Source organism: Corvus hawaiiensis, chromosome 6, assembly GCF_020740725.1.
Source record: "Corvus hawaiiensis isolate bCorHaw1 chromosome 6, bCorHaw1.pri.cur, whole genome shotgun sequence".
Classification (NCBI taxonomy): Eukaryota; Metazoa; Chordata; class Aves; order Passeriformes; family Corvidae; genus Corvus; species Corvus hawaiiensis.
In genome coordinates, this window is record NC_063218.1 from 3,810,320 (window position 1) to 3,927,295 (window position 116,976).

The following is a 116,976-nucleotide window of genomic DNA, read 5'->3' on the forward strand; positions in this document are numbered from 1 at the left end:
TGTGTGTTGGTGTGGAAGTCTGAGTTTTGCAGTGATTTATGTCTTGGTTAAGTTGAGGTGTGGTTTTAGCTGATGCATCAGTTTCCTCCTTCGTCTCTCAAGAATCCTCCTGCTCCTGTCAAGAGCCCAGAGTGGCCCCAGGATGTTGATGGTGAGACATTGATGATGAAATGATGGTAATAAGAATAAAACTTCTGATTAAACAGCTTTTCCTGGTTGCCTTTTGGAAGAAAACTGTGGTTACAAAAGATTCACTCGACTCCTGGAGTTGGATCTTTAAGGGGAAAAAAAAAGTGAAACTCTGGGATAAAACTTCCTTTGGGTGCTGATGTGTCAGGCCTTGGGCAAGGCAAGCAGGTTCCTTGCTTCTTTTGGCTGCTTGTGTGCAGTGTACAGTGTGCAGATACCTATATAACCTATATATCAATATCTATATCTAAAAAAGGGATATATGCATGTTATATATGAAAATTGAAATGCTAACAAAAAATTCTTGAATATATGAATATAGATATGTGTGTGTATATATACGTATGTGCCTGTATCTACCTATATATATTTATATATATAATAGCATATACAAACATATATATTTATATATACATATACAAACATATATATTTATATATACATATAACAACATGCACACATACACATACATACATATATATATATGTGTATATATATATGTGTGTGTATATATATATATTCCTGTAAAAGGACTCAAAGAGAGAAATTTTCTCCTGCCCCTGCCTCATTTATTTCTAATTGTGGATGATGGATTGCATTTATATGGCTCCCTCTAATCTCTTTTCTTAAATACAAATATATCTCTGTAAGAATTCCTTGGGAAGAGCTGTGGGCAGAAAGCTAATTCAGCCTCCGTGCTGATTCATATTCCTTGCTCGCCACAGACATAACAGTGATGGGCTTGTGGAAGTTGGTGCTTGCAGAAAACCCCCACCTGTTTGAGGGAGCAGCTCTGGGGTGTCTCGTCCTTCCCCTGTTATCAGCACTGGGTGGCTGCAAGAATAGAGCCTGTGTAACAGCCCGGGAATGGGAAACGAGGCACAGCAGCCAAAACGGGAATGAAAGTCTCTTTTTAGCTGCTGAACAGAAGATAGGAGTTAAAATATGCAAGTCCATGGCGGAGCCAGGAAAATGTGTGCTTTGTTAAAATTAACTGGTGAGGGCTGCTTCCCATCCTTCCTCCTCAGCCACTGCAGGAACACCACGGCTCCTCTCCAAACAGGCGCTCAGTTTTGGGTTCACCTCGTGCCAGCTTCCACCCTTGGGTTGGAGGCACTGGGTGCTGTAAGCTGCAAAAATCTAAAAATTTCCCCAAATATCCATCCGGAAGATACATATCTATATATGTGTGTGCATGAGCATATATAATTATACACACACATACATATATATACACACACACACACACACATATATAAAAATAAATACATGTATATACATATTTACAAGGCCTCAGCTGCTCTGCTTGAAAAATAAACTTCCAGTCTAACTAAAAATAAAGAGAGCAGGAAAATCGAGAGCGAGTAAACCTGGAGCTGCTCTGAGGCAAGTGATGCTGCCTGGAAAATCAATATGTTTTTAGGGCTGCCTTTGCTGGCGGAGCCATAAGTCATGTCAGGAGTTACCTCCAGCACCTGTGGCAAATTCATTCTCTTGACTTGGACTGAATTTGCAGGGAGCCCGAGGGAACAGCCCCAAATTTTAACCTGGTTCCTACCCCTGTTGCATTAAAGAGGAGAATTGTTAACTACGACTTAGCTCATTAAAGGAGGGATGAAAGGAGAGGGCAGCTCAGAGGGAGGGGAATTAACTCAGCAGGGAGCAAGGAAAGGGGTAGAGATGAAGAGGGATGGAAAATCCAATATGTGGGGCTCTGGGAGCTGGTTGGGACGACACATTCACAGGGAGCCCTCAAAATTTTGGGAAATGCTTTTTCTACTCCGGCTGCAAGATTCTCCATAGTGGAGGGATACCTGAGAGTAACTTAGGATAAGCTTCACACCACAAACCTACAAGTCCACATGGGTTTCTTTGAGGCTCTTCAGAAACTCTGGCATTAAATTTCCAGTAGTTTTAGTGGTTAAACTGGTGGTCTTGTATAGATACAGAGCAGACAGCTAAGGATAAAATGTTCCCTTTCCCTTTTGACTCCTTAAAGAAAACCCCCTGTAAGAAAATGTCCTCAGCTTTTGGGGCAGGAAAGGAGCAAGATCCACGTTTCTCCTGTGAAACCAGTACTAATTCCTGGCTGCCTTGGGAACAAGAAGGGGGTAGGGGATGCACAAGATGTAGTTTTGTGAACAAAGTGAACTTTTGGGTTTGTTGCACTGGGCTGTGACACATGGGGTGCCTGTTTATACCTCCACTAGGTTAAACCAGCAGCATTAGCCCTTTAGGAATGAGTGGATATTACCATGCTGCCTCTTAAAAAAAACCCCAATTACTGCATCCATTGGGCAGTGCATTAATTGACACTGCTTAATTACAGCCTAATTTATCTCTGAATGAAATACATTCAAAATTTCCAGTGTATTATTCCATTCATTTACTGCAAATCTCTGTCTGTTTGCTGCCACAGGTGAGCTGGGTTGGCAAAGCTGGGCCAGCAAACACTCAGCTTTTCCCCTCCAATGGGGGAAATTCCTCCTGGGGAATCAGCTCCAAACTCAAATCAAACTGATTTCTGTCTCAGGTGGCTTTTCCAAGCTTTAGTGGAGGTGGGATGTTTTCCAGCCATTCCCAGGTATCCAGGGCTGCGTTCAGCATCGCTGCAGCTGGGAAGGTGCATTTCTGCAGGTGTCAGAGCCCTTTGGGAAGCTAATGCCAAACGGGATGCCTCATCCTTGGAAAAGCTCCCAGTGTGTTTCCATAGTAGGCACTACAGGAGGTCAGGTTTGGGGCCATCAAGTGAATCTCAAATCAAGCTGATATAGGATTTGGGAAAAGGCTGAAACATCCTTAAGGGATGTGGGATGATATCCCAGCCCTACTGAGGTCAGAGAGGAGTTGATGACCATGGCCCTGGGATTGGGGTTTCTCCTGGAGCCTCTGGTGAGGTCTCCATGGTAAACCTGGAGTGAAGCCAAGCTGAAATCCAGCAGTGGCCCATCCTTTTCGTCCTTCCAGCAGAGTTGCATCATCTAATCCCAGAACTGGAAGGAAACTTAAACACACCCTTGTTCCAAACCCCTGCCATGAGCAGGGACACCTTCCACTAGGCCAGGCTGCTCAAAGCCCTGTCCAACCTGGCCTTGCCCCAAAAGCTTACATTTCACAAAATTCCTTGTGTTTTCAGCCACAGAAGCTCAACAAATGAAATAATCACAGGAAGATTTGCCAATCTGGCATAAATTTGGGCAGAAAGAGCTTTCTAGCCAAGGACAGACAATTTGCTGTCCGTGCTGCTTACTAGTCACAAGAAAGGGGCCTGTTTCACGAGTCTGTGACTAAGGGACCACTAAAATAGGGCTTTAAAAGAAAGAAAGAAAGAAAGTAAATGCACTTCTGGTCATATGTTCTTAAAGCCCATCCCATTCCAGCCCCCTGGCAGGGGCAGGGACACCTTCCACTATCCCAGGTTGCTCCAAGCCCCATCCAACCTGGCCTGGAACACTTCCAGGGATGGGGCAGCCACAGCTTCTCGGGCTTGTGGCACACCCTGGGCTCTCACCTGGGCTTGCTGTAGCACAGAGCTGTGGGAAATGGGAGACAGGATTCCTCTCTTTGGCTTTGGGAATACAAAGGACAAACACTGCTGAAAGAATAACACTTTTGTGCAGCAAACCAGAAGACACACAGCTGCCCACTGGAAGACTTTTAAATACATGATGGCCATTAAGCACACAGTCACTGTCTTGCAAAGTGCAGTGTGAGAGGGAGGTTTTATTTTATTAATTATTTTCTGTGATATTGGCATTTTCTGAGCAGCCTGAAATTGGGCAGGAGGCTCAGGGGAGTTTGGGAAACGACACGGGCAACATTGCTGCTGCTTTTGCCCTAAGCTACAAACCTCTCTGTGTTAAACACGTTTTCTTTAAACACAGATGCCCTCACTGCTTCTTCCTGGGGCTATGAAATATTCAGGCACTGTGAAGAGAAGGAAGACAACCCCTTTTCCAGGGACTCTCCAGCTCTGTGGCAGTGCAAGAGCTGGCTCTAGGGCATGGATTGGAGCACATGCTGAAGTCCCAGTGATTTCAGCTTTAGTAAACAGGTTTGCCTTAAATGTATGTTTAAGGTTAGACATTTTCTAGACTGGGGCCTTAAAGCTCATCTTGTTCCACCCCCCTGCCATGGGCAGGGACCCCTTCCATTATCCCAGGTTGCTCCAAGCCCCATCCAACCTGGCCTTGGACACTTCCAGGGATCCAGGGGCAGCCACAGCTTCTCTGAGTAATCTGTGCCAGGGCCTCACCACCCTCACAGGGAAGAATTCCTTCCTAAGTTTAATATCTTTGAACTACTCCTCAAGTGGGCTTCCTTGCAAAGAAAAATCACTTTTCATTCCAAGTTAAGCAACACTGTTGCTTTTTTCCTCCAGCCTCGCCGTTTCCTTTTTATTATGTCTGGGAGAAAGCAGCACAAATAGAGACACAGGAGAAACCTGACAGTACTCAGCCTAATAGGGAATATGGGACAGCAGTTTGCTTTTAGATCTGCAATGCACCTCTCATCTTTATTAGAGAAGTTGACAACTGAGCTTATTTCTCTGTGTGATAAATCCACTGTAGTAAAAGGCTGTTCCCAGATGGCAAGAGCTGGCACATGGGAGTAAACACAGATATAAGCAAAACATCAGATACTCCCAACCAAAACTGTTGGCTGGTCAAAAATTCTTCAGTTTTAATGGCGTGCAAAACACCACGTGAAACACCTTCCCTCAATAAAAATCGTGGGGGATGTTATTTTCAAATGAGCTCTTTAATGAAGAATTTTTTCTTTAGCCTAAAAGTTTTCACTTGGTCCTGGATCAGCAGAAAAAAGCCAACACAGCTGATCCGAGCAAGATGACCCGGGAGCATTGGAAAACCGGGGGTGGGTGGGTGAGGATAATTTAGGTTGTAAAGTGCTAATGACCTGCTGGGATCATCAGAGAGTTTGTTTGGGTTCCTTTGGCTACACATACCTTTGCCGTGAAGACACAGAACTGCTTTCACCCCGGGGAAAGCCGGGCTGGGTGCAGAGGCTGTGCCTGTGGAGGAGGAGCGGTGGGAGCAGGGAGCTTTCACAGCCCTAATGAGTTGTTCAAGCAGGTTAAATCTCCTGCACTTCATTCCCTTATCATCCATAGCCCGTTTGTTTCGCACTGGGATGGTGTCCCTCACATTCCCAGCCTGGATGGGAGGTGGGCAGGGTTGGGAATTTGAGCTGTGTCCTCCCCTTCTTCCCTCTTGCCACGACTTTCTCCTGCTTCTGGCTGCAAATCTAATAAAACACAAACCCCGTGCATTATGCAAAGCCTTTAATTTAAAATGCTATCCATAAATCCGGTCAGTTTTACTTTGCCACGGATGGGGTTTTAGCTATATTTGCTGTTTTGCTTTTTTTTCCCCTAGGATTTCTGCTCTGAATCCTCTTGGACTTGTGGTTGGGGTTTGCTCTAGGGAATGTCTGCCCTCACCCTCCTGCCTTCATACTCCTTCCCTCTGTAAATCCTTCCACGCAGCCACAGAAATGTGCTAGATACTGGTTTTGTGCTATATATCGCCTCTCTGTTATATATGCTCTGTCTGCTGTACATGGTCTGTGTGCTGTGTAGCCATATATTAACATCCCAAGTACATTTACATTCCATAATTGTTGTATAGAATCCTACAACGGTTTGGGTTGGAAGGGAATTTGAAGCCCATCTTGTTCCAACATCCTTGCCATGGGCAGGGACACTTCCCACCAGACCAGGCTGCTCCAAAACTCATCCAACCTGGCCTTGAACACTCCCAGGGATGCCAGTTTTTGCTTAGAACCCCCCAGGTTTGGTTTATTTTACGGAGGCAGCCCCCTAAGCCTGTCCTCAGGCACACCCCAACCTCCAGCCTGCTGCAGGGCGAGTGTTTTTTCCGAGGAAAACAGTCCAATATTGGCTCTGGATCCCGCTCAGAGCGTATTAGTGCATGGATTACATGTAATGCAGCCCATTATGCAAGGCAGCCGGGATTGCAGCCAGGATTACAGCCCGATAACCCCCTGGAAGCGCAGGTTTAGCAGCCCTGGGTGAGGGCTGGGGCCGTGAGGCCACTCACACGTGGGCTCCACAGGGTTTAGATCCCACTGCAAATGAAGAAGGGAGCTGAGCCTCCAGCATTCCCTCTCCGGGGATACCCCTCAGTGCAGGGTGCCTGGTGAAGGCATTGCATGGAATCACAGAATGTCCTGAGCTGGAAGGGACACACAAGGATCAGAGTCCAGCTCCTCGCCCTGCACAGGACACCCCAACAATCCCACCCTGGGCATCCCTGAGAGCGTTGTCCAAACACTTCTGGAGCTCTGGCAGACCTGGGGCTGTGCCCATTCCCTGGGGAGCCTGGGCAGTGCTCAATCACCCTCTGGGGGAAGAACTTTTCATGATATCCAACCTAAACCTCCCCTGGCACAGCTCCAGCCGTTCCCTTGGGTCCTGTCACTCATGAGAGCAAAGAGGTCAGTGCTGTCCCCCTGCTCCCCCTTGGGAAGGTGTTGAAGGCCACAATGAGGTCTCTCCTCAGTTGGTGTTTCAACTCCTGGTGCACATCCCAGCAGGAATGATGTGGGAAACATCCCTGCCACGGGGTGCAAAGCCTTTTTACAGCATCCTCAGGTCCTTGGTGAATGCACCCTCCACTCAGTCCAGAATTACACAGTTGGGACAAGGTCTGATGTAAGGTTATGATGTCTGTGGAACCTTTTTTCTCCTTTTTTTCCCCCTCCAATCCAAATCCACTAACTATTTTTATCCCTGACCTATCATAGCTTTGTCCTTTGCCTTTTTGGAGTATCATGCTAATTGGGTTGGAACAGAGGCTTTCATTACCAAAAGCAATAGCTCACAAACAGAGTGGCACCAATTATTTCCCAACCAAATGCAGTATTATTTAATCCAAGGCTGGATTTTGAAGCCAGTGGCACAGAGGGATGGGGATGCCCCACTGGCCTGGCTATAGGGACACAGGGATGGTGATAATTATCTGGGAGATGGACATAGGCAGGACACTGACTGCTTTTCAGGTAGGATTTTGAGGGGTGAGGAGGTATCAGATTTGATTAAAGGTGATCCAGCCAATGTCACAATTTCCTGAGGCTGAGGTATGGCCTGTTCAAACCTGTGTGAGTTTGTAGTGGAATATGAGAGAACCTGGAATTGCAATGGTTATAGGTAATGGCAGAGCTGGTGGGGATATTAATCTTCCTGTTTTCATAGAACCATAGAATCATGGAATGCTTTGGGTTGAAGACCTTAAAGCTCATCCAGTTCCGTCCCCCTGCCACGGGAAGGGACATCTTCCACTGTCCCAGGTTGCTTCAAGCCCCGTCCAACCTGGCCTTGGACACTTCCAGGGATGGGGCAGCCACAGCTTCTGTGGGAAACCTGTGCCAGGGCCTCCCCACCTTCACAGCCAAGAATTTCTTCCCAATATCCCATCTATCTCTGTCCTCTGGCAGTGGGAAGCCATTCCCTGTGTCCTGTCCCTCCATGCCTTGTCCCCAGTCCCTCTCCAGCTCTCCTGGAGCCCCTTTAGGCCCTGCAAGGGGCTCTGAGCTCTCCCTGGAGCCTTCTCTTCTCCAGGTGAGCACCCCCAGCTCTCCCAGCCTGGCTCCAGAGCAGAGGGGCTCCAGCCCTCAGAGCAGCTCTGTGACCTCCTCTGAAATCGCTCCAGCAGATCTATGTCCTTCTTATGTTTGAGGCCATGAAATTAAGCATAAGGTTAAGCTTAATTACATCTCTCTATGAGATGTCAGGATGAAACCTCTCAGGAGGGATGGAGCACCCGAGGGTTACCACTTTCCAGCCCTGAAAGAAATGGGGATTTTTTCCAATCTGCCCAGTCAGCCCAGCAGCACTCGGCCCCTCTGTCTCCCCTTCTCACACTGGGACCAGAGGGTGCAAATGGTAAAGTCACTGATGCATAGAGGAGAACCAAAATATCCTACAGAGGAAGGATTTGGGTTGCCAAACTCCTCCAGGTTGTCACGGAGGAGTGGAGGCTGTGGAGCAGAGGCTGTAAAATATCCTTGATCCAGGGGAAACATGGATCTGAGCTGCTGTAGGGTATTAGGAGAGCACAAAGCCGGGCTGTGGAGTAGGGATAGAAACCCCCAGGCTGCCTGGCGCCTGCAGAGCCAGACCTGTACTAATAATCCCTGACCCCTGTGCAGCTCCTGCAGGGAATCCAAGGGGCGAGGACAGATGCTCTGCTCCCGCAGGAACACCCAACAATGCTGAGGTTTGTTCTCCCAGAGAGCTGCTCTTGGAGATGGGGAGAGAGGGAAAGCAGTGAGGAATCATCTGTGATTAATGAAATCAGAGGGCACATGTCTGCAGGAATCAGATCAGCCCCGGATGGGGATGTTCAGTGCTGCCGTGCAGGATTAAGCCCCAGTCTGTCTCCTCCAGCACCTTGCACTGATACTGGCCACAGCCAGATGTGTCTGGGGAAGGTGTAAGAAGTCTGGGAGCAGTCAGGCACCCTCCCACCCCCAGTGTTTTCCCTCCTCTGCCTCTCTGCCCTGTTTCTCTGCCATGCAAGGGGACTGTGGTGGGTGCTGTGCTCTGGACTGCGGGGTGAGCTCTGTGTGCTGGAGGCTTTCATTATTTCTTTTTTGTTCCGAGTTGCAGCTGCCAGAAGATGCTGCATTTGGGGCTGGTGGCTGAGGTTGCAACGTCACCCATGACACCAGGGATGTGGTGGGGACAGTGAGCTGTGAGACCTGGGCCTGTGCTGCTTGCTCCTGGGGACACCACACTGGCCCAGCCTCTTGTCCAGGAGCATGGACATAGACTTACAAAGTCCAGCCAGCTCAAGGAGGGGAGCAAGGCAGGGAGTAGAAGCACTTCTCTGCATTTATTTTGTATTTGAAATTCTCCTCGGCAGCTCATACTCAGCAGGTTAAATCCCTTTCCCTCTTTCCCTTGGCACTAAGCCCGCTGGAGGCAGAGCTGCAGCCCCAGCTCTGTCCCCAGCCGTGGTCTCAGAGGACATGGATATGGATTTTTCCAAGTTGTTCCCTCCAGCAAAGGCAAATGACGGGTGAAGCTCAGGAGTGGCCGACTGGGGACAGGCATGGGGTCTGCACTGTGTGCTGCTGCCTCCATGGATAACCTGAGCACCTTCCCAGCCCCAGGGCAGGATCTTGTCCCCATCTGCCCCTGCTCCCACCTTACTGCCCTCCTTGGCACCTGGATCCTGCCACTCTCTGGAGGGTGAAGGGCTGGTGCCCATCACGCTGCTGCTGTTGAGCCTCCTTGAGCGCAGCTGTACTCAGAAATGCTGGGGTTTTCCCTCTAGAGAAAAGATTCATGTTTTCTTAGATCTGCAAGGCTAATTGAGCAGAGGAATTGATTACCATGGCCATGAAAAATGTCTTATCTCTTTGAGTCTATAAAGGACTCGTGCTGATGTAGTTACGAAATCCCTGTGGAGTCCCTGAGGTGTGCTCTGCCAGAGACCAGAGCTGCTGGTGGGGTCCCTTCCCTTGAGAAGCACAAAATCCAGGGAGCTGTGCCCATTGCCTGATGCCTCTCCAGCAGGGAGCTGTGATTCTCTCTCAAGCGGCTCCATGTTGCTCCAATCAGCAGGATTTTTCCTTGTCCATGGTGGTGGAGAACACGGAGGCAGCTTTTAAATTGCTGGGATGAGGCTGATGCTGTTCATCCTCGGTTCTCCTCTACCCCTTGGCCTGAAAATGGGGGACTTGCCAATCCTAAACCTGCTGGAAGCACTGAGATACTGAGACACTTAGATTCACGGAATCACAGGATGGTTTGGGTTGGAAGGGATCTCTTAAAGCTCATCCAGTTCCAACCCCCTGCCAATGGACAGGGACACCTCCCACTAGCCCAGGTTGCTCCAAGCCCTGTCCAGCCTGGCCTTGGACACTTCCAGGGATGGGGCAGTGTACTAGTTTGAAAACAAACCAGTGGGAGACACCAAGTCAGAATAACAATTTAATGGAAATTAAAGAAAAGGGGAAAAAAGGTAAAAGAAAAACACTGTCAAACTGACAGAGTCAAGGTACAACCTGACACCCTGTTAGGCAGGGTGGTGGTAGCAGTCTGGTAGAAATGGTGGCTGCAGTCCTCTGAAGCAGTGATCCTGTAGTAAAACAGTCTGCTCTTCCTCAGGAAGTCCAGTGGTGGCTGTGTAGCTCCTGTCCTCTGGAAATCCAGTGGGAAGCCGGTGTCTCTGGTGTTCAGCCTCAGCTTATATCCACGATGGGATGCTTGGTTCCTCCCTCTGGGTGGAGCATCTCACAATGGGGTAACGAGTCATGAGGCCAAGTGTTGATTAGGCTCATTAACAGAAGATAGTCCGGAGGGAGTTATCTCTGAGTCAGGCGGCAGGACAATGATGGGCAATTAACAGAAAAATAGTCTGGGGGGAGGAGGCAAGGAAACACTGCCCCACCTGATTTCAACGGCTGATGGGGATGGTAATAGAATACACTGCAACCCAGGACATTATCCACCCCTTATTCTATTACCATCTACATTATCCCAAATCAATACCTTCTTAAACTCTAAAACACACATACATATATATATATATATATATATATATACACAGTGAAATCTACACACCGTTCTCACCTAAGATTAGGTCTCCTTGTGGTACACAACGGGTTTCCCCATCTTTCTGCATTACCCACCAAGTGCAACCAGGTCCTTGAGCAAAGACAATCCCACGGATGGGTTTGCCTTTGCCTGAGGTGGGATTAATCCAAACAGTCTTTCCTAAAATACCTCTTAGGTGTACCACAGGGACTCTATCTCCATCCACTGTGTGCAAGGGTTCAGACTCGGCAGGACCAGCTCGATTGATGGACCCTCGGGTATTGACTATCCAGGTGGCCTTTGCTAAGTTCACTTCCCAATTTTTGAAGGTCCCCCCACCAAGTGCCTTTAGGGTAGTTTTAAGTAGTCCATTGCAGCGTTCAACTTTTCCAGCAGCTGGTGCATGATAAGGAATATGATATATCCATTCGATACCGTGTTCTCTGGCCCAGGTGTTGATGAGGCTGTTCTTAAAATGAGTCCCATTGTCTGACTCGATCCTATCAGGGGTGCCATGTCTCCACAGGACTTGCTTTTCCAGGCCCAGGATGGTGTTCCGGGCTGTAGCATGAGGCACAGGGTAGGTCTCCACCCATCCAGTGGTTGCTTCAACCATGGTCAACACGTAGTGCTTGCCTTGGTGGGTTTGGGGAAGGGTGATGTAGTCAACTTGCCAGGCTTCACCATACCTGTACTTTGACCATCGTCCACCATACCACAGAGGCTTCACCCGCTTGGCCTGTTTGATTGCAGCACAGGTCTCACAACTGTGGATGACCTGTGAGATGCTGTCCATGGAAAGGTCCACCCCTCGGTCACGGGCCCATCGGTATGTTGCATCTCTCCCCTGATGACCGGAGGCATCATGGGCCCAACGAGCTAGGAATAATTCTCCCTTGTGCTGCCAGTCCAGATCCACCTGTGATACTTTCACCTTGGCAGCTCGGTCCACCTGCTCATTGTTGCGATGTTCTTCATTAGCCCGACTCTTGGGTATGTGCGCATCCACGTGTCGAACCTTCACGGTCAGCTTCTCTACTCGGGCGGCGATGTCCTGCCAAATCTCAGCGGCCCAGATGGGCTTCCCTCTGCGCTGCCAGTTGGCCTTTCTCCAGCGATCCAGCCATCCCCACAGAGCATTAGCTACCATCCATGAGTCGGTGTAGAGATAGAGCCTCGGCCACTTCTCTCGTTCAGCAATATCCAAAGCCAGCTGGACGGCTTTAAGCTCTGCAACCTGACTCGATCCACCTTGTCCCTCGGTAGCTTGTGCAACTCGTCGTGTGGGGCTCCATACTGCAGCTTTCCACTTTCGGTTAGCGCCTACAATTCGGCAGGAACCATCAGTGAAGAGGGCATAACGTCTTTCAGTCTCCGGTAGCTCATTATATGGTGGGGCTTCCTCAGCACGAGTCACTTGCTCTTCCTCTTCTTCAGAAGATAATCCAAAAGTCTCACCTTCAGGCCAGTTTGTTATAATTTCTAGAATCCCAGGGCGATTCGGGTTTCCAATATGGGCACGCTGTGTGATGAGGGCGATCCACTTGCTCCATGTGGTGTCAGTGGCATGATGCGTGGAAGGAACCTTTCCCTTGAACATCCAACCCAGCACCGGTAGTCGGGGTGCCAGAAGCAACTGTGCTTCAGTGCCAATTACCTCTGAGGCAGCCTGGACTCCTTCATAGGCTGCCAAGATTTCCTTCTCTGTGGGAGTGTAGTTGGCTTCAGACCCTCTGTAGCTTCGGCTCCAGAATCCCAGTGGTCGGCCACGAGTCTCACCAGGCACCTTCTGCCAGAGGCTCCAGGACAGACCATTGTTCCCGGCTGCAGAGTAGAGCACATTCTTCACCTCTGGTCCTGTCCTGACTGGGCCAAGGGCTACCGCATGAGCGATTTCCTGTTTGATCTGGGCGAAGGCTTGCTGCTGTTCAGGGCCCCAGTGGAAATCATTCTTCTTGCGGGTAACCAGGTAGAGAGGACTCACGATCTGGCTGTACTCGGGAATGTGCATCCTCCAGAAACCTATGGCGCCTAGGAAAGCTTGTGTTTCCTTCTTGCTGGTCGGTGGAGACATCGCAGTGATCTTATTGATGACCTCGGTGGGAATCTGACGTCGTCCATCTTGCCACTTTACTCCCAGGAACTGGATCTCTTGGGCAGGTCCCTTGACTTTGCTCCTTTTGATGGCAAAGCCAGCTTCCAGGAGAATCTGGATGATTTTCTCTCCTTTCTCAAACACTTCCTTTGCTGTGTTTCCCCACACGATGATGTCATCGATGTATTGCAGATGTTCTGGAGCCTCACCCTTTTCCAATGCAGTCTGGATCAGTCCGTGGCAAATGGTGGGACTGTGCTTCCACCCCTGGGGCAGTCGGTTCCAGGTGTATTGCACACCCTTCCAGGTAAAAGCAAACTGGGGCCTGCATTCTGCTGCCAAAGGAATGGAGAAGAAGGCATTGGCAATGTCAATAGTGGCGTACCACTTCGCTGCTTTGGACTCCAGCTCGTACTGAAGTTCCAACATGTCCGGCACAGCGGCGCTCAATGGTGGCGTGACCTCATTCAGGCCACGGTAGTCCACCGTCAGCCTCCATTCTCCACTGGACTTACGCACTGGCCATATAGGGCTGTTGAAAGGTGAATGGGCCTTGCTGACCACCCCTTGGCTCTCCAGTTTGCGAATCATCTCATGGATGGGAACCACAGAGTCTCTGTCGGTACGGTATTGCCGGCGGTGCACTGTTGCTGTGGCGATTGGCACCTGTTGTTCTGCAACTCTTAGCAGTCCCACGGCAGAGGGGTCATCTGAGAGGCCAGGCAATGTACTCAGTTGTCTGATATCTTCTGTCTCCACAGCAGCTATCCCAAAAGCCCAACGATGTCCTTTTGGGTCCTTGAAATATCCATTTCTGAGATAGTCTATGCCGAGAATGCACGGGGCCTCCGGGCCAGTCACGATGGGGTGTTTCTGCCACTTGTTCCCAGTTAAACTCACTTCAGCTTCCAGTACAGTCAGCTGCTGGGATCCTCCTGTCACCCCAGAAATAGAAATGGGTTCTGCTCCCACATACCTTGATGGCATCAGAGTACATTGAGCACCGGTGTCAACCAAAGCCGTGTATCTTTGTGGGTCAGATGTGCCAGGCCATCGGACCCACACAGTCCAAAAGACCCGATTCTCCCTTTCCTCTACCTGGCTAGAGGCAGGGCCCCTCTACTCCTGGTCATGTTGCATGTTGCTCCCTTCCGGTGAATACGTTCCTGAGGTCCCTTCAAGAGGATCGGTCATATTATCATTCCTGTACCGTCTGGAGTTCTGTGTGCGGGAGACCGGAGCAATGTTGACTCTAGATGCGCTTCTTGTGGTAGTTGTCCCTCTTTTTAGTTCACGTACCCGAGCTGCTAAGGAGGAGGTGGGTTTTCCATCCCACTTACTCATGTCTTCTCCATGTTCCTGAAGGAAAAACCAGAGGTTACCTCGTGGGGTGTATCCTCTCTCCCTGGTTGGGGGTCGCCGGCTCCTAATGGCAGAGACTCTTGTTGGTTCTGGTGAGATCTGGTAAATCTCTTCCTTAAGTTCCTTTTTCAATTTCTGATGGCCTTCTTCAATCAAGCTCCGGACTTGCTCAGCCAAAAGACTTGTTTCCACGGATGAGACATGGGTGCGAAACGGGGCTGTGATGGTGTCCTTGTAAATCCTCAGTTTGTTCACCAAGACGCCCACCCTGTCCTCGCCTTCCCTCCATTGCAGCGTTGCCAGGTAACGGGAGTATATCTCTGGTCCAAGGCGTGCGAACCTCAACCACATCTGTGACGTGCACTGGACACCATCTGGGCTCTTAGGAAATCTCTCATCTTCTGAGAAAATGATCTCCAGCACAGCCAATTCCCTCAGGCACCGGATACCTTGTTCCATTGTGCTCCATTTTCCTTGGTGCACCTGGAGGTCTTCTTTACAAAGGTACCTGTCCCTTACACTTGTAAGCAGTCGCCGCCAGAGGCTGAGGGTTTCTTGGGTTCTCCCGATCCCCTGGTCAATGACCACATCCCGGGACAGAGATCCCAGTTGCCTGGCCTCACTTCCGTCCAGAATGGTGTCATTGGCTGCAGCGTCCCAGATGCGGAGCAGCCAGGTCAGGATAGACTCGTTCGTCTGGCGGGTGAATTCCCTCCGCAGGTCTCGCAGCTCACCCAGGGATAGCGACCGAGTGATGATCTCTGGCTCTGCCTCTTCTGCTGGGTGCGAAGGTCCTGCTGCATCCTCGTCAGTCACTATGCGGACTGATTTGCTTTTTGATTTCTTCTTCTGCATGGGGGCAACTGCAATCGGTTTAGGCTGTTCTGGTTCAGTGATGGTTTGCATGGGGACGCTGACAGTGCTTTTGGTTCCCTTCTCCTCTGTGTCAGTCTGTGTGGACATGGACGCTGTTGTCTTGCATCTGAGTTCTTTCTCCTCTGTGTCAGTCTGTGTGGACATGGAGGCTGTTGTCTTGTGTCTGGGTTCTTTCTCCTCTGTGTCAGTCTGCGTGGACATGGACGCTGTTGTTTTGCATTTGGTTTCTTTCTCCTCTGTGTCAGTCTGCGTAGGCATGGTGTTTGTTGCTCTGCTCTTTTTCCCTCCCTCATCCTGAGGATGCTGTGCCATAGCTCTGTTTCTAAGCATGGTGTACATGGTGCAGGCTGTACAGAGAAGACAAAGCAGAACTGACAGCAAGTTTATGCCGTCTTTGACATCCAGAGGGAATTCAATATTTTCAAAAACTGCTGTGCCTGGCCTGAAAGGCTGGAAGAAACCACTCTCTACTCCTCCCACCAGGGGCTGGATGTGATTGTTGAGGAGATCCCAGACATAGGAGCCCAGACTAGGACAGCCAAACAAAACTGAGTATATACTCCGAATGGTATTCATCACCTCACAGGTTATTATGCTGTAGGCATAATAAACCATTAAAGCAATTCTCATACCATTCCCTGGTTTTAACAGGAGTAATACTACAGGCAGGTAGTTCCCCATGTGAGGAAAAATATAGAGAGCAAGATACAGTACCCACGTAGACAAGCTGAGCACCATGGTGAATAGGTTTCCGTTAACACAAAATTGTAATTCTGACTTTCTCTCAGAGCTGCCCCACGTTGGGCGCCAAATTATGTACTAGTTTGAAAACAAACCAGTGGGAGACACCAAGTCAGAATAACAATTTAATGGAAATTAAAGAAAAGGGGAAAAAAGGTAAAAGAAAAACACTGTCAAACTGACAGAGTCAAGGTACAACCTGACACCCTGTTAGGCAGGGTGGTGGTAGCAGTCTGGTAGAAATGGTGGCTGCAGTCCTCTGAAGCAGTGATCCTGTAGTAAAACAGTCTGCTCTTCCTCAGGAAGTCCAGTGGTGGCTGTGTAGCTCCTGTCCTCTGGAAATCCAGTGGGAAGCCGGTGTCTCTGGTGTTCAGCCTCAGCTTATATCCACGATGGGATGCTTGGTTCCTCCCTCTGGGTGGAGCATCTCACAATGGGGTAACGAGTCATGAGGCAAAGTGTTGATTAGGCTCATTAACAGAAGATAGTCCGGAGGGAGTTATCTCTGAGTCATGTGGCAGGACAATGATGGGCAATTAACAGAAAGATAGTCTGGGGGGAGGAGGCAAGGAAACACTGCCCCACCTGATTTCAACGGCTGATGGGGATGGTAATAGAATACACTGCAACCCAGGACAGGCAGCCACAGCTTCTCTGGGCAGCCTGTGCCAGGGCCTCCCCACTCTCATAGGGAAGAATTTTTTCCTAATATCTCATCTAGACCTGCCTTCCTTGAGCTTAAAGCCATTCCCCCTTGTCCTGTCACTCCATCCCTTGTCCCCAGTCCCTCTCCAGCTCTCCTGGAGCCCCTTTAGGCCCTGGAAGGGGCTCTAAAGCCACCCTCTAACCTTCTCTTCTCCAGGCTGAACAGCCTCAGCTCCCTGCCAGGCTCCAGAGCAGAGGGGCTCCAGCCCTGTGATCACCTTCACGGCCTCCTCGTGGTTTCTGAGCTCCAGGAGGAAATACAATAAGAGGCACCATCCCCTGATGTATTCAGACAGCTCTGATGTTTAAACTCTGCCTCTTGCTCTGAACCTCAGCATCCCTTTCTGACACTCACGTGTGTGCAGAACCACATGGAGAATTACAGGCACCAGGTATTACAAAGCCAGACTTTGGGACATTCTATGTGTTTAGGATGAATCCTGGGCCATTAGCAATCGCTCCTTTCATTGTTTTTTTCCCCCATCAGGATAATATCAGCAGCCTAAGTGCTGATATTTCTATTTAGTTTTTTTCCCCATGTATTCTTTGTGGTGAGAACCATGTAGTGAGCAATCCGTGTGCTCCAAACAAGATAATGCAGAGATACAGCAGACCCCCTGCTCAGCTGGAGACTGCTGGATAATACATGGCATTCTGGTGAGATAATAACCCGAAATGCAGCGAGTTTTTCCCCCTGCAGCATTTACATCAAGTACTTAAGGTAGCCCTTTGTGGACAGAGAAGTCAGAGGTGGCATCATCTGACTGGAGAACAGAAAGGATTTGAAATAGGGGGATGAAAAGAGCTAGTCATCGAGATGATTTCATTTTCTCGAGCTTGCAAGGCTTGGGAGGCCGTGGGATGAAAGGGGATGGAGGGAATAATTGGAGTTATGAAGTGTGGGCAGTGAGCTTGCTGCTGGGGAGTTAATGAGCTATATGAAAATTAAATCCCCGGCACGAGAACTCGCTCTGAGGATGCTCCCCCTTGGTTTTTTTCCCTGCTGGCTGCCAGCAGGTGCTAGAAAACGGGATTTTGCCATGGATGATGCCAGGCCAACCTGCTGTCACCAGATTTCTTTCTTTGAAAGGGAGCAGAGCTTCTAGGCAAGGCAAGTGCAGTGTCTGGAGTCTGCCTGCCTTTCCTAAAGCATTGACCATGTGCTGGCAGGAGATTGCAGAGGGAGTCTGAGGGTCAGTGTTGCTACTGTGGCCCGGGGAAGGGCTGTGAAAGCAAGGGGGTGGGTTAGGGGTGATGTAAAACAGGGCAAATGCCATATTGCAAAGGGTGAGCCCAAGAATCTGGGAGATGAAGCAGATTTTCTGCTAAACTGAGGCCTTGTGAAGGGAAATTAAAAGGAGGAAAAAGACCTTGGTGCATTCCCTATGTGCCAGCGATATGGGATGCTGCTGGGGAAAAGGAAAATGTGATCCTAAAGCAAAATAAATAACAAGCAAAATAAAGATGAGGAAATATTTAAGGACTCTGCTAAATTCGGGGGGAGCCTCTTTGGGAATGTGCCACAGAGTTCTAGTGGTGCCCCCAAAAAGAGTGAGTTTAAATTGCAGCAGGTGCAGCACAGGGGTGTTGGGAAGGGCAGGGGAAAAGTGCCTATTTTAGGCAAGGAGCTGAAAAAGATCATCTGTGTTTGGCCAAGGATGTTGGGAGAGGACGTGATGCCTGTCTATAAATACAGCAGGAATGTAAACACCAGGGAGGGAAGCAAACTGATTGAACTGGAAGGGCTCTGTCAGCAGAAAAACAAATCCAAACCGGGCAGGAATAAATCTGAGAGGGGATCAGCACATGGCTGTGGGGTCCTGGGATGGCTGGGGCTAATAGGATTGTTGGGGGTGAAAGACCTCAAAATGAATTTTGAGGCAGAGCTTGTTAAACTGATGAAAGATCTGGCAGGGCCATTTTCTGCCAGCAGCAAAGTGGGGGCTGAGCTGGGAAATCCCTTTGGGGGTGCATCCCTGTGAGCTCCCTGACTTGCATTCACAACATCCCAGTGACCCTGAGCCTGTGGTAATAGGAGTATAGGCTATTCATAGCACCACAGGGTCCTCTATTTGTATTTAATGCCTCCTTGCCCCAGGCTGGATGGATATCAGCATTAGCACGGGGGCTCCCAGCAAGGTCCCTGCTGTAGGTACAAAGGAGCTTGTGAGGGTCCTGTGCTGATGAGCAGAAGATGCTCGTGGTGGGGGATGCTCAGCCCTGCCTGAGACAAGGATGTGTGGGCACAAACCCACTCTGAGCTGCTGCATATTGCTCCTATCATGGGAACCACAATATTGCATCAGCACCTTATGGTAGCAGACCAGAAATGGGCAAAAAATTTACTTTTTTCTGAGTTAATCTGAGCATTTCCTGCAACCTGAGGGCCTCCAGACAGATGGATCATAAAGCTCTCGGTGTTTTTTGGGATAGGCCTTCACAGGGAGGTTTGTGGGCTGCCAGCCACGCTTGAGATTTTGGAAAGGGTCCTGCGAGGGAGGTGGGAGAGGCTCCCCTGGGGCAGAAGGGTGTTTGTTCTGCAGCAGGAACAGACCCAGGAATGATTTCCCTATTTTTTTTCCCCAGGCATTTCAATTTTGTTAATCAGACAAAGCTCACAGAACTGTTAATTCGTTGGGCTGGAATTAAGCTCGTGATGAGGGTGTTTGGATAAAGCCTTTGAGAGGCTGTGCTGTTTGGACACAAAAGGGGGTTTGCTGGAGCTTATGTGGGGTCACAGTGGCCTAATTAGGATTTAGGGGAAAAGGTGTTTTTTTGTAAATGGGTTTTTAGGTAAAGGAAGGAGGTGGCTGGAATGTGCTGTTAGATGTGGAGTGTAGCGTTAAACGAGCATGTAAATGAGATGGCTCTCATTAGAAAAGGGCAAGTTTGATGAACAGTTCCTGAGAGCTTTCCCTGGAATGACTTCTGCCTCCTGCCTTATTATGGCAGGACAAGGAGGCTGGGAGGGTGAGAGGGATAACGAACTGCTGGGAACACTGGGAGAGCACGGCTTTGATGCTGGCATTAAGGAGCAATCATTTCACCTCTGAGCCCAGCACTGGTAAATCTGAGCATCAACCCAAAATTTATTTGCTTGGGAATATGGCAAAATCACCCTCAGGGCCAGGGGGCTGAGGTTTGGCTGAAAGTTGTGGTCAGTGGTGGTGGAGGTTTTTGGCAGGGGTCATGTCTAGGGCCCTGTTGGGGCTGGCATGGGCAGGTGAGTCTCTCCTGGGTGTGCTTATGGTCAAGCCCAGGGTTGCACGGGAAGTTCTTCCCAGCATCTCCCAAAATTCTCCCCAGGAGCATCTCAGCACCCAGGCCTGCCACAAGCCGTGGTGGAGAACAAGTCCAGAGTTACCTCCTGCCCTCGGGATGAAGCACTGCTGGTTTTTTCTGCCTAAAATAATCTTGACTATTAAGCCTCAAGCCCTAGACCTTCTCAGCCTGACAACAGCACTTCAAGATGATTCCCCTTGAGCTCTCTCCTTGCTGAAACAACTGGTGTGTGCTGGCTGTGTACTCCAGCCCAGCCGAGCACAAAGGCTTCAGGGATGAAAGCAAAATCCCATTTGTCTTTCCTGACCGCAAACAGGTGGAGGATCAGAGATGTCCATCCCATTTAGAAGCAGGTTAGAGCAATTTTCGGGTGCAAGGGATGCATTTTGCTGAATAAGGTGGTTTTTGTTACTACTCCTGCAATTGAAGATGAAATTCCTGCTTCTCATCAGCTGCGTTCCTGAATTTGGTGATCACCTCCTTTGGTTTATTGGAAATAGGCTGACAGACATGGGGAGAGCCTTGGGGATTAATGGAGCGGAGCTGTTCTTATGGGATCTCTGTTGGATCCCCCAAGTGAGGCTGAAAAGGATTTTCTGAGCTCCTCAGCTCTCTTGGAGGAGGTTTTAAGCTCTGAGACACATCTCCAGTCAGATATCCCCAGGGGATGCCAATGTTCATGGTTCTCCTGGATAACTTTTCTTTGACACAAGGAGACTGATGCCCTGAGCATCTGTGAGACCATCAGATCCAAAGTATTTTCCTTCTGGGCTCATATTCTTCTGGGCCAGAAATGAAAGCTGTCTCACGCTCCCGCCATGCTGCTTTTCCTCATCCCTCCTGCATCTTTGATCTTTAACTGTTGTCAGAGCCAGGGTTACCCCCACAGTCACTGCAGGTTTTGGCAATGAGGTCCCGGTGTTGGTTACAGCCCCCAGCAGGAACTGACATTCCCTAGTGCTGCAAACCGCACGAACCAGCCCTCAAATTGCAGCAGCTCCCACTCTGCTCCCCTGACTCTGACTGCAGCCATTGGCAGCCCTGTAATTGTCACTGTAATTGCAGGGGACTTGGAGACCCTGAGCCCTGCCAGAAACATAACTTAATCTTTCCTGAGCTGCTGCTTTTGAGGGCTGAGCGTGGGGATTTGCTCTTCTCGTGGTGGCAGGGGATCAGTCCTGAGCCCAGCGCTGGCAGGGAGGGTCTGGGTGCTGCTGCTCCCTCCCGGTGCATAACAAAGAGCCCAGGTAAGCTCGTTACAGGGGCTTATTCAGCAGATGGAAGAGCTGTTGCCAGGTAGATCTGATTGCTCATTAATATGCCATTGGCCTCATTTGTGTGCCCTGCTCACCTCTGGCTCTATCCTTGTCTGGCGCAGGGATTGTGTTTCCAGCCCAGCCTGCCCCATGCATCCTGTTTCCATAGTTTCTCACCTTCCCAGATGGAAATAACTGGTGAGGGAGCTGGATATGGCCATGGCCATGCCTGGGGCTTGAGAGGTGTCCCGAATGTGGCACTGGTTGACAGTCCCAAGGCTATGGAGAAATGATGCCCCATCCCTGGAAGTGTTCAAGGCCAGGCTGGATGGGGCTTGGAGCAACCTGGGATAGTGGAAGGTGTCCCTGCCCATGGCAGGGGGTGGGAATGCAATGATCTCTAAGGTCCCTTCCAACCCAAACCATTCTATGAACCTATGGTTTGACTGCAAGAGATACCAAAGGTTTCTGTATCTTCTCCAGCTGTGCCCTCCCACTGTTACAAAAACCCCTGGGGAGGGTGTTTGTGACCATATTGACATGGGGACAGGTGGGTGACACAAAACACCTCGTCCTGCAGCACAGCAGGGAGCGATTTGGGGCTGGGAACCTGCTGTGTTCACCTGTAGCATCTATCAAAACTCCCCTGAAAAACCAAAGCCTGGCAAAATCCCTCCTCCTGTGTCACTCTTTCTTCAATGTTTGCTGTCAGTACATTTGGTTCTCCATTTTCCCAGGTTCTGAAGTGAGAGATTTCATAATGATTCACACTGTGTTCTGCTGAGCAGCTTCAAGCAGCAACTGGGGAATCTGTTAAACAGGCATCCAGCCCGGAATATTTTGTACACTATCTAAATGCAGCGCTGTAATTAAAAGACATGCTTGAAATAAATGACAGAGGGCTTGGGGTTTGTGGTTTTTTTCCCTCCTTTTTTTTTTTCCTTCCCCAAGGGAGATAGAAAGGCGGGTGGAAGTTGCACTGAAGTACCAAAAGGCACAACAAGCACATTTGAACAAATAAGATCCAACAATGCAGGTCGACAGAATTGCTGCATGTTCGGTTATCACCCAGGGAACTTTCTGTCTGATTAAAAATAATTATTGCTGGCATTAAATCTGTTCAGAATTACTCAGCGCAATTCGTCTCCTACCACACGCTGCTACCATATGCCCGGTCTGTTGAGTGAAAAATGTCTCTTTTATTCGGATAAATAATGCTTTGTAAATATTTAGAGATGAATGTTCTGGATCAGTGAGCGGCTATTTTTTCCTTGATGATAAATATGTGCAAATGAGCTTGTTTTTGGCAGCGGCTCCATTTGAGGCAGGCACTATATGGGGCCAGATGAATCCCTATGTAAGTGTGCAGGGGCTGTGCCAGGATGATTTACCGTGGGGACAGCAGAAGGGTCACAGAGTCATGGAGGAGTTTGGGTTAGAGGCCATCTCCTTCCAAAACTACTGCAGTGAGCAGAGATACCTGCCACTATCCCAGGTTGTTCCAAGCCCCATCCAACCTGGCCTTGGACACTTCCAGGGATGGGGCAGCCACAGCTTCTGTGGGCACCCTGTGCCAGGGCCTCCCCACCTTCACAGCCAAGAATTTCTTCCCAATATCCCATCTATCTCTGTCCTCTGGCAGTGGGAAGCCATTCCCTGTGTCCTGTCCCTCCATGCCTTGTCCCAAGTCCCTCTCCAGCTCTCCTGGAGCCCCTTTAGGCCCTGCAAGGGGCTCTGAGCTCTCCCTGGAGCCTTCTCTTCTCCAGGTGAGCACCCCCAGCTCTCCCAGCCTGGCTCCAGAGCAGAGGGGCTCCAGCCCTCAGAGCAGCTCCATGGCCTCCTCTGGACTTGCTCCAACAGGTCCACGTCCTTCTGATGTTGGGGGTCCCAGAGCTGGGTGCAGCAGTGCAGGTGGGGGTCTCATGAGAATGAAGCAGAGGGGAAGAATCCCCTCCCTCACCTGCTGCCTGAGCTGCTTTGGATGCTTTGGCTTTCTGGGCTGCCAGTGCACATTGCCAGGTGATGTCCAGCTTTTCAACCACCAGCACCCCCAAATCCTTCTTGGCAGAGCTGTTTTCAGTCCCTTCAACCCCCAGCTTGTAAGGTTGCCCCAATTCAGGTGCAGAACCTTGCCCTTGGTCTCTTCTGCTGCTGAGCAAGTGGGGAGAAAACTTTAAAAGATTTAAAAGTCTACTAAGATACCTGCAATGCCTTCCATTCAAACATGGTTGCAGGTACCTGGATGTTGGGCAAATGCCATGGATTTCGTTCCTTCCTGCTGCTGAAGTCCCAGGAGGATCCATGGGACATGGGCAAGGGTACAAGAACTGGATCTCACATTGTGTCCCGATCTGACCCTGCTCCCCAGTGCCTGGAAGGAGGGTTTGTTTAAGAAATGGAACACATAAACCTCTTGGCATGCCCAGACTCCTGCCTGGTGCCGACGGAGGCTCATGGGACTGGATGGGATCATGGGTTATAGCTCCTGGAGCCGTGTGATGGCAGCGGAGCTGACGCTTTGCATCTTTCCCCTTTTACACTTCAAAAGTGCAGCAGGGAAAATGCTCATCTTGGTGCCAAAAAACGTATTTACTGAGCACATATAACCTCCAGGACAGCTGCTCTGGCTGGGTCCTGGTGATTCATGGAAAGGGAACACGGCTGTTGGAGGGTGCATGGAATATTTAAAGCAATGCAGTTTTCACGTGTTTTGTCCAGAGGCGTTGAACGAGATGAAATCTCTCCCACTGGTGAGATAACGGGCTCTGCGAGAGGTGAGGGTTCAGCCAGACACATCCTTCCACTCCCAAAATGCCTCCCAGGGAGTGGAGGTGTTGGAGAGCATGTCCAAAAGATGAATTTCTTTGCCTCAGGATATGCACAGGAAGAGGGATGCAAATCCCCAGCCTCCAGCCATCTTCACCGAGGCCCTGCCACCTCTTCACTTCCATCACCTCTTTCTCCCAGGCAAATTCCAAGTGGCTGGAAATCCTGTTTTGTGCTGCCGGCCTCAGCGAACACCCTCTGGATGTGTTTGCTCTGCATTCCATTAAAACACGGAGGCAAACAATGGGCATTAATGAATTCCTTCGTTTATGATGACAATACGTTTTTGAGTCCTTCTATTGATTTGCCTAGCAAGCTGATAAAAAGAGCAAACCTTGCAGTATTTACCGCCCCGAGCCTAAGTGTGATGTCTGAATCAACAGAGCCTGTTTGCTTGTCAAAATTCAAATGAGGACAAAAATAATCTCCTTTTTCAGGAGGCCGGCAGGCCCCTGCTGGAGGGGTTTTGCCAAACTCACTCACAAAGATGTCACAGCTTGAGGCCAGCCTGAAGGGCCTGGTTGGTGGAACTGGGATTTCCCTGAGCTTTCAGGTGTGTACTGATGCACACAGGGGCAGACGCTGGGTCAAGCTGTGAAAACTGGAAACCAGAGCAAAAAAGCTTTTGACAGTCAGCTGAGTCATCAACTCCACGTGGTTAATTAGGCATAGTTCCTAATCAAAGTCATTATTTACCTTGGAAAGCAGAAGACTGGGCTGCTCCAGCCTTTGCTGAGCGCAGGGCTGGGCTTTGATGTGTTTTCTAGGGAGGACAGTGGGAAACGGAAGCACACAATTCCTTTGGATGCATGAAGACAGGAAAAAACCCAAGAAATAAAGAAATTGGAGCCACTGGGATGGAGAAATTGGGAGGGTCAGTGTCACCTCTGGTGCTCTGGGTTTCTTCCACACTATCCCATGTTCAGTGGGAGCTGCAGGAGAGAGAGGAATGAGTGGTGGCAGCCCCGCTGACCGTAGGCTGGATCAAAACCACCCTGTTCAGATTAACTACAAAAAAAAAAAAACCAACCAAAAAGCCAAACAGGATTAAAGAATTTCCTTTCTCTCTCTGGAATATTGGAGACCACAGGCCATGCTTCTGCCTCCGTGCTTGCCCCAAGATCAGATGGAGCAAACCCGTCCTCTGCTTTCCACTCCAAAATGCAGCAGCATGCTCAAGCCTTGACCAAAGAGGCCATTACAAAAGCAAGTCAAAGCCTTGATTTAAACCAGCTTGTTCAAATATTTTCATGCTCCTTGTGGTTGGATTCCAGACTTTTACTCCCTGATTACTTTAGCCTGGAAAAAAAAGGGAGAAAAGAAAGGCCTGATTCAGTGACGAGGGCAAGGCACTGCTGAGCACAGGGTGCTACAGTTTCCCCAGGAATTTTTTGGGGTCTCAGAATACCCTGCAGTAAATAAAAACAACCAAAGATTGCTAAAGATTGAGAGAGATAGTTTTGCCCATCTTAACAAGTTAGGGGATGCTTTATGGGAGAGTGAAGTTTGGGGGATGCTCCATGGACACTATTAACAGTTGTGGTTATTAACAAATACCTTGGGCTTTTGGCACCATCAAATTGTTTTTGTTCAGGATCCTGAATGGACTTTGGGTTTCCTGGACACCCCACGGAGAGAGGCTGTGAGGACTCTTCCCATGTTTTTTGTTCCTCTGAAGTGGCAGCTGTGGAAGGGCAGGGGAGGCTCTGGGGCTGTGCTGGCTCCATCACTGACTCCAGGTTCACTCACAGATTATTTATGGTCATTACTGGCTTCTCATTCTTGGTGTCATGGAGATGCTCCACAAGCAAAAACCTCCCAGTGAGCTCATCTTGATGTCCAGACCCATGTACTTTTATCTTTTCTCCTGCAGCCAGGAACGTCCTTGCAGGATCCCCTTCAGAAGCCACAAGCTTTGACACTGGAAGGTCTCTCTCATACCCTACATGTGACAGGCACTTATGTCCTTGTCCCCTTTGTTGGAGACATTAGGCCTGGAAAGCCCCTCGTGGCCACAATCATCTCTCCAAGGCCACAGAGCAGGCACAGGATCAATGGTTTTTTTGGTTTTTTTTTGCAGAAGGCGATTTTTAGGAGGAAGGAAGCAGCTGATGGTAGTGTGTGCTCTTCCCAAACAAAGATAAAGGAGGGTGCTCCAAATAACTCTGTTCCTGCTGGCAAGGGGTATTTTTAACCAGCAACATGACACAAAAATAACACAGACGGCTGGGAAAAAAAAGGAACGGCTGCTTTGCCGGGAGAGGAGTTTGCTCTGTTTCACGGGCAAGGCAAGAAACATTTATTTTGCAGCCCTCTCCCAGCTCCCCATTAGCCATGCTGTTCCCAGGAGGTGCTACCCATGGTGTTTGCATGGACATAGGGGATGATTTTAAATGGCTGCTATAAAGTAATGAAGGTTCAAAGGTCAGGCTTGGGTATAAACAGCCCCCAGGAGCCTGTTTTTACACCCTGGCCATGCCCTGAACCGAGAAAGAATTGGTCAACTTTATGGGCTCCTTCCTCCAGAGATGCTTTGGACATCTGGGTGTTCTGGTTAATGCTGTCAAAAGGCAGAAAATACAGCTCTAACTCAGTGCCGGACCAAGAAATGACCTTTTCCGAACACTCTTGCTTGCAGCCTTCCTTCCCCACTGTGCTGTGCCAGAGCCTCCGTGCTGGGAGCGGGGCTGAGCCTGCCCGGGGCAGGGAGAGAGCTCTGGCAGGTCCTTTAGGGTTTCTGGGGTTTTCTAGGTGTAACAAGAGCCTTCATGGCTTTGGGGCAATTTTTGAACATGCTGTTTTTTCCCCTTAATAAAGAGCTGGGGTTAAGGATGGGATGTGCAGCGTGTGGGGGAAGTTTTGGGAAGGAGGCTCAGGCCCCAGGGCTACGCGAGGCATGCGGAGACTGCCGGGGATGATGATATTCAGGTGGAAAAGCAGGAGTATCCCCTTGCAGGTACACGCCCACACACGCAGAGGGGAAATTAAGGTTCTCTCGTGCTTGTCAGAGCATCATTTGGGGAGGGCAGTCAGGAAAAAGAGCAGTTGTGGAGGAAAATCACGGAGCAGCCCCAAGGCTCCAGTGTCTCCAGCCGCTCTCTCCGTGCCGCCGCGATGTGAGTCAGCTGCTTCCCTCTGCCTTCCCCTCCGGGATGAGTAATGGAGCCGGGATAACCTTTAACGTGTCCTGGGGACTCTCCCAGCTTCTTATTTTAAGTGTTTTATTAGCAGGGATCAGAACGGAGTAGAAGTGCGGGGGTATGGAATGTGGAGGTGTCTGCTGGGGGTTCCAAGGAGCCTCCCCCCCTTCCAAGAAATGCGCTCAGTTCCTACAGCAGCATCTGCATTCCATGGGGAGGGAGCCCCGTATCTCAGCTTTGCTGAAACGGCAGCAGCCCCTCAGTAAATCTTATTTGTGTTTTAAGGCTTAAAAGCTCCAGCGGCTCCGGGAGCCTTTGCCGCAGCACTGCAGTGCCTGGAGGGAGCCTCTGCCCGGCTGATCCTTGTGGGGCCGGGGCTGTGCCTGGAATGGGGGGTCTGGCTGCAGCCTGGCCCTGGAGCAACCCAAAGGCAGCAGAAACTCAGTCAGAGTGGGGACCAAAAGGCACCTTTCTGCCTCAAAACTGGCCCCTCGCTTTTCTCAGTGCTTCGCAGGACGGGTTGCTGGCATAGAACCATAGAATCATTTAGGTTGGAAAAGACCCTTAAGGTCATCCAGCCAATTGTTCACCCAGCACTGCCAACACCACCACTCACCCATGGCCCCAAGTGCCATATTTCTGGCTCCATTTTTTGGTACAGTGGTTTGGAGATGTGAGTTCTGGCCCGTGAGTGGGACATTTTTACCTTCTGGGGTGCGAATAATGACCTCAAGCATGATGGGCTGAGTCTGGTGGGTGCTGAAATTTCCATAAATAAGTCCTTTACTGTGGAAGAGGGGAGGGTCACTCTCCCTTTCAGTCTTACAAATAAATTGCATGGTGTGATTTTTAGGGTTGTCCTGTGCAGAGCCAGAATTTGGACTTGATGATCCTTGTGGGTCCCTTCCAGCTGAGGATATTCTGGGATTCTGTGATAAAGAATCTCTTCCCCATAACCAGTGTGCCAGAATTGCACTCGGGTCAGTGAATCAGAGGCGAGCAATTTATGTCAAGATTTCCCCTCTCTTGCAAATTATAATGTACTATATTGTCATTATAGGATTATGATTATGTCTAATAAGCAGGAATTTTAGGTGTTGGCAGCTCTTTAAACTTCACTGTAGTGATTGCTTTGCCTGTCCTGAGGCAAAGGCAGTCGGCAAAGTCACACGGACGGAGAGGGCTGTGTGGTGTCCCAAAATGAGGTGGGGTTTGGAGGTCAGGATGAAGGGAACCATTGTGTGGGCTTGTCTGCTGCCCAGCACGAGAAGGGCCTGGTGTTCAGCTGGGCTCTCATGTGTCAGCTCTGAGATGCTTTGGGACTGAGGGGTTGGTTTGATCCCCTGGGTGACGCTCAGCCCATCAAACAGCCTAGGGATGCTTCAGGCTTTGAAGTCATGGGGTTTGGCAGAAGTGTGTGATCATTCAAGGCAGCACAAGGCCTGGGTCAGGAGAGGTTTAGGCTGAAATTAGGAAAAGGTTCTTCATCCAGAGCATGGTTGAGAACTGGAACAGGCTCCCCAGGGAAGTGGTCATGGCATGAAGCCTGACAGAGTTCTAGACGTGTTTGGACAGTGCTTTCAGGTGCTGTGATTTTTTGGGGGTTATCCTGGGCAGGGCCAGGATGTTCCATTCTAACCCAGTATGTTAGAGAAGCCTTTCGGGCACTTGGGCTAATTCAATTCCTCTACTACCTGCAATATAATCCTGCATGGGGTATTTAATTGTATTATTAATTTCTCATAGGTACTGAGCAGTGTCAAAAGATGAAATCTGAAAACACCAATGTCAAATTAAAAAGAAAAAGAAAAAATGTGAATACTTTCTGTGATTTGCTGATTTTTCCAGTGTCAGTCTTAAGATTTTGGGGGCCTTAGTGTAGACTTTAATAATTGCAGTTGGTAAGACTGGATTTAAAGGGCTATTATTGGTATATTTAATTTCTGGTATTTAGTTATGTGTCATTTGTATGAAAATTGAAGCCACCTTCTCCCTCAGATCTCCTGCTAATAGTGTTGTTTTAATTTAGGCTTGTTAATGGGCCGTGTAATTTAAGGACAAACCCCGGTGTTTGAAGCATTCCCAATCACTTTAAGTCCCTCATCAGCACTCAGGACTTTCCTGCCTTTTGCAGAAGGAGGCACATGGAAAACATAGGGGCCTCCAGAGGCAAACTACAGGTGGATATCTCCAACTCCAAGAAAGGGTTCTGTACATGTACACGTGAGTGCCCAGGATATCGGGGATCTGTTCTTGCCCCATCCCTGGAATTGTCCAAGGCCAGGTTGGATGGGACTTGGAGCAACCTGGGCTAGTGGAAGGTGTCCCTGCCCATGGCAGGGGGTGGGAATGGGATGGGCTTTAAATTCCTTTCCAATCCAAACCATTCTGTGATTCTATGGAGACATGGAATGTCTTCCTGTTGGAACAGCCCTCAAACCTCATGGCACTGGGGTGAATTGTTGGGACAGGGGATCCAGGCAGTCATGCCCAGCTCAGCAGCTGATGCTCCAGCTGGGAATTCTTCTCCAAGATCTCATGTCCTGGGCTTTGCCTTCCACTGCCTCCCTGATGGTTTGCTGGGCTCCTTCAGCACCAGAAGGAGGAGATGGAGGAAGGCTGTCACACAGGGCTTCCCCTTCTGGGGATTTTACAGCACCCATGTCTTCTCCTGAGCTTCCTACCACATCCCTCTCCTCTGCAGAAGGATCTCATGCTCTGTGCTGCTGCTTGGTCCCATTTCCTTACCATGGCTTCTACCTCACTCTTGGAAAAGAGGATCTGCATCTCCCGTGGCTTTAATTCATCCACCTCTCACCGTGTGAGACACAAGAGCACCGTTAACCACATGAATGCATCTCTGATAATTTATGGTCCAGCTTGGGAACTCCGTGGCTTCTGGATGCTGCTAAGTGGTTCTGCAAGTGAAATAAATATCATCCCTTCAGGATTCGAGCTGATACCTTTATTTTAGACATTTTTCCCAGGGGGGAAATGTAGAATCTCCACTTTTAATTCTTTGCTGGTACCTGTTCCTCCTGAAAAATGTCACTGAACTGAGTCACGGGGAGAAGGAATACATCTAGGTGCAGAGTCAGTTGCCACCACCTGGGATTTATGCCATGGAAAACATCAGGACGTAGCTGCCGTGAGCACCTCATTGGCATGATGGGAAGTTGCATTTATCCTGTTGGGTGGATGCAGAATGGGCATCTCCAAGATAAATCCAGTGCCAGTGCCTCATTGGAGAATTGTATGCCTGTGGTAGGAGGAATCTCATTAACACGAACTTCAGAGGGATCCAGCCCTGCCAGCCAGCAGACAAATGCAGCAGTGCTATCATCATCTATCAAATAGAGAATGACCTTTGCTATCCATTAGGATGAAATGAAAAGCTTTGGGCTTTAACTTTGTTAAAATGCACATGGCTGTCTTTTTAGATCCCGGAACCGGCACATTGCTGAGATTAATCAAATTGTGCATTTTGCAAGTGCTTAAGCAGTATTGTTATGTAACTCCATCTCTGCGTGGCTTCAAGACAGAAAGCAGAATAATTACACCGAGACCGGCTCCGGAATCATCCTGCTGTGGTCAACAGCTGAGGAGGCAGGAGGGGTTTGGAGCCAAGTGCCAACCTCATGTTCTTAAATCTTGAATTCAGCTTTCTTCTGGGGAGAATTAAATATGTGGGTTTCTAAGGCTGTGTGTGTGCCCAGCAGGGCTCAGCTGAAGGACATGGGTGCATCTCACTGTGGGCTGCTCGAAATCTCCCCACAGGAAGGGGGTGTAGGGGTGGGTTTTTTCTGGTATTTCACTTTGAAAAATGCTGATGTGCCAAGGAAACGTAGCCGTGCTGAAAAGAGGGAGAAGAGGGCATTGCTCTGCTGGCATTGCCCATCAGAGAGGGGGCCCACAGAGGGAAGCAGGGCCTGGTGGGTGTCTGTGCCTCTGGGGTAGCTGGGGAATGGGCTGGATGCCAGTGCTCTGACCATGGGTCCCTTCTCTTTGCTCACACATTGCCTCTAAGAAAAGCACAAATTCGGCCGTTCCCTAAGAGAAGGAATTTCCTGGATCATCATGTCCAAAGTGTTGTAGTCAATGCCTCAGTGTCCCAATGGAGATCATACGGTGGTGTCCCTCAAGGGATGGTATTGGGACTGGTTGGAACTGGTCGATCTTTAAAGGTCCCTCCCAGCCCAGACCACTCCATGGCTGCAAATCCTCACAAACCCTCCTGAGCTCCTTGGCTCCTGCACCCAACGGCTCCTTGTGTGTGTCTTACCCTCCCTTTCTCCCCTCAAGCTCTTCCCTGCTTTTCTCCTGGTCACAGTGGAGCCCACCTCCACCCTGGTGCTGTGTGGGCTGATAATTTGGGACCATCTGTGGCATGGGTAACTCTTGATGCTCCCACACCAAAGATGAATCTATTTTTCTTCATAACCTCTCCAGTATTTCTATTTTCTTGGCATAAGGTGCAGACAATTCTGCCAAGCAATGCAGGCAAGGCAGTCGGATGGTGACCAATACCTTCTCGTCCTCACTCAAGAGCTGTACCCAACTCTGCACCCCTGGATTTTCAACCGTTGCTGCTCCATGGGAAGTCGGATCCTGCTCTACAGCCAAGTCCCATTCCCAGCTGACTTGAGCAAAAGCAGGAAACACTTGGAGCAAACAAAAGAAACCCCCAAAGTCTGTGCAGCTGTGTGAATTAGGTTGGGTGGAACCCGTCTGAGGTCTCACCTTACAGTCCCTGGTTAGAAAACCTGCTGTGTTTATAGGTTCTAACCCCACCTGTATTCATTTCAGTGTCAGATTAAGCAGATGCTTTATTTAAGCCTATAAATATCTTTTTTTTTTCCCCCTGCCTAAAGTATCTGCTTATTTACAAACAGAAATTAAATCCAGTTTAGAGGATATGATGTAACAGGGACTTATATTGAAATAACAACAAGCTTTGGGTTCCAGCTGGTGTAGCTCAGCTGGCAGATAAGACCATAATGCTTTTGCATATAGATAGACCTAGAAGCAAACATATATTCTTGTAGCTTCAGTGCAAAAGGCAAGAAAAAGTGATGATGAAGAGAGCTGGAGCCTTGTAAATCAACGGGACACCATCGGCTGCTCTGACAGGAGTTGAACAAAGAGGGGCTGATACCTCAGTGGAAATCAATCCCTTAATGGACAGCTTCCCTTGTCTGTTCCTGGAGTTAATGCAAGTCTCTGGGAGGATCTAAAATGATTAACTGTAAATACATCCTTGTTTGAGCAGGGTCTTTGGGAAGTGTCTCTTTAACTGAAGCTGTGTGAACTTTCAGTCTGATGGTGACATTGGATAAGTCACCACTAAAGTGGGCTCGATCCTGGGTTTCTGTTATACCAAATCCGGAGCAATTTCCTCATGGAAAGGGTTGTTAAGCATTGGAATGGACTTCCTGGGGAGGTGGTGGAGTCCCCATCCCTGGAGATGTCCCAAGAACTACTGGACATGGCACTCAGTGCTCTGGTCTGAGTGACAAGGTGGTGATAGTCACAGGTTGGACTCGATGACTTCAGATGTCTTTTCCAACCTAAATGATTCTGTGATTCTGTGATACAGGATGTGCTATTTCCTTCTGTGTGCTGCTAAGAAACAAGTTCACATCACTGAGTTACAAATCCATATGTAAAAGCCATTTCCAGTGCAGTCCCTGAATACCTGGAGGAGCTGTGTGGCACCAGATCCATGTCCTGCTCGGACCCTGCTCTCCCCTGGGAATGCCTCTGCTCTGAGAAACTGAGCTAGGAGCCTTGAACGGGAACCGGTGACTAAATATTAACTCAGAAAAGACAAAGACCTCATTTAGATGTAAACGGAATGGGGGGGGGAAGAGGGGGAAGCGGGGGGGGGGGGGGGAGAAGAAGGAAGGAAACAGAAATACATAAAATAGGAGTCTACAAGCAGAATTATTTCATTGCAGATTCCGTTTTCCAGACTTCCCTCGGTGAGTTATCGGCAACACTCCACATATTTGTGCAGCCTGATAGCTGCAAGGCACAAATACATGCTCCAGGAGCAAATAATTCCCTTTCCTGATAACATCTTCAGCAGGGCTTGGCTGCAACGGCAAGGATTTGGCTGTGGAGGTGGGGGGTACCCAGCGTGCTGTTTGTCAGGAGGCTCAAATTCAAAGCTAAAGCAATAGAAGCACCCAGGAGGGGAAGCTGTCAAAGGCACTGAGGTGTTCCCATGGGAGCCAGGGAAGGGTTCAAGGCTGGGCTGGACAGGTCTTGGAGCAGCTTGGGATAGTGGAAGGTGTCCTGCCATGGCAGGGGGGTGGAATTGGATGAGTTTTAAGGTCCCTTCCAACCCAAACCATTCCATAATTCTGTGATTGCAGATCATAGGAGCATGGACATCAGCACTGGGCTGCTCCTGGGTTAGAGCAAGGGGAAGGCGTAGCAGAAAACCCCTGCAAATTTAACAGAGTAGTTTCCTCTTTGCCAATAACACAAGATGCACCTTGCTGGGAAGTGTCAACACTTCAGCATTTGCAAAACAGGGTCTGTCAGACCTCTCTGCACGAACGCTAATTGCTTATAGCGGTGAGGCTGCTCAGCTCAGCAGACAGACCGAGGTGCCTCTGGCCCTGGCTCAGCTTCTCTGTGACCAGCCTGTCCTTGGAATGCAAGTTATCCATCGGTGCCACCCATCTGCCTTACTTTGGGTGGGGAGCTGTCACCCCTGGGTCTGAGAGTTTGCAGCTCCAGGAAAGGCTGGAGATGAGATCTGGAAAAGCAGAGTTCATTTGTTTCCCTGCTCAGCAGAATGAGTGCTCGGGATGTACAAAATGAGGTTAAAACTATGTAATATACATTGTTTCAGCTTTTTTCCCCCCTCTTCTGTCAGTGTTACTGGCAGTAACTGACCAAGACAGAGCGAAGAACTCGAAGAGAAGGGAAACTGCGCGCTCAAGGTCAAAGGTTTTTCTGAGCTCCAGTGGGAAAATAAAGAGCAAAGAGTCAAACTTCTGCCACAAAACCCCGAGCCCACGTAGAAAATTTACACGTCTAAAAGGGGTTCCTCCACTGCTGCTCACAGCAGTCCAAGTGTTGGCATCAAACCCGTGCTTGCCCAGCTGGCCCGGGTGTGAGGAGTTACCTGTGTCCTACCCTTGACAAGCAGAAACACCCTATTTTTCTATCTTATTTTTCCCACTTGCTGGGAGAGTGGGGGCAAATCCAAGAGTCTGTCATCCAGGTGCATGGGATTCAGCAGCTGCTCCACACTGGGGGCACCAGCACAAGAAAAACATGTTCAAGAGCTCTGCCAGGCAACCCTGCTCTGTCAGGGATCCCAGCAAACCTTGTTTATTCCCACCTTGAATTTTCCTGCGGATGAAGAGCACGTTATCCTTGGAGACACAACCCAGAGCTGTGCTTGCAAATTGAAATCCTGGGCCCTGCACACTTCCTGGGAAGCATCAGATCAGTGGTGAACACCCACAGCATGCTGCCCTTCACAGGGGCACATCTGCAGGGGCTTTGCTGCTTGCAAGGGTCTCCTGCTCCACAGTGGGGGAAAGCGAGGTTTTCCTCTGTTGCTTTGTTATTTTTTTTCTTTTTTGTGAAAGGCTTTACAGGCTGGGATTTGGAAGCATTCCCAGTTTTTGCAAATAAAACGGTGAGTCTGTCTGAGGAGTGTTGGAAGAGGAATCTCAGGAACGTGGGAGCGTTCTCCCTGGAGCCACTCTGGAGTTTCTCCTCCTGTTGCTTCAAAATATTCCTAAGGCGGTGGTTGTTCTGCACATCTCCAGGTGCTGGAAACAAAGGAGAAGTGAGACCTTACAGCAAGTTTGTTTGGTAAGAAATATAGGCAAAAATTAAAAGCAGGATTACAGAACCTGCATTTACAGAACCAAAAGAAGGAAATATCAAACTCAGATTCTGCACAACAAGTGAGGACAACGATGGAACAAGTTCCCCAGAGAAAATGTGAATGCCCCAAGTGTTCAAGGCCAGGTTGGATGGGGTTGGATCAACCTGGGATAGTGGAAGGTGTCCCTGCACATGGCAGGTGGTTGGAATGAGATGAACTTCAAGGTCCTTTCCAGCCCAAACCATCCTGTGCCTCTGTGACAAAATACCAGCAGTGGTCCCTGCATTGGTGACTGCAGTTTGTGAAAGACCTTTTGCCCCACTTTTCATGTCCCCACACAATGTTGGGACAGCTAAACAGCTTCTAGACTCAGATGGGACTTGAGGAAGTCAAGAGACATCCAAGGAGCTGAGAGAAAAGGCTGCAGCTGTCTCCCAGGCTGTCTGTATTCAAAACCGAGAAACGTTCCTTGCTTGCTGTTCCCCATCCACATGAAGGATATGATGATTAATCATAAATTTTTATCTAACAAAAGCTCACGGGCATTTTATTCACTCTTTTGTGAGTTAGGAGTCACACACAGTTCAGGAATGTGATGAACCCTGAGAAGAAGAAGTTTTATCTTCTTAACCAAGGACTGGAGCCGTGCAGTTCCACCAGCGGGATAATCTATTTCCTCCAGGCTGCTGCCTAAAAAATGTCAAAAAGTTAAAGGGATTTGAGTAAAAATAGAAAACGACATCCTGGATGATGGAGGAAGGCTTTGTGTCCGATGGGAAGCCAGGGAAGGCAGGAAGTCACCAGGCAAAGCCCAGCACTGTCAGGGAGCCTGGCTCACATGGGGACCTGCAGGCTGGAATGGGAGGAGGGAGAACAAACCCTGTAGAAAGTCAAAAATCCAACCTGGCCATTACTCTTGGGGGGAAATGGGGTGGTTTCTGCTTGTTCTTGCTACTCTGCCATGTGCATGGGGCCAAAATGAGATGGGTGCCAGGCTGGGTTGGCTCTTGGGGGGACAAAACACCTTCTGCTTCCCACGGCAGCATCGGTGTGAATGGAAAACCCTGGGATGTATTGCTCAAAGGCCATCCCAGCAAATCATGGAATTCCCATGAGAGCAGCAATGGATGGGCAATGCTAGTGATCCCAGGATGGAGATGTGCAGTTGGAGAGCTGAGGGGTGGCCTGTTTCCAGGGCTTGGTGCTGAAATGTCGTCTCGGTATAATTGAGTGAAGAAGACTCAGCCTGTCCTCTAACAGCAAATTAAACACAACTTTGTGGGTTTGGTGGTTTGCTGCCAAGTGCCAATACAGCTCCATATTAATGGAGAATTAATTATTCTCCTGTTTTTGGCAGGAAGAAGCTCTTTGGCCTTAATCCTGCTTGTGGCTAAGGGAAGAAACCCAGCATATCCCATGTATTTACCAATGGTGTAACTCCCAAATGCTGCTTAAATCCCAAATTTTCAGAGAGAAGCAGAGCAGATGGACCCTGCATCAACCCAAAAATGCTGCCAGGAGGCAGGGAGAGGTGAGGACCCTTCATGCACATCCCAGGGTGAAGCTCAGTCTACCCCATGAACTGGAATTCCCATTTCTGTAACCTGTGAAACCATGGGCATCCATCCTCCCAATATAAATATAATGTATAAGCATCACAATAAACATAAACATAAATATAAATATAATATGTAAAAAAATATGTGTGAGGTTGTTAAATCAACAACCTTTAAAAAAATTTAATACCAGTAGTGAGCTCAATATTTAAATGCCTGAAATGGGGAAAAAACCCCCAAACAATAGGGTTGGAGATAGGAAAGCAAAAGGGATTTGAAGTGGTAGGTTTAGGAGGACAAAGCACTCAGCACACAACCAGGTCCTTTTTAAAATTCACAGACTCCAGCCAGGGACCTCAGTGGTCACAGAGAATCTATTTAAGTGAAACTCTCCAAATTACACACCCAGCATCCCACCCTTCCCTGTGCTTGCAGTGATGAGAGACCGGCCAGAGAGGCTTCAAGGGCTTGATTTTGGGAAAAGCTGAGTTGTCAGCACTGCCAGCTGAGCTTCACTGAACTGAACTGGCAGCATCACTGGAAATAAAAGCAGGGCTTTTTTTCTCCGAGACAGAATTTTCAAAATTTCTCCCTGATTGTCAAAGTTTTGACTGGGTCTGTCAGGACTTGCTGGTGTGGGCAGCAGGGCTGGGCTGCACTGGAGGCTGTTGGACTGGTCAGTGCTGGGGGTGGGGGGAGGACAAAGATATGTGTGTGCAAACCACCAAAACCTCCAGGAAAAATGAGGACAGGCTTGAATTTTTATAAGGAGGTCAGCACAGCCATGGCTTTGTGCTTCCCACGGACCTGCGGACAATGTTCCTTCTCACTGTAACACATTTGCAAAGAGGAGGAGGGGAAAGAATGAAAGTCAAACCTTGTCTCCTTCTCCTTGACCGTGCCAGCCATGCCCTGTGGGCACAGAGGAGGTGACAGGGTGGCTGGGGTGGAGGTGACACCCCGCAGCACCAAGCTGCCATCGCTGCATCCGTCAGCGAGGTGCAGAGACGATGTGAATTTTGGGAGGTAGAAATGTTTATCTTGACTTCACGCTGGAAACCGTGTGGAGCAACCAGGAGTCAAAGCATGAATAAATAACTACAGGGAGAGGGGAAAAAAGAAAAAAAAAGGACCCCAAAGCCCTCAGGACGCTTGAGTTTGCTTTAAAGTTCTCATGTGGCATGAAACAGAGACATCTGCGCTTTTTCTGTGTTTCCTTATCTTCCCCGAAACAGAGGAGCATTTCCCACACGAAGACAACATTTCTGAGAGGATCCAGGCAAAGACACGCTGAAATATTTAAATGTAGCACCATGCTCAGTCAATGACCTTTGCATAATTAGCAGCTCCTTCTCTTTCTGATCATGGAAGTGGCCTGTGGCTTCTGCCTTTGTGTTGCCTGCTATAGTCTCCATATGCTCCATTTGCATCCTGGAGTTATCGATCGCCCTGTGTCTCAAATGTAAAGATTTATAAGCAGCCGTGGCAGGGTTGGGGATCCCAGGTGGGGGGGTTGAGGTCACCGAGGCTTTGGCTGCTGCAGATGGGACAAGCAGAGGGTTTGGCTGTGTAGAGCCTCACTAATGAGTTGCAGGTTGGGCCAGTTCTTGGATGAGGAGGCTTCCTATGGCTCTGTTTCCCAAAAATCAGGTGAACAAAACACAAAGTAAATAAAATAATACATGAAATGAAATTTGTGAAATGTAAACTTTTGGGGCAAGGCCAGGTTGGACGGGGCTTGGAGCAACCTGGGCTAGTGGAAGATGTCCCTGTCCATAGCAGGGGGTGGAACAAAATGGGCTTAAGGTCCCTTCCAACCCAAACCATTCCATGATCCTGTGATTTTGCCACCATCTCTACACTTCCATATGTGGATTTATAAGGTTTCTTTTGCTTTCCTGGATGCTTGGATTTGACTAAAACATCTGATCCAAGGACTCCTTCACTCCAGAAGGCAGATGGCGATTTTTATTAGCAAGTGGTTTCCTGTTCTTTTGATTCCTTCAATAATGTATTTGCTGTTGCTGGGGTTGGATGTACTCTCTGTGTATGATTGCTAACCCTTAGCAATGAATTCATGTTGATTTTCTTTCAGCTCAAAGGCTTTCCTCATTCATCTTCCGTCTCTTAATGGCAACAGCAGGTATGTGCGTGCTCTTTTTGTACCAAAAAATGTATCACACTCGTTTCCACGGATTCTTCTGGTGTTTCCATACAAAATCTTCCCCTCTTTAACAGAACTGGTAAATCTCAGCCACTCAAGTGCTTTTTCCCTGCCCAAAAGGTGAGGAGCTCTCAGCCTCTTCCATGATATCTCCTTTGCTAAGGAGAGACATTATCCGATGAGGTACAAGGCACCTCCATCGCCTAACGATTCCAGGAGCAATCAGGGACCACCAGGATTGTGTTTCTCAGCCATTACCTGATTGCTGTGGAGCACCGTTCCAGCCGTCCATCTGCTAAAGAGCCCATAATAAAGACAACTCGACCGGAATCCCGGCCGCTCCCGACAATAGCGAGCCTTTCAGCTTGTAAAGCTAATGACTTACTAATTACCCAGACGGGGCGGGCGGAGGAGAAGTGACCATCTATAACCATCTCCGCAGCACAAGCTCCCAGGGCCGGCAGGAAGGCAGCGCTCCGGATTTTGGGAGCTGCCGCCGCACGTTGATTTTACAGGATGCTGCAGGATGTCGCTCCTTTTGCTACATCCTCCTGACATCTGCGCGCCGATGGTGGTCGCTGCTTTTTGGTGCTGTGTTTGTTGTGGTTTTTGCTTCCTTTTTTCCCCCCTCTTGCTCAGATTTCAAGGATTTTTGGGGCTGCAAAAGCTTTTTTTTTTTTTTCCCTGAGTTTATGCACTGGCTGGCTGAAGGCAGCCTGGAAGCCTGCCAGGGGCACCTGGCAATGCACTCAGTAAATTACAGCAGTGAAAAGAATGTCAGATGCTGGGAGGGAGCTATAAGGCTTTACTGGTGTATACACTTTGGAGGCCAAATGCTGCTTTTAACACATTCAGGTATGACCTGACACCTCTTTACCCTGACAAGACGTAGAGGAGGAAATGATGAATTGCCAGGTCTTGCTGCCCGTGAAGACAGAACTCCCAAGTTGTTATTAACCACAGAAGGGACTCATAGAGTAGATTGGGCTGGAAGGGACCCTTAAAGGTCGTCTTGTCTAAGCCCCCTGCAGTGAGGAGGGATGTCTTCAACTGGATCAGGTTGCTCAGAGCCCTGTCCAACCTCTGCCTTGAATGTTTTCAGTGGTGGTCACCTCTCTCATCAGCCTGTTCAGTGCTCCACCACCCCCATCACAAAACCTTCCTTAAAGAACACGAGGTCCCACCAAGTCCCAGAGTGTTTTCCTGCTCTTCCAAAATCCTGTGTGTAAGTGCTGCAAAGATTGAAAAAGGCAGTGATGAGGAATTTGGGGACACAAGGGGCCCCCATGGGCTCAGTGCTGCTGGCTGTGGAGTTGAATCCTGCTCGGGAACAGCCTGGGCTGGATCATGCTGGAGATGTGGAGGAGGTTTCTGTAACCTGCTGGTTATCTGCTGGCTGAATGGGAGCCAGGGGAATGTCTCTCGTTTCTAATACGCAGTAATTTTTAAAAAGCACTTCATTCTTTGTAGCAGAAATATGTGAAAGTGATGTTTAAGTGTCTTTGTGGGTGTTCACGCGTTGCTGGTGGGCGAGATATTTTGGCACCTGCAAACTGGGGAAGTTTTTGGGTCTGAGGTTCAGGGTGCTGACACTGATGGCTCCCATCATCCTGAAACTCCTCGAGCATCCCCTGAAAAGTGGATTCCTTGGCTAATAAAAATTGGTTGTGTGATACCAGCAGCTAGAGCAGGCTCTCAGGGGTCAGTGCAATTGGATGACAAACCCTCACCACGGGAGCCTTTCACACCAGAGCCAGGCTGAGACCACAGACCTGCGCTTTGCCAGAGACCCAGTGCTTGGAAAGCAGAGCTCCTCTCCTGCCTCATATCCTGCAATGATTTGGGTGTTCTCATTATGTTTGATTGGGGGAAGTCTGGTTGATTTATGGGATGGCTGAATATCTCTTTGTGGATGGGGACCCGGCCATCTGCTCTGGAAGCTCCTCCCCTGGGGGATGGGGGCCATCATGGCCAGGGATGGCTCCTGCAGTAGGATGATGTGGTCCAAGCCCAGGGAACCAGACTCACCACCTTTGTCTGCTGGGAAAAAGGTCAGAGTAGCAGAATTTCCCCTAAATTAGGTACAAGTAAGTTATAGGGAAACTGTGCCCATCCTCTGCATCCCACCACTGTGTTCGTGTTAACTTTCAAATGGAGGCAAGATTTAAAAGGAAAAAGGGGTGACATCTTGGACAGCAAAAGTCCATTCCCAGGTGAGAAACTGGATAGAGGGATGTGGTGATTTGAGAGGGGACTTGGCTCTGGGCTGCCTCAGCAGGAGCTGGAGCTGTGGCTGGACCTGAATCCTCCTGGGAAAAGTGCAATAAAGGCAACACCGAAATTTGGGATGCCAGTGTTCTGATTTTGGCAAACACACACAAAGGTGTTTATTTTTATTCCCCCTTAGCTAACACAGGAATTCAGGAATCGAGCTGCAAAGTGAGTGCACAGTGCTGGTGTTCCAGGGAAGGGGGGTGGGCTGTGGGGCACAGCAAAAGGGACTCAGACCATCCCTCTGGAATAACCCACTGTTATTATTTAACAGTTACATTAAATAAATGACTATTTAACTTGCTGTAAAAGACGTACAGAACCATCTGGGCACATTTTGTGTTTTAGACTTAGATTGCTCCCTGAGCTGATCTTTCAAGAGAAGGACCTGTAACGCCTCGGGATGCCTTTCTGGAATGACAATGGCTCAATTAGAGCCAGCCATTAGACAGATATAGCTAAGGTCATCTTGTATGTACTTTACTTGGACACTTTCTTGCTGGGTCCTTCTAGAACTCCTTGCAGTCAGCTTAAAATTTTTGGCATGTCAGCAAACTTTCCCATTAGAAGTCAGCAGCCTGGCCAGGGCCCCAGGATACCACAAAATCCCAGCAATAACCTCTCCCCACTGTGAAAATGAAAACTGATTTCCAGGCTTCGGTTTCTCTTGTCTCAGCTGCTAATGCATGAAGCCCTTCCTTTATCTCATGCACCTTTTGTCTCTTTGACAGCTCTTGTGGTGCCAAAGCTTTGCTGAACCCCAGGTATGTGATACACATGCAATCGCCTCCTCCAACCTATTCATTGGCTGCTTTAAGGGGTGTGAGTGAGTTATAAACTTTGACTTCCTTGTGCAAAAACTTCCTGTTGCCCTTTCCCTGGTGCATCAGATCTTCCCAGTGCATCCCACGTATCCATATTTACCTGAACTTGATTGTATTTTCATTTGTGTAGTGCAGGTAAGACTTCAACTCTTAAAGTTTAAGTTCTTAAACTTGCTTCTCCAGTGGCAAGCTTCTTGTTTCTCATCCTGCAGACAAATGCAACCCTTCATATAATTGTACAAATACAAATAGATAATAATGTATTTATACAATGTTTTGTAGAACATAATTATGCAAATAAAATCACTCATATAATCGTGTTTGAATCTCTTTCCAAGTCTTGGGCCAGTGATGTCTTACTCTAGAAATTTTCTCCCCTCTCAATTTACCTTTTTATTCCAAAATCTCTCTTGGTGACACTTGTATTTAAGAGGCTCATCAGACCCACTGCAGATAAGGAGGGTTTTTCAGTGGGAGTCTCAAGCCCAGACACATGGGGAGCTCATTTACTCCACCCACCAGTGTTTTATATCACCCCAAACTTCTCACTTTCACTGCTTGCTGGTCCCAGTGAGTCCCTGGTTGAATTTCTGTCTCTGCTACGCTTTTATGAGCATTTTTATGCCTCTGGTAAACTGCTTTAAAATATCTTCTCCACTTGCCTTACTGTGGTTTTATATTCGCCAGTGTTTGTGCTATATTCTATTTCCCTCATTTCTGACAGCTATCTTTTTTGTTCCTAATAGCCTTCCCCACTCTGCTACTTAACTTCTTTGCTTTTAAAAAACCCTTTAGGGTCTTTATTAAGGAGTGTTACATATTAAGCTGGAGCCTGTGCCATATCTTTAAGCTGCTACCAGGGTATTTGAAAGTATTTTATCCTTTTAGCTCTTCCACTTATTTTTAAATGCAATTCTCCTCTCTAAATTTGAGGTGGCACTATGAATCAAGACCATTACATGCCGTGGTGGAAAATTAAGACAATAGGAGAGATTCCCAAATGGTGTAAGGGAAAGGAAATCTATTTTAGTCTGACCTAAATTAGGCACTAAACCCCTGAAACACAGGGCTGAGAGGCTCCCCCAAACATGCTAAGCTTGGTATTGCATCATTACGTGCAGTCACAACTTATTTTTCCTGTTGCTTATTTATCAAATCTACTTTTAAAACACCTGCTGCTCTTTCTTCCACTATTTCTACTTGGTGGCTGCTTGAGAGCCTCACTCACCTGCCAGCTGGAGACTTTCCAGCCTGAAAGGTATCACCCACCCAGGTGATACCTGCTTGATCCTGACCTTAGAGCTGAGAGAATTTTTCTCCTTTCCTGGGGTTTATTCCCCTCCCTGGAGCACCAAATCCAGGCTGTTGCAACCCCAGAGTTTAATTTTCCCAGCCTAACCATCCACACTGATGGCTGAACATAAACCTGATCCCCGTCCTGGAAACTTTCCTAGGAACAGCGATAATGCAGGACTGGGAATGGAAACCTTTATCCCTATTTGTGCTCCCTGTGCCATGGGTTTCATGTGCAGTGTAAGCTGCAGGTGTGACTCAGGGGCTGTTTAGACTCAGAGAATCACAGGATGGTTTGGGTTGCAAGGGACCTTAAGGCTCATCCCATTCCAACTCCCTGCCATGGGCAGGGACACCTTCCACTATCCCAGGGTGCTCCAAGCCCCATCCAACCTGGCCTGGAACTCTTCCAGGGATGGGGCAGCCACAGCTTCTCTGGGCAACCTGTGCCAGGGCCTCCCCACCCTCACAGCCAGGAATTTCTTCCCAATATCCCATCTAAATCTCCCCTCTTTCACTTTAAAAACCTCTTTGAATGCTTTTGAAGCCCATTCCCTAAGCCCCGATTCATAAAAGCACTGAAGTACACTCAGAGTCCAGCACATCTGGAAGTACTTTGCTGAATTAGAGCCTTATTAATCTTCCTGCATTTAAAATAACTTTTTATTTCATTTTAAAAATAAATGGGCATGTACTATTTCTTCATGTTTGGGATTATTTTTTTTTCAAACATTGATTTTAATGCTCGCCTGGCTTGGCTGGATATTCCTCCATCCAGCCAAGCAGCTGCTCATGCTAAACCTGGGAGCAAAATCCCTCTCTCAGTGTTGATGCAGCCTAGAAGGAGCTCCAAGTTATCTGTGACTTCCACTTTCAGTGGAAAACAACCAAACTTCCCTTCACCACCCTGGAAAGCCACCCTGAGACATCCTAAATCCAAAAAGGAAAGATATTTTGAGCTGAAAAATAGCAGAATGCAGCTGTGGGTATATTTCTCAATTATGTCAATGGGTTTGGGGGAAAATGCCAGCCAAGTGTTGCTCATACCAGTTGCAAAAGGAATATTTGGAGCTGGGGGAAACAGAGGGGCTGGGATTTGGGGCTAGGATCTGTGTGGCACAGGGAGCTGTGTAATGTGTGGCAGAACTACTGCCTCCTCCTGGCTCTGCTTCATTAGCCAAAATGTAAAAACTTTAAGTATTAAACAATTCTAAGCAGGTTTCCAGTGCTGGCAGCGATTGGTCCTTGGGAATTGAAATGAGAAAACCTAAAATTTGGGAAGAAAAGACTCAGCAGCCCTCAGAACACCTTGTAGGGCTGGGGCTGATGTTCCCTCAGCCTAAAACATCCTGTGGGCATAATGAAGAGATTGGACATGGAGAAAGGAAGCACATTTCCAAGGAAAAAAAGATACTGGATCAGCCCAAGCTCAGGGTTTATGTCACAGTCTCCCACCACGGGTACATGGCAGGTGAGTGCCTCCTCATCCCAGCACAGCTCATTCACCTCCAACAAACACCACAGGTGTAAATAGTCCCCTGTGAATCCTGCTGGGATCTTTTTCCTGCACATTCATTTTCCAGCAATGCTGAGAAGAGCATTTGCTGTATTCAATAATTTTTTTCAGCAGTGCAAACCAGTGCATTTTCTGTAGTCATGGAGTGGGAGTCACTCCTGTGTTTAATGACAGCAAAAGCACTGGTTTGTGTGCTAGGAGAAAAATGTGCAGGTTTGGGAAAAGGGTGCAGAACTGCCCAGCTTCCCCCTGTTTTCCAAAAAGAGCAGGAAAAAAGGGGCAAAATCAGATTTCAAGGTCCTTGCTCATCCCTCCATCCCTGAGTGGGAGCAGCAGAAGATGCTCTAAGTCCAGACATGTCACTGACTTGTGGGAGCCCATGTGAGCGGAGCATCTCAGGAGCATTTTTTGGAAGAGTATTGGAGTTTGCTAATGTCATGTGAAAGCCAGGCTGCTGTGAAGGTCTTGCTTTCAGGGGAGAAATGCAGAAGTTGAAGAGGACGCAGCCAGGAGCTTTGTTTTCCGCACTGTTTTTGGGGATGTATTTGTTTCCTTTGACAGTGACTTACGGCCTGGCTTTCTTTTCTATTTTGTTAGAGCAATAAAGAAGATAAATCTGTAATAATTCAGCGCCCTGTCTTTAATAAAATCTTGTCTTCTTCACACAGCCCCTGGGAAGATCTTCATTTTGCAGCCCTTCGAGATCGGTTGTGTTTTTCCATTTCACCTCTTCACCAGAACGACAGAAAAACAACATTACCAGGAAAATTAATAGCTAAATACAATTTCTGGCAGAGGGAAAGCTTTTGGCAGGAGGAGCTGGATCCTGAGTCTGACTGTGCCGGCCTCAGGGATGCTCTTCAGCAAAGGTGGATGCTCCCATTGCTTTTGTCTTTGATAATGGGTTGGAGACCTCAAATATCAGCTAATGTGAATTTCTATCCTTAACATGGATTAACATCAAGCCAATCTCTGTTGGTTTTGGACTTTAGTCAGGTGCAGAGGACAAAGGAGGAGAGAAGGGGATGGTGGTGGGCGAGACAGCGAAGGAGCAGAAGGCTGGGGGGAAAAATCCTTGGAAGTCACAGAATGGGTTGGGTTGGGAAGGACCTGAAGGACCATTAAAGAACAAAGGGGGAGGGGGCATTTCTGTCCCCTCAGAAGAAGACAGTGGACGGAAGAGGCTGGAATGTGGGCTCCATGGCTGCTGCCACCTCCAGGAATGGGAGACAGGAGATGGGACAGGAGAGCAGCCACAAGTGCAGAGCCTGATGGTGGCCCCACTGCTGAGACCCTGTGGAAGGTGCCCGGGGTGGGGGTGGCTGAGCCCCCTCCCTCTGGGGCAGGAGGTGACCCAGGAGCTCTCCACAGGTCTCCAAAGCCGCGGTGGTTCAGAACCCCCGCCCCAGACAGGAGGCGACGCAGCCCCGCAGTGACCCAAACCTGGGGCAGGTGAGGTCCAGAGACTCCCCATGGATCTGGACACGCCCCAGGGGCAGGAGAGGATCTAGAACCCCACCGGTGATGTGGAATCCAGGGTGAGGTGACCTAGAGAGCCCCGCGGGCAGGAGCCCTCGGTGACCCCGACCCCCCAGCCGCGGCCGCCGCTGCGCGGCCCCTTTAAGAGCGGCCGGGTCCGCTTTACTCTATGTTTACATAACACGGCCGGGCCGTACCACTGCTGCCTGTGCCGGGGGGAGCAGGGGCGCGGAAGGGGGCGGAGCGCACCCTCGCCAGGCCCCGCCCCGTTCGCCGGCAGTTAATAGGCGCGGGGAGGGCGGGGCCACTCGCAGCCCCGCCGGGGGGGACGGCGCCGTTTCGCTCCTCCCGCCCCCCCGCCGCGGCGGGTTGGTCCGTTCCCCCGGCGGCTCCGCCCCCCGCCCCCCCCCGCGGTGTAGTGGCCGTTGCCGGTGGCCGGCGGCGCAGAGCGGAGCGGAGCCCGCTCGGGACGCGCCGCCGCGGCAGCGGCTGGGACGGGGGCAGCCGGAGCCACCACAGCGGCGGCCCCATGTTTTCCCCCAGCCAGGAGGAGCTGTGCGCGCTGAACAAGGAGCCCGTCAAGTACGGGGAGCTGGTGGTGCTGGGGTGAGCGCTGGGCAGGGGCTCCGGGGAGGGGGGGGAAGCGCGGCGGTCCCGGGGCGCCGGGAGTGGCGGGGGCTGCCGCCCTCCCACCCTCCGGCTCCGCGCCGGCCGCGTCTCCGCGCTGCGAGGGAGCGCTCGGAGGTGGACGGGGGCGCGACGGGGCGCGAGGCGCTTCCCGCCTTCCCGCCGGCCGAGTGCGCGGCGCGGCCGCTGGAGGCGGGGGGGGGTGATCCCGGTGCCTGAGGGATGGATGGGGGTGTCCCGGTATCTTAGGGGAGTAGGGAGGGATGGGTGGGGGGGGGTCCCGGTGCCTGAGCGGAGCGGGAAGGGATGGAGGAGTGAAGGGGGGGGGAGGTCCCGGTGCGTGACGGGCCGCGCGGTGCGGCCGTTGCGGGGTCCCGGTGCCGGAGGGGAGCGGGGAGGGATGGAGCGGAGTCCCGCTGCCGGAGGAGAGCGGGGAGGGATGGATGGATGGATGGATGGATGGATGGATGGGGGTGGTCCCGGTGCCTTAGGGGCCCACGCGGTGCAGCCCTTGCCGGGTCCCGGTGCCGGAGTGACGGGCGGATGGACGGAGCAGGGTCCGGCCGCTCTCGGGCATCGAGGTCGCGGCGGGGCTGGGGAAGAAACTTGGTGCGGGGCCGCGGGGTGCGGGGTTATGGCACACGAACCCCCCCGCTGCGGGCCCCGTCCCTCCGCCGGTGCCGCCGTCCCTCCGCCGCTGGCTCCGGGAGACGGCGTCCTCCTTGCAGATGGCAGGGAGATGACTTTGGAATGAGGAGCAGAGGAGGGGGAGAGGGGAGGAGGGTGAAGCACTTATATTCAGATTCGTCGTGGAAATGTTTATTTTCTCGGCTTGATATGGATCTTAAAGTAATCCGCTTGGCATTACGCTGTTGCCCTGCTGTTAAAGCTCGCGGCCGCTCTGCTGAGCGCTGCGGAAGCAGATGAGGGAGAAGCGTCTAAGCCGGGCGTGCTGAGAGCCCTCGCGAACCTTAGAAGAGATGCTTAATTTTGGTAGTTTAATACGTGGTAACGTATGGTTAATGGAGTAATTTTTTTAGTCCTAAACACAACAGAAAGGTTTCGAGCCAGCCGCGAAGCAGAACAGTCACAGCCTCGCTGCGTTACTCAGCCGCCCCCAGAATCTGGTACATTTTTGCTGCAAGGTCGTAGAAAGCCCTATTCCGGTCTCTTAGGGATTTTTGTTTTGTTTCGGTCCTTTCATAAAGAGCCGTGTTCACCTTTGCAGAATAACTGTTTGAAAAAGAGCAGTTCCAGGCTGCGTACTCGTATTCAGTAGTGCACCTTTTTTCCTTAAGGGATGCTAAATGTTTCCTGTCACGAGACTGGGTCAAGATGCAGTTACCGTGGAATAAAACATAGCTGCTACCATGAATGTGGCGTAGCTGGTACTTAAAATCCTCGAATTTAAGTCCCTTGTTTCACGAGAAACACCCTTATCACACGAAATTTAATAAAGAGACGTTCTTACTGTTTCGGTTGTGGAAATGGAGAGTGAGCTCAGCTGTGCAACACTGTCTCTGACAATAAAGTCGTAGTATAATGCAGAATCTTTAATTAAATTAGAGTGCATAAATTGATGTTGTGCTGCAGAGGCTCTTTGTGCACAGCTGGAAACATTTTCCTTTCTGTTGCTTTACTATATTTAGCAGCAGTTGAAAGTACAGAAGTATGAAATGTTTGGCTCTGATCTTAACCTGGCAAAGTCTGCTGTGCTTTGCCTTTAATATGGGGACGCATTGATCTCGGCTTATCGGTTCTGCTGGGCTCTTGATCTTCACTGTGTGTGTTGAAACATGCCAATAAAGTCTAAATAAAATGTGTATGGCTGAGTTTAGGTCCTATTTGAGTTTCAGCTGTTCTCTAAAACTACCGAGGTTGCATCTTGTAGGTGTAAGATGTACTGAGAAGCCAAACAGATCCTGTTGTCCTTGCAGTGCAGCCAGGAACAAGAACTCTGTGTACGGGAGCCGAGTCCCTCTGGTCACGGTGTCTCTGTGGCTGCGCTGAAACAATGGGGCATTGGCTGTCGCTGCTTACACAATGTGCCTGGCAGTGTGATGCAGGGATAGGTAGACGTGATGGAAGCAGTCCAGGAAATCTCACGACTTCACTAACTGTATTTTTAATTTTTAGACCGAAGATTGGCATTTTAAGATCCATTTGCCACTTTAGGAGTTGATGACTGCGTGTCCTATCAGAGATGTCTTAAATGTTGTTTGTAGTGCCATAAATAATGCAAACATCTCTGTCTTTTTTGGTGACTCAACGTTTGTGACTAGGAACTCTTGGAACAGCTTAAGCTGTTCAGTATGCTAAAAAACCCTCCTAATACCTATTTTGTATTAAAATATTGTAATCTGGAGTTTCATTTAAATAAGACAATGTAAATCTGCTCTCCTTCTCTCTTTCCCTGTAGTGAGACTGAGACCTGGGGACCAGGAGAAGCGTAGTGTTGCAGCTCCTGTTACAACTGCCTGATTAAAATTGATAGCGCAGCCTCGCAGCTAGATTTAAAAAAAAAAAAAAAGAAAAAGCTGTTTTGAGACACTGTGTGGGTTGTTTTTTTAAAAAAAAGCCTTGATTGTGATGTTGATGAATAACTTGTGTCTTGAACTGTAAGACTTTTAAATTAGGTGGTGAAAAGGATGATGAACAAAGGAATTGGCATACCTGGCAAACTGCTGAGCTCCTGTTTTTAAGATGACAAAACTTTCCCTTTATCTTTCACTCTCACTTTGCCGTAGCAGTATTAAAGTGGGGTTGCTGTACCTTGACCTTAAGTCGAGGGGAAGGCGTTTTTTTGGCAGGAGGTGGCTTTCCCAGCAGGACACGTTCCTTATTGTCTCGCAGTAGTTGTGATTGCTCAGTCTGCGCCTTAATGTGAGCCCCAGTAAAGCCCAAGGCGTTTCGTGTCGGTCGGTGCAGCAAACACATTTCTAATAACCTTCTCCCAGCACTGTGCTACGTCTGTGCTGTCAGTGATGTGGCAGCGTGTGTTTGGTTAAGATTTTGTCGAGGTTTACATAATCAATGTTGTAGTGAATAGAAACAGTTTATGTAAATCGAGCCAGACAGGTCAAGATGGCTGGTAAAGAAGAGATCATCTGCTTGATTGTGAATCTGCTTGTGTACATCTGCTCGTAGCATCATCTGTTCACAAAAGGCTCTGGATTTCTTGGTGAAGCAGAAACATTCATATTCTAATTCTTTTCGAAGAAAAAAAGAAAGCAGCTTTGTTTGAAGTCCTGTCAAAGTAATGGCTCATTATATATTTCTTGGAACTGTGGGGCTGGAGGGAGTTAAGGAGGAGATGCTGAATGCAGTACCAAGTACCTGAATAGTGTCAGGGTGTTTGTTAGTGTGTTTGTCAGTAGCTTTTGTTTGACTTATCTGGTGTCTTGTTAACATTTTGAGGTGCATGTTGCATGTCCTGGCCCCTTCCTCCTGATGCCCCTTTGTCCCCTAACTTTGAATCATGCAGTGTCATTCCAGCCAGCACGGCTCTGCTTAATGCGTGCAGGAGCTGGTCCCTGGCTGCGGGGGTGACTGTCACCGAAAGCAGGTGTCAGTGGCCTGGTGCCCTTAAATCTCTCCTCCCTTGGGACTGCATGGTGGGGACGGGCAGCTGTGCCCTCTCAGAAAAGTCACTTGATTCAAATGATGTAAATTGAAGGAGGAACAGCAAAGAGACGTGAGCTGTAGTCAGTGGCTGAGTTCAGTAGCAGTGAAAGATGTGTACCTGACATTGAATGCTTTCTTGTATGGCAGTTTTGGATGGGGTTTCTGGTAGTTGTGTGCATGTAAATGGAATATTTCATACTAACCAAACACTTCTTTGGTATTTGCTACTCATTAGCAAGGAGGTGCAGCCTTGTGCATCCTCATCTGAGGAAGACTGTCTTACAGACTTAAAGGAATTTGCAGTATGTAATGCTTTTTTTTAATTTAACCAGACAAAACTCTAAGGGCTGGCCCTCAGTGTTGTCACAGTAGTCACTTTGAAATTGCTGTCAACATTTTACATGTAAATTTTCCATTGTCTACTATTAAAATAAATAAATTTGTTAACTTGGAGGCTTCAGTGCTGAAAGAAGCCACTGTGAATTGTTATGTGAGCGTTGCTTAATGTGGACTGTTGGACATCCTCGAATAAACAGTCTGTAGTTGTGCTTAAATTTAACCTTTTGAGAAAGCAGAATAAAAGGATAGGTCTTGGAGCAACTTGGTCTAGTGGAAGGTGTCTTTGCCTGTAGCAGAGGGCTGGAACTGGATGGTCTTTAAGGTCTCTTCCAACCCAAACCATTCTGCGATTCTACAAAAATTCTCACCTGTGTTTACAGTGATATATTTTGTGGTAATTTTTGGGAAGCTCTTCTCATTGATGGACCACTTTATACTTGAAACAACTTTAGATCTGAAGCAGTCTTTTCTTTTGTTAATCTGAAGGGACATGCATTTTTAAGTTCCTGTTTTTCATACTGGCTTTTTCTGACTGATCAAAGTTCTCACTACCACTACCTCCTTGCAGGGTAAATAAAGTTTTTGGGGTGTCTTCTGCTTATAAACACATTTCCATTTTTTAAAGTTACCTGTCTGGCTTTTCACATAACTCCTGTTCATCTCTTGCTGTGCAGTTCAGGAGGAAGCCGATGCAGGTTTCCAGTGGTGTTGACAAATGCAGTGTGGTATCTCTGCTTGTCCTTGACTGCTGTTTGCTTCTGTGTATGAACTGAAGGAGGAGGGAGAGTCATCCTGGCTGTGGAATTAGGCTGGGGACTTAGTTTGCACATAGGTGGATTTGCTGTCTGATACCAGACTGAGGCTTTGTTTAATGACCTGGTGATTTTCTGCACTAACTGGTGTGGATATATCGGTGAAACTGCTTAGGTTTAGCAGAACTGGAGTTCTGCTTTTAAGCCTTATTTAAAAATGTACTTCAGGTTTCATTTCAAGGGGTGACTGTAGCACATAATGGGAGCCACCAGTTAAATGTGTTCAAGGTCATGATTTTCTGACAATTGTTGGCTCCAGCAGTGATAGCTGGAAGGCTGCTGTTCTGGAGAAACAAATTTTTTTTTTTTCCTTGTTATTGACAGTGGCTTCTTGGAGACCTTTATGTCTTGTGCTGGGTTTATGGCAGATTTTATATGTGCATATTGAGAATGTGTGATCAGGGTCAGTTCAGAACTTGCAAGGAGATTAATCAAAAACCAGAAGAATTGTGTCTGAATAGAACATTAACTGCAATGTAGGAAAACAGTGGAAAGGATTATATCTGAGGAAAGGTCTGTGGATTTCTTTTGAAAGCTTGTGTATGGTTGGATAGAGCAAAGGTTTTGCTTCATTTAAGCTAAGAAAGAAAACATACTTGAGTTGGTTTTCTGCAGCTCTCCTATTCCTTGGAGTACTTTTGACTTTCTCAGAGTGCAGATTTGTATCCAGCTGTAGGCTTTATTCACAACATCTCAGTACCGATGTAAAATCAGAGAGCAGAAACGTCAGACTCTAAAATCTATGTTTATTGAAGCAAATCACAGCATCAAACGTCTGCATGTTTAATATTTGTTATAAAAAGGAAACTGAGTGTATTCTGGAAGTTAAACCAATCCCCTTGGTGTGTACAGGCAGGAGGTCACACATGTGGAAGTGGAAGACTCAGGGTTTTTTTCTTAAAATATGGAAAACAGTTTACTCTGAAGAAACAAGTCTGGGAAATGTAGGACTTTGATGCACTTCTTGTGTAGAACCAAGTAGCTGCTCCTCTTCGATCCTGGCAGAATCAGGGATGAATAGTTTTCCATTTTCAGCTGACATTCATAAATGGGTAAGTACTGTAACAGTCCACGTAGTTCTACTTTAAAATACGCATATAAACCAAGAAATTACTTTCTAGGGTATTAAGGTTTGTTTTTTGTTGCTGAAAGCAGTAGCTTACTTAAGCTATTTCATGCTCCTTAACAGCAGGCTGTTCTTCAACTTTGCTTACCTGGTTGCTTGAGAATAGATTTTTCCTAGGAAGTCAGGAACTTTTTATTATCCAATTCAAACTGAAATTATGTCTGGTTTATACTTACAGGAGTAATGCTGCTCTCTGACTTGCTCAGTAGTGATAGAAGGTAGAAATTTGATACTCTGAGAAGATAACAACCTCCTTCTGTACCCTAATGAGAAGGTGTCTGAGCATGCTACAGCACTGAGCCCGTGCCTTGCTCTAGGTAGGGTTTGTTAGTTCAGGGTGCCAGCAGAGAAGTTTTACAACTGCTTGCAAAGTCCTACTGAAGTGTCATGTTTCCTGTTGGAAGCATCTGCACAGCCTTTGGTTCTCAGTTTGTCCTGAGCAGTTGTGACTGGTGTGGCTATGAAACCTTCCAAAGATTACTCCTCTGGCGTGTTAGTTGCAGTCTTTGTTTAGTGCTTCTTGTGATGTTGTCTCAGTTGTGTCTGGTTATTCTGCACTGTCATAGTTGTGACTTACTTGTCCTCTGGTCTGCAAGGCAAGTGAAGTAGAGGAGGATTTGGTCTAAGCTCCCAGCTTGAAGCAGGATCTCTAGCTGGTTTTGCAGTGTACTTTGTGCTGTCAAATCCTTTTTTGCCTCTACTGTTTGGTACCCTAAATCTCGTTTGTGTTGAGGATGCTTTTCCTTTTATCAACAGAAATCCTTATGTTTATTCTTGCTCTGTCCCAAGGTCACCACTGAAAAGCTTGCATGTGACTTGTCACGAGTTTAAACCTTGAGGGACAGGAATGGGGATGCTGGCATAGGGAGTGTGCCTGCTTCCAGAGACTTCTGAGGCAAAGCTGCTCATTTTGTTTGTTTTATAAAGACATCACTAAATGGTACCTTTGCATTTTTCACTTTTCCTTTAGAAGGCTTGTTTCCCTCTTGATAAGATGCAGTTCAGAATTTTATGCCTCCCTTATCGTTGCATCGTATTTGTTTTTAGGCATCTCCTGGTGTAGCTTTATGTGTGTTAGCCCTGGGTCTTGAGTTCACAGTGACATTCCTGTACTTTGGGGGACCGGTTCGTGACTTGTCTGATGAACTGTAAGTAACATCTGGGATTAGACTGCTTTAATCCTATTACTCGCTAGCCTGCAATAGTCTTGGTGCTCGTGTTAAGCAAAGAGTACAGTCGAGAGCAGTGGGAGTTCCAAAGCAGAGATTAGTGAGCTCTGAGGGCAGGAGCAGCGCTGTCCCAGCTCCTCGGCTGTGCTGCAGCATCGAGCACCCTCTGCACCACCAGCTGTGCCCCTTCTGTGCTGACTCCTCTGTTTGACCTTGTAATGTGACCTCCTGTGCAAATACTCTCTCGCTGGGTCTCTGCAGTGTTGATGACTGGATAATGATTTGAAATCAAACAAAGACCAGGGAAGGATGGTGGGCAGCAAACTGTAGGGTTTTCTTAAAGTCTGAGTAGGCATCGTGGTGCTGGGAATTCAGCACTAAGAGTAACCTGTCTTTGGGTTTGCCTAGGAATAAACATCTCTCTCCTTCCCTTTCCACAAACAGCACTTGTTGGCGTGAGTTAAAAGATCTTAGGATCCAGGAAGACAGTCCTTGTAGGAAATCCTTGTACAGTGAAGCTTCAGCAGTTTAAACTATTTGGTCTTGGAAGACTTGTCACTGAGGGGCCATGTGGCAGGAGGACGCAGCATTTTAGTGTGATGGGATTATGAGTGGTGTGTGAACAAGGTGACACTGGACTTGCATTGTCTTCATCTAGACAATGCTTCTACCATTACTTGTACTGATTAGTATCACCTCTGTTCCTAAAAATAGCAACTGTCAGCTGTTTTGCAATGAAGTTTCGCTCAGTTCTTCATATTCCAGCCTTGGAAGTCCTCGTGTGAGATCGCTGGGAAGCACACACGCAGCTGGGTAGTACAGCAGTTATTGGCTCACGGAGAAGAAAGAGTAATTCAGCTAAAAGCTTTCCTCTGTTTCACAACAGAAATGTCATCTGTAGGGAACACATTATAAACAGCAGTTGTGAAAATGGATACAGATGATGTCTACAAAGCTGAAGTGTTTGTTGTATTAAAAGCAAAGTGGTTTGGAGATGAACTCTGTTTGATGAGGAATGATATGAAGGTGCTGATAGCTGAAGGACCTACTAGACATCCTGCTTTCAATAGCAGTTTGTTTCTCCTGAAGGGAGGGAAAGCAAGCAAGTTCTGTTTTGTGCTTCTGGAAGTGATTTACTTCAGGTCATTTAACAGTATACTTTTTAATGTTGCACACTGACCTCACTGTAGCTAGAACTCACGTGTTTCAAGGAGGATGAAGTAGATGTGAGCTGTACCTAATCTGGGTAGCAGAAAGCTTCCTGTTCTAGGGAATTGGTACAAAGGCCACACGTGCCCTCGTCAAGTGTCTGTCAATAAAGACCTCATGTTCTTCTGTCATATTTATTGCTTATATTAACTGTGATATAGCTACATTGCTGTGTAGCAACTAATTGTATTTACCAGAGGTGCAGGCAGCTGCACAGTGAGATAAATACTGTGTAAAATGTCTGTTTGCTGTGCTGCCTCCCCAAAGGAGCAGGGACAGGCAAGAAAAGTTATGAGACAGCTGGCACATAGTAGGTTAAAAGCAGAGGGCTGGGAATCATTATGGTCATCTCCTTGAGTACTGTAATGTTAACTGACCCCTGTTGTTGCAAAATTTTTTTTTTCTCTTTACATTCAAGGAATTGAGGACAAAAAATTGTTGTCAGTCTTTCTCTCTGAGGAACATTTTTTATCTTTTTGAAATACTTATTGATCTGTAATGATGGGTTTAGTGGGCTTTCAAATTACTCTTTACCCAGAAATACGTGTGCTGTCTTTAATTTAGAGTCCAGTAAGTTCATAAGCTGTCATGAAACAATTTTATTCTTCAAACTGGCAGGCTTTAGTAATGCCTCAACAAACAGGTAGGCTTCAAACTTCTGACGTGTATCCTCTTAAGGCATGGAAATGTCATGGGTGAGGACGGAGTGGGACTGACTGAAGACAATTAGTCACTGTATGAAAGTAAACAAATTGAAGTGATTAAAAGCTTAAACCTCTGCTTGCCTATTACAAATAAACTGGAGCCCAAATGTGCAAACCCTTGAGCATGTGCCCTTAGGAAGAGTGAAAGAACTGTTTAGTCTGGACACAGAAGTTAATGGGCTGAAACTTTGATATAAGCACAGCTGTATTTCTTCATGTGCAACAGCATGAATTCAGTTTGATTGTTGGTGTCTGATTTAGTGCTGGTGAAGCCACAGCCTTTGAAACAGGAGTGTTGTGTGTGTGTGTCCTCCTTTCACAGGAGATGCGGAGCTGGTGAAAGATAGCAAGGACTGCGTGGTTCCTGCTTCCCAGCACATCCCGTGGCAGGGTTCAGCACCTCACAGATTGACTGTGTTTTTTATGGAGCATTGACTAATATACCAAAATGTTGCTATACTTTCAACTTGCCTTCCTCCTAGTGCATGTTTGACCTCTGAGAGCAAAGAGCTGTGCAGCTCAATACTTGGATTCAAAATCATTTTGGTGTTGAAGAAGAATCTTTCAGACTTGATAGGATTTATTACCTTGTGCTTGCCCTAACCTTTCTGCTAACATATGTGCAATACTTAGTTTGAATTGCATTCTGAATCTTAAAATTTGCTGGAATAGTTTCTCAGTGTATCAGGGAGTGAGTTTTGATTCATGAGTTTGGTGTGTGGCCTTCTCTGCTGGGCTGTGGGCAGAAGACCCATTCCAGAAGCCCCAGAGCCATGTGTGTGATGGGAGAGGTGGCAGTGCCCTGCTGCAGGTCTGCACCTCCTCTGGAAGGACTGCAGTCCAGGCAGAGGAATTCTTCATAAATGTTCCCTCATCTGACTCTGCCAGAAGATTTAATTAAATGGGCTGTCACCACCTTGGTGGCTTTTGCCAAAAAACCACCAGCAAATTAAGCAAATGGAATGATTTGGAATTGGGGCAGATCTGTGAGGAGGCAGGTGTTATAGGCCATACGAGCATCTGAGTAACCTCTTCCATCAGGGCGAAAACTGGAGAAGGAAGTTTGGCAACAGCCAAATGGACAAGCCTTGGATGGTTTTTTACTCCACTTTGTTTTTAGCTGGGCTTCACTGGAAGAATGAAGAGTCTGAAAGATGAGAGATGCCTCAAAACACCACTGGTGATGCAGCTGCCCTTGGGATGGCGCTGGCATTCCGGGAGGTTGCAGGAACGTGGCTCCATGGGCAGTGGCCGTGGAAGCTGCAGTGCTTTAGCCTGACTGTGCTGAGATTTGTTCTCTAGCTGAGATGCCTTGCTGAAGGTGCTGGGCTAGAGACTGCAAGCTGCTTGTTTAGTTTTAGGGATGTGCACAGCAAATTTTTTTCCATAATTTTCACAAATATTTTCTTAATACCCAAATGTTCTTTTCTACCCTTTTTGGTAATGGGTCCCTGCACCCATTTGAAGACTTTGATGGAGCTTTCCCAAAAGCTCTAGGTATGTTCCTTCTTTTCCCTATGAAAGATAAATAAGCTGGTTTTTTCCCAGTATTTTCACAGTCTGCTTGCTGTCAGAGCGAAAGAGCTTTAACTTTAGCCTTGGGTTTGGTGCCTTCCTTTCCATGTTTGAGCACAAAATGCTGCAGTTCCATGGCTCGCTCAGCTGTGCCTTATCTCTGGTTGTGCAATCCCACTTCCAGCTGCAAAACTGGAGTGCCATATATCCAGTTTTATTGCAAGTTTGGAGTTTCCAGCATGCAGAGACTGGTGTAATCCAGCAAATAGCTGTCCATGTAAGGATGCAGGAAGACTACAGAAAGTACAGTTCCCTCTGTAAGCAAAGCCAGGGTTTAAGTGATTAGCAGGGTGTAAGTCAAGCTCTGTGTACCCTTGCAGTTTATTATGTGCAATGTGACTTTAAATTCAACTCAAGAATTGGCCTCTGATCATTTATTGCTGGTTTGCACCTTCAGCTCTTTGGAGGAGACTGGTTTATATTATGTCTTTACCTACTGGAAATCTCTTGGTGGAGAGAGAACAATGGTAAAATGATACTTTGTTAAAGGGTAAGCAGATTTCTGAGGGAAAAGTGATTCGCTCTTTCACCTCTGGGCATTCTGTAGCCAGTCCAGGCGGGAAGGAAGGAACTGGATTTGGGGTTGGCTGGGGTCCAGTTGCAGACTCTATTCAGACCCAAGCCAGAAGGGTATGGGCTGATTTGTAAGGTTTGGGCAAAAATGACAGTTGAGAAAAAGCAGCTGTCTCACTTTTGTGAACCGATGAAATTAGTTACAAATATTTCAGATGGTAAAAGTGGGATGCTTTGTGCTGTACAGAGATTGAGAAATGCATTAAAGATCAGTTTGTCATGCCTAAGTCAAGAGACCAAAACACTTAGCTGAGTTAAACTAGAAGAGATAAGAATGTATGATGCTCTTTAATATCCAGAAAATAAGTGTATTCACTTGTAAAAACAGCACATTCATTGTAACCACGAGTGCAAAGGGATGTTCTCCCACCTCCTGCCACCATTCTTACTTGTGCATGAACTAAGTGATTCTTGCATAAGTGATTGTGAGCAGTCTTTGGTTTACTTAGTCATTATTAAATCTAAAGGCTGGTCTGGTTAGGAGTAACACACATTTCATTTTCTTCCTGCTTCTGTTCCTAGACTTTATTCTGTATTTGGAGAAGGATGGAGTTTATTTGATGTACAGACATATGCAGTGTGACAGCTGTTGTCAAAATTTTAAATATGTGGTATAGCAAGCAGAATTTGACAGGACCTTTTAGTTTTTTGTTATTTGTTGTTATGGAAGAACAAAAGTCCAGATAATGACTGTTCAGATGGGCAGTTTGTCTTGGCATAAATGAATCCTGGTTAAAATCTGGAGAAGTTCTGAACAGGTGCCTGTTTCACACTGATGGTCATAACTGCTGGTAGCCTCTAGAACTGCTGGTATTTGTGGTGTGGGATAAGCTGTTTAACAACAGTTTTGGGGTGGTGATACCACAGGTGGAGTGAAGCAGTCACTGCTCCTGTGTTGGCACCACTGGCTCCCTATCCCAGTCATTTTCCATCTGCCTCTGGTGAATACACTGTGATTTACTGAGAGCTGTAGTGACAGGTGAGGTTGTAGTCTGTAACTGGAAATGAAGGATGTCACTGAACTGATTTTATTCCACAGCCTCCCGATGCTATTTGAGCTTTGGTGAGGAGAGGCTGTAAGATGAATGAGATTCCCACCCCCCTCCTTGTTAGACATCAGGGAATCCATGTGACTGATTCTCACCTCTGAGGAAAAGCTCCAGTTGGAGCTGTCACCTCAGTAGACAAAGGAGGAATCCAACTGCAAGACATGTACCCAGAGGAAATCATGCTTTGCTGGTTCCCTGGCTTATGAAACTCCTTGTTTTTTCATTGTTCTCCTTGTCAGTACTATTGCTTCACGTCTGCTGCCTGCAGTAGTAATAACAGTGTTGGGATGTTGAGTTTGAGTGAGAATGGACATGAATGTTCTGCTACCCCAGGTAACTCAGGGGTAGATGTAGATGAGAATAACTCTGAATGTCATCTTTTCTTGGAAAACCAGCTTTTTGGAGTAATTTTGAACACAACCTGAAACTGTTTTGAGAATTGTAAACAAGGTCCCATGTAGTTTAGCAGCCTCGTATTTTGCCTTGTGTATGAGCTCAGTTCAGAGCTAAGAATAGTATTGTGTTACTCAAACATGTAAATTTTCTGGATGTGGAAAGTCTCCTTTTCCTAGTGGTTGTAAAATAGCCTAGTGGAGTTTTTTTGTCCTTGGGCAAAACTCTGAAGGGAAAAATTTGGGATTTGTTCAGACATGAATGCTTCTCCAGTAGATTCCAGGCTTGTTCCTTTATAAGGGGCAGTTCCAGGAGATTTGCTTCTGAGTTTTACAAAGATACTGAAAGAGACTGATGGGGTGTGAGTATTTCTGGATGTCATTCTTATCTTCTGCTCCCCCTCTGTACCTCAGTGGTACAGCCTGAGAGATTTCTACAAATGCTCTTTCCTCTGCTTTTGACAGGGCTGTAGGAGGAAAGGAAGATAGTTGTGTGAGACCCATAGAGATGTTCCTGTATTGGTATAATGCCAAAGTATTGCCAGAGTAGCAAGGGAATGTGTGGTTTATATTCTGAAATGCATGTGCAGCACCTTAAGCTGGGCAGGGGAGGACGGGAAATAATTTGGGTATCTGCAAAACCCACATAAAAATGAGGTAGTACAGATAAAATCTGAGTCTTGTATATATCCTTATATATATATATATATCTCCTCATGCACTGCAGTGGATGCAAAGCTCTTTAGCATTTTACCACTGCCCTCTTCAGCTGAAAACAGTGCGGCATGGCCAAGGTGCCCTTATGGAGAGTGATGTCAGGTATAGAAACTTGAGGGCAACAGGGAAATATCTCGAGCCAGGCAGCTGTAATCAATTACTTGATTTCTGTGTCTCTGAACTAGCTCCTGCAGTCATGCTTTGCTGGGCAATGCACTTCCAATTTCAGTCTTGGGCTCATGAGCTTTATTTCCACAGCTGAATTTCCATTTGGCTTGCAAAAGCTACTTTTAAGTCCCGTAATGCTGTTTGATATTATGGCCTGTACTTGGGGAAACTTTGCTTTAAACAGATCCTCTGTTTTCTTGGTCTGGTTTGCCCCATAGGGCATCCTTGCCTTTAAAATCAAAGGAATCTAGAGAAATGGAGTGAAACATATGGGATGGCTTGTTTTCTTGAAGGTTGGCGAAGAAAAATAGTAATAGTATGCTGTCTATCTTTGTGGGTGTTGGCAAAGAAAAAGAGCTGGATTTCCAAAGGAAAAAATTTGAGGGAGAGCTATCTGTGGTTTTAAACTTGTTTTCTGTTCTACAAACCATTGTGCTACTTGTGCACATTACTTAATATCTGTTGGAATGAAACTTCAGCTTGCCAAGTATAACCAGAAGTAGATGGGCTGGAACAGCCCTGCGGATGAGCTAAGTGAAGATTTCTCTCTGGGAAACTTATCTGCTGTAGAGCCTTCAGTGTGGCTTCAGAGTTTCAGAGCTTGCATCCGTGTATAAACACTGTCTTGTGTGGTTGTCTTGCATAAAACTCTTGATGCTTCAGTGAGGAGATGCCTTCCCATCTGCAGACCATGGCAGTGCAAGATCTCTTGTTCAGGCACTGCTACACGAAGCTCTGTAGTGAGATTCTTCTGGAAATCAGAATCTCTGAGCAAGATTTTCCACTTTTGGAAGTGGAAAAACATTAGGAATTCATCACTTCTGTTGCTTTGATTCATTCTTAGTAAGTGATGTTTTCTGAGGCCTGTGAAAAGCCAATGTTTATTTTATGTAACATTTTGGGAAGCCCTCTTAAGGGAAGCAAAATCTCAGCGTTCTGTAGGTGAAAGTGTGAAGCTGAAAGACTTTACTGTCATGAAGGTACATAGATCAGAATTCATTTTGCTGATCAACAGTAAACGCTTAATGGCTTTGCAGAAATCTTTTCCTGGCTGGAGATGTCTGATTAACTTTGTTATAGATTATGATAAAAGCAAACACCCAAGGTTGCTGTGAATTAGTAAGCTGTCAGTGTGTTTTAAGTCTGAAGAAGATATATTGAAGTCTAGTTCTCTGCATTGCTGCACTATTAATTTCTGGTTTATTAAGACTTTTAAAAAACCCCCACAGCTTCAGCAGTGCTGTGATGCCTCTGTACTTATGGTCCACACACAGATCCAGTAGGTTTCAGGTATTTCTTTCAAACTGGGTATGAGGAATAATTTATCCTGTGTGGATTTTAGGGCACATAACACACTTGCTAACCAAGAACAGACAGAAAGGTAACTCTTTGCTTTTTCTCTTTACTTACCTACTCTAAATGTGCTGGGAGTAGGCAGTGCAGTAGATGATCTTCCCTTTGACAGCTTGTGCCATGGAGCAGTTGATATAATGCAGAATCAGTGATATTAAGGAAGCTGCTGTGTTCAGAGAGGCAGCAATGCTTGCGAGTGCTACAAAGGAGGAGACCCAATTCTTTATTTTCTGTTTCTGAGGCAAATATTTGGGATTCTGTTCAGCAGTTGGGATTGAACTGGGAGCTGTGCATTTGTAAGGTGTCTTTTTCCCTGGGAAGCTAAAAGGAATGTTAAAATTGATAGAATTTGACTTGGATGTTGCAGCTCAGGATGCAGTAGTTGAGTGCCTCACTTTCTATTCAGTGCACTGCTGGTGAGATCACCTATATTCACAAAATGGATGCAAATTTTATCTCTTCCTCTGTGCTAAATGGTACTGAAACCAACCTAAGAAGATTCTTGTCATGCATGAGTGTTGAAAAAGCTGTAACAGACATCCTGGAACTTCTTCCACTGTCTGTGGAAGCACAAAAATGACCTTGCAACTGCTTGTATTTGGAGGTGAACTGAAGTTATAAGAAAGCTATCACATTTTCTTATGAAAATGTGAACTATCAAATAGTCCTTGATAGGGTTTTAGGGAAAGCACTTGATTTCTTAGGAAATGACTTGTTGGGACTGTGCTTTTATTTTCAATGGCCCAAATGGTCCTTTGAGTGAAATGTAGTTTCTCCGTAATGTTTAATGTAGTGAAGTTTTCAGCTGTAATGTGGTGTTATTACTGTTCATTCGCAGGCTAAAATTTGAACAGATTGGTTTTGCCCCTTTGAGCATGTGTGAAGCACAAAGAGGTTGGGAGAGTGTCCAGAATGTCAGGGCAGGTGGGTTTTGAGGTCTCTCGTCCCCTTGCATGCTATGATGTCTCATTTGTGTCTATTTTGAAACTTGCAGCCTTGATCTGATGTTTAAGAGCCGATTGTAAATAGTTTCTAAACAAAGCTGTGTGGTTCCTCTGGTGGTGTGGATCAGCAGTCTTCCTCCTGCCCTTCTTTCTTCCTGTGCACCGAAACCCAGCTGTGCGTAGTGCTTTGCGTTGAAAGGGATTTTGTGTTTTTCTGACTTGTTTTGAATGCAGTGAAAGCCAGATCTTGCTTTCTGCTGTATTTGTGAATATTTAACCAAATGGCATATCAAACAATTCCAGTGGTGTTTGGCTAGATTATAGATCCTTCTCAGATGAGTAGCATTTCCTCCATGCTATGAGAGGTTTAGGGTTGGAAAGAGGATTCTCTAAACATGGTGCTTTGCCCACCTCTTGTGCTCTTTTAGCTGAAATAAAAAGCATCCTTTGAAATGAACCTGATTAGTTTATACCCTGTATTTTGCTGTGCACTAGCATTGCTGGTTTTATGCAGCGGCGAATGGTTTTAGCTGACAGCTTTGGAGATGGGCTTAAAGCACTGAATAAAATTGCCTCCTTGTTAAATGAATGCTGGGGGGAGCAGTAAAATGTTGGAAATAAGGATTGTTAAGGAAATCATTATGTGAAAGAAGAGGTTTCCTTGCCCCATACCCTCTGGTTTCTAAAAGGAGAACCTCTTGCATTCTAATTCTCTGCTAGCATATTACTTCTGTTGGAATTGATATAATAATATCTTAAATGTGGTGGTTTTTTTCTGTTAAAGTTGCTACTTTTCTTTTTCCCTGCCAATATCATGGTTATGGATGACTTTTGTGTTTTATGTTGTCAGACTCAGGTCATCCCTGCCTAGAGAGTTTTTAGCTATTAAGTTGTTTGGAACTGTCACATTATCTGACTGCTTTAATTGAAGCTTATCCTGATGCTCTAGTAGGCTGCATCAGCATGTTCCTTGGGTTCTTCCAGAGTATCAGCTTTTAATCAAACTCTTGTGTTACTTATTCAGATGTCTTTGGTTTCACAAAAACAAAACTAACAAATTATTTTCCAGAAAAATTATTTGGGACAAGTAACAAGCTACTTGCTAAGAAAAATCAAGGAGGGTAATAAGAAGTTTCTGCAGAAAGTTCCTCCCAGCCTAGAAGAAACACCAGCTCTTTTGTATTCCTGACTGGAATCTCCCTGGTCTTCTGTGACAAGTAGCTGCAGTAATGGATCCCTGACTCCTGTGCCCCTCGCTTGGGGACTGGTTGCTTCTGCTGCTTCTGTATTTTCTTACTCCAGAATTTCTTCCTCTGCCCCTCAGTGAGGAGAAGAGCATCAAAATAGCAAGGAGTTTTGGGAATTTTGGAGGTAGTTGGATGTGTGGTGTAAATAAAGCTGATTAAAAGCAGCTCTTACACAACCCATTTGGTATTTGCAAGCCAAGAGCATCCTTTAACTTTTTGTGTAGGGTGCAGTTAATACAGATCAGGTGCATGTTTCTTGAAGTGCCTGTGTTAGGTAAGCCAGACATGCATGAGGATTAGTCAGCTGTAGTTTCTATAAATATTCTCCCTGAAACAAACTTGATTTTCTTATTACTCTTCTGTTACAGCTGTTATAATAGCAGGGTAGTCCTGCTGGTGGTGGAGGAAAATGTGTGGAGTGGAGTAATTAAAAAATGAATTAACCTTATCTGTAGGGTACCAGATTCATTCATTGCTTGGTGGGTGGAGGTGGGGGGAGCAGGAGGAGGCCACAACATCCAGGAATAGCTTTTTCCCCCAAACCAGAAGAGTGACCAGTTCTGTTTCAGAACACCAGGGAATAATTAAGGTCACCCTGGAGAACCTCAGCTACTGCACATGTGACTTCTTGTGGTGTTTCCAGTAGATAAGGTTATATTTAATTTGTATACCCTGTGAAGGAGGAAAGTAGGTTCTAGCTTATCTGATCTGCTGTAGGTGCCTCTGAAAGCTTTGTTTGTTGTTTTTTTCATGGTGTACATAACCTTTTACTGTGTGCTCAGCTAATCCATACTTGTGATTCTGATCAGAGAGGGGCTGGCTGGAACATAAAAGCTCTGTGCATATAGCATGAGGCTTTGGGGCCAGCTCACTGCTGGGTTCCTGATGGTAGGAGCAACTTTTGAAAGGTAGCTAAAAAAGTAATTAAAAATAACTCCTAATCATGAGCCAGTGATGCAAGTCAGCCTTTTCTCTGAAAAATCTGGGGTCATGGCACAGATCAGGCCAGGCTGCATTTCACTGAATCACTGCAGCCTCTGAGAAGGCTCGAGGACAGTACAGGGAGCAGTAAACAAAGCAAGGAGTACTAAAATTTGGTGCTGGGGAAGAGAAGGCTTGTGATGAACACACACAGGACTAATCACCATGCCAATGAGTGTTCCGAAAGTGCTGGAGAAGGGAATGCTTCCTGAAGTGTTCTATGATAGTAAAATGACTTCACAAATTCAAGTTGTAAGAACAAACACTTGTCTCAGAAGCAGAAAAGAAAAACCAAACCAACCCCAAACTGATTATAGCCACAATTAATAGCTCCAACATACCTTTCTCAGGGATAATCAAGTTCACAGATGCAAAAACATTGCTTTTAATTGGGTAAAGAGATGAGATTATTTGGGACTTTGGAACTTGTTGGTTTGGATTTTCTTGCTCTGCAGGAAGACTGGCTTTATTAAGCTGTACAACTGGTAGTGATTAGGAAGCATTTATGCCTATGGAGATGTCTTAGCCAGCAGTCTGAGGTGGGACTGTGTCTTTCATTCAGGACTGCATCCCAGGTTGCATAAACCAAAGGTCTTGGATCAGTGGCTTTTGGTAATCCAAGGATGGAAGTCCTTTGGTTATCCATGAGTTGCTTATTGCTGCAGTCTTTCTACTTAATACTGCTTTAGTTTTGCTGTTGTAACTACTTAAAACGTTTTCCTTCAGAAAGGAAGAAAAATCTGATGGGAATTCATCTTCTAGCACGTGAGCCTGCTGTGAGAAGAAGAGAGAATAGATTGTTGAAGCTCTTTGGTGGATTTGGCAGGAAGTGCAGGAGACTTGCTTGACCTGGGTCTCCCTTGCTGTGTGCATGGGGAAAGTTTTAACTAAAGATGTTGAAACACAGTGGGGAGGCCCAGATCTTCCCGACTAACTGAAACAGAGATGTCATGGATTGGCTGGATCAAGCCTTTGAGTTGGGGATGGAGCAGGTGACTCTGCCAGCTCTGTTTTCTGTCATTCTGTGGCCAGGAAGCAGCTGTACATTTTTCCAGAGATAATGTGATGCAGTGGGGAAAGGGCACCCTGGGAAGACATAAGGGAACCTTCTGGTCACTCAAGGCTTGTTGAGTGCCAGGGGATGAGGGCAACAAGGATAAAACAGCATCCTCCTTCCAGCCTCCAAGAAAGTCCAGCGTTAAAGGTGTTTGTTGCAATCTGTTGTAGTGGTCTGTGCAGCGCTGCACTGTTCAAGGAGCAGCCATGTGCTCACTGCCAGAACTCCCAACAGGAACGGGATTAGCAGTGGCACCTCTGGAGGTGGAGGCTGCTTCTGAGACAGACATTGATGCATGCAATCAGCTGGAGACAAGCTGAGACCTAAATTCATATTGAGTTAATATCTGTGACGCTGATACAGCACCAGAGAACACAGTTCAAAGGAGGAAATGAACCAGGAGTATCCTGTTGGTACAGAAGTTCTCCTTAGCTTCGCTTTTGCTATTTGGCAACTCTTCCCCATGAGATTAAGTTTGAGAATAACTTCACTGTTCTGTTTCACTGAAATTCACAGATAACTGGCAGACAGCAACTGCTTATTTTCTGAAGCTCTGATGCAGAAGAATGTATTTGAAAGAATTCTTTCCTTTTTTCCAAAAGGAAATCCTTAGCCATTTTTTTGCTGAAATACTGCTAGATACAAAATGAATTGTTGAGGTTGTTACAAGGGGAGAGGGTGTAAAGACTATGAAGTACTGGCAGTGATATTATATAAAAGGAGACACAAATATGCTTATTTTGTTGTCAACTTTGCATATGTTGAAGCTTTCTGTTTGTGTTTTGCTATAAGCTATAAACAAACATGTGGCTTCTTCCCTTTTAATGTGTGTTCAAGGGAGGGAGTGTTGGATGCTTCAGCAGCAGAGGGTTTTCCAGTTAGTCAGGACTTGAGTGTGGAGCCATGAAAAACTCTGGGACTGGGTATTGCAAAGGTGAATAATGTATCTTTAGCCTTCATATGTCATGGATGTCATGATAGCTGTAGACTCGCAGTGCTTCCAAGGGAATCTCTCCTGCTCTCTCTGCTGTTTTCCATGTTGCTGATAAAAGTGCTTCTGTGGTTTTGCAATGGGCTGGAGAGTGAGGAATGTGGTTTTAAAACTGAATTTAAAGCATAAATCTAGTTTTGTTTCTCCTTCGTATGAACCAAGGAGAGAAGTAGTGGGAACGAATTAAGAAATGAAAGGTGAGAGTGCTGCTTTTGGCACCAGTGTGGGACCACACTGGTTCAGGGATGGTAAAAATACAATGTAAGCACAAACTGAATTTTGGTATGTGTGGAGAATGTACTACAGGATTCTACCAAATATGGGATCAGAATGTACTTACAAGGGAAGATTTACTCAAGTCTGACTTCACTTCTGCAGCTTTATTGTTTAGTGAGCAAAGATGTGCTGTTTGACTCACTAGAGCTATGGAAACAACTGCAGCATCTCATCTGTTTATAGCCAAGTCTGTCATTTGGGATGGTTTTCATCCAAAAATGATGAGGTGTGCCACAGATCTGTTAGTTATAGACAAGGAAAGCAAAGTAAAATTACTCCTTTTTATCTGGGGGAAATATTACTGGTGAGAATCAGGAGTTGTTCAGTTTTAGTCTTTTGGGAGGTATTTTGCATAGGTATGGAGAAGTATTTAAGTTTTATGATGACTTGTATTTTGATAGCATTGTCAAAAAAAAATCAGCTACATGCAGCACTTTCAATGTCAGCTAGCATATACCTTAATTTTAAGGATGACTTCCTTGAGTTGACATCAAACTTTCCAAGGTGCAGGTCAAGGTTTAAAGCTCTCGTGCCAAGTAACAGAGCTGTCATTTACTCTTCGCCACTGTCTAGCCTGGATTTTTTTAAAAAACAAAACCAAAGTAAACATAAACCAAAAAAGCTTGTGTAACAAGCTCTCTGACACACAGTTCAAAGCTTGTTGCTGATCTCTGAAGTAGACAAGTACTTGTAGTAGTACAAGTAGTACAAGACTTGTAGAAAGTAGGAACTTGCCACAGTGGACTGTGGGAGCGAGCATGTGTGGTCTTGCTCTCCAGACAGCCCCGAATCCAGGCGGAGGAGAGGCTTTCATTACATATCCCAGCCATGGGAAAAGCTTAATTGGAGTTTGCAGCTCATTGTATACCAAACTCTTCAAGTGTTTGATGTAAATCTGTAGGAAACTGGCTTTGATAATTATGGTGCCCATAGCCCATGCCAGCACCACTCCCTTATTTGCAAGGAATAGTGCTATCAGCTGAGATAATTATCCCACGAGGTTTCATAATGCAGCTTGTCCCAGTACTGCTGTCACTGAGAAGTGTTTGGCAGAAGTACAGGACCACTCCTTCCACGTATATTGGTCTGATGAACATCTGGAGAACTTTGGAAGTCCCCATTGATCTGCATGTGGGCAGGATGCTCTCAGAGATGATTGTTCTGTCCCTGTGAAATTTGATTTTTTTTCCTTGTTTGTTTTATTAGTTGAGAACAACATTTGTTCCAGGCTTTTTGGTGCGATGAAGGAGAATTTCAGATGCAAGTTCTTTTGGTAGTATTGGCCTTCTTGTGAAGCAAAAAGTTGTGTGCTAATGTGCTGGTCCCTAAGCTGATCGTGGAGCCATTGGAAGAGTGCAAGGAGAAGGGAAATGACTCCTGCTTGTGGAGGAGCTTTGTGAGAGGAGGCTTCTGTTGGTTGTGGGGAAGCTTGGAGTCTCCCAGTGTTTTGTGATGGGGAATTTGTGGCCTCAGTCCTTGTCCCTTCTCCATCTGTGATTCCATCCTGTTGCTGCTCAGAGGGAGGCACTTTTTGCTCACCCAGGCACTGCTCAGTGGAAGAGCTGAGAGCACTGGAGAAGAGAGGGCAGGTTTTGTTGTAGTTCTTTGTGCCTGTGCTTAGAAAAGCTGGCTCAGCAAGGTGTGGGCAGCTATTCCTCCTCCTGGGTGCTGAATCCTGCTGTGTCCTGTGGGACAGCTCCTGTCAGAAAGGCAGGGATGGGCCAAGGCTGTGGGGGCTGCTGCCTCAGGAGCAGGGCAGAGAGGGTGGGAGGGAGCAATCCTGCCAGGGCTGGCAGCATCCCAGGGCATTACTGCTGGGTCACTGGGGATGGAGCTTGTTCGGGGGTGGGAAGGAAAGGTGTGGCCACAGTGCCATGGGGAGGGTTGGTTTGTGGGGAACAAGTTGAGAGGCCTGGTGCAGGAAAAATGAAGGCATCTGCTGGCTGTGGAGAGAGGCAACTTCTCACACTCTTTTTTTTTTTTTTTTCCCCCCTTCTAAAACGTGTGTATCCCTAGGAATTGTCCCAGCTCTTTCTACCGCTGTCGAATCAAAATCAAACTTGCAGGTCTATAATTAAAGCATAACAAATAATACAACTACCACTCAATTCCTCTTGCCCTTTGTGGAAAGGAAATGTAGAAATGGGCACAAGGAAAACCTTCATGAAAATTTGTCAGTGCTAATCAGGATAAATGAGTTCAGCTTTCACTTTGCTTGTATTTCCTTCCTATTTGAAGTTTCCAAGAGGTCTTTTAACCTTGAGCTTCTTTATTTCTCTCTTTTAAAAGTAATTAAATCCCACAGAAATGAGTTAGAGCGGCCTTCCCCAGTTAAAATTGTTTTCTGAAAATGAGGAAAAAACCCCAAACCAATAAAACACCACTTGCCTGGTTTTAACTTCCAGTGGAACTACTTTAGTTCAGTACTGTTTAGCAGTTACACAAGTATAAGAAAAATTGATAGTTAGAGGTTATAAAGCTAGCAATGGTAATATATAGTCATTATACATTATTTCTGAGGGAATTGTTACTTTTTTAGGTTTCCAGATAAAAATACTTGTAGGAAGAATGTTGTCTTCAACAAGTTAAAACTTGCTGGCATATTCCTGATAATAGTGTCTTTGAAAGAAAGCATGTGCATATATCTGGGGAGATTCAAGTGGAGAATCAAATAACTCCTGTTTTAAGTGCTGGTATTTAAGCTGCCTGTGGAACATATTGATGTATTTTTCTAGGGATTGGTCTCTTGTGATGAGGATCCACTGTGCTGCACTTCTCTGGAATAGCATTAATAACAAATTTCCAAGGTGCAAGTAGGCCTGGCATGAAATAGTAGTGATTTACTCCTGTTGGTTTTGTGCTGTGTTAGGGAATCTCTTTTAATATTCCAGAAAGACACAGTAGTCTTCCCTGTGAAAATGGGAGTGAGAGGACAAGTTCAGCTGAAAGTCTCTCAACTTTCTATGTGGCTTCAGCATCATGTATTGAATGTGCATTTTTAAATGTCTGAGTTTTATGTTCTACAGTACTGAGATTTGAGATTATTTTGATCTTAAATCTGTTCTTGCTTGTGCTCAGGCGTTCAGCAGTCCTGCATTTGGGATTCCTGCTGTTTAGACGTGGTGGCTGTGCACTGTGAGCTGTTTCCCCATGGGACAGCTGGTGATCCTTGCCTGGAGTGAGGAGTGAGCCTTCTCCAGAGCCCCAGCAATGAGGTCTCTTGCTTTCATCCATTGCCCATTTCCTGCTGGTTTGCAGAAGGGTGGGAGGCTCTCAAAGTGCATTCTCTTGTTATTCGAATAGTTACATATACAGGATGTAATGATAAGAAAAAAAATATTCTGGGTTGTTGCATTGCTGCTTTTCTTTTTCATATTCTTTTTCTGCCTGCAACGTTAGCCTTTAATCATAAAGACTGTAGGAGAGAGATACATGAGATCAGTATAGAACAGACCTCACCAGTAAGACAGAAGTGATTTATCAGTGGAATAACATCTGTAGTTTCTTGGGCAAAAGTCTGAAATCTCAGGATCAGGAATGGAAGAGGCAGTAAAGCCCTGAAAGCTCCTCCTAGACCAGCTGAGAGTTGGCAGGAATGATGGTGAAAAGCCTCTACCTGACCTAAATCTTGGGGGTGAGGTGGTGGTGTATTCTGTGCTTGTGCAGTGCAAAGAAAATTCCAGTTGATCCCTTCCCTGGGGAAGGAGCTCTGTCCCCTTGAGGCTTCAGACTTCTCTGAATAATTAATCCATAGGGTCTGTGTCCTCAGGGAGAGATGAAAGAACTGTCAAGGGCTCCTGTGTTACACCTGATAAAGAAAGTCATTAGTGAGGCTTCAGATAGTCACATAAATTAAAAACACTTGCATCCTCTTTCTTTAATAATAGATAAAGCCTTTAGGATTAAAGTTTTTTTTTAAAAAAAAGAGGGGGGGAACACAACTATAAAAGCATTCTATGTGAGTAATATTCCTTTTCACATAGTTTTACTTGCCCCTAAGTTACTTTGGTCTTCCAAGTTGCCCCTGTTCTTCCTCCACTCCTACACGAGATGTGGGGAGAGGGGTGGTAGGGTAAAAACATTTGAAACCTCCTCATGTTCTGAAATTAAAGTGAAGATGCAGAGTTTGTTCTTCCAAATTCCTTTGATTCTAGAGATGAGGAGGTGTTTCTGTGCTTGAAAAACCAAGTATTTAATTTGTAGTTAATTATCTTCTTAATGAGAATAAAATTTCAACCATTGGTAGGTAAAGAATGTTTGAGTGCTCATAATTCAGGAAGCAAGCTTAGCCTGGTTGTTACTTTTTTTTGTTTTGCCCCGTGCGTTTGATGATACCAGAACATTGTGGCCAAATTACCGCTCTCTCCTCTCCTGCATTCCAAACTGGTGGTGGTTTATGCTCAACTTTTTTCCTTTATTTCCAGATATAATGGATCCCTCCCTAATGGTGACAGGGGGCGCAGGAAAAGCAGATTTGCCCTTTATAAGCGACCTAAGGCAAATGGAGTTAAGCCCAGCACTGTTCACGTCATCTCTACTCCTCAAGCATCGAAGGTATGTGACACTGGGCAAATCCTGGTTTTTGGTGATCCTGAGTGGAGAAGAACTCGGGTACTACTGCTGATTTACCTTGCTGCCAGTTTATTCTGTGCTAGTAGGATACATTTGTTTAATGAAGAGGCTGCAGTGGATTTTCTTTCTGGGGTATATAGCTTTAATCCAGTTACCTGTTTAAAATGGTCTGTAAGCTCAGGTATGAGATAATCTGACCTTCCTGCCCCTGTTCAGAAAGCTGACTGTCAGTGCTGACTGTTCTATATGAGCCATAGAGTAGTCAGGGGATAAAAACACAAAAAGTATTTTTGTTCTTTCTCACTGGAGTGATATTTCTTTCCTCTTCAGAAGGTAACTGACATGCTATAAAAAATGTTCTGATCTCTTTGGGCCTTTCACTTTTGTTGCTAATAATGTTACTACACAAATTTTTACCTGAAGTTTAGTGTGGGTGAAGGAGGAAAAGCAGCCAAGTAAATATATTAACCTAGCAACATATTAGTGCATAGAACTGTCCAGGTCAGAATTCTGGTGGTGGAATATATTTCAGGCTGCAAAAGGTCTTGCTATCTTTCTTCTCAACCCGTTTTTCTTAGAAGCAAGAAGTGGGTAGAGTCTGGGCCAAACTGGAGGGGAAGTTCTGTGGTGGCACTCACACAGGAGGATGGTTTGTTTGAGATGTACCTCACTGAAATACCTCTTGGGAGAGAGAAGGAGAGAACCTACACCATTCTCAGAAAAGTGTTGTCTGTCTTGGACCAAGAGAAGAATGTTGTTTAGTACATAGTATGGGATTATGTTTTCTCTTCTAATACACACCATACACAGTATATGCCTAAACTCACCAAAATACACAATATTAGAGCTTGTTCTCTTTGAACATTATATAGGGCTTGCCTTCTGCAGATAAATGTGGAGTCTTTTGGATTAGAAGTTACAGTAAATATTTTTCAGTGTTTCTATTATGAAAATGAAAGCTTTTGTGAGTTAAATCTTCCTGATGGCATCAACCTTCAGAAAAGACCCGTAGTGTATGTTGGTAATTCTGGTCTGTTGCTTAAAATGTAACAAATGGGGAAAAAATGTGTTTTACATAGTGGATGGAAATATACACATGTTCTCACTGGATAATCTTAAGCATTTAGACTGCAGATAGTATTTCAGCATTTGAGTTGCAAAATATTTAAACACCTGGCAGACACCACATGGAATCTGGTTAATGTTCATCTGTGGTGTTATTGTAGTGCAGATAAAATATGTGTGCTGTACAAATTGGTGTCCTTATAAAGATAGCAGAGGCTCTGGGACATTAAAGCCTGTCCTCTGAGCATTTGGATTCAGGGAGATGTGTCAAGTTGAATGTATTTTGCACTTTCTCTGAACCCTTAGAAAAGAGCTTTTGTGTATTTGTGCTGCTGTCTGGGGCAGGGCTGGTGGATGTGTGCCAGAACAGTGGTGCAGTGACTCTTAGTGAGTGCTCTTCCCATGCACGGAAAGGACACTTAGATTTTTAAGATGCTGTCATCAGCTTTTCTCACATCTTAGGCACCAGAGCCTGAATTGTTTTACTGAGAAGTGTTTCTGCATGTATCTTGTGTAAATGAAGAAGCATAGGCTAATAAAAAGTGAACTGCTTAGTTCTTAGCAAATAATGTGCAACTTGACCTCAGAAGTTTAGTTGTGCTCTCAGTCTTTCAGTCTAATTCGTATTTAAGGAAGATGAAACAGCAGAAACTTGTGCTGCACAGGATATTAACAAGTTTCCTCCCTTTACATCCTTCATTTTAACTTTTCAGATACCAATTCTCTGTTTTTTTCTGCTTGTCTGTCACTGTAAACTGAATATGTGAGTAAAAAGACATATGTAATGTTTAGAGTGCTAATGCTTTTTGGGTGGTGGATCTAGCAGAGGTGGGAGAAGCCCTGATTGCCTCCACTGGCTTTGTCTCTGACAAATGGAGGCTTGAATAAGGTGCATGGCTGGTTTTGTGCTGATTGCATTAATGCAGCAGCTCAAGAGCTGTAGCTGTCACCAATTTCAAGTTCGTGTGTCAGCCTGAACACTGCAATAGATGGTAAGAGGATGCTTGTCATGTTCCATTGTCCCTACTGTGCAGGTGTCAAGGACAGCTGGAGTAGCAATGGCTTCAGTAGTAAATTTAGCTCAGCTAATTGCATATGAATCACTGCCTTTTGTTTTTTCCACTAAGCACTTGTTTTTTGCCACTCTGCCTTCTGAGGTGCTGAAGAAATTTCAGAAATGTTTGGCCTTCTGAGGGTATATGGGTGTATTTGGGGGGAAAGCAGTGCCTAGGGTAGTAAGTCTCAAGTTTTTTCAGAGTTGTCATTTTTAAAAGAGAGATACATCTCTTCAACATTCTGCACTTGACTTTAAGACCTATTTTATTAACTCTGTGCTTAGGCACCGTTCAGGAAATTTTGTGATGTCCCCTATTTGACAAAATCAGCCTATTTGAGACAGACTTTTTCCAACATTGTCAAAATTGGTTTTACTGTAAGAAAGAGCTTAAAACTCTTCTGGTGTCCTGAGCTTGTCTGTGTGAACATGTCTGGGGTAGGGGTTTGGTGAATGGGGGACTGTGAGTCTTCATTAACTGAGTATGGATCTTTCTCAAGATTTTAATAATCCCCTTTGCTGAATTTGAGAGTTTCTTTCCAAATCATCACATCACAGGAGAGGCCATTCCTTTCCTCTTGACATGGGTCTCATGATGAAGAGAGAGGTTTATCAGTTATGATCACAGAATTTGTGAAAACCTTCCTCTGACTGCCAAACTCATAGGTGTAAGTTTGCTGTTGGCTCATCAAAACATACTTAGGGTTGGTGATTTTTATTTTCAGGCTATTGGAGCTGTTTAACAAAATCAGAAGTTAGTTGTAATGTTTATTTCATTTAGTTGTGTTGTGTTAACTGTTGCTTTCATGCACAATATTTAATGCTGTGAAACTCCAGTCCGAGTGTGCTGGTGTCTGAAATGATTACAGGGTTTACTTGGGCAGAAATTTTCCAATAAGTGCTGAACTTCACGTGAGAGTGGCATAAAAGGGTTTTTTTTTCAGAATAATCACCTGGGAATGATGGGATGCTGAACTGGACTTTACTGGATTTTGGGAGGAATGGGGGAGGCTTTTGTAAGGGTTTTTTATATTTTGGGGGTTTGTGACTTTATTTGTTTGGGGGTATTTGAATCTGAAAGGGAAAGGGGAGTCTGTGACTGAAAACTAAACCAGCTTAATATCACTGTGGAGTAATATTTAAGGCCAGTATGTTTTTCTTACAGATCCTAAGCAGGTCAATAATATGCTAAATAAAATTGTACGATCCCAGTTTCTGTGAAGCGTGGGTGTTCCTGTTCCAGTACATGTCCAATCTTTTGATTCAGTGGACCATTAGGTTAACACTTGGCCCTGTGCAAACACAAGTGAATCTTCATTCCTCATTCCTCTTCTTCATGACCATCCTCTGGCTTCTTGCTGGACGTTGTTAGTTGGAGTTTTTTGTGGGACAGTGGGGGAGAACTCCCCCAGTCTCGTATGAGAGGGGTGCTGGCAGCTGGCATTAACACTGAGCTCACTGGTGTTGCTGGACACTCTGATTATGGAATCCCCCATGACTTCAGCTCTGCAAGCATTTAGATTTCTCTCTTGGCTTCTGATGCTTCAGAATTACTTCCATGAGTGTGAAGTTTAGGGAAATGAAGAAGGGGCTTCATGTACGTTAGAATTACTTGAAATATGGCATTAGGAAGCAGAAGTTGTTGGCAGTAGCCCTCCAAGATTCCCTAGGAGTACTCTGGAAGCATGACTGAATTCCCTCATTACAGTGTGGATGGTAGTTGAGACTTTCCAAAGTATTAAGTCAGTGGGCAAGAGACTATAATTGCTGAGCGCTGGAAGTACTCCTTCCTAACAAGGGAATGTTGTGCTTTCCTAAGTGATTGCGTGCCTAATAGTGACTCCAGAGAAGATTCCAAATGCCTTTTGAATTGCTGCAGACTTGAAAAACCCCACCTTTAATACTTTTTTGTGGTAGTGTGTCTTGGTATTTATTATGTCTATCTTTCTTAGGATCAAAGTTTTCCTTTGGCAACCTGTGGTAGATAAAGGCAACCTATTTTCTCCCCTATGAAATTACTATTTCAAGCTGACTGAGGAAGATCTCTCTGACTTCCAACTCCCAATTACCTGCCGAGTTGGCTTCTGCTTTGTGCTATCACAACAGCAGCTTGGATAGTCACTGGCTGGGTTCCTGCAGCTCCAATCAAGTTTCCTGCTGCTGCTGGAGAAGAACAAAACGCAGCCATACGAATAATTATTAGGTCGGGGAGAGAGCTGCAATTTGTGCTTTGAGTGATGAGAGAAAATGAAAGTATAGGATTCTTGTGATTAGTTATCTACTGTAGATATTGCATCTGCTTTGACGTACTTTGAATTGGGAGTAAAAAGGCCACAAATCCTTTTGGCACTGACAGCTTTTTGATGTTCATTCTGAATGAGAGCTGTAGAGCTCAGCTGCTGTCGGGAGGATGCTGTGTCTGTCAGTGGCTTCTCTCTTTCCTGTTGGGCTTATTTATGGTCTAATCAGTTTATGGAGCACTAATTTGTTCTGAAGTAACTTAATCGCATAGGTGTCTCGAGAGCCCTGAGTTGTGCAGAGGCAGCTTTTTCTTGGCTCATCAGACTGAGTCTGCTTGAATAATAGTTTCCTTGGTGTAACGTCCTTTTTTTCTATTAAATGAGCATTGTCTTAACATGCTAACTCCTTACCCCTGTGCCCTTGTAAATAGCAGGGAATGGTTAGGCAGGAGAAAATGGTTACACCAATTTCGCTTCTAGGGCTTAATAAATAACAACACTTACTAGGTTTGAAACCCTCCCTCCTGAGCTTTTGGGTCCTATTGACTGCTCAATGCATGTCAAAGGTTTTGGAAAATCATTTTGTAGTGTTTTCTAACAAAACCCAGATGTTTAGTGAAGGAAGGGGAATTAAAAATTGCTGAGGTCTACAACAATTATTTTTTTATGACTTAACGTTGCTTTTTGTTTTCATGCTTTCCCTTTAGAGCATAAAAAAAAGATCAAAAAGTGCTTTCCTTGTAAACTCTCTTTAAACTACATCTGCTCTAAATCAATATTTTAGAGCAGATTCTACTTGAATGCGGTGCCCTTTGAAAGCAGAGGAGGATGCAGTGATCACCAGGGCTGGTGTCAAGAAACTTGGGAACATTTCATTTCCCCATACGCTTCCCCTTGGCTTCCCGCAGGGAGCCAGGCTGTGGAGCCACTGCTGTGCAGGATCTGTCACTTTGCAGCTTCCTTGACCATGTCAGAAATAACCTGGGGGGTTTGAGCTTGTGATAGTGCAGAACCAGGGAAAGGAGAGGCTGCACCTCAGCTGAGGTTTAAATGCTGTAGTGTAAGGTCAGACACTGCAAATCTTGCTGCCCATCACGGAATGTCCTCGATTGTTTGTGCCACGGGAGAAGCGATGAGTAGGATTTGTACTGGAGATGGCAGAGCCACTTGTTTCACTGGAAGATGAAAATTTCACAGCTTGAGCCTAATGTAGCATGACTTGTTTAAAACTGTCTTGTTCCGGTTTGACTGGTTCCTGCGTGCTTCCCCACCGTTCCCCAGAATTTAGAGTGGAAATTTTGGACCACCTGCTGTAGTGGTGAGGCTCTGTCCTGTTTCATATTTATTCTGTTTGGACTCTCAATTGATACTCTGGCTGGAATGGATCTGGTCTTAGAAGTGCACGTCTCCTGAGAGCTGGGTTGCCTAAAAGTCAGGAAAACCCCCCGGGCTGGTTTTGGATTAAATGAAGCCACATGGCCTGAGCGTGCTGTTTCTGCCTGTGTGGTGGTACTGCCTTTGGAACTTGTTGGGGATAGCTCGCCCTGCAAGTTGGCATTACTGAGGGAGATTCTCAAAGAGTCTTAAAGTGATGGGGATCTGCTGTGGGGTTCCAGGTGTTTGGGTGGGCTGTGCTGGAGCACAGCTGGGAACAGCTTGATGACTGCAGGGGCTTGTATACAGCTATTAGAGCCTGGGACTGTCAGCATCTGTAATACAGGAATTCCTCTTCCCTATATAGGCCGTTTCATACTCAAAAGAAAACGGCATGACAAAGGGAACATGCAGCTGCTGATGGATGTACTTTTCCTGTTATCTCAATCTAATGTCCAAATGAAATTGTCTTACATGGATGGAACATTGTGTTTTGGAAAAGTCAGATAGTCTGTACTCAGTCAGAGCAGTATGGAATTGTTCTCCTGGAATGGGGGAGTTGGAACTGCATCAAAGAGGAGATGAGACTTCTCTGCTTCAAGGCTTTGTTGAGAGGGGCAGTTATTTTGAAAGCACAGAAAGCAATTCAAGCATCATGGGCCAACAGTAACTTTTCAGAGAAACAAACAGCTGCTACTCCTGTTTTACAAATTAGAAAATATTTGTTTTCCAGAGTGCTTAGAGATTTTGTTGATGGTAATAATAAAATCTAAATATTTCTCTTTTTGGGAGTCTCTTATGACTCCATCTGTAAAATGAGTAATGTTATCTGTTTGCCAAGAGAAAAACTAAGAAGGGTGACTCTCTTGTGACATTTGAAGATTCCTCTTTCCACTCTGTAGGTCTCTTGTCTGAGACATGTTTATGCTTTCTTTTAGATGTAGATTTACTTTGTTTTGAGATCTTACTGGTTTGCTCCTATTCAACACCAAAGATATTTTAGGAGAAAGCAGGGAGTACTTTTCCTGATAATCTCTTTTGAAGGGATGTATCCCCAGCAAAGTGCTTGTGGTGATGCTTCATTTGCTGGATGCTCCAAGCTCTTCAGCTCTGTGTGCAGAAATTTATCTGGCAGTCATGAAGCAATTCAGAATTCTTTAGCACTGTGGCTTTGCTTCTACAGGATCATTATCTCTCTCTTTTTTTTTTTTTTTTTTGGATCATCCATGAGGTGTCCTTCCATGAAAACAAATGAGTCCAGCCACTGGACCTACATCAGAGCTTGTTCTTAGGTGACCTCTGTGTCAGACTGAGTGTGTTATGTACAGACTTGCCTTGAAATTCTGCGTGCCTCTTGTCCATAGTGATTCTGCTGGTACTTCAGGAAATTCTGGACTCTGCAGATGCCTGCTGTGAGATAATGCTTGTGGTAATCTATACTTTGGCCATCTAATTTCAGCAGCAGCAGATGCCTATCGCTTTGACTTGAGGAAGCTTGTTAAAGGCCCAGCACTGCCAGCTTGCTCGGTTGTTCAGTACTCGCTATTCCTCCAGCTCTGAGGGGTCTCTCTTGTGCTGAGTTCACCACAGCCAGAGAATGATGGATGCTTTCTTTTCTGCTTTTTGATACCAGCAGGGAGGGGTATCACTCTCTGTCCACCAGAAGAACTCTGGACATGGTGCGCTGAGCTCAGGATTGCACATTCCCTGTGAACTCTCACTCTGGGGACTGTGGCCTGGCACTTCACTGAGAACAAGGCCAGTGTCTGAACAGTGATCCGTCTCAGACTGGGGTCATCCTGAAGTGTTGCACTCGCAGCCTTAGATGTTGACAACAATTGGCACTTTGGTGGTCCCCAAGATTTTCCTGGGAACCTCACCTGTTTTTTAAGTTTAAGATACTGAGAGACACTTTTCTTTCTCTTTTGCCCTAACCCAGGATAAGAAAAGGGGAAGCAAGGACAGGTTTGATTGCTATATATTTAGTTTTCTTTCATGAATTTCATGTGGCCAAAGAAACTCTGGTTCCAGGGCCTGTAGCTGCACAAGTCTTTTTCTCCTCCCAGACCTCACAACTGATTGAAGGCTTAGATGACAAAGCAGTTCCAGTTTGCAGCTTGGATTACTCTTGTGTCTAAAACAGTTCTGATCAGCATTGGTTAGGAGTGTTCTTGAGCAGGGGAATCTGAAAAGAATATGGAACTTCCCTGGTGAGATAAACCACATTTTATACTTGTACTACAGCAATGCAGATTTCTGGGTTTTATTGCTAACCTCAAATCCCAGAGAAGTTTAACTGAAGAGATGCTTTGTTTTGTCATATCAGATGACCTCTGAAAATCAGGACTTTTTGGGACCAGAGAATATGCATTTAGACCCTGGGTGATCAGGGAATTTCTGAACCTGTAGCAGCTTGCTTGTTCTCCAGCTCTTTGGGAATCTCTGTGGAAGCTGTTTTGGGTAGTGGGTTACAGCCTCCGAGGATTAGAGCTTCTAGAAGGTTCCCTTCCCCAGACAGTGCTCTTCCTAACAGTGCTGTTGCTGAAGCTTTATTTCAGCTGAATGAGGTTATTCCATCTTCTCTCTCCCCTGTTTTTATAAGGTTTATGCATTCTTGAATGAATTATCTTCTCATATTAATACAAATAAATTTGTAGGACCAGCAACTCCCCATCTCTGCCAAAGGTTTGGTGAACTTCTCCCAGCTGTGTAGCTCAGCCACCTGAAAATGTGCTTGGCTGCTTGGGTGGACCTAAGCCAATCTCACAGATACCAACCAACCTCTCTCTCTTTGAAACTCTTGTCTTCACAGTATTTTGACTGTGCATCTGGTTAGCATACAGCCTGCTCCTAAGTCCAGAATTCCAGAAGAGGTAATTAAAGAGATCATACGGTTGAGAGAAGGTGAGGGAGAGGTGCTTTTTTGTGCTTGAGGTTTTTAGAGAGCTTGTGAGTGTTATTAAACCAAAATTTCTGTACTGTATAAATGCAAAAAAAAATTTGTGTGAATGATCAAAACCAGCTTCAGCGCTTATGGGCTGATGTCTGTAGTTTGCACCTTTGAGGATTTATGTATACAGGCATTACTAGTTCTGAATTTCCTACAAAGGTTTGGAGGGAATGTTGAATAGGACAGTGAGAGCAAATGCATGAAAGCTGGAAGGAGGCCTGAAAGGAACTTTGGGGAGGTTTTGTGGATTACTTTTGACTTGTAGTCTTTCTGTAATGACATTTACCGTTATAAACTTCAGACAATAGGCTACTGTGTAAAATATGCAGAAATTTTTCCTCTTCCCTGTTATCTCTACATTAGCATTTGGTTTTCCACACCTCTCCCTTCTTCAGCCCACCAAAGAATCTTCCACTGCTGAAGGTCAGCAATGAGGCAGTGCCTTGGTGGTCCAGGTGGGAGGCAGGGAGGGACAAAGCTGGCCTTGCTTCAGCATGGGCAGCTGCTCCCAGTTTGTTCCCTAAGAAAAGCTGGCCTTGGAAAGCTGGATTGCAAAACTTGCAAAAGCACATAAAGTGTTCTCCCTAATTCATCCCTCCCCCTCAGAGCTTTCTCAAATCTTTGTTTGGTGTTTTGTCACAAAAATTGACTCTGTTGCTACTTGAGTGTAATAAATAAACTGTGTAAGTCAAAACAAAATGTTTGCAATTTTGTGCAAGAGAAAACCCATGCTGAATGTCTTAAAATATCCTTGTGTTATGATCTTGCCTGTTACTGGGAACTAACTCTTTAACTCTTGTTTCCATGGTTAAAAATATCTTGGTTATTTAATGTTGTCTCTTGGTATCTTTGCACTGTAGTAGCAAATACTGCTGGGGTTGGGAGTATCACTGTGCCATTATGGGATGCATCCAAAAACAGGGCTCTTACTGAGGAACCGTTTTTCCATCTCCAGATGAAGATGTATTTGCTAAATGTAGAGGTAGGGCTCTGATTTTTCTCTGACTCCTGAGAAATTCTGTGTAGAAAATCCACTGATTAAAATTTAGCCATAATGGTAAATAAAAATCTATATGGGCATACCAATACAGCATGACAAGGGGAAACACCATCATACAGTGTGGCAGTATGAATGCACTGAGATTTTTCCAGGCTGAAGTAGTAATTGATTTTTATTTGGTGGCAGTGAGTTACCTCATTTAGCCTTAAAGACACTAAACCACTTTGAAGCAGGAGTATGGAGGCACCTTCCTCAGTCAGAGGCTTTGATGGCTTCAGACACATCTGTGAGAAGGAGAAGATTTTGAAATTTAACAACTGATACTTCTGCCTCAGGTTGGATTGGGGGCTATGCAAATGCTGAGAGGTGATAGTTGCTTCAACAAATGGATGCTACAGCTTCCATGGAGCTCCAATCCATTCTGTTCCAGAGTGTGCCAGGTAATGCTGGGCTGCAGCATTCGTGGTGGAGCAATAACGTGAACTGGATGATCTCTGATACCCAAAGAGTCTTGCTGCAAGGGTATCAGTCCTGCCTAGATTTGTTGTGAATAAGGCATTTTGCGCTAGGTAAAACCCCACAGTGCTCAAGGTGGATGCAGTGGAGACAGTCCCTCCCTTTGGCAGCCCAGCTGTGCCAGCCGCCCTTGCTTGTGGAGGAAGGAGTGTCAGGGTCATGGAGGCTGAGACTAGGAGCCTGTGTTGGAGCATTTGCTCTGTGTGGGAAGATGCTGAAGGCCTGTGCAGGTTTGAGCTGTGCAGGGTCAGTGGACTCTCAGGGGTGGCTCAGCTGAGCAGCACGTGCTGGTGTAGAGCACATGGATTTGGTCAAGGCTGCACTGACTCAGATGTGTCCAGAAGGGCATACCAATTTTGGTATCTTGATTGCTGATACAACCCTGGCTGAAGGTCACTCCAGAAGGAGCTCGAGCAGTTTGTGTACATGGGATGTTTGACGTCTTGGGAGCCTCATGTAATCCATTGTCCTTCAGTCATTTTTCTGCCAAAATCTTGAGTGTCTGCAGAGTCATTTTCTGTACTCCTGCCAAGATTTGGATACTCTTTGTTTTGAAGTCAAGGAAGTTGTCTTCAAGGAAATGTCATACCGAGAATCATTTGTTATTTGTGCATAAATGGTGCATGGGCTTTTTTCTAGCAGTACTTTCCCAGCTTTCACTTGCCTACTTGTGAAATGTGTTGTTAGCACCAGTAAAAGTTCATAAATCACAGGTACAGATTGTATCTAATCAGCCTGTCCAGTGTTCCAGGATTATCTCAGTCTTGTGTTTCTCAGGCTTGATTAACTGGAAGGAGAGAGCGCTTAGGACACTTGTTACATGTACATAATGTCTCTTCTTTATCACTTACATAACTTTTTTCTCCTGTTGTGTATCAATGTGTATTTGAAGAACAGTGAAGAAAAAAGTAGAATTCTTTAAAACAGAAATCCTTTTCATTCAAATATTATGTACTCACAGTCTCATCAGACTGGCCAAAGCCTGCACATTAATTTGCTGTGATGGTTTTCTGCTTAATGTGCTTTCTTTATTTTTGTTTTTCTTTTTTTGTTTGTTTTATGCATTGATCTAGATACCTTATTCTGTTATTACTAAAATAAGTGAGTAGTGTTAAAGGAGACATACAAACTATTGGGGGGGAAATGTAATTTACAGTTATAATCCTTTCTCATGAAGCATTCACTGCTTTTAAATCTATTTATTTAATGGCTGTTAACTATAGCCAGTATGATGATGATTGAATGCTTTTTCATGCAGGCTCATGGAGACTTGAAGTGGAATAAGATTCACCTTTGAAATTCACTGAGATAACTTTGTCAACAGCAAGAAATTGCATGCAAAGTGGAAAGGCCAAGAATGTGCTGAATATTTTGGCATCATCAGTACTGTATTAATCTAATTTCTGATTGTGCCTTGCTGTACTAGTTCTCTATTAATAATTTCTTATACTGTGTTTTGCTTCACACTGGGGGAAAACACCTTGCCTTGAAAATAGGGATTGTGGTTGTAGTAAAGTGTTTTTGGTAGAAACTAAAATTGATACCTGTCTGAGGCAGGTTATGTCTCCTTGTCAAGTGGCAGATGGGTTGGTTGGCTGTGTAAACAGCGAGACTCTCTCTCTGATGTGGTGTTCTTGCTGCAAAGTTGTTGGGCTAGTTCCAATTTTGCCAGGAGTTTAAAGCATCAAAAATTCAAGGGGTTGCATTGAACTGTTTGATAACTGACATACAGAATGTGGCTGTGATACAGTTGTGGACGGATGTATAGTACGAACTTTTTATGAGAGGATGACATTTAAGGTGGAAATAAACTGATACAGAAGCTTGTGCTTTGTCTTCTTCAGACCTCTTATGCATCACCTACTGTGCATCTTATGAATGCAGACATAATACAGAGTGTAAAGAAGTGGGCATTTCATTAATTGGTTTGCAAGACTGGGTTAAAGTCCTGCTGTTATTTTCCTTCCCATCAAACCTCCCCACTCCCATCTCCTGCCACTGACCTGTTTTGTGCTGCTCCTCTCCTTTGCTCTTCTGTCCCTGGGAAGTGGGGGACACCAGCAGTCTAGACGTTGGTTTTTGCTTTTTCTGGTTGGCCTATCAGTGAGATGCCTTTGAGCTTTTTAGGAAAGCATTGCTGAACATTTTCTTTTTGGAAAGAAAAATGTTAAAACCGTACTCACGGGGCTTTAAAAGAGAATTTTCCTTCTCATTTTGCATTTAATATATAAAACATGTATGCACTGTGCTTAGCACTCACTACTAGTGTAGAGCCTTGCTCCTACTGGAATACACATGAAGTAAAAATAGTCCAGTATGCTCAAGAATTATGAGATTGGATGTGTCCCAGTTTTCATTCGTAACAATCACACTTGCACTGTGTTGATCTGTCGCTCCATGTTGGTAGCATTTTGATTTTTATTTCTTCTCTCTTGAGCTGGCAAAATGAGAACCTTGTTTTTGCCATAGCGAGTTTCTTTGCTGGTGTCTGAACACAAATTGTGGCAGTGCAGCGACGGAATGGAGGGGGATGTATTGACAGAATATATATTCCCTATAACATTAGATACATATATTCTGTATAACATTAGATCCAGAAAAGATTTTTAATAATCCAAAATGTCGAACTGTGAATTAATCTCTTCATCATTTTTGCATGCTTGTGCTCATGAAAGTAGTTCAGAGCCTGATGGTTCTGGCTTAAATCCTAAAATCTTCATGAATAAACAGATCTTAACTTTGTAAAGCAGGAAATGGGAGGATTTTGTTGCACTGCTGTTTGTTCATGTTTCTGTGAAGGGGAATCCTGGCCTAGGAGACATGGTTCTGTAATTACAATATTAGTTACACTAGATCACCTCTTTCAGGTGAAAATCTGTACTTTTCCTGCTTTGCTAAGTGAGATGCACAGAGACAAGCACTAGAAATTACATGTTACACTTCAAACTCTTCCGCTGTCTTGGTATTTTCCTTGGTACTGAGGCCTTTTGCTACTGAAGGGAAAAATGTAGGATACATGCTGTTCTTTCATAGCTCTCTTTTCCTCAAAACTATTATTATTTTCCTTGGAAGCTGGTCTGAGCAGAAAGCGTCAGTCATGGATCTGCGTGTCTGGCGGCACAACACTGATGTGTCATCTCCCAGTGTCACAAATAAAATGAATCTTTCCAGGTCGGGACAGAATTTCAGCTCATTTCTCCTGGAGTGTTTGCACTGGAGAAGCCTCATAGTAACAACTCAGCTTTTTTCCTCCAGGAGGAATGTCTGCCTTTTGTTCTTACAACTCCAGCGCATTGTTCTTTTCTGAATGCCTTCCCCATAAGTGCCGTGTGCGTTTTTTGTTTGTTTTTCACTAAAAATAAAAATCTTGAATTAATTTCTGAAATGGTGTTTGAACTTCCTAACAGAAGTTAGTCAGGTTGTTGTGCAGTGAGACAAAGCTGCAATTATCTCTGTCTATGTACTCCCGTGGGGCTTCATTACAGCGGCTCCTCTCTCCCTGCTGCCGTGTCCCGGCAAGGTGAAGTTCAGGATTCAACAGACACAACAAATTACTATTTTCTCTGTCTGTGTAGTATTTCATGCTGATGGAACATTTAACTGGGGGTTTGGGTTTGGTTTCTTTTTTGCTGTTGTTGTAGTAACAGGAGGATCTGTGCGAGTTCAGACAGACCTTGTATTATTGAAACCGACTTGTTTGATAGCGATGTGGCAAAAGTATCGACAGTTCTGCTGCATCAGCTCCTCCACTGCTATCAGCCAAAGACAGGGACACTTCCAGCCCCAACACGGCTTTAAACTGCTCTATTTCTAATATTGCTTAATGTAATTTGACAGGCACGTAATGCTCTAACACTTAAAGCCTCACGCTCTAACAACGATTTCATGATGGACTAGTATGGGTTTAAGCAGGCTTTCCTGAAGTTTTAGATTTGCTGATCCAACCCTGAGGGCAAGTACTTAATGCTTCAGACCCTCCAGACTGTTAGTTACACTTGATAGTAACATTTTCTTCTTCAGGTAGTGCTTTGTATTTTCATAACACTTAAACCTCCTTTAATTTGACAATTTTAGCTTTCAAAGCTGAGGCTTGTGTGGCAGCACAAGACTGTAGTGAAGATGCATTTGGTTACAGACACAAAACCTGCTATATTTATACTTTCCACTGCATAAGATTGTCTCAGTTGGGCACCTGGTATTTCAGGACACTTTAAATAATGGTTTTTAACAAATAAATGCTCTTTTTTTTGCTTATGTGTTTTTGTGTGACATAGTTCTTTTTTCATAGTGATATTTTTGCCAGCATTTAAGTATTGAGTGTAAGTTAGGGGAACTGAATAGTTTATTCATGCATTTATAACTCCTTGTTAAGGGAATGTCTATAATATTTTGAAAAGAATGCACTTAAGTAGCTACCTGCAATTCACAGTGCTCCGTGCCTGGAAAGTGAGCATTAGCTATTGTTCAATATTTATTTTTAGAAATAGTGGACATGTGGAGAGGTCTATTCAAAATATTTTACTTAAAAGAGAGTATGTCAATATAGAGATTTGGCAGAATGCAAATCCTGGCTTTCTCAGATGCTCTCAAGCCAGGAGAAGAAGGGGAAAAAAAAATGTACCAAGACCAGTGAGAATTAAATGCTCTGGTTTTGTGCATTATTTTGTTGCATTTCAGTGGAAGATGGATTGTATGAAGGATGACCCCAACATTCTGCAGGTGGGATCTGTCATGGGGGTTGAAGACAAGGTGGAGCACCCAAGTGAACAGTCTGTGGTGAGTGTGGTAAGCAGCAAATGTGAGAAACTCATTTAGCAGGTTCTAGTCCCAAGAATTCCTTTCTTGCATACATAATAATGTAAGGAATCTGACGTTTCTGTGTCTTGCTGAGTATAAATGAGATTTTGGTATAATAAAAGACACTTTGAGAAAGTGTGGGAGGAAGTAGTAAGGAGGAATTGCCATTCTGAACTGTTCACCCTCATGTTCTTGAAGGAGAGATCATAAATGCCATGATCAGTTCCTCATCCATTTGGGGTAGATTGGATCCCTTTTCTGTAATGAGGCATTCTCTGGGTTGGCTGGGAGCAGGAGAGAGAGCCTGGCTGTGCCTTTCCCAAAGGAGATGGGCATGGCAAAGCTTGCACAGCACCTCTCTGCTGCCTTTTCATCCCTCTGCACACATTTTTTTCCTGTATTTGGGGAAAACAGCAGAACAGCAGGTGTCTGTTCACTGCAGGGTTATAAGGTGAGTCCTGGTTTATTGAGGACTTCCTAGAAATACCGTTTTCTAAATGAGTGTGTTCCCAAGGATCCTAAGTGGCTAAAGAGAGAGAGGGCGAGAGCACCCGCTGGCTTGGTAATTGATTGCTGGAGTGAGAACAGTGGGGAATTCCTGAAGAGCTTTAATGGTCTGCTGAGAGCTGGAAAGGGATAACAAGGGACCTGATCTGTGTGCAGGGTGGGAATACAGTGCTACTGAACACTGGTAGGAAAGTCAGAGAGAAATGGAAAGGAGCTTTAGGTGATACTATCTTCACCGTTATCAGCTGGCTATTAATTAATTTAAATCCCGGTAAATTATTTGTGAAATTTAAATTGCTGAGCTGCTTACAAATGGGATTCCATAGTAGTAAGCTACTTTCCAGCATTAAATGCATCACATGAAAGAAAACTTTGAAAAATAACAAAGAAAACCCCAAAAAACAAACCTCATAAATTAAATTTGACAAAATTGGTAGCAGTTCAAGTGTCAGAAGGGTAAATAAAATGAAACAGCTGCATGGAGTTGTCTGGATGGCTTGGTTTTTAAAAAAAACGCTTTAGTTATAATTAACTATAACCAAAATACTAGCAAAGTGAAATATTTGGAGAGTTTCAGTAGGGCCTATAGCTAATGCAACAGAGACGGTTGGAACTCTAGTTGGAAGCCAGAGTTGTCTCCAGTTGGTAAAAATGTAATGGATTTCTGGACTGGGATGAGCAGGGAATTGGGGAATTGAAAAGTCTGTGTTGATGAGGCTGCATTATCCAGCTCTGTGCAGATCTGCCTGTCAAGTGTTCAGAAGGATTCTGAAATACTGGAGAGGATTCAAACAGCAAAACTGATTTGAAGGAGGGAGTGGAGAGACTCTGCCTGGTAGAACAGCAAATGAAAACTGGCAGCTTAAATGAGCTATTCCACAAGTTACTCACCACAACTACCCAAGAAACCCTGGCAGAAAGTGCCTCACAAATTTGCTTCAGAACTCCAGCAACTCCCTAGAAGTTTTCACGCACTGCTGTATGAAAACTGATTTCTTTGAAGAAGTCTGGTTTGCTTTTAATTTAGTATATTTACACTTTATTGATGAAATCAAATTAGCATGAAGCCGACACTTTAGGCAAATGTGATGCACTTAAACCAATATGGGGGACAACAGGATGACTTCGCAAAATAACTGGTATGGGGAAAATTTAACCTAAGTAATTCAGGGTTTAAAAATCTAAATTACAATTTCTTTATGCTCTTTTAGAGAAAATATTAAGTGTGCAAAAGTATTTGGTTTTTCTGAACCAGGTGTTCACTATTTTCTTCAGGGTCTGGGTGGAAGGTGAGGTGAGTTGTATCCCAGTAACTGCAGGGTTTTGAAAATGATGGAAAATGTTCCTGCGTGTTATAGTAGTCACTGTGTGCAGTGTGTGGAATGGGAGGGTAATGGCTGTTGTAAAAACAAATTAGGGCTCTTTGTGAGTAAACTCCCAAATTGAGCCTTTTTTTTTTTCTTGTAGGTGTAGAAAATGATGGTGCTTCTAGTGAGAGGAGAGTCTCTGTGCACCTAATGTGGGGGAAAAAAACCTGGGAAGCATTAGTCTGGGAAGATTAAAGGAAGATACCATTTTTACAGCCTGTATGTGATTTGCAGCTCCAGCTCTGTCTGCAGAGACATCAGGTTGCAGGGAAGGGGGTGAGAGCCCTGTGCCTTGATGGATGCAGGGAAACCCTCACAGCTCTTGGGGCCTTTTGTTCCTGGTGCTTCATTAGGCAAAGCAGATGTGAGATTTAAGGGATTAGTTGCTACTCTTACAGAGGCTCAACAACAAAATCCAATACCAAAAGGCCTCAAACTCGAGTTTATGTATTTTGTCTGGGGAATTGTAAATTTGGAATGATACTGTATGAAGTGTAAAATGTCGTTTATAATCAGCAACAAATTTCGGTTTACGGCTTCCGTGCCATCATTTTAAATCCCTGTTATCTGCTCTCCCTGACCTGACTGAACAGTCAGAGGGCAAATCTCTTGAGTGGAAATAATTTTACATCAGTTGCCATGTACAGAAACGAAAAGGTCAAAATGAGATACTGTGATAAAAGGTGTTCTGAATTACCCATTACACGCAATAGCTCTATTAACAATAATAGTAGGGGTTGAGAGAGCAGGATGGGTTAATGTAGCTGAATAAAACACCTTTTAGGTGTGAAATACTTTCTGCATATTACCTTGCTTGTTAAAGTATTCATGTCATTATCCCAGAGATTTAATAAAACATTGGAGGGTCAATGCAAAAATGAATGTTTTGATAGGACAAGATATACTGAGAACAGAGGTGGTTGGAAGTCATGCTGCCAGTGGGGAGTGCATTCAGTTATTGAGACACTCCAACCTTTCCTTCCATGTTTATAGAATTCAAGAGAGGTTCTGCTGCAGTTTTCTGAAAGGAATTCTTTAAGTAAAGCCAACTATTTGTGTACAATTTGTACGTAGAAAGAATTTTTGTGTTGGCACTGCACTCTGGTCTGCGTTTCTTCATCATTGCTGTGCTATTAAGGTCTTGTTTTTAAGGATCAGTGAATCTGTACCAGCTTGTTGGGTGGTTGTTAGAAAAACGGGTAAGTTTTTTTTTCAGTTATAATTACATTAAATGTGAATTTGAATATACTCTTCATTTATATTGACTTTGAAGAGATTATCTTTTTGGATTTCCATTTATTCTATTTGCTCTAAAAATATGTTAGCTCTTAATTATTTTTTTTATCTGGCATTTGATCTGGATTGCCATTTTAATCTGTTGTCTTTAATTAGGCTTCCTGCTGGGTTTTGTAGCTTTGCAGTTCATACCTTGTGAAAGAATCAACTGATTTCAGTGCAGATTCCCACATTTACTATTCTTAAATTACTTTCTTAGCTCAGCAAAGTGATGGCAGAGTTCTTGCAATTTGATCTTCACAGCCACTGCTGTTTATTTTAAAAAAAGACTACTCATGATTTTTCTACTGCCTGCATTAGATGATTTGATAATTTATTTGTAGGCAGTGTTTGCTCCAAGGATTCACTGAAGCTGCTTCTTAATTCCCTCACCCACAGCTGACTTCACTGAAGGCAGTTGCACAGTGTCTTGGGGTTTCCTCTGAATACCATCCAGGTATTCCAAAAGTGCACAGGAATTTGACTAACATTCCACCCAATGTCATGTGATTTCAATGTTTTTAATTTTATATATATATAATATATGTTTTCCAAATCATCTAAGAGCTGTCATTAGGTATTTGGTCAAGAGAATGTGAAGGGCAGGTAAGTTTGGAGATGAAGGTGAGTGCAGAGGAAAGGAACAGTGCAAATTATTTAGATGGTTCTGGGATTTATGGGGCAGCTCTCTGGAAAAAGTTTTTGGCAGAGGGTTGCAGAAGGGAAACTTGTTGCTTTGTATCTCCAGCACAGAAATGTTGGGGAAGTAAGCAGTGATCTCTTGAGCTGTATGTGTAATGTGTAATGGCTGTTCCAAGTCCTGCTCCCAGTAAACCTGTAGAATTGTGGATAGTGAAGTGGTTTGAAACATGTCAAATACACCTGTTAAAACTCTCAGAAACATGTGTGTAAATACATGAATTTTCCTGAAATTAAGCAATTATATTGAACACATTTATCATCTTTATTATGGGCAGCCTGATAGTGCTGTGTGCTAAGTACCCTTAACTGTATGAAACTGGGATTCAAAGCTGTGCCAGGAGAAGAATCAGCACGGCAAAGATTTTCCTGCTTGTTAAAACCTGGCTTAAACAACTGATTTAAGAAATCAAATAGTTTAAGACACCAAATTAAAAACATGGTTTAAATCAGTTAATACTGGGGAACACAATTAACTTTTATGTAAAGAACTTCTACCCAGGCATGCTGTGGGGGGAAAAAAAGGTCCTCGAAGTGCTTTTTGCTGTATGTAATTTCATAAGCCTGTTCTCCACATAAATGTGGGCTGCCTTATCCTAGGAAGCACTGGATATTCTATAACCCTAATTAAAACTGTGCCTTATTTACACTGTGGGCCTTCTAAGTGCATTGTGTAATTATTTAATACTGGTTCTTGGTGTTTGTTTCATTCAATATAAAGCCCCAAATCCCACCCACCACTGGTACTAGTCTGTATTTTTCATAGAAATAGTGACATATCCTATAATTTTGCTGCTGCAACTCTAGTCTTGTGCTCTACCTTTTTATTTTTAAAATAATCTTTTTGTCTCTGTGTGTGTGTGTGTTCAGATAATTTGGGTCTTATTACTAAAGGTACATCTGGAAAAAATGTGTTAATATGGGATGGAGTTCTGCCTCGCTTCTGTGTGAGAGACAGCCTGTTTCAGAGAGGGGCAAAGCAGGTCATATCAGTGGTAAAATCATGTTGTGTGAAGTGCAGGGCTTCTGATGAGCTGTTCTCTTATCTGACATTGCATATGAATAGAAAGCAAGTTGCCTGTAAAGCTTGCTTTAAATTTTAATAAACTGCAGAAAAGATAAGTGGTAATTTCCTGATGTGGATGCATCTAGTACAGCCTGCTAAACCCAAATTCCAGGATCATAAATTTTAAAACGAATCTTTGTGGCTTGAATTTTTAAGCTGGCATGATAGATTTAAATTTTAGGGAAATAAATTTCCCTTCCTCTCCTCTGTCTGTATCAATCTTACTGAAAAACGACAGAAGATTCGAATTTGAGAACACAATGAAAATAACAGGAGTGGAGAGCAGTAGAGGCGACTAATCCTCTAATTACTTTCTCTGAACACTGGGAATTGTGCTGCAGAATATCCTTCAGTACAATCTAGAGTAAGCTAAATTTATTCCGTTCCAAAGCTATAAAGGGAGGGATTTTGCTACCAACTCAGAATAGTAATGGGCTGTGGTGGTCTTTATCTGATGGGAGCGAAGCAGATGTGGCTGCTCTGTCAAATGCCTGTCTACAGACTTGAATTTTCCTGGCTGTTAATTGCCCTGTGCTTGCCCTTTCACACCCTGGGGTTTGAAATATAACTAAACAATTCCATGATTTTATAAACCATGAGGTAGAGCCTTCTGCTCTGGGCATGGGGGCTGAGAATGTGGCACATTAACAACAGTGACTGTTTGTGTTGGACTGTCCTGTAAAAGTTCTCTTTGGCTCCGCACTGATATCAAAGCTGTTTAGTGGCAGACATGACCTCTATTTTGGCTCAAGTGCTCTCACACAGTTCCTTTGTGCTTGCTTTGCTCAGTAGTGTGCTGTTGATACTGAAATTTTCCCTGATCCCTTACTCCACACTGAAGTCAGTAAATACACAAGGATGCTCGAGTTAAATGTGTGGCTTTCAGCTGAACCTCCCTGTACAGGTGTTGTCTGTGTTTTGTGAACCTGGCTGGTAGCTTGGACAGTCAAAGTTCTGGAGTAACACCCAGGTACAACACATTCAGAGATAAATTAATCCTAAATTTGGTTGTAAGCACTTTGTTGTAGTTGTGGTGAGTGACTGAGAATGAGGTTTGTACTTGCTGCTTTCTGTCATTCTCGATTTGTAAGGTGGAGAGGCAGTACTGGGTCCTACATGCTCCCACAGCATGACACCTCTTGGCTGCAGAGATGGTCTTTTTTTCTTTTTTTACCTTGGATAATTTAGAAAGGTTTGGGAATTGGGGCCAGCCTTGTTTTCACTTCTGCACAGATTCAGAGACCGCACCAGAGGGGTTTACAGTCACTTATGTTTTCAAATGAGCTTGGCAACTGCACATGTGGTGAGGAAAGCTCCTTGCTTCCCACTTGTTAGCAAGTTGATTTTTTAACTCCCATGTAGCACGTAAATCAGGATTTAATTCTGACTGCTGTTTAATGTATTATCTTGTTGACTCAAATCACTTAAGTAGCTTGGTTAAACACAGTTCAGAGTGTATGTGTTTGTGTTTTTAAAAACACTTAAGTTGTGTATAAGGAATGTGAGTAAGCTCTGAACTTTGCACAGGAAGATGCTTGGTAATGTGCATAAATGAGAACTGGAAAAGCTAGAAATACTGTTGTTTACTGTGTACTTGTAGGGCTAAAGAAACCCAAAGTGGTATTTTTCCACATGCAAGATGTGGTCCATTAACTTGTGTTAGTGTACTGAGAGGTCAGATCCTCCCTTTCCTCCCCTCTCTGTAGGAGATAGGTCCTACAGACTTAACCTGTCTTGTGCCTTCTGCACACCAGAATCTCTTCCAGTAAGGATGCTCTGTTTGAAAGGTGGGCTTAACAGACTTTTCCCAAGTGATGCTGTCAAGTTTGCCCAACTTGATTCAAGCACCAGTTGAACTATTCTACAGGATTTTTTTTTTTTATTGAAAGTCTTCACAGAGGAAATTGCCACAAAGTCCATTCTGCAATGACTTGTTGCAATCCCAGCAATCCTGTAGCAATCCCAGACCAGTAAAAAAGAACCTGATTGCTTTTGGATTTGTTCTGTCAAAGAGTGCCTTCTATCAGGGTGATATTCTATAGTGTGATTTCTAGAAAGCAGCTTCTGTCCCTTGATGGGCTCTATAAAATATAACTGCTTTCTAGAAGCACTGAATGGCTTTTTGGCAAGAGGAATTTGCTCCTTTTTTCCCTCTTGAGAGAGTTTTGTGCAGCTGCTTAACAAGTCTGTTAAGGTAACTGTCTGGAGAGTCTTTGGCTGTCTTAATGTAGAACTGACTTGTGTCAGATGCAGTTTATGGTTTCTGGGAGCTGTGGAACGATCTGCAGCTTCTCCTGATGTTATTATGTGCTCTCCTTTGGCAGGCAGGCACAGCTTGGTGCTCAGGGGTGCTTTGATTCACAGAAGCATTCACTGCTGATGAGCTGAGTGTACAAATCTTTCAGTCTGTGTATTGATCGAAGCCCTTGAGGGGACTTTATCACTATTTTTTTTTTGTCTGGTTTTTAGTTAAGGATTCTAATTTGTGGCTATTTTGTGTGCTTGGCATACCCAAATACATAAGTGTAGCCAGGCATCTGCTGCTTTTGTTCCTGATGTGTATAAATGAATTGTAGACTGTTGGCACCAGAATGTTCAGTTACAAACACTGTTGCATCCTTCTCTAATTACTGATATTTTTGTGGGTGTGTCAAGAGTTTTGGGGATGTGACCCAGCTGCAGTGACAAAATCATGTTTATGCCTTCATGTTTAAATCTATAGGCTTGTAGTCTTCCCAGAGAAATCCTACTCTTAGGGAATTAATGCCAGGAGTTTTGGGGTCACAAGTTTTGCTTTCCAGAAAGTCACACATCAGGGAAGGTCTCACTGGTGTCCAAAAAATTATCTTAATAATTTGATTGTAATCTGTATTGACAGGAATATGTAAATGTAACCTGTAATACAGTGGGGCATCCCCATATGCTCTGTAGTGATCAGTTAAGACAATGAAAAGAGAATCCCTGCTGGAGTAAATGAGAAGTAGTGGGACTGTTTTTTAAAGTATGGATAAGTGATTGTTGACTGCCAGTATAAAAAACCACAAACCCTCTAGAAATATGCACATGGCAGTCTGATACAACAACACTTAAGGACTCCTATCAAACAGAGGAAACTCTGCATTGGACAGTGATACACAGAAATGTCTCCTGAGTCTCCAGAGCAGGTGAAAAGTGTCCTCAACACAGGACTCCCAGCAAGCAACTCCAGAGCAGCTGTGATAGAAAGTGTTAGAGCAATGTGCAGGCACCCATGTGTCCAGAGGAGCATTCTGGATTTTGGGAAGGATGATTTGTGCTTTGGATAGTTGATGTATCTGACACTGCTGCAGCTTTGTGTGATGCCTCTGGGCTGTCTCTCCGTCTGCTCTGCTTGGGGGAGGAATTCAGGAAGCTGACTAAAGGAAGAAAAATACAGACAATTTCAAAAATGGATGAAAGATCACTTGTAATATAATGTTACTGAACACAGAAAAAAATGGAAGGAGAGAAGAAAGATTTTAAGGGCTAGAAAAGTGAAAAGGTGAGACTGGGAGGAAAATGATTCATAGGTTGGTTCTGTAAAGTGTGGGTTCGCAACCACCAAAAGTTGGTGATTTACAAAGCAACTCCAGCATCATAAAGTTGGTGCCTGTTAGTATAAACTGGTGTCTACTTTGAGCTGCTTTTACTTATTAGGGGGAACAACTGGGCTTGCAGAGCTGGTCAGGAGTCCTAGGAATGAGGTGGGGCTCTGGTCTGGTCAGTGGCTGCAGAAATGATCATTTGGACCCCTAACTTCAATCTGTACAATTTCACAAATGCCCACTGTACATTTTGAAGATGTTTTGAATACTCCCTTTTGTTTGAGGAGTAGCCTACTCTACATTCTTCTCTGTAAAAGCAGAGTACAGCCAAGTTTCTTATCAGCCCTGATGTAGCTTTACAGTAGCTTATCTAGGAGCTTTTACCTTTCTGCCTCCTTCCTTTCTGCAGTACCCAACCAGAGAATTAGGGAATGGCACGTTTGGATGCTGCCTCTCTAGAGAGGGTGCTGTGTGTGGTATTGGCTGGTTGTCTAAAACAACACAGATTCAGCAAATGGAGAAAATGGTTTGACATCTGCCTGTTGACTTGATAAATGGTGAATTGCTCGAGTGGCAGCACACAACCCCACATGTGCACTTGGAGCAGATGGCTTTGATGTGTGCTCGAGACAAATGTGCTGTCCCTTCTGCCCCCTCCAACCTCAGTAGGAAAGGGTGCACAGAACAAACCTGGGAGTGCTTCAAAAGCCGTAAAAATGTGAAGTGTAAATAAACCACACTGTGCTGACTTTGCTTCTGTGTAGTCACTGAGCCCATGTGTCTTGAGTTTTGGGGGGTGATCTGCATTCAGTAAATTGAAGTGGGATGGGTGACTGGCCACTGGCATGCTTCAACTCATTCATTGTGACAGGGATTGCAGACAGTGCCACATGTAGGTAGTTTCAAAGTGACAAAATTTAATTTCTTTATGGTGGCACATTTCTTTCCCTACATGCAGTTACTGGCTCTTGGTCTTTTTTTGGCCGTTTCCTAACACTCATTTAGTTGTCAAGAGAATATTGGCAGCTGAAGTATTAGAGACAGACAAGGTGTTAACATTGGTATTTCAAAAATGACTGCTAGATGTTGTTGCAGTTGTAATGCTTATAAGGAAAGGGAATAACCTGGAAGAATGGGCTCGTATGGAGCTGTGCAAGAAGCAGATGCAGAGTTAAAAGAGCTGGGCCAGTGATTCTGGTTGGTACAGATATTTCAGTCTCTCCTACAGGCACAGGAAACCCATAAGGTTTCCATAATGATGTGTCTTTCTTTGCAGAAGGCTATAGGAAAATTACAGTATATATATAATAGCTGTATCAGTAGGCAGAGGTCATTGTAAATGTATTGAAATGCAGTGTTAGAGAAGCAGTAATTCTGGGCAATTACTGTTAGGTTTGAGATAGAGTAAAATTGCAAACAGTCTTTAGCTAATGTTATATGAATTGGCATCTGTGTTAATTTGCTGGGAAACTACCCAAGTGGACACACTTTTCTGATATGGGTAAAATATCAGTGGCTCATGCTCATGAGCTTTTGTTACGTTTTCTTATGGTAACTCAGTCTGCTGGCTCTGGCAGTCAGTCTGTCCAAAAATGCAGTGGAAATGGGATGTGTTCTTTGCTTTTGAAGGCTTCCTTCTTTGCTGGCTAAAGCTTCCTTTTAAGTTGCAAGATCTTTTGTCTGACATCCCTGAGTGTTTCTTGTGTTCTCTTTTTATAAAAGCAATGGAAGGCCGGCAGCCAAGTCCGAAAGCATTTAACTCATGAAGGCTCTGCTGTCATTAATTTTAAACACGTCACTGTGGTGTCGGTCAGCTTGACTACCAACAAAGAAAACTAAAGTGTTCCCATAAATCATTTTATTGTCCTAATCCAACCTAATTAACTAAACTAAAACTCCTATTCTGATGAAGCAGCCCTTCCTGTGAGACATCTGCCTCTTTCTTAATGGATTTTAGCTTTTAGTTCTGCTATAGTGCACAAGAGTTGGTGACCGTAATAACGTTTAGTCCCTCTTGCCATCTTTGGGGAGATCACCTGGCACAAGAGAATGGTTAATTTTAAATTTCCAAATGCAGAGATTTTTTTTTTCCATTCCTTGGAAACATGGTTTGCAAGCCAGGAGGAAGCAATAAAATCTCTGTTTCTAGAAGTGGATTAGACTTGTTCCCTGCAAGCTTTGCAAGCAGCAGCCTAAAGGCTCTGAGAATTTTGGGATCTGCTTCTGTAGTTCATTGACGCGCTCCTGACACGGAAGGTTTGACTTAATAGCATTAAGTTGATGTAATCGTGCCGTGAGCTCCTGACCTGTTCTTGAACTCGGAGGCTGGAGGTGACTGAGGGGAATGAGCAGCATTGTCAGTGTGCACGGGTTTGCTGTGGCACACTGGCACATGATCCTAGGTCGGGAACATCTGGCTGAGGACAGATGCAAATTCAGTGTAGGAGAAAAAGGTGGAAATTCTGACTAAAGAGCCATTTCTGCTCTTGGGGATAATCTGTTGAAGATTTGTTAAGTTTTAGTTTTGTTCCCCCTTTTTTCTGTATCTTTGCTAAAAAAGCAGAGCACCAAGAAACACTGGGTTTAAATATAACCCTTAGTCTTATTCCCTTTATCTACAAGGTGATTTTATGTGGGGTGAGGGAGTTCTATTTTCTGACTTCTTGAAATGACAATAAAACTGATAGCATCCACCTTTCCAGGGGAGTGAGTGGAGAGCAAAGAATTCAGCTGGACTGACATATTCCAGGGGCTGGCAGAGTTGCAGTGTTGCTGCTAGGAAAGCAGACTCTGTTTGATCTCTGTTTGATCTTGGCTCCTCTGAGACCTGACAGATTTGTAAGTCATAGCCTTTAGCTGCTGCTTTGATTGTGAGGGCAAAGTGCTGGAACGAGGTTTTGTTCTCAAAACGGAGAGAAAGGAGCAAGAATGAAAAAGTGTGTGTAAGGAGGCAGGGGAAAAACCAAGGCCAAGTGTAATTCCAGCCAGGAGGAAGGATATTACTGGAAACTTGAGCTACTAGCAAAGTCGAGAAGTGAAAAATAATTTAAAAAAAGAATATTTGCTTGGGCTGTGTTATTGTGGGGGTGAGGTCATGGGCCTTCTCCTTTCAGTCTCTGTTAAAATTGGGCAGTTTTCAAAATGACTAGAATACAGATCTTGAGGTAATGGGGGGAGCTGTGGGGTTTGCCTTGGGCCATGGGGAGGAATCCTCCTGCTCACCTTAAGAGCAGGCTCAACATCCAGTGAGGTTTGGAGCTTCCATCTGGAAGACCCCATGGAGATGGCTGGATTGCTGAGCAAACATGAGCCCTGTCTTGGAAAGGTGCTGGGGCAATCTGTCCCTTCATGCCACATAGAATATGGCACCTCAGGGTTCTCTCACTGCTTTTGTTTGGCATTTGGACTTTTAAAAATCCCTCAGCCCTGCTGTGAACAGTCATTAGCAGTGGAATTATTCTGGAAAAATCTCTTGCTGCTCTTTGTTCCCCCTATTCCTCCACAGGGTTTTGGTCAGTTCATCTGCACTTTGCTCTCTGTTTCCTCCAAAGGGAGTTACTTGAACTCAGCAGCTCGAGACAGTTAAGTGTATAAAACCATCTTTTGTGTAGGCAGCTGAATTCACCCAGCCTTCATCTCCTGACCAACATTCCTACTGGGCAAGAAGTGGGATGTGCTATGGCCAGCCTGGAGCCACATGGTTTGGATTGGCGTGGTAAGCTCAGGCTATGGATGTTGGTGAGATTTTTCTAGCATTTGAATCTGTTGGAAACTAATTCAGAGTGGTTTTGGTTTTTTTTTTGCCTGTTCAATTGATAATTTCCATTAAACTTCTAAGAAGCTGAAAAATAGGAACAAACTGCTCAAAATAAGTTCAGGGAAGAGTAAAGGAGCCCAAAATGCTGGAAGTGCCTGAAGGAAGATTCCTCTTCCATGACCACTCAGGTGAAACCACAACCCGGGGGTTTATGGTTGGATTTGATGATCTTAAAGATGTTTTAAAACCTACTCAGAATTCCAACTCAGAAACCAACTTAGAATTCCACTTACTCAGAAGCTTAGTGGATTCCAAGAAAAAGTTTTGAAAATACCCAGTGTTGCTCTGGTGGATCTTGGCAGCCTTGAGGTGGAGGTGAAGAGACAAAGGTAAAGTTTAGTGCCAGGTTCTTGCTCATTCTTGTCCTTTTTCCTGCCTGGAATGTGAATATGGCGGTGTCCAGCCTGAAACTCTGAATTTATCTGCCAGAACTTGTGAAGCTGCTGTAATTCTTGTGGGAGTGAGGGCTTTTCTCACTACTTCAGGTGCTACACCAGGGCAGTTATGTGACAGCATGGAGAGGTTTTGAGGGGGGAATCCTGCTGACAGAAGAAACAGTCGGGAAATTTGAATGCTAAAAGCAGTAAAAAGGAAAACTCACTGTTTTGGTTGCAACAAACCAGATTTGTGCACTCAATCTCCAGACTCTTCTGGGACTTGTAGTAGTGTGGTTCTTTGGTTCCTCAGGCAGTCAAAATCCTTCATGATTTTGCCTGTGTCTGCATTCCACTCACAATAGTGTTTTATTAGGAGTTTTAACTTCCACTGTTCTGTGTAGTTCCTAAAATACTGTTACTTGTCACTTTTTTTACTTTTTTTTTTTTTTTTTAACTTGGAAGCGGTCAATTGCTTTGAGACCAGCACTTAAAATGCCTGTAAAGTGTCTTTAAATTGGAGCAACTGTTGGTGCTGAACAGGCTGTGAAAGCACACAAGTTGAAACATTTCTCATAATGTTCTTGGCTTTTTCAAAAAATGTTTACACAATTCCAGGAAATTAAATGTCGTGTTTCTTCACTGAAAATAACTGGGTATAAATAATGGAAAACAAAGAGGAGGGGAAGTAAATGGAGAAGAAAAGTTGGGAGGGGAATGGAGCACACACAGAAGATTATGTCCTACCCTGGAATTTCAGAGGACACAGTGACCCTGGTCAGTATTATTAATATATCTAAGCCCTGAGCTCTGTAGGCGTAGGGCACGACCTTACTCAGTAATTCAGCAAGTCCTTGTGTTTCCCTCCATGTTTTTTCCAGCAGACCTTAAAACTTTCAGCTTGGGTTCTCACCAAAGCTTTTATGGGATCCAGAAGCTTGTCTTGACAAGAGCAGGAGCTTGGGGTACACATCCCTGCCTGGGCATTTTGCCTGGGTGCTGGTGGCCAGTGCTGTACAGAGTGGCTGGAGCTGCAGTCAGGACTGTCGTGTTACCAGTCTGTCTTCTGTTGTATTCCAGCTGCCCCAGAGTTTTGTGGAAATGAGTGAAATCTTGTGCATGAAAGCTATTGCTTTCTGATGTTTGAAATGATGATATCTGATAATATGAATATGAACTGATTATTGCTATGTTAAGCTTAAAACTTAAGGTCTAAGAGTCTCCTGATTATCACTTTATTTCTTTTATATCCTAGGAACACCTGAGACCTGCCCAGGGCTTGAGACCCCTTTCTTAGTTGTCAAACAGGCACAGAGGAAAAACTTTGGAGACCACAGCTCGGTGTCCTGGCAGGTCACAGAGTGTTAGTGACTTCATCCAAACTGCATCTTGGTGCCATTTGTTCTTGCAACATATTGTGTGCCACTGTAGTGGTTACTGCAAAACACTATAAATAATCTGGGAAATTCAGAATCTGCCTATTGCTGATTACCAAGTGTGTTTATATCACTTTTCAGCTGTTACAACTCCTAGACTTTGTCTTCAAGTTTAGTTAAAGGCTTTATTGCAGAAAAGAAATACTGGGAAAGGTCCTCATGCCTAATCATAGAATGGTTTGGTGGGAAGGGACCTTAAAGATGATCCAGTTCCACCCCTCTGCCAATGGTAAGGACATTTTCCACTAGATCAGGCCCTAGAGCTTCCAGTAAGAGGCATCTTGTAAAAGCAGTCTCTGGTGTTGTAAATGCATGAGGTTTGCAAAAAACTATTCTTCCATTATGTGTTTTCAATAATTCTGTGTCAAATACTCTTGCTAACCCTTAGTAGGATTTTAGTATGCACATAGATGTTTTTAATACCTCTGGCATTCAGAAGGATTTTTAATGATTTGTTCAATAATTGATGTAGCTTTGGCATAATTTAGGCTTTTGTGAGAGATGGCAGGCAGATGAGTAGAATATATTTAGTTGTTTAGTTTAATCATCCCTATCTGTGAATTCTTTAGGTGAAAAGCAGAATGAAGGAATGGAGCAAGTAAGAGAACCTCTTGGAGAAAATTATCCTCTTAGCTGAAAACTGGAGAAAGCCTTAATTAACCTATTAATCCATTGCTTAAGTGTCTGCAAAGTGTTTTTCTGAGCAGTAACAGTCATTACCTTCCAGAATTGTGTGTGGTTATATGGACCTTTATATTTACATCTATTTCCCTGTTAGCCAATAGATTCAGTTTCTCAGCTCATTTCCCTCAATTTTGGTAAGATAAAGCAGAAAACAGGAGCTGTCCTCTTCTTGTATTGTTTTAAATACTGAAATACCATTTAGTCTTTGATGCTAAATCCATATCTATAGACACCAGTCTACACTGACAGGCAGTAAAAAGTACTCTTTAATGAGGAAAACAACACTGAAAGTGTTTGGGTTTTGTCACCAGTTATATAAAATTGCTGGGCTCTTTCTGATATAACCAGAAATTTACCTAACAGTAATGATATCCCTGAAATCCTGGCTTTTAACTGGAAATCAGTTCTATTGCTCACTTTAAAAAAAAAAAAAACAACCAACAATAAGCCAAAACTCCCTCAACTCCAAGTCTTTGCTGGTGTACAAGTTGGTACAAGGGTTAGGAACTAAATACGGTTTCAGAGAAAAAAGGTGTTTGGAGTCTGAACTGTAAAAATGATAAGTATTGGGTACTTCTGAACTAGAAACAAACCAGTGCAGCTTGGGGATTTCCATGAAAAACAAACAACAAAAATCCTATTGTATGTGTTTACCCAACCTTGTAATAACATGTTACGATACACTGCTTTTCCTGATCATAGCAAAGGTGTTTATGTAGCAATGAATTTGATTACAGTATTTTTGTGTGTAATAGACACCTTTTTTATTTTTTATTCACCAGGCAATCAGCTCGAAAGGTCACCACAGTATCTCTTTCACATTATCCAGAAGCCAGACAGTTATAGTGGAATATATTCATGATAAAGATACAGACATGTTTCAGGTAAGGCTCTAAAATACTTGGATTGTTTTTTGAAAGCAACATATGGAACCTCAGTTCTGCATTGTCCTCTGGGTATTCTGTGACCTGTGGGATTTCAACTGTCTAACCCAGCTGCATTAACATGGGAGCACTTTGAAATTTTGCATTATGCTCCTCTTCTCAAACCTACACCCAGCATCTGTTAATATTCTTACTGACTTACTCCTTTAATTGTGCTCTGCCTTTTCTCCAAACACAAACAGTACTGGAGAGAAATGCGTGCTCTCTTTGGATTCATGAATGAGCACAGAATTACACCCACCACCCTCCAGTTAATCAAGTCTCTGGAGTAAAAAGGAAGTGGAAAGGAGTAGGGCATGGGATGGGGAAGGAGGAAGGTGAAAGTGAAGGTGGGGAGGGGAATGTGGGAGCTGTGCAGTAGGGGAGACAAACCAGTGATAAATGATAAATTGTTCCTGAGGGGTGTGCAAATCTCTCCGGTGGTGTAGGGGACTGGGCTGAGTTTCTCTAAGCTCCCATCTATGGTCCAACACATGCTCACTGTCCCCTCTCTGCATTTGTGGTTTTTTCTGCATCATTTAACATTCTGCTAACCTGAGTGATTTTCTTGTGCCATGGTTATTTTTATGTATAAGAGAGAGCAGAAATCCTGTGCAAACTTAGACTTCAAACTTTGGGAACCCAAACATGCCAAACAACCTTTTTCATTCTAGACTAATCAGGTCTGTGTTATCTTTGACCTCTAATTAGAGCATCTGACCAGGAATTGTTACCCCTCCTCATTCAGCCTTTCATATTTAGAAGGGTCAGCAGTTGAGTGCTGTTGACAGAGGAGGAAATAGCTCTTTGGAGATGTCGTTGCCTCTCTTGTCTTCTGTGTTTTGCTCTATATTAAATTTTCCCAGTGTGACTGAAACTATTAGGTCCAAATAGGAATTGATTAAAACCCAGTCCTGTTCATTTGCTGCAGAATGAAGGATTGAACAGCCAGAGTGAACTGAAATAGGTTTTTCTATGTCGACTAGGGAAAGAAAAATGTAACCCATCCATTGGGGTTACTGTGTGATACTTGTTTGGCTCTTGAGTAGCTCCAGTGAAATTTTTTCCTGCATATAAATTTTGAAAAGCCATTTTTGAAAGCTGGATTTTTTCCCCCCCTTCTTCAGTACAGTAAAAAATGAATAAAGAGTTGCAGAACAGCTGCTTTTCTGTGCATATTGCATTGACAGCTATTGCATAACGTCCTAGTGGTGGGTACAGCTTTTATTGAGAGGGATAAGACACCATTTCAGTCTTGGGATGTGTAGGGGGTCCTGCTGTGACTTGATCTCAGTGTGACCTCCAAGGGCTGTGTCCTGGTTCAGGTTTCTGCTCTCTGGCTGGTTCCTGGGGATTGCATTCCATGCATTGGCCTGCAGGGGCTGATGGCTGGGGAGAATGGAAACAGCAGAGGTCTGGTAGACTGTGGCAATAATTCCCCACTGAAGCAATGCCAGAGCAGTTGAAGAGGTTTCCATTATTTATATGAGCCATTAGATTTTAACTGTACTCATGAATCTGTTGGAGAAAAGTTACTTGAGGATGTTTAGTGCAGCCCTGTGGTACATGATAACGAATTTCATGTCTGTTGGTCTGCAGAGTAGAGTTTCATTGCTGGCCAAGCATCACTTGGACACAGTCCTTGGAGTTTGTTGTTTTCTTTTCAAATGTGTGTTCCTGGCTTGTGTAGGATGTGGAAGTTGAAAAGGGAAGGATAATTCTGGACCACAGGATTATCCTGAGCCATGAGGCCCCACTTGGACTGCTGTTAACATGTATTATCCTGGACAAATCACTTGGCTTTTTGTTCTTGATTTCCACTGTGCTTCCTGACTGTTGTTCTGTTGTGTTGTTCGTAGTTTTGGTTTTTGGGGTTTTTAAAATGTAATTATATAATGAAATCTGTGTGCAAATGCTACTATGCACCTTTGTCTTAGTGACATCCAGGTCAGATTTCTTCATTTAACTACAAAAAGAATGTACAAATGTGCTCCTCTGGCATCTCCCAGGCTCTGTATGCTCCAGCATCCATGAGCTGCTGTAAATCAAGATTTTCTTCAGAGTTTAACCATTCTGTTGATGATGCATTAGCTGAAGTTGAACCTGTTCCTTCATGGTTTGATGGGGTGAGAATGGGTTGATTTTACTTGTTCATGACACTGCAAAGAACCAAAATGTGTAGCTCCTACCCTAAATAACTACAAGTTTATACAAGAAGCAAGTACATTCAATATGAAGCATTGATTTTTTTCTGAAGAAAGGCCCTTCAGAAGATGCAGAGTCCAATTCTCTCTCTCATCAGAGTGAAATTCTCTTGAAGCCCAGGAATGTGCAGCTGTTAAATTCTGTGCTGGCAGGTTTTGCCTTGTGTCAGGAGCAGTGTTTTACCAGCATGGCTGTGACTGACAGCAGACACCAGCAAACCAAGGGACTGCCTGCCTCTAATGCAGCCTTTAACAATCACCTGCAGAGGAGACAACGCTCGCTGCCTTCTGCAGCACCTGGGAGATTTATGGGTTCTTGTTGGAAGTAACTTAGGGAACTCATAGGACACAGTTAACAAGAAAGGTCCCAAAATACAGCCTGAAATTGCTAGAAAGAAGAAACTCTTTTGTGCTGTGGAGGAAAATGGGAGAAAAATGAGTAATGAAGTGTGGAAAGAGCAGCTCTGAATAATGGAGCTCGCTCTGTAGTGACTGTAGTCTGCAACAGCAGATGAGTTAAAAGTTTTGGAGGGTGAACGTTGATAGCATCAAGTTTTTCATTTATTCCTTAGGCACTTGCTTTTCAGGTAATCTCAAACCCATATTTTTGATTTAATACAGAGTTGAGAAATTGCCAGATTTTGAAGGCCACTTGTTCACATAAATTCCAGTGCCGAAAAGTAGCACAGTGCATGAGACTGATCTTCTAGAAGGCTCTCTCAACAGGAAAAGGGAAGAAAACTAAATACTTTAAATACTTGATTTTGCATAGACATACTTGTGACACAAATGAGATAAGTACTTAAGTGTTTATATAAAGTATTACATATCATTCCATAGATTTAAAAAAAACACACAGAAACATTGTTTATAGATCTTAATGGTTATATCCAAACATATTTGGATTTCGTGGTGAATGATTAGTGTGATGTAAGAAAGGCTGGGAGCACACACTTGTGTGCTTTGTCATCCTTTAAGGAAAAATGAGGCAGGTTTTTTTCTCTATTTGCATCTAAAAGGTTTGAGAGAATGATCTATTTCAGAGACTGCAAGAGGCAGAAACTTGCTATGAACAAATTAATTCCATATTTGTTATTGATTATCCTTTAAGAGACTCCACATACAGATAGAGAATAGTCAGAAGTTATTCATGAGGTTCCTGCTGCTGCTCAGTGCTGACTCTTAGCAGGAATTGCTTTGGATGGGAAATAGAAGCCTGTTAGAAATAATACTGTAAAAGGAAGAAGAATATTGCTTTGTAAGATTTAGCTTCAAGTTGTCAAGTTACATAAATCAGAAATATTCCATATTAAATAGTTTCTAAACTCTGTCTCCTGAGTATTCTACTAGACACTTTCTGTGAGAAATTGAAATACACACTTTTGATTAGGCCTTGTTGAGTATTTCCTCTGCAGAGAGCTCATCCCATTTTGCTGAGCCTTGTGATATGGAGACAGTAACTGGCTGTGTTGTTGAAGACATGAATTTTGACATGTGTTAGAGTGTAACCCTGCAAAATAGAACTTGAAGCAGGAGAGAAGTACAGGAGAGATCCCTGTACTATTCCTATCAATTCCGTTGTGACAAGGGTTAGGTGTTGATAATATTAATTTCCTTTACTCCTGAACAGTGTTTCCTTAAAGCAGATGTAGTTTGCAGAGATGTTTGTTAATGATGGCTCCCCACAGCTGACTTTTAAGAGCAAGATCTGAGCAGAATAGAACTTCTTGGGGGACAATGAGATCGTGTTTAGTGAGGAGGTTATTTTATATACATGTAAGTACCAGATAAGGTAGCTTCATGTGAAGAGTATTCCTAATTCTGTTTCATCACAAGGTATCTGTGAAATTAATATTCTGTTCCACTTCTTGTTCCTCAGCTCCACTTTCCCAGTTATGCTCAAAGTTGGTGTAACACTAATTTGCCTGGAGAAATATTGATAAAGCCTCACTGTCTGTCTGTCTCGCAGTCAGATCTCTCCATCCATGTAGTCATGAAGTTTTCTGTTCCAGATGTTTCCAGATTTAGAATTAAAACTTATACATGGCAAGATAGAAAAATATCCCTGTCTAAAGGTCAAGTGTGTTTCATTCCTGCTGAAGAGAGTTTTTTTAGTTCTGTTAGTCACGCATGTGCATGATTAGGAATGAATTTAATCATATGGTGGGTTTTACCTGAAAACTGTTCTTTCTGGGCCTAGAAATCCTGAAAACATGAAGGTGGGTAGCTCGTTGTTATGACATATCAAAATAACCAAGTTCTGGATCTAAAATGAGTCCTTTATTTTCATGGCAAATAAATTTGGGACTGGAAAATGTGAGTAAAACTCATCAATCCAAGCTAATGTTTTCTTGACTGACAGAATGTAGTGGCAAGTAATTTGCTGTGGTTGAATGAGGAAATAGCAAGGTGATAATACTTTTTTTGGTGACAATACTCCTACCAAACAAATCAGCTGTGTTGATTTATTTCAAGCAAGCATGAACATCACTTGCGGCAAGTGCAAATTTGTCATTCCATGTCCGTGATGTATTTCTGCATAGGAAAAATGTGGAAATACAGGTTAGTCTCTGGTTGGATCTCACCATCTGAAAATTCAGCAGGCAGTAGTTTATCAGCAGTATTAACCTGGCAAAACTGTGTCCTTAATGCTTCATATTTCTGTGGGTATTTCTAGTTATACCATTATCTTAATTTTTTTGCAGGTTGGGAGGTCAACAGAAAGCCCCATAGACTTTGTAGTAACAGATACTATTTCAGGAAGTCAAAATAATGATGAAACCCAGATTACCCAGAGCACCATCTCCCGATTTGCCTGCAGGATTGTTTGTGACAGAAGCCCACCATACACAGCCAGGATCTTTGCAGCTGGCTTTGACTCATCTAAAAATATATTTCTTGGTGTAAGTACTGCTAATAATGATGTTATGAGCAAGCTCTGGTTTATATTCTGTTATTTTCAAGTCCCCAAATCTCCTTGTACTGGTTGATAACTTGTCCTGTCATTAGGCTTTTATTACTCCAATGCACCAGCTGCAATGTTAAGTAGAAACTGCAGTTTTATGTGCCTGAGTTATCACCAGCAGAGACTCGTGGTCATAATTGTCTGTAACAATGAAGCTGCACTTTAGTAACTGTTAGTGGATTTTCTTTAGGTTGCTTTGATGTATTTCTGATAGTCATTGTGACTGTCACATGTAGGAAAAAGCAGCCAAGTGGAAAAACCCCGATGGCCACATGGATGGATTGACAACCAACGGGGTGCTGGTCATGCATCCCAAAGGAGGCTTCACGGAGGAGTCCAAGCCTGGAGTGTGGCGGGAGATCTCCGTCTGTGGGGATGTGTACACGCTCCGGGAGACCAGGTCTGCTCAGCAGAGGGGCAAACTGGTAAGTGGGAAGTAACTAAAATTAATCAAGGGATACTTTTTTTTTGCTGGCTTTGAACGGAGGCAGTTACAGGGTGACTGTCCCTGAGTGTAGTGGGCACTGCAAGCTCCGACTCTGTGTGTGACAGCAGATTTTGTGCTGCTGTTCTGTTACTGATCGTCTGGGAGAACACTCAAAACTTTCTGCTAATGCCACTTTTCCAACTGAAATAGCACAGAGTGTGAAAGCTAAATAAACTCTGCTCTGGAATCTCCATCTCTGAAGTGTTCTCCTGGGAAATGGGGATGTCTGGAAGTTGCTGCATGGGGAGCTGTCTTTTGCAGTTCTGCCTGAAGAGTCCACTTTTGTGCAAAAGCAATTTGGGTAAAGGCAGCTTCTGTTTGATTTACCTGCCACTGGGAAGATAAGAGAAGCCCTGGAAGTATATTCCTGTTTTCTCCTGTGAGGCAGGATGGGCTTTCCCTTTCCCAGAAGTGAGAGATTTCAGCTGCCAGAGACCTGTGACACATAAAACCAGGAGAGAAGTTTCATGAACTGACTTTTCAACTCTGCTATTGGCTTTGCAGAAAACTGACTGCTGAAAGAGTTAGGGGAATGGAGTTGGGCTGTTCTGCTTTCAGCAGACACCCTGCAGGACATAAATTGCTTTGTCACACTGATGGTGGCAGGCAAACGTCGCCTGGGGACCTGGACAGATGATGTGGCAATTGCAGCCTTTGTACGTGGTTAGCAAAACACCTTTTTAGTGCTGCTAAAGAGAGGCACAGCAAAACAAATGAATCCCCCCTCCCTGCATCCAAAATGAGTTGAATTCTCATTTAAATAAAATTGCATGGCACACTGGTATTGATGTGATCAGTATTCGTTGATTGGGTTCATAAAACCAAATGCAGGCTGTATAATGAATTGAACACGTTGCATATGAGGGAGCTTTTTGCTTTGCTGTTTGTGAAGGAATTATCTGAAAAGAGCATCAGATCAGGGCTTCTCTCATCTCTACTTGAACCACTAAATTTTTCTGCTGGAATTACTTTGCACTGGTGACCTCTTATCTGTAGTCTGTATTGTACCACTAAGGTGTTTTGTGCAAGGATGATCCACAGTTAATCTGTGAATTTAAACTGGATTAAAATGTAAATGCCAAATTGATTGTCATTCATAGTATTCTTAGGCAGATGTGATGATTTCATGTGACCTACTTAATGTATTTGTTTGTATTTGACTATTTGTTCTGCATTAGTGGTATTTTCTGCATGCTTTCTGTGTATAAAGCCAGGCAGTAGGTCTGTTTTTGTCTTTAATTTTACAAAGAGCCTTTTAAATATATATATTCATCATTAATGAACTGATAGCAAAACCATGGGTTACTTATATGTTTGTGACATTAAAATAAAGAATATTTCAGCCAAGTACAATGTGTGTTTGGCATAATCCCTTGAAAATGTTTTAAGTACCCGCTTTTAATCAGAGAGAAGCCTTTAGGCAGTGCAAGCTGGGGCTGTGTTTGCTTGGAATACCTCATTAAATAAAAGGCCTAATGAGTGGGGTGAGTAATTGTTCACAAGCTGAGCCTGTGTGGCTTCTGTTGCAGAATTTGTCACCTGAGAAATTCAGCTGGTAATTCAGTCTGCTGCAGTGATAAACCATGCAGGTACCTGTGCTGCTGAGGCACAGTCTGGGAGCTCATGCTTCTGCAAAACGCTTGACTCCTGCCACAACCCCAGAGAAAATGGGATCTAAGAGGCAGAACAGCTGGCCTGTCCTCGGTAGCAGTTTTTAGTCCAAAAAGGATTTTCTTTACTGTGTGAGCAGCTTCTGTCAGTCTGTGTGGGCAAAGAATTCCAGGAGAGAATCTGCTAATGCAGCCCTTAGGGAATGGCACGTCTTTTCTTCAGTCTGTCAGGACTTACTGAAATACGACAGAGGCACACAGGGAATCAATACTGGAGAAAAAAGTGCATGCTCAGGGGCGTGAAGAGTGTGTATAACAATTTGTATTGCAACTGGAAATGCAAATCCCCTGTACAAGCACAGAATAAGAGAATAATCCCAGGTATAGGTTAGGAGGTGAGGTGGATTCAGGACGACAATAAGACAAAATCAAGTAGCATCTAAGGATGGTAATGCTGAGAACAATGCTGAGACTGCAGAACTGACCTGGCTGTCTGTAAAAGCTCTCAGGCTAAACAACCTCCTCTTGTGTCCTGCCACCAGGTAGAAAACGAGACCAACATCCTGCAGGACGGCTCCTTGATCGACCTGTGCGGGGCCACCCTCCTGTGGAGAACGGCAGACGGACTCTTGCACACCCCGACGCAGAAACACATCGAGGCCCTGCGGCAGGAGATCAACGCCGCCAGGCCCCAGTGCCCCGTGGGCTTGAACACCTTGGCCTTCCCCAGCATCAACCGCAAGGATGTGGTGGAGGAGAAGCAGCCTTGGGCCTACCTCAGCTGCGGCCACGTGCACGGCTACCACAACTGGGGCCACCGCAGTGACACGGAAGCCAACGAGCGCGAGTGCCCCATGTGCAGAACCGTTGGCCCCTACGTGCCTCTGTGGCTGGGCTGCGAGGCCGGCTTCTACGTGGATGCCGGGCCCCCCACCCACGCTTTCACCCCCTGTGGACACGTGTGCTCCGAGAAATCTGCCAAATACTGGTCCCAGATCCCGCTGCCTCACGGGACTCACGCGTTCCACGCCGCCTGCCCGTTCTGCGCCACGCAGCTCTCCGGGGAGCACAACTGCATCAAGCTCATCTTTCAGGGCCCCATCGACTGAGAAATCACTTTGCAACGACCACAATAAAAGTTTTCTTTAACGGTTTACTGTGAAGATTTTTGCCACTAACTCTAGATTTTACCTTTTTTTATAATGTTATTAATAGGGGTTGGTAGGGTGGGGATGGGGGAGCGACATGGAAGTGGAGGGACTGTGGTGGAATTGGGATACATTGATACCTGGAACTTGACAGATATCAGTGGTGTTGCATGCTCAAAAGCAGCATATTCATGGAGTCTTCTTGGTCAAATTGTAGTATATTTGTAATCTTTTTATTAGTACCCTGGATCAGAAAAAGGTGTCTTAAATGATTTTTTTAAGCTAAGATTTTTTAATGGAAAGGTTTTTTCTTCTAAACTTTGACAAGCCTTTAAAACCTATTTTTCAAATCTAGAAGGAGCATACAGAATGTAACTGTCTTTAATTTGCAATATAATTTAACTTGAATAGTTTCTCAAGGAGCAAATACAGAATGTGTGGACAACCACAGGTGAATGTTCACTAGAGATAATTGGATATGTAAGAGAAACATCAGCTGCCTGAAGTGTAGAGGATAAAAGCTATTAAAATATCTGTTATGGTATAACACAGCTGGCCAAAAAGGCATCAAAGATTACTTGAAACTGAGGAAATCCTGTTTGCATTGATTTCCTGTCAGTGTAATAGATATCCACTGGCTATTAGGTATGGGAGATGGCTGATTATTTTCTTTTTTATTTTTTTCCATTTAACCTGCATCTGATGAAACCACTTTACTCTTTTCCATACTTAGCTCTGGGGTTTAAGCCGATGTTCTGTGTCTGTGCAGTCTGGCCTTTGTATTTCTGCCTCGCTTTGCTCTCCCTCACTGCTCCTTACCCAGGACCTTTGGGTGAGTGGAGGCCACAGAATCCCAGAATGGTTTGGGTTGGAAGGGACCTTAAAAGTCATCCAGTTCCAACCCCCTGCCATGGGCAGGAACACCTTCCACTGTCCCAGGCTGCTCCGAGCCCCGTCCAACCTGGCCTTGGACATTTCCAGGGATCCAGGGGCAGCCACAGCTTCTCTGGGCACCCTGATGTAGCCAGAGATGTGTCTGTGCTGAAGGGGTGGTGCCACAGCACGACACGAGGTTTAGGTACAGCTGATACAGAATTCATTTACATAAACCTGAATTCAGGAAAGCACTTAGTCTGTGTTTAAATATAAGCCCACGGCTGGGACTGTTTAGATTCGCAAGAGCTTCAGTGCATTGCGGTTATTTGCTGTTACATTTTGAAATAAAAAAAACCGTTTAAAATAAGTTATTTTTTAAGCTCACTTTAAAGCATTTTCACTCGGAGAGCATCATTTCCAGTTCAGCTGAGCATTTTTGTTCACTTTCCAACTTGCTGCCATCTGTCACCTTTTCTTTTGCAGATTGAGTTGTGTTTGTATCTCTTCTTTTTCCCCAAATGTTTGCAAATCAAACAACATTCAAATGTAATCAAATATATGCACCAGGGTGGTACATCTGAAGTGGATCACTTGAAATTCGTGACTTTTTAAGAGAGCTGATAAATGTTTACTATGGAAATAATTAAATCAGAATTTCATATGAGGTGTACCCTGCCCACTGTTAGGCTCATTTCATGCAGAATGATAACTCTTTGATTTGTGGGTTGTTTTTTTTTTTTTCTTCCTTATGCTTTCTGTACTCTTGGTATCTGAGGTATCAATCTATCCAGGTTTAAAAAAAAGAATTTGGGAGAAATCTATAACATCTCTAGATGAAATTGATCATTCAAGCTCAGTTCTGTTTAATCAACTACAGCTTTTTGCTATATTTGTGCCCTTTGTATAAATACATAATTTATATGATTTTAATATATTCTGTATATAGATATACTTGAATTGGCCTGTTCATATTTTGGTTGTAAAATTGTTTTATAGTTAACCTTATAAACATTTTACGTGTCCCTTGCCAATGGTGATGGGATGGACTTTGTCTGCTGCTGTTTTTGATATAATTTTGCTGTATACATGTTCAGCATTTGAATAATTTGAAAATAGCTTTACTTTTCTTTTTATGCTTTTGCTGTTAAAAAAAAAAATATAACTCTGCAGCATTTTTTTCTAAAAGCCCCAAACTGTACAGTTTTTGTCCCACTCAGTGATTGGAAACAGGATAAACCTTGTTAACCTAAAACTATATGCTTCTTTGTAGTGCCTTTTCAAAGAGATCCTCTTGTGATTCCATATTCCAAGCCCTTACTCCCACAAGGCAACCTCGTGGCTCATCTCCATGGAGAGTGGCAGCCCAGCCAGCCGGGGAAGAAACGCCTTTGGCCTTCAGTTCCTTGGTGTGGCTCCGTCCCGGATGCAAAGGTGCCTCTTCCTCGCTCCTAACCCCGTTCAGGTTCCTCAGGTCCCACACTGCAGCGTCATTCCTGGTTAGCAGATACCTCATCTGGGAGAGGCGGCCTCCCTGCACCCTCCCTGCCGGACTCCGGAACGCTTTGCCTGCTCCTCCTCGCAAGAGCCGCTCTGGACACGCCTGCAGGAGCTGCTCCCGGGTGGATTCAGGCCCAGGGCCCCGGAGCTCCGTGTGCGGCACCCCCGGCTCGGGCTGGCAGCCTGTGGCTGAGCTGGGCAGGGTGTGCACGTGCTGTTGTCTCCTCTGAGCCCCAATGGATCGGAAACACCCCGGCTCCCAGGCACCCACCTCCCTTCCCCAGCTGCTTTACTCCTTCCCTTCGCCGGTGCAGCTTAATTGCTGCTTCAGGGCTTCGTATCCCTTCCTGTTCCCTGTGGAAAGCGAATGTACAGTGTTGGAAGAATCCTCGCTAGGAACACTAGCACACCATCAGGCACGGTGTGTTTGGCTTGTGTGAAGCAGAGCACTGGCTAATGGTTTGTATCCGAGGGAAGTGTTTGTTTGAAGCTGTTTAAACAAGATTTTTTTTGTTTTTCTTTTGCTGTCGGCAGTTCTGTGTAACACAAGAAATACTGCAGGAAGGAAAACTCTCCGAATCCCAGAATGGGCAAGGCTGGAAGCAACCACGGGGGCTCATCTGGTCCCACCTCCCTGCTCAAGAAGGGCCATCCTGGAGCACATGGCACAGGATTGTGTCCAGTCAGCTCTGGAATATCCCCAGTGGTTGAGACTCCACACCCTCTGTCACTCTGTTCCAGTGCTCGGTCACTGCACAGGGAAGTTCTTCCTCATGTTCAGGTGAAACTTGTGGGCATCACCTCCTGCTCGTTCCTCTTGTCTCACAGAGCAGAGCCTGGTCCCTCCTCTTGGCACCCCCCTTTAGGTATTTATACACATTGATGAGTTCCCCTCTATCCTCACTTCTCGAGGCTGACCATGCCCAGCTCCTTCAGCCTTTCCTCCTGGGAGACAGGCTCCACTCCCTTAATCCTCTTGGGAGGATTTGCCCTCGGCTGTTCCTGCTCCAGCATCTTCGTGTCCCTCCTGTCCTGAGGAGCCCAGAACTGGACACAGCACTCTGGATGTGCCTCAGCAGGGCTGAGCAGAGGGGCAGGATTCTTTTCTGGGAAGCAATCTTCCACAGTTTGCATGGAATCCAGGGACTTTGCTGTTCAAATCCAGGGTGAGTCCCGCAGAGTTGGAATTGCTTGGGAGGCAGAAGAGTTTGTAACGTGATTTTACTCAAAACCTGCTCTGGTGTTCTGCTCTGGTGAAATGATGGAGCATTCAGCTCTTGGCCCTCGCCTTCCCTCAGCTCCATAAACTCCTCCTCTGCTCTGGTACCTTGATAGGAAAAAGGAGTTTGTGGATAAATAAAACTGGAGTCAGTAAACTTGAGAACCACCCTCAAGTTTATTCATTATTTCAGTGTTATGATGTTCCTTGCATACCATTCCCAATGCTGGCAATATATTCATAAGGATTTTTTTTATCACCTGTTACTGTTGATTCTATTTGAATGCTTCAAAACCAGCTTTGACTGCATAACTTAGAGCTAAAAGTATTTTTCTAGTCTGATTTTTTTTTTTTTTTTTTTTTAAATATATCTGTCATATCCATGACTGGAGCTGGAACACTTCCCTTTTTCCTGGCAGCTTTTTGGGAGAGCGCTGAAGTCTAAATAAAATGAGTGGTGAACGCTGTTCTTGCTGGGAATTGTTGTCCAGTTGTACAGGAGAGTTCACATGAGACTGTGTTTTATTGGTTAATTTTTTTTCAAACGTGGTCATTTTGTGCATCAAGGTACAGTCATAGTACTGTACAGGCCAAGTAATTAAAGGAGGATTTTATTTTTTTTCCATTGTGAGGGTGGGAAAGGGGATCAGAAGAGATGAAAGCCATGGTTGGGCTGGTGCCAGCAGGGACAGATCCACCTTGAAGCAAAGGCATGCCAGGAACCAGTCAGAAATGTGACTGGAGCTGTTCCTGCTTTCAGCCCTCATCCATGCTCTGAAAAGGATTCTCCTCAGTTTGTCAGGAAGTTCTGGGATGCCGTGGAACGCCTGTGATCTTCCCAGCGAGGCACTCCTTGGTGTTTTATTGGCAGTTCCTGGAATGTGAGGGTTTGGCTTCAGAGCCTGAGTGGGGAGCCGGAGATGCTGAGTGTGTCATAGTGAGGAACTGCAGTGGAGCTGAACAGAACTTGCCACACCACTTGAAGGAAATCTGGTTCAGCCGTGGTCACTCTCCCTTTAGTGCTCTTGCAGTAGCTGGTCACTTCTGCACCATTTTTTCATTCTTGTGGAAGGAAGCTTCTCCAAGACCATCCTTTTTCTGTTCATCCATCCCACAGTCTTGACACTTTCCTGGGGCTGGAGAACCATTGGTACAGACCTGGCCGTGGTGAGGACTGACAGGCATTTAAATCCATTTTTAGCCCAGTAGGAAAACCGCCCTGGCTCTTCCTCCTCATTTGCTCAGTTTCTCACAGTCTTGTGAGTCCTTGGCTCCTCGTTTTCTATTTATCCATGCAGTCGCAGGTACACAAGTAAATACAGCTTGGAAAGAAAACAAAGAAAACACAACTCGGGGTTGCAAGTGTCTTTTTACAGATTTTTCTCATTATTCTGAGTTTTCTAAGCACTCGTCACAAGTCTGCACACTCGGTGTTGTGAGATAAAAGGACAGACGTAGAAGGTAAGGCTGGTTTTGGGGGGTGGGGGTGGAGAGGGGTAGTTCCTAGGATGGAATTGCAGTGGCTCTGCAAACTCTGTCCCACTGAGTGCAGCAGACACTTGGATCTTGGAAGAGCAGTGGAGTGACCCTGGACAGGCAGTAAAGATGGAGCTTTGCTTTCTGTGCTGCTCAGTTTTGGTTTATTGGCAGCAGAACAAAAATGGGAGCTGCTTGGACACCCAGACTCCAGAAAAAAATCAATGCCTGTCAAAATTCGCTTGGTGGGGGCATATTTATATTTTCCTGGTGGGCAAGCCTGTCTCCAAGTCACCTGGAGTCCCTCCTGCTGGTGTCCTGGGGATGAGGGATAGGTGTGGCTCTGTTCTTGGATTGGATCCATGATGGAGAGCCCTTGGAAGGCTCAGCACAGCTGTAGGAAAAGCCTCTCCCACAGCAAGCCCTGTGCGACGGAGGAGCGATGTTTACCTTAAAACAGTGTTAGCAGCTGTTCAACTTCTGGGTATATTTGTAAAATTGGTCTTTTTATATGCCGTGTGAAATGGACTGGAATAATTTCTTTTGCTGTTGTACCTGTGGAAGTACAAGCCATTTTACAGGAAAAAAAAAAACATTATAAACAAATTAAAATATTATCTCAGTATTGTCTCCGACTCCTTTGGTTTGTTTTCCCTGCTGGTTGGTTGTCAGAGCTTGACTTTGATTTGCAAAAAAACATGAACAACTACAAAAATAAGCAGTTTCTTTTACTCTTTTATCCCCTTTCTACTCAGCAAACAAAACCCGAAGCCTTTGATTGAGGATTCCTAAACATTGGAGGTAGTGGAGCGTATTCAGGTGTGAGTGCCCTGGAATTCCAGTTAATTCCCTTCCCTGATTTTTAAATTGAGCTGTTTGTTTTCAATGCCAGCTGCCTTCTCGCAGGGTTAACGTAATTGCTAAATAAAAGCAATTTCCAGGAATAATATGCTTTGTGACTCTTAAAATTAATTTCCATAATGGGAATTCAGTGTTTTGTTTTCCATCTGTGTATTCTGTATCCCTTTTTTTGTAGGCGGCCCCTGTGAGTAGAGGAGCTTCATTTTTTAAAAGGAGCTAAAATGAATTGTCATCCTTTTTTGGGACTTGGCAAAAAAGTGTTGGCGTGAGCACAGGAAAGGGAAATAAGGATATCTGAAGTGTTTTCTAGATGTGGTCACCTGCCAGCTGGCTCTTGTGCTTCCATGGAAGTCAAGAGTGCTAAATCCTTTCCAGGGAAGATGCTTCCAGGAGAGTGGGAAGCTCT

General features: G+C 45.0%; 1 protein-coding gene across 3 annotated transcripts; it reads left to right on the forward strand.

Moving 5' to 3' along the window:
- Positions 1-46,450: 46,450 nt before the first annotated feature.
- PELI2 (pellino E3 ubiquitin protein ligase family member 2) lies at positions 46,451-110,992 on the forward strand. Of its 3 annotated transcripts, none has more exons than XM_048307269.1 (7): positions 46,451-46,621; positions 71,373-71,502; positions 86,397-86,504; positions 102,087-102,188; positions 107,137-107,334; positions 107,633-107,821; positions 110,036-110,992. In XM_048307269.1, the coding sequence occupies exons 1-7, from the start codon at positions 46,545-46,547 to the stop codon at positions 110,600-110,602; spliced, it is 1,371 nt and encodes a 456-aa protein (XP_048163226.1). In that variant the 5' UTR covers positions 46,451-46,544; the 3' UTR covers positions 110,603-110,992. The 3 variants fall into 3 exon arrangements, with proteins under 3 accessions (XP_048163226.1, XP_048163227.1, XP_048163228.1); XM_048307270.1 differs by having other exon boundaries at positions 86,397-86,495; XM_048307271.1 differs by lacking the exon at positions 86,397-86,504.
- Positions 110,993-116,976: the final 5,984 nt, after the last annotated feature.

Coding starts and splice junctions, on each gene's coding strand:
- PELI2 (XM_048307269.1), top strand. CDS start 46,545: ATGTTTTCCCCCAGCCAGGAGGAGCTGTGCGCGCTGAACAAGGAGCCC. Junction 86,505..102,086: donor AACAGTCTGTGGTGAGTGTG/GTAAGCAGCAAA, acceptor TTTATTCACCAG/GCAATCAGCTCGAAAGGTCA. Junction 102,189..107,136: donor AAGATACAGACATGTTTCAG/GTAAGGCTCTAA, acceptor ATTTTTTTGCAG/GTTGGGAGGTCAACAGAAAG.